General features: G+C 38.1%; 2 protein-coding genes across 5 annotated transcripts in view; both read right to left on the bottom strand.

Annotated features, from left to right (window-relative positions):
- Positions 1–43,803, bottom strand: part of parp8 (poly (ADP-ribose) polymerase family, member 8) — a 45,226-nt gene extending 1,423 nt beyond the window's left edge. The window contains exons 1-26 of one of the 3 annotated variants that reach the window (XM_084414989.1): positions 43,157–43,803; positions 42,570–42,624; positions 27,826–27,863; positions 24,016–24,105; positions 22,368–22,438; positions 22,190–22,258; positions 17,123–17,217; positions 15,076–15,136; positions 14,882–14,972; positions 12,631–12,697; positions 12,420–12,548; positions 10,685–11,273; positions 10,253–10,306; positions 9,456–9,551; positions 8,743–8,835; positions 8,530–8,655; positions 8,088–8,195; positions 7,435–7,502; positions 7,133–7,181; positions 6,695–6,807; positions 5,116–5,188; positions 1,543–1,612; positions 1,316–1,389; positions 1,104–1,173; positions 927–1,011; positions 1–700 (exon numbers count right to left, since the gene is read on the bottom strand). The exon at positions 1–700 is cut by the window's left edge and continues 1,423 nt beyond it. In XM_084414989.1, the coding sequence (XP_084271115.1) occupies positions 598–700; positions 927–1,011; positions 1,104–1,173; positions 1,316–1,389; positions 1,543–1,612; positions 5,116–5,188; positions 6,695–6,807; positions 7,133–7,181; positions 7,435–7,502; positions 8,088–8,195; positions 8,530–8,655; positions 8,743–8,835; positions 9,456–9,551; positions 10,253–10,306; positions 10,685–11,273; positions 12,420–12,548; positions 12,631–12,697; positions 14,882–14,972; positions 15,076–15,136; positions 17,123–17,217; positions 22,190–22,258; positions 22,368–22,438; positions 24,016–24,105; positions 27,826–27,863; positions 42,570–42,624; positions 43,157–43,247 (2,628 nt within the window). In that variant the 5' untranslated portion in view covers positions 43,248–43,803 and the 3' untranslated portion in view covers positions 1–597. The remainder of the gene's footprint in view (positions 701–926; positions 1,012–1,103; positions 1,174–1,315; positions 1,390–1,542; positions 1,613–5,115; positions 5,189–6,694; positions 6,808–7,132; positions 7,182–7,434; positions 7,503–8,087; positions 8,196–8,529; positions 8,656–8,742; positions 8,836–9,455; positions 9,552–10,252; positions 10,307–10,684; positions 11,274–12,419; positions 12,549–12,630; positions 12,698–14,881; positions 14,973–15,075; positions 15,137–17,122; positions 17,218–22,189; positions 22,259–22,367; positions 22,439–24,015; positions 24,106–27,825; positions 27,864–42,569; positions 42,625–43,156) is intronic. The other 2 variants (XM_084414990.1, XM_084414991.1) reach the window with 2 other exon arrangements.
- Positions 43,804–60,874: 17,071 nt separating this feature from the next.
- Positions 60,875–124,185, bottom strand: pdzd2 (PDZ domain containing 2). 2 transcript variants are annotated; one of them, XM_084414318.1, is made up of 24 exons: positions 123,633–124,185; positions 99,481–99,973; positions 93,653–93,798; positions 88,982–89,114; positions 88,498–88,668; positions 82,455–82,551; positions 81,085–81,233; positions 80,190–80,309; positions 79,813–79,927; positions 79,591–79,664; positions 79,187–79,403; positions 78,089–78,206; positions 76,457–76,589; positions 74,794–74,866; positions 74,086–74,189; positions 73,419–73,593; positions 72,461–73,323; positions 70,689–70,833; positions 65,779–68,563; positions 65,311–65,428; positions 64,889–64,990; positions 63,566–63,839; positions 63,279–63,413; positions 60,875–62,229 (listed from the first exon to the last, which is right to left on the bottom strand). In XM_084414318.1, the coding sequence occupies exons 1-24, from the start codon at positions 124,136–124,138 to the stop codon at positions 62,063–62,065; spliced, it is 7,413 nt and encodes a 2,470-aa protein (XP_084270444.1). In that variant the 5' UTR covers positions 124,139–124,185; the 3' UTR covers positions 60,875–62,062. The 2 variants fall into 2 exon arrangements, with proteins under 2 accessions (XP_084270444.1, XP_084270445.1); XM_084414319.1 differs by lacking the exon at positions 123,633–124,185 and adding an exon at positions 112,824–113,223.
- Positions 124,186–144,179: the final 19,994 nt, after the last annotated feature.

Below are 144,179 nucleotides of genomic sequence, written 5' to 3'. Positions count from 1 at the left end.
TTTACACTACATTTGTCAAAGCTCTCCGTCAGCTGTAAATGCAGTCGAAATCAGGAGTTGCTCGCTCGTGTTCAGCACTGTCAAACAATAAATACATCTGTCTTTGAAAGGCATTTAAGATTATATGGAAGTTTGAAACTATCATACATTAAGAAAAATAAAGTGCATATACAGTAGACACCTTTTGTATACACAAATTCTTAGTAAACAAGGTCAGATGGTGCATATTCACAGGAATATTGTATTTTCTCCAAGAAAGTCTCAAAATACTGTACTTCTTCAAAGTGCTTTCATTTTTTGTATCTTTACAAAAAATAAGTAGTCCATCAGTTGAACTGAGAGACATACCATGCTCTTTCAAAATGTACCTTGTATTTATAAACTTAGCAAAATGGTAATAGTTTGAATAGCCAGTGTAAATATGCATGTATCCCAGGGGAACAGTATAAATAGTGTATTTTGAAGACTGTGAATATCCTTTTTGTTGTATGTCTGTGTGTTCTGTGGTTACCAAAAAATACATGGTATTGGCCTCCTACGCTCAAATGTCCAGCTTTGGGAAAGAGGTCAAGGCAGCGGTATTGTGTTCAAAATCTTTCATCCGGTAGCCGTTTGATTGCCGATGACTCGCAGGATCTCCCTATGAATACCAGGGTCCTGTGTGTTTATACTTGTGTCACCTACCTGTCCGTCCTCATAACTAGTGGTTAAAAGTGGTTAAAAAAACAAAACAAAACAAAAAAACACAGAGAAAAAGGAGAGTTTCGGTTCAATTTCAGTTCAGTTCTTCTGCTAATAACAAACTCATCAGATGTGCTGCTTTCTATGTTCTGATTGTAAGTTTGGGAGATACAGACTCAACGTTTTTACAGATACACATTTAGCAACACAGATATATATGCTGAGATAGATTTAAATGTACTTACACAAAGAAAAAACGTGTGCAGACATGATCTGTATTTGGAACTACCCAGATGTCACCATGCTTGTGCAGGTCAGGAGATGTAATAGCTGTTATATAAAAGAGAGAATGTTACCTTCTTTTTTTTTTTTAAAGATTACAGATGAAGATGTAAATCTGATGTAATCTGTCAAACATGAACCTTCACATAAGGCTATGCATTTCAGGTTGCGGCTCTGCAGAAACTGGGGGTTCTGGCCTTTCTTCTGTGACTGAAAGCAAAAGAAATGTTGTGGACCAACAGGTTTCAGATACCAAGTATGTTTGATAAAGGCCTTGAAGAAGAAAGTCATTCAGCTTATGATTTTGTGTCAGGTGCTTAAAAAAAAAAAAAAAACGAAATACATTCAATACCTGCAAATTAATATTGGTCTTGTTGGCAGCAGTTTCATCTTTTGAAGCAACTTTCTGCTGTTTTTTATTCATCCCTATGTGGAAAAGCCACAGTATGAATAAAAACAGCATATTCACACGTAACAAGTTTTTAAAAATATATGTATAATACTTTTTTTGTTTTATTGTGCATATAGTCAAGTACAGGACACATCAGTATCAAACATCTTGGAAGAAGATTTTAAGACCTGAGTAGCCAAAGGATATGCTTGATAATGGACTGAGATAGATTCCACTCCCATAGATAGCGCCATGGAGCTGCAAATAAAACAATGATTATTATAATGCAAACAAAAGGTGAAGTATGTCTGCTTAACTAACCAGAAACTTCATACGGTTTCCATACACCACGCCACACACCGCTCTGCACATTTTGTATGTCTTTCTTAGTGTCTCAATCAGCTCCCTAAATTCAAAGGTCGTGACCAAGTATATCATGTACATGAATTCGGGCACTGATAAGGACAGTAAAGGACGCTGGCTCACTACACATTGGGACACCGATGATTCTATTTCCAGCGACATGACAATGTTTTCATTGAACAACAGCACAACTTTTTAATGTTATTTAAAGCCTGATTACATACTGTATATGTAAAACAAATAAATAAATGATAAATGTTAGCAAGATTATGTTATTTACCTGTCTAACGATGCATGTTTATGCAGACAAAAAATTTGTATTAAAAAAAAATATCTATTGCGTGTCATTGAGTTCCCTAGTGGAAGATAAATATACTAAAATGTATTTTAAATACATTTATTTTATGCTAAGTATATTACAGATACATTTACATATTTATGTACTTAATATAAATACCCTGCAATTGTACTGTTGGTATACTAAATTGATATACTTAAAGTCTGCTAAACTGGAACAACTAATTTTGTACATAATGCACTTTAGTTATCCAGAAATATTGCTGAGTTCCAACTAGATATACTTAAAGGTATAGCGGAGGATTTTCCCGAATTTTAGAAAAGAACCGCCCTCCACTTTTTGAAAAAATGCACATGCGCAACACTCTACCTGCTCCCGAGAGGGAACGCCTATTAAACGTGTGCACGAGAGAGCATGCACGAGCTAATCATAGCTTACATTAACTTTTACTAGCAGTGATTTTAAATGGATTTCTCCAAATAGCATGCCAAACTTTACCTGTCAAGTAGAAACTTCGCGACTGAGGCATCAGTGGGAAGCCCAACCTGTGTTTTGAGCGCACGCCATCGTGTGAATTGTGTGCACGAGCACGTACTACGGCCTTACGTAAACATATCACCAGAATGATTGACACTTAGGAGGACCAATAGTCTTGATGATCCACCCGGAAAAAGAAAATCCTCCGCTATACCTTTAAGTATATGTGATTGTGCTAAAATGGAACTATTGCAAATATACTTTCAGTACACTTTAAGGGCCCTATTTTAACAATCTAAGCGCATGGTCTAAAGTGCACGACGCAAGTCCGAATCCCCTTTTGCTATGGTTTAAAAGGGTTGTCCCTATTCTCTTAATGAGTAATGGGTGTGTTTTGGGCATAACGTGCAATAAACCAATCAGAGTCTCATCTCCCATTCCCTTTAAAAGTCAGTTGCGCTCGCGCCATGGTGGATTAGCTATTTACATGACGGAATTTGCAAGCGGAAAGACTGAACGCTTCTCCGAAGAGGAAATGGATCTGCTCGTGCACAAGGTTAAAGCGCGCAAGCCGACCATCTACGGGACAAGCCGGATTCCACCATATCTTTATGTACACTAATAATCTTTTACATTGTAATACATTTTAATATTTGGCATGTTTGTGTGCTGCTGCGCATCCCTGTGTGTGTGTAAAATAACTTACTTTACTTTATTGTTTATTTTTACAGGGACAATCCACAATTAAGAGTAATTGCACCCGAGTTAGCTAACAGCTAGTATATTGCGCCATTGACTTTAGACCAGGTTTCAGTTGGTCAATGGTACAGTCTATAACAGTTGCCATAAAATAGCAACGCGCCAACAATGCACCTGAACACACCTCGTTTTCAGATCAGCACGCCCATGAGTGAACAGATGGGCGCAAATGCATTTGCTATTTAAACAAAGTGGTGCAGGACGTGAAAACGATAACTGCGTCAGGCTGAAACTAGCAAAAAAAACACTTGCGTCGCGGCTGGCGCCGCATTGTGCCCTAATATCTTACATTTAAAGACGGAAATTCATACTGTCCTTACTAATACTGATATTAAACACCTTTTAGACTTGATATTAAGAAATGTGCATTGTGCAATAAAGAAGAACTCCAAATAAAGTTGAATCATAATATTTATATCAGTAAGTCTAAAATGATATGTTAATAAATATGTTAATTGGTTTGTAGTATAAGTCGTATGAAATAAATGTATTTTGGTATAGGTTTTTTTCACTAGGGTTGGCTTGTGATTTATGTTCTGTGCTTTAGAACTTCTGTTAAGGGAGTATAGTGAGCATCAATGCTCGCTGGTTTTTACAGTGCATTGCGGTACTTTTTAGGGAGCAGCGTTTCAGTGCACTGGAAGGATTTTGCGATAGAGAAATCTCTTAAAATGGCTGACACCCTGATCAGAACCCTGATTACTGAACTAGGGAGCTGACTGAGACATACCCTTGGTTCAGGTCATGGAACCCACACCTAGTGAGCTGATGATCTAAATCAGGTGTTCAATAGGGAAATGAAAATGAAATATGAAAATACATTTTCATACAAAATGTGCAGAGCAGTGGCTCCCCAGAACCAGTTTTGAAAAACATTGTCGTATACAACTGACATTGCAGATTGTTTTTTCTTCTTCTAATAAATAAACCTCTAACAGAGTGTTCAGAAAATGCACTATTAAATTATTAAACTACTAAAATTTCAACTATTAAAGGGATAGTTTTGTCATATTTACTCAATCTCAAGTTGTTCCAAACCTGTACGGGTTTCTTTCTTCTGTTTAACACAAAAAGAGATATTTTAAGGTAACCAGACAGTTTACGCTGGCCATGGAAATCCATAGTAGGAAAAAAATACTATGGAAGTCAATGGCTACCATCAACTGTATGGTTACCTTAAAATATCTCTTTTTGTGTTCAACAGAAGAAAGAAACCCGTACAGGTTTGGAACAGTTTAAGGGTAAGTGAGGGTAATTTTTGGGTGAACTATCCCTTTAAGTTCTTCCTTGCATATATTAAGAGATGTGGTGTAAAAAAAAAAAAAAGTCAGTGCACATCGGTCTGCTCAAATGTTTAAAGATGTTTACACCCAAAAATGAAAATTCTGTCATAATTTACTTTGTGTCGTTCCAAACCCGTAAGACTTCCGTTTCTCTTCGGAACACAAATGAAGATATTTTTAAAATCTGAGCCAGTTCTGTACTCTCCATTGACAGCTACACAACTACCACTTTGACTCAATTCATATGGCTTATTTGATCTCTTTATGAACGTTTTGAAGCGTCGAAGTGGTAGTTGCGCAGCTGTAAGAGGAGGGACAGAAATATCTCAGATTTCATTAAAAAGATCCTCATTTGTGTTCCGAAGATGAACGAAAGTCCTTGGAACAACATGAAGGTGAGTAATTAATGACAGAAGTTTTATTTTTGGGTGAACTATCCCTTTAAGATGTTTACATAATGCATTATGCATAAATATATTATCACATCATATTTCCACAATAAAACCACTGGCTTCATCCAAACTTCATCCCAGTTTTATTACATTAAAAACTGTATCTGTATCACAATTAGAAATGAGTACCTGAAGCCTTGTGTTTGATGCCACAACCAAACCATTCCTCAAAATGGAGTGCCAGTTTTCTATGTGTGATCCACTGAAAGTGATAGAAAGAGAGAGAGAGAGCCAGTCAGTTTGTCTTTTTTTAAACTGAAAAATTAACAACTACTGTTCTCAAGTCAGCAAGAAACTTCACACCTGTACAGTTGTGGTTTTAATTAAATTTGTGCAAAAGACAGATTTGAAACCTATTCTATGACTCAAAAAATCTATGGGGCTGTTATATGCTTGAATCTTATTGGTTGACGAACGTTCTAAGCCAGGTATGCAATCATTTTCAGGGAAATGCACGGCTGATGTATTTACATGTCCATATCACTTCGCCAAATAATTTCAGTTATTTCAAAGGTCCTTACAGCCTACAACAGCAAAAGAACCAAAACCCACAATGACACTGACCAAGCAAATAAACATAGTAAAAAAAGTATAAAAATGACACATTATTTCCATTGTTTTTTTGTCACAAAATTACGCTTTATTAAATACGAAAAGCACATACTCTTTTTCTCCCACTCTCTCTCCCACTCAAACTCACACACACAGTAAGTACGGACACACACTCGCACAGAAACGTGTTGTCAGCGCTGCTCTGACGATTTTATCAGTAAAATAGTTTAGCAACTTAAAAGCTACATGACATTTCTCACTAGCGAGGTAATAACGGCGCTGTTCTTGAAGCAGATAAACTTACAGTTTCGCTATTAGTAGAGACGCTGGTGCCGAACACTGTTGAGAGACGTACAGACTCAGGTAATTCACACACGCTTAATTCTCTCTCTGCTATCAATGGCTCAAGCCTCCATTACTAGCTCTAAAATTACGTTTTGGAATTAGCAACGGAGGCGTGGGATAAGATGAGTAAGAAATTAGTCCTACACACAAGAGCGTTTTAAGGATGAAAACCTGACAAATGTCTTGAAATACAACATCTGAACAATGTCTTGAGGTGTGGTAACCGCACTGTGGTAACGCCGAATAATTGACTCCGGTTCATTGAATTATTCGAAAATAAATAACGCATAACTCGTTTCTCGCCGTGGCTGCATTACCACCTCGGGTGTGCATTATTTTAGAATAATTCAATGTCCTGTCGTCAATTATTCCTTACATATAGTTTGCTGCACAGCTGAATCGCAACTGAACTAGTTACGACAGCTGGAACCGACTTCCTCTTATTGCGACAGTGAAATGCACTTCAGATTTAGTATATTTAATATTAGAGGACAATCACAAAGCCATGAAGAATATAAAGTGAGAAATTGTCTTTTCTGATACAGTAGGTCTTACAGTGCAAACCTGGCTTGTGGCTACAACATTTGTTCAGCACACCCACAGACCATTCAGACTGCCTGATTCACATTGCACACAAAACTGCCAAGAGCTCCAGCAAGAAGTATAATATACTTTGGGAACAGCTAAACACATTTTACTTATGCCCTGTTGTACCCCAATCATGAATTTATGAATTTGTAATGCTGTGGGGTCAAATTTGATTTAAGGATAAAAAAAGCTCAGTTTCTTAGGTGTTTAAAATGGAACTTACTGAAAAGCAAAGGTACTCCCAAAGAGGCCTTTGGCAGTTCTAAAGTTGGATTCTTTGGCTGGCGGACTGCTGAGCAGGAGGAACTGATGGGGTGTGTGCATGAACTTCAGTTGCTGTTGTGACAGAAACAAGATATAAGAGCATATACTTGAGACGCTAAGCCTAAATCATTTTCTCTGCTTAAAACTTTGAAAAGTTTCACAGTGCCTGTGAATTTAAAACTCTCTTCAAAAATACAGAAGAACTGAAAGATGGCTTCTAAAAGAGTCATGGTTCTCTCTTAGGGAGGTAATGCCAGCAATTCAATGAAAGATTAATCATTATGTGTCTAACCCAGATGATCTTAACCTAGAACAGAGACATTTTCACATTCTTGTGGCATTTGCAGAAACATTTATGGAAATCATAACAAATGCTTAAGATAGATACAAGACTTACTCTAGTAACAGGAAGCTTCACTATGTGTGATCTGTTACTGGATATCACCCTGTAAAAAAAAGGATTTATCAACCAGATACTCCATTAGGTTTGAAACCCTCCGCTGCAGGACATTTAAATACTGTATATGTGTGATTGTATGTCACATGATCATACTGACTGTCCAAGGTACAACAAAGATGGATGCACACACTCTCCATGACTATGTAATTAGAGCTGTTTTGAGAGCTGACTGTCACATTTACACATCATTAAAATGCAGGAGCGGAGTAGATAATGATTGAAGTGTCATTCAGTCATACCACTGCAGTAGTGGGTGAGCCAAAGGATCGTGCTTGTCCATTTGTCTCTTTATCTCCAGATATGGAGCCTGTGCAGAAAAAACAGCAACAATTAAAATGTCTAAATGCTCCTCCATTAGGAATCAAAGCACCGGCTGATTTCTCTGAAGACTTATGCTAATAAAAGATACAGGGATTGTGATTTAAACAACTAGGGCTGTCAATTCAATCTGTTAAATATAATATTTTGCAGAACATTTGTTTTTACTGTTGCCGTAAAAAGTATATAAATACTTTTATATACAGTATACATTTATAAAATGTTATAGTATATTAAGTTGTAAAAAAAAAAGGTTAGTGTAGTGTGGCTACACTTTATTTTAAGGTTTTGTAATTATACATTTAAATACTGAGTAATATTAATTAACTACATGTACAGTGATTACTCTAGGGTTAGGGTTTGGTTTGGTTTAGGGTTAGTTGCATGTAATAATCATGCATCATTTATAGTTATTGCTATAACTACATGTAATGTGAAACAAGGACACTGTAAAATAAAGATACATTCATTATTTATAACATAGCATACATAACATTCTATATATTATTTATTTTAATGTCATTAAAATAGTTTGATTTTAAATGATTGACAGACTTAAAAACAATGTAACAACCTTAGAACATACATTCTCCTGTTGTAAATTTCTGGGCGATACCTGGGTCATTTCTCTGATAGAGGTGATACTGTCGAGTGCTCTCATCACTCGGTCATAGTCCTTTTTCTGAAGAAGAACCCAAACACCTTTATGAGTAGCAGCATTACACAAAAAAGACGGGGTAAGGTAAAGCTAAACGCTCTAAGGCCTGGTTTCACAGACAGGGCTAATCTTAAACCAGGATTAGGCCTTCGTTCAATTAGGACATTTAAGTAGCTTTTATAAACGTGCCTTAGAAAAAAACATTAATGCTGTGCATCTTGAGACAAAACAATGGCACTGACATATTTTAAGATATGTCAGTGCAAGTTGCTTTTAGTTAAAACAGCTCAAACATGCATTTTAGTCTGAGACTAGCTTAAGCCTTGTTTGTGAAACCGGGCCTATGTGTTTTAAGTACCCTGGGGTTGAAGGCAAGTGCTTGTGAGTCATTGGGATCCACCACAGAGGGATATGGCTCAAAAATGACAACTTTTCTCGGAGACTCCAGTGCAGATCGGCACATGGAGACCAGTAGGTCTACAACCTGTTGCCACAAACAGAGATTGTTAAGCCATTTGATTAGAAGGTTCTGTACAGAATGACTGTATGAATTTTGTGTTTGATTGTTTACCTGAGCACCAGTGGCAATCTCATCAGCAGCCTCATTCATGACCCCTAGAGTTTGGAAGGCGAATACACACAACTCTCTCTCACACACTGTGGGCTGCAGGACACATATAAACAAGCTCATTAGAACAGTAAATTATAGTATTAATCCTGGATTAATATAATCACATGTAACATAAATTGGCTCACTTTTAGTTTGACAACTATCCGCAAAATAATATGGCACAAAAATATGGAAAAAAAAAGAAAAGAAAAACATCTTTGATTGTGACATGAAGGCATAATATGGTATGAGAATCATTTCTAAATCTTTTCAAGTTAAAATAATCTCTTTCTATTTTAAACATAAACAGAGGCTGTCTAATATGAAATATAGAAAAGAACACAGGCTGTGTTCAAGTTCAAGTTTGCTTTTTTTGAAAGAATTAAGACTTTAACTCTGCAAGGATGCATTAAATTGATCAAAAGTGACAGCGAAGACATTTATTATGTTACAAAAGATTTCCATTTCAAATGAAATATTATACTAAAACTGTTTTTAGCCTGTCTTGGAAAACTTTAGAAAACATTGGAAAATCTGACCAACCTCAAATTTCTGAAAGGTAGTGTATACTTTTAAATACTCAGGAGTAAATATAAGAGAAATCGCAAGTGCCTTAAATGATTCATTCACACCGTTAACAAATCCAAGATTGCTTGTAGAGCAAACAAACTTACTCTGAGCATTGGTCCATTTTGGAACACATGAGGTTCATCGCAGACCACACAGAACTCATTCAGTACAGGGATACGCTGTTCTGCATACTCCATAGTCTGCAATTATAAGTCAAGTAAACACATGTAGCAACCATTCAGTAACATTTGCCTCCTCTTTAACAGTATGACAGCATTAGTGGCTACCACAAGAGCTCTACCCAAACAAGCAGGACAGTTCATCCAAAATTAAAATATTTTCATCATGTTTGGAACATTTGATTCAGTCTTGTTCACAAGAATACTAATGACTAAAAAATGTCAACTACCTCAACCAACCACATGCCCTCAAGCTCAGGTTGCTTCAGAAAGAGGATGTTGCATATATTTGCAAGTAAAAGACTGTTAGACTGTAAAATACTGTTTGATTAAAGGTTGTATCAGCGATTTCAGGCATCTCTGTAGGCAGCCTAGGCTCTGAGATCTGCACACAAAAACAGTTGGTTTCACCACCACTCAAAACCAAAATAAAGTGTTCCAACCAATCACCGAAAGGGGTGGGTGTTGTGAGGTTTTCGCGTGCAGACGTCATAGGCTGCCGTGCACGAGCGCAAAACCTCACAACACCAACCCCTGTCGGTGATTGGTTGGAACACTATTTACAGAGACGCGTTTTTTTGACGGCATGCTTATGGGGCGGGTAGCTAGCGGATCGTTAGGAAAGATTAGATGAATGTGATCATTTATGTTTGGGCCTGAAATCGCTGATACAACCTTTCATGAAATAAGGCAAAGGGGAAAGTGAAGATATTTATTTTTACCTGAACAAGGAAGCCTCTGTCTCTGACTGGAATGGATTTGGCTCCGTTGTTTGGCTACTCGAGAAGACAGAAAAATAATTTGAAGTCTCTCTAAATTTTGTTAGCTAAACACACAAAGTCGTTTTCACTGTCTCAAGTCAAACATTCCATTGTGGGACAACATGTCTCAAATATTAAATGTATCTCTCTGCAAGATTTTTTTTTTTACAGATCTCTCTCTCCTTGGCCTGTTAAATTCACTCATCTCTGCCTGGTTGGAGCAATTCACTCTTATTTTTGCTGTATATATATTCTGTTAAATAATTCTTTCATATCCAAAACACTCTTGTATCTCTGACCAAAGCCGAACCAAACAGGCAATCAAATAGGCAAATCCTAAATATGTAACCTCAAGGAAGTATGTTCATAAGATGCAGTCCCAAGCATCATTACCTGAGGTGTGGAAGATAGTGATGGGGCCAGGATGCCGATTAGCCCTGAGGTAAGGGAGAGGCGTCTGCTCTCGGTGACAGGCTCTTTAAAGATGTCGCTTTTCTTGTCGCCCATCTTGGTGCTGCTGGAGTAGGACCTGCTGAGCAGACGGTGGTGGTGCTTCAGGCCGTCCAGCTCTTCAGTCCGCACACTGCCTGAGCAGGAGCGGCCCAGGAGCCGGTGAGGCTTTAAAGCACCGCCATCGCTACTGCCAGCAGCATGTTCGCAGCGAGGCTCGGCCACGCTCGACCGCGGCGACAGCTTATGAGGCCGCAGTGGCGGGCAGTCCTCTGGTTTCACAGCGGTCGAGCAGGGCCTTGGCAGCAGCCGGTGGGGCTGCTTGAGGGGCTGATGTTGCTCCATCCGCGGGTCACTGGAAAGGGAGTGACCCAAAAGCTTGTGCGACTTGCCGACACAGCCGTCCATTTCTGGCTTCACTGTGCTGGAGCATGTTCGCCGTAACAGACGGTGGGATTTTGACACGCCATCCTGCTCGGGTTTGAGCTTCTTTTTGCTCTTCACACAGCCAGGAGGAGGGTAGCTGGGGGATCTGAGTTTGCACAAGCACAGCACATTAATCACACTACAGGAATTATGGAACAAAAAAGATGTTGTGCAATTATGCTTGTGCAAATCCTGCACATTTCAGAATGCTTTATTGGCTGATTCACACCAATTTTATTTTTCATGTTGAGGTCTGCATAGTTCGCAAAGGGAATGCGCATTTCTTCCGCTAATGAACTATAGTAGGTCATGCCTCAGTTAATGAGATACAAAGAATTAGGCAATGCTGACAAACTGCTTTTCAGTTTTCTGCATCATCTTGATTTTCATTTTATTATTCATAAAAAATCCACAGGTAGTAAGGCATTCAGGTAAGATATCCTCTTTATGACAAGCAAAATTTGAGAATCCATTGCCACATTCTCAAAATCTATTTTCTCAACATTATAGTCCAGTTCAAAACTGCTTGCCACCTTGGAGTCTTTCCAGTTCAATGAAACATTTGTGAATTGTTCCTACAGTTTGATAACCATTCATTGACCATTATGTCTCAGACTCAAGCTGGTCTGATGAACTCAAAGACCATGAAGCTAACACACTTGCTGGCATAAAAGTAAATGCTGGTCCTGAATACATAAATGCAGCCTAAATATATGGCTAAATGTTTACCAAATTCACAACAGTGAATTGCTGATTGGCAAACAAATTTTCTCCAGTACAACAGAGGGCAAAAACATATTTCTCCATTGAGGCTTATTCAAAAAGAAGCCTTATATTCATATTACAATTACTTTTTGCAAGGCACATATTTTTCTAATATTTCATTATAGTAGAAGCATGCAGAACAGTACACAAATAAGTTTATGAGTAAGGTTAAAGCTGTCTAATGTTAGCAATAAAAATAATTCTAATTTGATTTTTGATTCAATATTTAAAAACTTTTCTGCGATGGCAAAGTAATGGCATGTACAAAGCAATAACATCAATCAACATCAGAAAAATTCTAGAGAGAGTTTTTGAGCTGTAAACATGTGCGCTTTACTGTGTGAGGTTAATTAAATATTGTTCACCAGAACCAACCAATTTTCTTGGTGAACAGGCCTTTAGTCCTGGGTTTAAAAGCGCTTCAAAGAGGGATAATAAACTCAGGATTGTCCAGTATCGGTATAGCTGAGTGACTTTTTTTTCTTACCTGCGTAGCGTTGAAAAAATGTGCAGGGGAGACTTCACCTTCTTCTCTGTTTGCTTTTTGCCATGTGGGTTGATGAGTTTATCTTTGCTCTGACACTTCCACTGCTGTGTGACAAAGGTTTGCATTATTCTGCCAAGAGAAAGCACACTCAAGTTAAACGGACCTAGAAAACCCGATATAACACTAAAAAGAAAATCTAGTATTTTCTTACTTTTTCAACTGATGTCCAAGTCCAAATCTGTCTTTTGAAGAAACTTGAAACACATCAACAGTGGGAACTGGAAAAGGGACATGAAATTCAAATCAAATGGTATTGCAAAACAAAGTACCACATAATGTAACCGTTTGCTACAGACGTTTGATTTAGCCATCAAAGCATTTGAGAGGTTTTTAAAAACACTGGAACAGAAGGTCACTCTGAAATGAGCCACTTATGATGAGTAATATCTTGGCAGGAGAACAAGAGCAGGCATTACAGCCATGTCCAAGTAACTTTTCTCTCTTTCTCTTGCAATCTGAACTGAAGTAGCCATGTTCTTGAGTCAAGCCATTTTAAACAACTCTACAATCAACAGAGACGTAAGGGCACACACTCTCATCAACAAGAACAATTCATAGTATTTATGCAAAAGAAACAACAAAAACCCAATCTAACAAGGTAAGTGTACCAAACAAGTCTGTGGTAACGGAATCTCATCTGATTGTATAGTCTTAAATTCAGGCTTACCACAGGGATGTGTATTATCACCTCTGCTTTTCTTTGTTTATATAAATGAACTTCAATGTAACAAGGATGATCTCACTTCAATCAAATAAGCTGATGACTTGGTTTTAATTTCTTGCCAAACGGACACGAATTCAACACGTGTTTAACTCATTTTGAGTATATTAAAAGTTTTTTACAATGGTTTGATCACAGTCATCTACAATTGAACATTGAGAAGACAAAGGAATTATGTTGTGGGAATCAAAATAGGACAGGTACGGCTAGCATTTTATATGAGCAAGTTATTATAAAAGGTGTAAAGGTAGAGCAAGTTTCAAATTCTTATTCCAGGAAAATGTGGACCATATTCATAAGAAAACAAGACAGCGTTTTAAGTCTACTCAGACATTTTAGTAACGATAGGAGGGTCCTAACCATTGTTTGGTTCAATGATCTAAAGTATTTTAACATATAACATTGTTACGTGATATGGCAATTTAGTAATGAGACAGAAAAATTAAGTAATACAAGTCATTTACAAAGCAAATAAGATCACTGGCCAGAAACAAAGTACATTGCAAGAGCTGTTTTCACACTTTATGGAAAAAAAGGCAAACCAAACCCATCCCCTCCACTCCTGTTTTGAGGCCCTCCCTTCAGGGTGCAGGCTGCGTATACCACTGGCTAAAAATAACATATATAAAAGATCATTTGTTCCATTGGCGATGACGGTTTTAAACCAAATTCTTAATTGAGGTACTATTTACTTTGATATATTTATATACTCATTTTATGCACGTTTTTAATGGGGACAAATGTGTGTTCCATGAGCTTTGTTATGTGGTATTTAAGTGGATGTACAGTATTGTCTGATAAGATGTTTTTTTTTTTTATGCAAGTGTCAAAGATTAATTTCTGTCCAGGAAATCTGAACAGACAATAAAGTCAAACAAACAAACTTGTCTAATGTTGTTAACAGCACAATGATTTGCATGATCTTCTTAAAGAGTTGTTAACTGCATTTATGGTTAGGGTAAATTCAATTAAGTGTTTCTCAACATTTCTTTACCCTCCCAGCCCCATCTGTAAGGCTCAAGTACCCCTTTATTTTCTTTATAGAATAAGGAATATCCGAATAGAAAAAAGTTTTGAAATGTCAAAGTCTAATCACTGTTGCCAAAAATCTACCTCTATTTGGTGTCTTTCTATATATATGTGCAAATATAATGCAATTCACGCAAATTGACAAAATCACAAACATTTTCTTCTTCTTTCTTCTATTAAGTACAGTAATTGAATGTGCTATCCTATTAATAACAACAACAACAAAAAAATTAAGATTAACTATTTTAACTTAACCTAATTCACATTTAATTTTTAACAGCATTTTTTTTTTTTATAAATCATGACTTCTGTTTTATAAGGTTAACTATGTTAAATCTAAATCTAAGTACCCCTGGTTGGGAATCAAAGCAGTAGATGTTTATAAGATACCTTTATAACAAAGTTTGGTTGCTATTTTGTGTATATGTGTGTGTGTGTGTGTGTGTGTGTGTGTTCCAGTATTTCCATACATTATCAAACTAAATTATGTTTTTGTTTTGTTTTTGGAAAGGGATAGGTTTAGGGGTAGGGTTAGGATTTGGGAATAGAATGTGAAGTTTGCACAATATAAAAAGCATTGAAGCGTCCGACTCTGCCCAACTCGGTGTGTGTGTGTGTGTGTGTGTGTGTGTGTGTGTGTGTGTGTTCTAACCTGGTCCATTCAGATATTGTGTGAGGGAGCAGTGAAGCCGCACAATAACAGGTTCACTCCGGATCACATCCCAGGCAAGTGCAATCTCCTCCTATGAACAAATGCTGCATTTCAGTTTCACATAGTATAACAGACACACACAAAATAAATAAAAACTATATGGTCATCGTCAGACACTGAACAATAACACTCACATCGAGGAAAGTGACATCAATGTGTAGGTCGATGTCCACATCATCAATTGCACCATATTCCCTATATTTTGAAGGGGAAAAAATATCATTCCTAATTTCATCTTGGACAAAATTATTTCTGATAGTGAGATTATAATCTTTGTTTACAGCAGCTTTTATAGTACATATTCATTAAGACTAGAAAATTACAAGAATTTACCACTCAGCCAAATATGTTGTTGACAAAGCTTTTAGGGATTTGAAGGGAATTCACAACAAATTTAGACATGATGAAGCAGTTCTCTTTGCTTATACAGACGGCTTACAAAACATTTTGCTGGAAAAATTGACACAAACTGTCATTTGCACACTATTTTAAATAGGTTGGGACAAAGAAAGACATGACTGTTTTTTTATCAAGGAGGTTGAATGCAAATTTTCTAACACAATTTCTAAGCAATTTGGCTACTGGTCATCATCCAATACCCTGTGACAAAGTGGAAAAAGGAAAGTCATCTCAGATGAAGAGCAAGTAATTACATTTTATTAAAAATAACTTTGTTTTCTTGGGAATAAAGCATGTTGTTATCGTTCATACATTTTTTATTTAATATTAGAAAAAGATCTCTTAAGAAAGATTGCAGAATAAAATATAAAACCAGATGAAATTATTTCTTAAATGAGTATGCAGGTACACTTGATGTTGAAGGGATGCAGCTTGATGCTCCAGCTCTGCTGCTCCACTTCTCTCAAAGCATTTATTTCTCATAAAAGCATTGTGATGAGTTTGTAGCGTTGCTCTGGGCTAACTGTTACCATGGTTACACCTCACTCCCAAATGCAGCCGCTGTGCCTCAAAAGCAAGAGGTTTGAGAAAAGAATAATCCTCTTTGATCTGTCTATGCAACAGCTTGCATACAGCATATAAACACACACTCATGTTCCGACACATGTAAACACACAAAATTACACATTTACTAAGGTAAAGAAATTCAGAGGAACATTAAGGAATCATTTAAGAAGTGTTTTACCCAACACGTTATACGATGACCATTAAAGCAGTTTTGCATTTTCAATTAATTCTACTTCAACGAATAGGCAAAATCATTTAGTGGGATGTGTCCTGGAATTATTAAAAGGGGCCTCACTGAACCCACTCAAAGAGACTGCGGCAAAAACGGCCCAGGTCATTTTTCAAGCAGAACACTGAATAAATACTCAAAATGGTTTTCTGTCCATGACTCAGGGCAAATGCATCCCAAGGATCACACACTAGACAGGATATAAAACGCGCACTTCTGCTGCTATGAATAGAGTCTTTTATGCTGTTCTTTCATTTGACGGTCTGCTGTTATCAAAAGCAGCTTGACAAGATAAACTTTCAAGGACGAAGCTTTTAATAGCTGTCGCTGCATGAAACACCATTCAGACTGGCAGATTTTGCGGGGTGAATCACGTTCGTGTTGACAATCTGTCATGAGTTCTTTTTTCATCCGAGTTATTAAGCACAAACACGAGCATGTACATGTTTTGCTGTTGTCCACAGCATTCTTAACAGCACCAGTTTCAAATGTGTTACATCTTGCTATAAATTTGCTGATTGCAGAGCAGATAAGGTAAAAGCAAGCCTCTACGTCAGGATAAACACCACAGCAATAATTACATCATTACAGCCCTGTAATCAAACAGAATCCACTCAGACTCTCACAGACCGTCCTTCAGTTGATCACAGAGCATTTCCCCAAATGACAGATTGGAGAAATGGCCACCTGAGGGTTATGGGACCTGGCTCAGGCAGAGGACGTCCTTGAGTGGGTTAACTGTGCCAGAAAACTAAAGAACGATTGCTCAAGGTGTTGTTTCCCATAAAACACTTCACTGGTGGTGGAGGAGAGTTCAGGAAGGAAGTCACAAATCCAATACTTTTTTCTGAGCTGATGACATGTTTGCACATTTACTGACATAATGCTACTTCACATTGATCTTTTTTTTTACCCCCAAGTTACTAATTTGCAAAAGTTTTAAGTTCTCACATCAACATCAAGAAAAAAAATGAATGGCCAGTTACCTGAGAGATACTGCATGATGGCCATATAAGTCCCTCACGGCTGCCAAATCAGCCTCCAGCTGGGGGTGTTTGTGAAGCTCTCCATCATAATTGACCTGCCCACATAAACACACAGGTCAAAGGGTGATACACAGAGCCCAGGGTTACAGACAGCAGCACCTGAGTATTTATTCAAAAATGTATAAACAGCACTTCTCCGCTCATGATTGTTTCTACCTTGAGGCGAGTGAGTTTTTAATCAGTATAAGATCCAGAACACTTCAAACAAGCTTCTAGACATCAATCACTGTTGATGACTGTGGCTCTGCACTCTCTTAACAATCAATACACATCATACACTTAGCTTACTCTATTATAAGATCAGTCTCTTTAGACTGTGTCCTAAATCAACTGTCTGGATTTCTTGTGAAAGAAAATGACTTTAGACTATTTGATTTTTATCTCTGATTAGTTTTATTTCCTTTTTCTAATGCATCACTGAACTGATTAAAAGACCCTGTTTCTCAAGAGATCCAAGGGTAATCATAATATTTATTCAAACCCAGTTGGTGGATATGCTGCACAAAGTTAACAGGATTAACAGGAATGTGATTCTGAACAGGCAATATATGAATGACAGGTTTAGAATAGCTGCCCTTAACTACTAAGTATCTTAAAAGTGGAATATTTTTTATGTTTTCTTTGAATATCTAAAAAGTATTGATCTGCATCGACTTGCCCATCACAGTAACACCAACTCAACCAATGGTGTGAGATTGGGGGCGGGACTATCTGTTTGTCCAACCAATGGAAGACAAATGTAAATTCTGTAGGAAAACCTGCCATTATTAAGCCTGAAACATCTTTACATAAGAGTCTTTTTAGATATTCTGCACAACAGAGATCAAGTAAATTCACCGGCTGTTCTGAAGTTCAGAGAGAATATGCCAGCATGTGGCATGGAAGAGTCTCCCGAAGGCTTTGAGATCATCAGAACAGCAAAGGACTGCAAAATTGCCACATTACAGTGAGCAAGAGCCAGCGAGAATTCACTGCCCGACACAGGCATTAGTGCATGAATCTTCATCACCTCCGGACTGGTCCTCACAGGGCACAAAGCTCACTCACTCACTGACTCCAGCTTTATGGATTTGCTCCAGTGGATGGTCATTGGTCACATGATTAATTTAAGCACAAGCTGTGTGTGCAAAGTAACATTCATTCTCATGATGGAAACATTCTCAGAAGAGTGAGGGACTAATCATTAACAGTTAAAGAGAGTCAAAAAGTTTTTTATATGAGCTGCAAACTACTTTAAGTAAATTTACCATGAAATGAAAAGTCTTAAGCCCCAGGTGCTGCAGGTTTGAAGCTCGTTTTAAAGCTGTAAGACCTTAGGAAGTTTAGTTGCAGTGACCACGTGAAGTTGAGGTTCACATGGGAAACAGGACCTTGTTTATCTGAAACTTACTCTGAAATTTTGCCTTTTGATGGTGTGGTAGATTTTTTCATGATAACATGATAACACTTTGAAACACAATGTACTAAAACTTTCTGTCCTGTGTTTTTGGATGTTGTATTTTTGCCATACCCCTTTGACTTTGGTTGCGTGAGTGTATAAATAACAAGTTTGGGAATTGAAACTAGACAGATGACTAAATTTTAAACTTGTGATTTACAATGAAGTAATCATTAAAACAAAGTTTGCTTTACCTGGTAACAGAAGGGTTTGTCTATGAAAACCAATCAAATTGTGGGGAAATTATGTAATGCAGTATGACATTTGTGCCATACCTCCTTATTCTATAAAAACTGTTGTATTCTTTTAGTTGGTGGGATACTCAATGGAATTTGGACAACTGCTCGAGAGATCCTCCGGCCGTGATTAAAGCATTTAAAGGACATTTGCTAAGGTCCGTTTGTCGATTATTCCTGCGCAGGAAGTAAGCTAGTTACGGGAACAGGTATTAGTACCCAGCCGACGTCGATGTGTAGACACGCTAGGGTATAGGATTAGACTCAGCCGCCGTCGATGTGTAGACGTGCTAGGGTATAGGGTTGTACTCAGCCGACGTCGATGTGTAGACGCGCTAGAGTATAGGGTTAGCACCCAGCCGACGTTGATGTGTAGACGCACTAGGGTATAGGATTAGACTCAGCCGCCGTCGATGTGTAGACGTGCTAGGGTATAGGGTTGTACTCAGCCGATGTCGATGTGTAGACGCGCTAGAGTATAGGGTTGTACTCAGCCGACGTCGATGTGTAGACGTGCTAGAGTATAGGGTTGTACTCAGCCGACGTCGATGTGTAGACGCGCTAGGGTATAGGATTAGACTCAGCCGCCGTCGATGTGTAGACGTGCTAGAGTATAGGGTTGTACTCAGCCGACGTCGATGTGTAGACGCGCTAGGGTATAGGATTAGCACCCAGCCGACGTCGATGTGTAGACGCACTAGGGTATAGGGTTGTACTCAGCCGACATCGATGTGTAGACGCGCTAGAGTATAGGATTAGCACCCAGCCGACGTCGATGTGTAGACGCGCTAGCTAGAGTATAGGATTAGCACCCAGCCGACGTCGATGTGTAGACGCGCTAGGGTATAGGGTTGTACTCAGCCGACGTCGATGTGTAGACGCGCTAGAGTATAGGATTAGCACCCAGCCGACGTCGATGTGTAGACGCGCTAGGCTAGGGTATAGGGTTGTACTCAGCCGACGTCGATGTGTAGACGTGCTAGGGTATAGGATTAGCACCCAGCCGACGTCGATGTGTAGACGTGCTAGGGTATAGGGTTGTACTCAGCCGACGTCGATGTGTAGACGTGCTAGGGTATAGGGTTGTACTCAGCCGACGTCGATGTGTAAACGCGCTAGAGTATAGGATTAGCACCCAGCCGACGTCGATGTGTAGACGCGCTAGGGTATAGGGTTGTACTCAGCCGACGTCGATGTGTAGACGCGCTAGAGTATAGGGTTGTACTCAGCCGACGTCGATGTGTAGACGTGCTAGGGTATAGGGTTGTACTCAGCCGACGTCGATGTGTAAACGCGCTAGAGTATAGGATTAGCACCCAGCCGACGTCGATGTGTAGACGCGCTAGGGTATAGGGTTGTACTCAGCCGACGTCGATGTGTAAACGCGCTAGAGTATAGGATTAGCACCCAGCCGACGTCGATGTGTAGACGCGCTAGGGTATAGGGTTGTACTCAGCCGACGTCGGTGTGTAGACGTGCTAGGGTATAGGGTTGTACTCAGCCGACGTCGATGTGTAGACGCGCTAGGGTATAGGGTTGTACTCAGCCGACGTCGGTGTGTAGACGCGCTAGAGTATAGGGTTGTACTCAGCCGACGTCGGTGTGTAGACGCGCTAGGGTATAGGGTTGTACTCAGCCGACGTCGGTGTGTAGACGTGCTAGGGTATAGGGTTGTACTCAGCCGACGTCGATGTGTAGACGCGCTAGAGTATAGGGTTGTACTCAGCCGACGTCGATGTGTAGACGCGCTAGGGTATAGGGTTGTACTCAGCCGACGTCGATGTGTAGACGCGCTAGAGTATAGGATTAGCACACAGCCGACGTCGATGTGTAGACGTGCTAGGGTATAGGGTTGTACTCAGCCGACGTCGATGTGTAGACGCGCTAGGGTATAGGGTTGTACTCAGCCGACGTTGATGTGAAGACGTGCTAGGGTATAGGGTTGTACTCAGCCAACGTCGGTGTGTAGACGTGCTAGGGTATAGGGTTGTACTCAGCCGACGTCGATGTGTAGACGCGCTAGAGTATAAATATTATAGGCCCAGGTAGGCTTAGGTCAGATGAGATAGGACTTAGTTAGGTTTATGGAAAAATCTATGACAATTGCAACAACATTTTTTTAATATTATTACAATTTTAAATAACTTTTCTATTTTAATATTTTATAAACATGTAACTGGCTCAGTTCCTTTATCTCAAGCAAGAGCAAACCAAGGCTGAAATTCTCTGCACTACAACTACCAGGGTCGATGGGAGGTCTGAATTTGCCTAATATTAAGCTATACCAATGGTCTGCACATCTAAGATATGTTTGTGAATGGGTTGCTCTTGATAACTCTTCTATGTGGTCAGATCTTGAACAATCATTTTCAAATATTTGGAAATATGCTAAATCTATTTCGGTATGTAATCGTGCCAAGGCTATACAGTTCAAAACTGTCCATAGGATGCATATTTTACCAAACCGTAGACATGCATTTAACAATACCCTTTCACCTCTATGCCTTAAGTGCAAAACACAAATTGGTACTCTCTCTCGCTGTCTTTGGTCATGCAGTCAGTATCAAATATATTGGACCAAGACAGTTTCTGAAATGAAACTGAAACTTAATTCAATATAATTAATAATTATATTGAATAATTCAATATCTTTGATAAGGAGTTGGTAATGGATCCTTTATTTTTGATCCTTGGTGAGTCTGATACAGCTTTGATTTTATCAAAAGAAAAAAACATTGTATAATCTTCTTACTTTTGCAGCTAGGAAAACCATATTACTGAGGTGGATAAGTGATAAGAAGTGATAAGACTCCGACTATATCGGGTTGGCACAAGATTTTGATTAAATTTTATTAACTTATCTAGTTAATGGTCAGTCAAACCAGTTTTATAGTGTGTGGAAGCCCTATATCAATAATCTAGGGACTGAATTGTCAACTATTCTGTGGAAGGGATTTTCCATTCATGTGCCTTAAGTGGTAATGGTTAACCATAATGGTTTTGGAATTGTAAAGTACTGCAGTTATAGATATCATGGTTTTATATCATTTTTACTTGATTACCTTATATTTACATTTATTTATTACCTTGATTACCTTTTTTACCCTTTAAGTGGCCTAGGATAAATGGCCCCATTCTGCTAAAGTTGGAAAATGTTCAATAAATATATTTGGAAAAAACAAAACAATAATAATAATAAAGTAATTTATTCTTTAAAGTAAAGTAATTCTGAGATGGCAAAGCTGAATTGTGGGTGGTTAGTGGATAAGACCACACATAATACACAGATAGAAATGTTATGTACATAAAATGTAGTGACTCAGCTGAACTTACCTGTCCAACATAGTAGAACTCCTCAGAATCATTGTCACCCTCTGAATCCTCCTCTATAGCATAATGGCACTGGAGAGATTTCAAATGCATAAGTCACAACACAAGCGATTCATTGTTGTTCCTGACATTTGAAATTAAAACATATTTTATAATATAGGGAAAAAAAATACAGTCTTACCGAGTTCTTTTCAGTTTGAAGTTTTGATTTAATAGACAGACAGCTGGTGCCATCATTATTTATGCGTATTTCTAAAGTAAATGCACAGATGTGTGAGTATGACATGATATTGTGAACTAAGAATGTCAGATGGAACAATAAACAATCTTCAGTGTTTATGAAAAAGACCATTAATGGCATAATTTCTGTGACAGGCCTGATCATGTCCAGAATATCCGACCAGCACACTCATCTAACTTCCTAACCTGTTTTGTGCAGATCATATGATGTGCATGGTGACAGCAAAACAATTGTTTCAACTAAATTACTGTAGATCTTACTACAAGGCTAGTTGTTTTTGTTAATTCCACTACAGTTCCAAACCACAAAAACCTACGATTTTAGAAGTATCACTGCTCAGAATCACAAATCTGCAAAAGCTGGGATAACATACTGCCTAAAATACTGTTAAGACAACCGTGAGGTCTTGACCACTGTAGTGGTACTTGAATTTCTTTATGACTCTGAGTAAAAATGTATTGTTTATGCAGTGGTCTGAGTCAGAAAACATTTTAAAACTGACAAAGTGTGCAGAGATCAGCAGAACGTACAGGCTCATTAGTTGTAATGTACTGTGTCAGAAGATGTCAAGACAAAGTTTTGGACTGGAAAAATATTAGGTGTGCAGGATAAGCTTCTATTAAGCATCTAACTAACTGCTGGAGGAAATCAGTGAAAATCGCTGCTGTTTTGCCACTTTGTTTTGGCACATGTCTTGGTCGGTCCTAAAAATAGGAGCAGAAGACATGCAGTACAACTCCAGGATAATTTATTTCCAGGATTACTGCCAGTGTAATCAAAGAGCTCTAAAAACAGAGAGGGACTAGCTAACACTATGTGAATACTGCAATAATAGGATGATTATCCTAACAGTTTAGAGTTAATATATATTTTTTATATAAATACTGTTAATAATTTATTCAGCAAGGAAGCATTCAATTATTAAAACTAGAAATATATTTTTAAAAATGGAGATTAAAACTGTTAAAAACAGCTATTTTAAATATGTAATATATTTCAAAATAGTACTGTTTTTACTATATTTCTTATCAAAATCAAATACATGCAGCATGAGCATCAGAAACTTCTTTCAAAAACATAAAATTATACAGACCCCACACTTTTGAACGGTAGTGTTAGTGTATACCATGGCTATTATCTGAGGTGGCTTTGAGTCCAATGTAAATGCCATATGGTGATCATTCAGTACCATATTATCAAAGTATCATAGTGCTACCATCTGACACCATCACTGTATACTGCCACAGTACTTTTTTTGTAATGATCGGTCTACTGACCCTCATTATTGGCAGACATAAAGGATCAAACTCTTAGCTAACTCCAAAAAAATCTGATCATGAAGTAGGTGGTGGAATCATGGCATGGGCACTAGTTCAGGGTTGGAGCAAAAATATTCAGCCAAAACGGCCTTGACCAAAGTTGAAAACCACTGAAATATTTCTGTGAAGTACACTCTGAATCTAGAAGGCTGCTGGTTTCCTTTCCCCTTAGGCGTGTCTTTAAAAATGTCTGTTCGGTCAACTTTTTCATTGGTTTTCAGTAGCTGCAGCTGTTTTATGATTCACTATTAGATGATAAGATATCTTACCTGTTGCAATTCTATTGAAAATTACTGGTATTGGATCCCTGGTGACTAACACTTCATCATCGTTTTCAGAGTTAGACACATATGTGTTATCTGAAATGACAAAAACAAACAGGTGGGTAAAACTTTACAATAAGGTTTCATTTGTTAACATTAGTTAATGTAATAACTAACATGAACTAACAATGAGCAATACATTTGTTACTGTATTTATTCATCTTTGTTAATGTTAGTTAATAAAAATCCAGCTGTTCATTGTTTGTTCATGATAATTCACAATGTTTCTAACTAATGTTAACAAATACAACATTTGATTTCCATAATATATTAGTAAATGTTTTAACATGTATTAACATTAACTAATATTAATAAATGCTGTAGAAGTACTGTTCATTTTTAGTTCATGTTAACTAAAGTAGTTAGTTAATTAATGTTAACTAACGAAACCTTACTGTAAAGTGTTACCAGCAGGTGCTATTGAAACACCAAGAATACTGAAGACCTGAAGAAGAACTAACAATGTAATCAACCTACCAATGAGTGGTAAAAAAAACACACTGCAGCTTATACATAATTAATAGAAAAGCTCCAAATGAGAGTGAATTGAGCTATGTGCTTATTCTACAGTTTCTGGACAATCCACTATTTTCAGGTTAACACTTCCCATGGCATTTTTTGGCAATGTTGCCTAAAATTGTGCCAAGCAAATTCCTCATTTTTATGCAAAGCTGACTCTCTGCCACTATGCTGTGAATCAGGCTAGACTAAGTCCTTCAAAAAGGGAGGTCTGCATCTTTTAGGTTTTAGATTTTGGGGACAACTCTTGTGTGTTGTATCAAAACATCAAATGTCAATCTTAGACTTAGAGCAATGCCACAGCTTCACAACAAAATGAAATTAGTAGGCTAAGTCAAACTGAATATAGATTGCACTAGGCAACTGCTCAAAACCAGCTACCTAAAAGTAAAAATCCATTGTAATCACTATACCCATATAACCCACTGTGCTTTAACATTGTGTTGTGTTATTACGGCTGATTAGCCTGGCAAGCCAGACCTACGTCAAGATGTTAGGTCTGGCAACTCACCATAGACACGGCTCAATCCGAGGGGCGGGATAAACGGCTGTCTTTCAAATTCACTCTGCACGCAATAGGACAGCGCTTCAACCAACCAGAGCGTTTTCCCAACAGCGGAGCTAACGTTAGTTGATAGATTCAACTTTTGAATCTGGCCGGCAAAACTACCAACACATCTTCCTTTTTTAAGAATGACTTAAGTGCCGTTCTTTGCTCTTTTCTCAAAGAAAAACTTAACTCCAAGTCCTCCAGAGTCGCGGCCAAAGATGATTCGAAAGACCGCTGTTCGCCAGCAGCAGCAGCCATTCTTTGTTTTCAAGTAGCAGGGAACCGTCGCAACTCTGTCATCATTATGTTAAGCCCGCCCCGCCTACTCTATACACGATGTGATTGGCCTGACCCAATTTAGGTTTTTATAGCTCCGAAAGTCAACGGAGAGTTGCTAGACTACCCTGGCTACAAAATAAATTTTGCTGCCGCTAGGGTGCGTCTAGATTTCTAGGCTAACGGCTGATAAGATAATGAAAACAAACAGTTGCTCACTTGAATGTACTGGGCCATTATAATTATGTGATGGAAAAGAGACAATGGGAAAAGTCTTAGGAGTATAAAGCAGCTGCGGTAGAGCACTTCATCACACTGAAGCTGAGAATGATGCAGTTCAGCTGGTTTATTTTTATCAGTGGAATCAGTTCCCAGTACAGAGTTGATCCAGTGTCATCTTTCCTATCAGACCAGTTATATACTGAGTATATGAAATTTGAACTAATTTTTTATATTTTAACAGAAAAGTGGACTGCCACAGTGTTGTGGGTGCTTGGCAGGGTGTTGTTATAATGTTCTATTAGGGTGTCCTGAATGGTTCCACACTGGTCCAAATAGAGTCCACCCACAAGTCTCTATTGTCCAGTTTACACATGGTATTAGATGCATTTTGGTTGATCGGATCACAAGTGGACGAAGCTAAATACACGGGGTCTAAAACATTTTGGGCTTATCCACTTTCGACCACTTCTAGAGGTAGTCGAAAACGAATTCGACAGGATTGCTTACGTAGTGTAGACGCTCAGACCGCCTGCTCTATGCCTACTGACCTAATGCATAAACATTATGTGAAACATGCAAGTCAGACGGGATTTAAACTTTGTCAAGTTTGGTTTGAAGATGAAAAATATACCAAGCACAATATTCTCGCACCATTCCTGATTCTAACGCACTCACCGCATTCGTCATGATCTTTTGTAGATCTCTGCTCTCTGTATGTTTTTCCGTCGTCTCCAGTCGATAGGGGTGGGAATCTCTAGGCACCTCACGATTCGATTCGATTACGATTCAGAGGGCTGCGATGCGATGATAAAGCGGATGCATCTTTTTTTCCTATACAGATTTTCTTTTTTCTCACTGTGTACTTGGTACTTTTAAAAGAAAGTATTTGTAATGATCCATAATGAATTTACTTCCAATATATTTTATTAATTAAACAAATGGAAGTGATTTGGCAATAAATGTAGCGATAGAGTTTGTAATTGGGTGAAAGCTTTTAAGGTTGTCCTGGTTTCCACGTCAGCGCTGTTTGATCTGACGTGTGGTTTATAACAGAATTCTGCGCTGAATTTGAACAGTTTCTCACTAGATCTCCCAGCGCTGTGTAATAACAGTGTCACGTGATTGAGATCGGCCCACAAGTACACCTGTTCTGAGCTTGCGTTGCGCTAAACGGTACACGCAGCGCAGCTCAAACGAATAGCGCAGTTTCGTTTCACTTTTGTTTAGTTTGCCGTTTGATGTTTCTCGTATGTAACAGAAGTTGCAGCTCTTATCAATTGGACAGCGTGGTGGTCACACCAGTGCAACCTCTTGTCGCCCATTTGGTCGCAGTCTGGAGCCCTACTTGCATAAAGTGTGGCTCTTATCCAGGTCCTTTTTCCCTTCAACTTCATAAAGCCAAAGTTACGCTAAATTTTAATGCAGAGGGTTCCGGTTGGATTTCTCGCTCAACCATCTTGCATCTCTGTAATGCGCACAGCTGCACGGCACAGAATGTCCAGGCGCCTTTTGTGTTCCATCAACATTACATTATCAATTAACATTTAGAAAATCGATTTTTGACATTTGTGATTTGATTCAGAATCGTCCACGTCCGCATCACGATGCATCTAAGAATCGATTTTTTCACCCACCCCTACCAGTCGCATTCATATATAAACTGCACAAGCTTATTTTGTCCATTAGGTCGAAAGATCTGAAAAAGCCCATACATTTACCCGCCCATAGAACCTTTCCTCGAGGAAATCAGGACAGAAGTGGTCGAAGCGTATGTGTCTGCCTCATCTACTTTTGATACGATCTAACAAAACGCATCTTAATACCAGGTGTAAACAGGGCCTATGATATTCTGGTCCCTAGATATGGCCTATGTCCATCCTTCATTAAAAGTCTATGGCATTTCTTGGAACAATCTGTCCAATTTGAAGAATCATTTGTCTAAAGCACTGATGTTCCAGCATGAGTTACAAGGCAAATTTGAATATCCCTAGGGTTAGGAATTTTTCAAAATCCCAAGCAAGCAGTAGTAATAGTGTTTATTATTGTGTTATGATGTTAGTGTTAGTAATAGGTCCTTATTGTAACAGATATAAAATCACTCTATCTCAATGGTATGGGATGACTGGTGAGAGTTTGGGGGTATCATTTATCCATTTATCAAATAATCCATTACTTTGTTTGTGCAATACCTGGATAATCATCAGAGACATGGACGGAGTAGGACACCCTGCAACAAAAAATAAAAACACAAATATTAACATTAGACAGGATATGTAACACTGTAGTTCATTATACTGGTTGTCTGACACATTCATGCACATACTGTATGGTAGCTGACACATCACACTGAATCAACATGCAGAAACAGTTTGAATATTAAGTTCACACATATTGTGAAACACCTACTGGAGCTACACTAGTATTCTTAAGTACACCGTTTCGATCTCAGAGTAATAAAGTCATCATTTCATTTATTTTACCTGACTCAGCAATACTCCCACAGACTCTGCAAATAACTGAAAAAGTCTGAACAAACACTTCTCATTTTTTATATACAGAGTCAAAAATTCATTGGAGACCACCAGCGGAAATGCTAATTCTGGGCACTTTCTATTTTGAAATTTATTTGATAAATTGTTTTGTTACAAATTTAATCAATTGTTTTGTTACAAATTATATCATTAGCATGTAAAATTAATATACATTTACCACACAATTTTAACAGGCAAAATCTACACGAACGGGAATTTCACGCCAAAAATATCCCCACACAGGTTTTGCAATGGGTCTAAGTTTGTCATGAGGATTTGCTGTGTTCTCTATGGAAGTAAAATAATGCCAAATGTTTTTGAAATAAAAAAGCCTGTTGAATTGCACTACTTGAAAAAAAATAGGCATTGCATTAACCATGCTTGCATTTTAATGCATTGTATTTTTATATTGGTTGAATATTTAAGCTGTGAATATTTCAATTAAAAACATTTCAAACACATTTTCATTATTAAAAATTCAATAATCCATATTCACCTTTCATATTTCACTTCCAAAATATTCAAACTCTTTAAAAATACAACCTATAATATTCAACAGGCAATTTTCGCTTCATTTTATTTCGCTTTGCAAATTTGCTTCCACAAATTCAGTGGTTCAAATTCGACAGTAAATTCAACATTGACATCAGGAACTGCAGGAAAAGCAGTAGATTGCCGAGCATACTCTCCATCTGCTGTTAGTCGATCTCACCAGCAGGGGGTGCAAAAGCGCGTGTTGTTGACGAAGACCAGCAACAGTTAGAACAAGTAATTCATTCATAAAATGAAAATGATTATCTGTGTCAGTATATATGCGGAAAAGATGATAAACACACAAAAGCTGTGTTTATGTTTCATTCAGTAACTTCATTGTTACTTTCCCTGTGTAGCCTACATGTTATCAGCTTTCTCTATGAACGGGATTATAATCGGTTTCCCTCAATACCTCATACTCAAGGATTCCCCTTCCGTTGGGACAAAACGCTTAACGTAGCTTAATGGACTAATAAAGTGATATAAAAGACCAAACTCGCACCTTATTGGGGATGTAGGCTGTAGGCTACTATATGGGCTACAGGCAAGCAGATGGACTCAGAATATGAACTTATTCAAAGTTTCATGCTGAGCGTTTCGTGATATACTGGCATAAAATCAACACTTGATCAATTAATACTAACACTTTCTCTTCTATTCTCTCTCTCTCTCTCTCTCTCTCTCTCTCTATATATATATATATACAGTATATATATAGTATGCCTACGTGTATTGCATTAGCTTAAACTGGGAAGAGTCATAGCACTTGCATATTGTTGTCCTCCTATTGTTAGTTTAACTGTAAATCGCTTTGGATAAAAGCGTCTGCTAAATGACTAAATGTAAAATTGGCTTGACATTGGACATTCACACATTTAGGGACCGTCTCTAAAGTTGCATAAAACATTGGCATACACGTTTCTAACTTCAATAGCAAACTTAAATTTATTTGAATAAATATCAAAAATCCAAAGGGTGCGCAGTATGCCTGACACTACATGAACACTTTACAGTTGGTTTAATGACTGTAAGTCGTTCTATTCAAATGCTATCGAAGTTAGAAACGTGTATACCAAAGTTACACTCTAAATGTGCGAATGTCCAACGTCAAGCCAACTTTATGCCAGTCTATCACTGGGAAACACTCAGCATTAAGCTTTGCGCGTTATTCTGAGTCCATCTGCTTGCCTGCGAGTTTGGTCTTTTATATCACTGTAATTAGTCCATTAAGCTACGTTAAGCGTTTTACATGCCCAGCAGGGGAATCCTTAAAGTGTAAGTTGCAGGTTAACCACCACAGCCAATAAATGTGTAAATTAAAGTGCTCTATATGTATATATTTAATTATTTCGGTCTTAAAATGCGTTAAAATAACATTTTTTGGGGTTTCTTCAAAGGTAGCGTGTTTTTTCAGTTACTGGGTGATGACGTCATAAGAGGAACTCGCAACCCATACTCTGCTAGATTCTTACTATATTATGGCTATTTGGAGAACGACTGAGGATGTGGGAAACCATCAAATTCTTTATGGACCACAGCCATACAATTTTTAACCGGTCAGGCGTGAGAGAGGGGAGCCATGGCACTCAAAGAGTTATTAATGCTTGGTGTGAGGAGAATTAATTAGTGGGTTGGCTTGGTGTCCAGGTGAGTAACGTTAGCTACGTTAGAGCTATCTACTTTTCAAAATATTGCCGTCATGTAGAATAGCAAGGAGGGACAACGACTGAAGACATTATTTACTTACAGTACATGGTGTCAGTCAAAATCAGAGCTGTAGAGATGCACACACTGCACAGGCATCAATCGCGAGTCTCATCGACGCCTCAAATGTCATGTAAGTTAACTTTATTAATACCCTTCCTCAATCCACGCGTTATCAATTTCTCACGATTTAATTAGCGATGTTTATTGTCAGAAAAGAAAAAGAGAGATCGATGTCCCCATCATTGTGTTTGTGTGGGCGAATCAGCAGTGGAGAGTATGTGCTGCCGTGAGGTGAACGCGAACAGCTTGACCTGCGACCGGCTGATCTGACGTGCTTGAACCCGTTTGTTTTGCGATTAGCTTACTCTCATTTCAGGCTGGATCACGTTCCCCTTTAAGTCAGCACACACGAGCATGTTTACAATGGAGTTATTTTATTCATAATTTTTTTTATCAAATAAAACATACAACCAACTTTTCTGAAGTTATGTAAGGCGAATATAGCTGCTAGCGTACGGTAACTCTACTAGTGAGTTCCTCTTATGACGTCATGCCCCATCTAGTGGAAGGGAGCGGGAGCGGTTAAAACCACTGTTAAAAGTGCCAACTTTTCATATTATATCAGCATTTTGGTATAAAAAACAATGGTGGGCTGTTCTTATCTTTATGTTTAATAAACACATTGCATTACTTCGTGAAAAATTTTACCTGCAACTTACACTTTAAGTATTGAGGGAGACCCTAATAGCCTGCATGCAGCACATCACCACAATATAAAGTTAAGGCAACTAAACAACCAAGAGAAATATATGTCAGCCTCAAAAATGTAACATTGGATCTGTACATCCGCATCGGGGAATAACATTAATCTCGTTCACGGTAGAGAAAGATGCATGTAGGCTACACAGGAAAAGTAACCGTGAAGACACTGAATGAAACATAAAACAGCCGTCATAATAATCACAAATACACTTACATTGCTGTAAATGAGTTTTATGAATGAATGGCTTGTTCTAACTGTTGCTGGTCTTCGTCAACAACACGCGCTTTTGCACCCCCTGCTGGTGAGGTCGACTAACAGCAGATGGAGAGTATGCTCTGCAATCTACTGCTTTTCCTGCAGTTCCTGATGTCAATGTTGAATTTACTGTCGAATTTGAACCACTGAATTTGTGGAAGCGAATTTGCAAAGCGAAATAAAATGGAGCGAAAATTGCCTGTTGAATATTATAGGTTGTATTTTTAAAGAGTTTGAATATTTTGGAAGTGAAATATGAAAGGTGAATATGGATTATTGAATTTTTAATAATGAAAATGTGTTTGAAATGTTTTTAATTGAAATATTCACAGCTTAAATATTCAACCATGTTGAATTTCAGCCCATAAAAATGCAAGCCCTAAAAATACAATGCATTAAAATGCAAGCATGGTTAATGCAATGCCTATTTTTTTCAAGTGGTTCAATTCAACAGGCTTTTTTATTTCAAAAACATTTGACATTATTTTACTTCCATAGTTCTCCAATAGAATGCTGCTTGGTATGAAAGTGACTTCTGTATTGAGCAGTGTTTTATACGTACATGACTACACTGTTGACAAATAGACAATAGACTGTAATTTCATCCCTCTTTTGCTTTAAAGGGTTAGTTCACCCAAAAAGGAGAATTCTCACCCTCATGTTGTTCCAACCCCGTAAGACTTTCGTTCATCTTCAGAACACAAATTAAGATATTTTTGATGAAATCTGAGAGCTGGTTCACTCCTTCATAGGCTGCTAGGTAATTGATATATGCCATCCCAGAAAAGTTAGTAAAGACATTGTTAAAATAGTCAAAGTGACTACAGTGGCTCAACCTTAAAGGGGTCATATAATGGTACATGCACTTTTACAAGTTGATTGCACTGAAATGTCTGTTGGCAGTGCCTGTACACAACCATCCTATCATGATAAAAATCCATCCAGTGGTTTTGTTTTAATCTCCTTATATGTTTGACCATCTCTGAAATCAAGCCGTTCGATATTGTGACGTCATAAGATCGTACGCCCCTCCCGCTATTGTGATTGACAGCCGTGTTTCAACACAAGACCCGCCCTGAGCAAGCTGTGACAGCCGTCGTCATAGTAGTCCGCCATTGTTGATATGCTGGAGTAGAATGGCGTCTAAGCGATTGTGGTGTTCTGTTCTTAGATGTAATAAGGAACTCAGCAGTCATTTGGATGTTCCTAAATCCGAGCCGTTGAAGAAGCAGTGGCTGAGTTTTGTTTTTGAAGCGATATGCCCAAAGGATTGACGCGGGGATTCCCTCACGGTTTGCGCGAATAATTTCACACCAGACAGCTTCACAAACGAGAAAAAACGGATCGGTACCAACGTGTTCCTGCTGAACCTCCAGAAGATGTGAGTGTAATGTTTTATTAACCTTTATATTAGTATTTATATTAATCTTTGCGAAATTTGCAAACCTTGCTGCAGGCTTCACGATGAATGCGTCTAAGGTTTACACTCAGGGTACATTACGGCATGTTTTCTATGTACGACGTTCTCAATATAATTCATAATCCCACGTTTATAACGAATAACACGTGGTTATTGTGTTAGATACGGTCAGAGAATGTCTAATACGGTGTACCCACAGAACAGAGGGGCGGGGTGAGCAAAGCTCATTATCATTTAAAGACACATGCACTGAAACGGCGTGCTGAAAACAGAGCTGTTTTTGACCAGGTAAAATTAGTGTTTTCTTACAATACTAATGAGAATTTTTAATTAAAGTATATTACAAACTTTTAATTTAGACCCTAAAGAATCATATTAGCTTGTACAAAAATATACAATTATATGACCCCTTTAAGTTTATCAAGTGACGAGAATATTTTTTGTGCGCAAAAACAAAACAAAAATAACAACTTTATTCAAACTATTAATTTTCTTCTGTGTGGGCCTCTGAGTGAATTCATGTAGTGTAACAGCGCAGCGCTTCTGGGTTGTACGTCAGAACGTAAGCTCACTATTGGCCAGCATCACACACATTACCAGCGTCGGCCAATAGCGAGCCTACGTTTTGATGGACAACCCAGAAGCGCTGCGCTGTTACACTATGTTATTTTTATTTTATTTTATTGTCTATGAAGGAGTGAGACAGCTCTTAGATTTCATCAGAAATATCTTAAATTGTGTTCCGAAGATGAACGAAAGTCTTACGGGGTTGGAACAACATGAGGGTGACTAATTACTGATAGAATTTAAATTTTTGGGTGAACAAACCCTTTAAAGGGACTATGTGTAGCTTTTTAGGTATTTTATTATCTAAAATCAATATTTTTATTAATAAATATGCCCTCAATGGTGTAGAAATACCTATGCCAATGATCAGACTAATCCTCGTAAACGAAGAATTTATTATCTTTATATACATGGGACGGGTAGGTCCACGGAGGCTTCCATGTAGTTCCGCCATCTTGAAAAACTATAATAGCAGAGAGGCAGCGCCGCCGCTCCCACCACGCGCATCACGCGCTGTGCGTAGGGCACCAAGTGCTGAGGGGGCACCAAAAATAGCCAAATGAAAAAAAAAATGTATAATGCCGATATTATTTCATTAGCCTATAGAAATATTATTAGGCACATTTTAGCCATGTATATGTAACAAAAAAGGGGGAACAAGATCATTTAATTGCTCTAGTCTAGAAAGTACCGCCCCCCGCGTTGGATGGTCCGTGCCGGTTGTTCGCGCGGGCGCCTTTGCGAAGTTTGACAGACAGACAGTATAGGCAACTTTTTTGGAAATGGCCCCTAAAAGACAGCAGGAGTTAGGATCTGAGAAAAGAAAGAAGAAGAAACTGCGAGATGATGCCCGTGCATCACTTGCAGGTAAGTCCATGTTTAATCATTCTTATAAGGGAAATATGCTGCATGTGCTGCTGCTAATCGTAACGCGCCTCGAACTTGCTGACGTTAATGTTAGCAAACTATGTTATTTTAAATAACTTCGGTGCAAGCTAAATTGAGATTTTACTGTTAAACATTACCTACTTTACAAATAACTGACGCCAGCTAGCTGTTACTTTCTTTACTATCTTTCTTTAGATATTGAGCAGTAGTTTATGGTTTATTTTGACGTGACGGTGGTTAATACTTTCTCAGTAACAGTTAACGTTAGCAGTCAGTGCAGTGCACATGGTAGGCAAACAATTCCTGTTAAATATATAAAAAATATAAAATGTCATTATGAATGATATAAAGCAAACAATACTGTTTAATTGTGTGCATTATTGCACCTCATTCTATTATGCTTTTATATTATATTAGATTTATCAAATAGTTGATAGATAAGGAATAAAGGGGGAGAACTCCTTGGCTGCCATGCTTTCAGTTTTAAATGTTTATAATTTTTTCCGGTATGAGATTCTTTGTTTGAATATTTTGTCTAATAAATGTAATTTATTCAAAGTGACATTGAATTTGGGAAAAACATGTCTGGATTATTTTGATAATTTTTTTATTTTTCTATTCTGTTTACTGAAGAAAAGTTTGCACTTTCAAATGTGTAGTGTGTGTTGGCTATTCTACATATGTTTACAAAGTCAGCAAAGCTGTGAAGATTTTACTTTCTCTTTTTAGTGTTCTTAAGTTTTATAGTGTGATGCTGCTGTGTTATTGGTATTGAGTTATATGTTTGGTAATAAAAAGTTAAACTGGCAAAAACAAACGTTTTTTTTTTCTCGGGGTCGGGGTGGGGGGCATCATAAAGGAATTATGCTTAGGGCACCAAAATGGCTAGCAGCGGCACTGCAGAGAGGGACAAAAAGTACGAGGCCAACGCGTTTCCACAACGCGTTTTCGTTCAGAACCAGCGTGACTGAAGCCAGCAGAAGCGGAGGAGCAGAGCAGTGAGAGGCGCTTGTCACTGCCGCGGCAAGTTTAAAAGGATGCACTGCACGGTTATTTATACACCGTTCATTCATACATATGCTGAGTCACAGGATGAGTCCTCGTCGTCGAAAAAGTCCAAAATAGGCCGTAAAAGGAAACGTGACCGGAGATTACAAAAACAAGGGTTAATGTCGGGATAGCTAATGCAGGAGAAAGCTTTCAAAAGAGACCCTGAAGTTGCCTGCTTTCTTCTCCACAGGTAAGTCAATGTTACGGTCTTAATTACAAGCTTTTTTTTCATTGCTTGGTTGTGTACTTTATTATATAGACAGAGAACATTTATAGTTAAAAGTTAAACAGGCTCTTTGATGAATAGCAGAGCAAGTAACGTTAGAGAAGGCGCTGATGATGATGATATGCACGTACTTCAAAAAATATAACGAGTAAAGAAGGCATTACTACTAATTACCATAGTTAATGTTTTTCACAGTCAGTAATTCATACTGTAACATTCTTTTATTCGTTGTTTCAAGTTTCAGTTTGTTTTAAATAACAAACCTGTTCACCCGAAGAAAAACTGGAAGTGCTATTGTAAGACATCCTGTCATAGCTTTTTAGTACATAAGGGCTACCGTAGATGCAACGCGCATTTGAAAAAGTGAGGCGCTGGAGAGCATTATTCGTTTGAATGCAAAATACAGTTTCACCACTAGATGGGAGAAATTCCTACACACAGTCCCTTTAATGACAGCAGCACTCAACCTGAATGAACTCCACAAGCTTTAAAATTTTACGAAATGTTGGGATCCAACTGCACCTGTCCATCACTCACAGAAACCCAAATCGAATACCCCCCGTCTACTTGATAGCTCACAATCTAAACTGTTCACATAAAGGCTTATGAAAATATTTAAATAAATGGTCAGCTACAAAAAAAAAATATATATATATATATATATATATATATATTTTATGTTTGGTGCAGTGCAGAAATGTAATGCTGTGAAGACAGAAAACCCATCTAGTGTTGACACCGGAAACTTTAAATAGAAGCAAAACTGCAATTTAAAAAAAGGCTCAAAAAATCCTCTCACAGTTACACAAAGGTGCCTGACAGAAATGAGCAGATGGAATATATAAATTCCAAGTGACAAAAGAGATTTTGCAAATGAAGAGACTATCACTTCCCAGAAGGGTGCTGCCCACGTGTCTTGAATACAGCTAATCTAAACACTTAAGTAAGAGGTAATTAAGGATAGTGTAGTCTCCATTTCATGCAATCAAGTAAATAAGGTTGCAAAGAACAGTGTTGACAACAGGACACTCTCTACTGTGAAGTACCTTGAAATAATGTGAAGATAAAGTGGATTGCTAAAAAGCCTTATAGTGATCAGGCTGAAACTACCAAAATCATATTAAACTACTTAGATATAGGCTGATCTGGCAACTGTGAAAATATAATATGCAGGTGACCTTTATGTGCTCCATTGCACAATGTGAGAAAATATATTACGGAATTAATTGAGTCAATGACCTTATACCATTAAAAACCATGGTAAATAACTTAATAAATAAAAACACACACAACCATACTGTGTGTAGATTCTGACTACTACTGGCACAGAAAGCGGTACTAGCCCATAAGGAATTATGTGATGGCAACACAGAGAAGAGAGATTGATTCAGAGGAAGTGAAACCCCTCCTGAGGTCTCACACAGGATGGTGCCACTCACAGAAAACATTATTCACAATGACACCTGGTATTGTTTAAAAAATGACTTGGATTGTGTTACGCATGATGCATTTATTTTCTTTGGTCACATGAACATATTTTTCTCAAGCAGAAACCAACCATCTGCAAAATGCCAATGACTATGCAAAAAAAATGCATTAGTTCAATTTGGGTACATGAGGTTCATGCTTATGCTCCATCACACAAAGCCTTCTTAATATTCATAGGCCTTTTACACAGGATATTGCATTTACGTAAAAGAATATTACATTTACTGTCCAGTGAATTGCGCTAAAGGAGTGTTCAGTTTTATCCGAAAAACAGATGAACATGAATCTGGCAAAGTCTTAAGTTCATTGTTGTATGCATCGCGGCAGTTCGGAACTTATTTTTTTTTCCATACATATGGAGCAAACATCTTTTTTTTTTTGCACTATGGTAAAAACATAGTATTGTGCCAGTAACCATGCAAAAATAAGTCTTTATGAATCGATAATTTTCCCCGGTTATCATAATTATTTGAAAAGTGACAAAAGTTGTTGGTGTTTTATTTGCCACTGGTGTTTATTTCAGCCAGAAACTGCAGTGAATTGTTTGTAATAGATAGGTATGTTTTTGGAGTTCTGCAAACATGTACTGTAGGTAGAGGCACGTTTTTCCAATGAGCCTAGGTAGGAAACAACCTAAGTACTTTGGGTTACACCAATGAAAGTAATTTTTAAGGGTCCAAATAGTGCTTTAAGGTAGTAAGTGTCCATTTCTAATGTTTAATGTACAGATTTTCAGGGAACAGACCACCAATTATCTAAATCCAAAATGACAAGGTAATTAGGCTACATCTGGTATCTCCTGTCCTGGTTGGCATGATTCCGGGGTAAAGAAAGATGAAAGAACAGCGTTATAAATCAAATGGGGTCACATGCCAAGACAGAAGCTTCTACACCTGAAACTTGTTCTCCAAGAGAGAAACAAAGCATTACTGTGTATATGAATTGCATTGAATTCAGTGAAAGCAAACAACCTTTACATGTGGATGGCCCAACATAGGAGAGCAAAACCCAATGGGCAGGTCTCAGCAGTGCATCTATAATAATTTTTCAACTGCCTGTCAAACTGAGAGAATCTTTCCCTTGTGGTTTGCATAGAGCTCATATGCAGGTAGTACTGCCACAAGATAATAACTGCAACTAGACATATGTGTAATGATATCAGGGTTCATGATGCTATGATTGTCCTGTTGACATACAGTTCAAAGGTGTCACCAGTAGCCTACCAGCACACATCTACAGAAAAGAAAGCCAAAAGTTTGGCAGCTAATGGTAGAGAGCAGCATGTAAGCATCAGTTGCATACAATTTAATGAAACTATTTAGTACTACTATACCCACATTAGCACCTACCTCTTATGCATTATATATGGTTGACCTAATATACATAAACACCCACACAGACATTTTTTAAGCAAATATTAACGTATCTGGCTTAGTTTGTAACTGTGAAGTGAAGTCTGCACTTAGACAGATGCTGTGGTTTATATAACCTTAAACTGACAATAAAAACCGTTACAAAAACTCAACGTAGTGTGAGCATGGCAAACTATTTCTGCTTTTGATGCTTTCACTTTCTGCAATACAGAACACCATGCTAGTCAGATTAATGAACTTCCTCATCTATTCCCTGAATTAATGGTTTACATCTTTTTGATGTAGTATACCAAATCACTCAAAGTTTATTTCCAGTGGTCAGCCTGTATCCGCATCTAATGCAACAACATTTGTTTGAATTAGAGCTTGTCACAATTTAGCCCTCATGGTAATTATGCAAATTCAGTTATACCAAGATGATGAAATTCAAACATAATTTGTGTTGATCTCGGCTATGATGGATTATTCATGAGAAACTACTGCATCTCAGGGATTATGGGCTTGTCTGTTCTTTTCACTGTGTGAAATATCTTATACCTATTTAGTAGTTTGGTAACATCAAACAAAAGTGATCGGCGTGCAAATATCCTTCTTTGAATAGTTTGTTGTATCACATATCGGGGTTATCTGGCATATCAGATATTAGAGCTACCTTGTTTTCTGTGAAGAAAATACAAAAAAGGTGCAAAATATGAGGCAATATGAGGTCTACATTACAAGGAAACGTGGATCCATCAGTGAAAGATGTTGAGCGCAGGTTGCAGCTCTACAAACAGGAAATGCTACTTCCTCTATAAGGCAATGTGCAATGATTTTTCATAGACAGCCTGTTAGCTCATTTCCTGCTTGTAATACAAAGCACCTCCTCTAAGAACAAGAGTGACATTTGCAAACAAGTTCAAACATAAAAATGACAAGGAACTCCCTGTTTTAAGTTCAGGACACCTAAATGGATTACAGTGAGCAGTGTTACAAATTTACTGCATGTGCACAAATAAATAAATATAGGTGAACGTATGTGATAAAATAATATTTTGAATAATTGACAAATACATGTAGCCTACATTAAACGTTTGCATTTGGTGTTGTAAAACACATGAAAAAATAACAAATCAGTAATAACTATAATACAACCAACCACTTTCAACCAACAGTTATTGAAACTTAAAGACTTTATTTAAAGGCAACTATTGAGAAGACGAGATCCATTCGGCTTTCATAAATCTTTCGAGGACCTTCTTATCGGTACTGGTAATGCTTCAGTGAGCCAAAAGTGCTTTCCTGGACAACTCATTTTTTAATTAGCATATTTATCATAACATTTAGAGATGCACCGATTACAATTTTCTGGGCCGATTCCGATGTCCGATTTTTCATTAAGTTTGACCTGCCGATACCGATTTTAGCCGATTCCGATTTCATTTTTTCTAACCACTTTACAGCACACACAGATATTTATTTTATATCTTTTCTGTAATAGAACATTTTTCATAGTACATATTTTTTTTTAACAGATAAACGCTATAAAATAGAACTATATAAATTACTCCAGGTGTGGGTAATTCACACACATCTAAAGTGCAGTGTTATGGAAGAACCATTTCCTTTTCACATATGTATTTAGCAAACTAAACGTCTGTATGAAAACAGGGAATGGCAATAAAATAATATATAAATAAAAAATAAAATAAATATAGCCTTGCAGTATAAAGATATTTCTCAAAGCACACACACACACACACACAGGCCTAGGCCTATTGCAATCACTTGTACAAACTGAATATTAAAACAAGTTTAAATGGGTACATTTTCTATAAATATTAGTCTTCGTTTTCTTTTCTGACACAGCCTACTCCAGTTCTTGTTAAAACACGCAAATTCTGTGCATTTTGGGCACTTTTTTGTGAAACCCTATTTAGGCTATTTTGTCCATCAAAAGTGTGCTTTCCCTTTAATTGAGCGTGAGCAGTGCAGCAAATAGACTCGGCGCCGAAACACGCGCTTCACTGCTCGCGACGCTCCTGCTCCCGTTGTGAATGCACTCATTGATTAACATGCACGGCGAAAAAAAATACGGCTTGCGGTCTGAACGGACGTAATTCACGAGGTTTCCTACATGTGTGTTCCGTGTGCACGTGTGATGCTGATGTTGCGCGATGTTAATCATGCGGCGCCCGAGTGCATTTGACCGGCATAAAATCGGCATTTGTCAGACTGACCGGCCGGTCGCCGATCACGTGAAAATCGGCCAATTCCGGTCACCAGCCGATCAATCGGTGCATAACATTTGCATGACTATAGGGAGGGAAGCACTATACCAGTGCTCGTTTCTACCAAGGTCTGGTAGCTTTGGAGATATTGCTCATCAAATGGCCTCAAGCTAAAATTTCAGCCTGGTATCTCATCTGACTTCATTGTTAAATGAGGCTGCAACTCAAGCCTCATTTTGCCAAAGAAAAACTGCTGTCCCTCTCTCATTTCAATCTGGTGGAAAAGTCTAAATAATATGTTGGTATAGTTGAGGGTTTGTAGCAAACAGGTCAATAGTTTGGAAAGACTGCCCTTTCAAGAACTAGAACAATGGTGTTCTTCTCATGTTTGTGCATTGTGCATTAGACACTAGAATGGGTAATACGAAACGTACCCACTTGACGTCAAACTTTCACAGACATACCAAAAACCACCCCTAACTGAAAGTATCATGAACTTCCGCAAACTGATTCTTAACTACAAGAAAGTAAAAGAGATCATCTTTTGTTCTGTTCGTCAATAATCAGCTCTATATAGTTGTCCAAACAAGACAGCAAGCTACATATTAAATATCTCCATATTTAAACTTGACATCAAAGACCATTTACCAAATCTTCACAGCTTTCAGCTAAATCATTACACAAAAAAAACGTGTGAGCCCTGGAGAGTGACATGTAAATATAAACCAACCACACTTGAACACACTGGCATTTGTGATCAATGGAGCGATGAGAATATGGTATATTCAGATTCTTAGTGTTTTCCTTTTAAAGGGCATTGTGAACAAAAAAAGAACGTTTCTTTGTGCTCCAGGTTGATTTCTAGCATAAAATAGTGAGTTTATTATTTTTATATGAGGAATAGCAGCTAAAAATAGCTGCCTATTCATCACTGTAAAAGTGATTCGTCAATGTCTAATATGTCAATGACAGAGTACAGGGTAATTAATTATATGTAAATACAATCTATTGTTAATCACAGTGCAGCTAAGAGACTGCATGCTTCTAAAGGTGGTACATATTTATCAATGCACAGGATTTCACAAGCACTGCTGACAACTATAAAAGTGAGCAGAGACCATGGAAATTAGGTTATTGTCCTTATTGACGGGGTATAAGGTGAAAAGAGAACGTATATCGTATACATGAACCTCAACTGAACTGACTACAACATGCTCAGTCCAGTTTAGACCTAAAAATTCAGATTCTGTCATCATTTACTGACCCTCAAGTTGTTCCAAACCTGTATGAGTTTCTTTCTTCTGTTGAACACAAAAAATATATATTTTGAAGAATGTTAGTAACCAGACAGCTGTCGGTAGCCATTGACTGAAAAAATACTATGGAAGTCAATGGTTACCGTCAACTGTCTGGCTGAACCAACATTCTTCAAAATATATTTGTTTGTGTTCAACAGAAGAAAGAAACTCATACAGGTTTGGAACATTTTGAGTAAATGATGACAGAATTTTCATTTTTGGGTGAACTATCCCTTTAAAGGCTTATTTCAATCCCCCCCAAAAATGAAAGTTGTCATCGTTTTCTCACCCTCATGTTGTTCTAAACCTGTACAACTTTCTTCAGTAAAGCACAGATGTTAGGCAGGATGACAGCTTCACTCTCCTTTCACTTTCATAGCATTTTTTTAGCTTTATTTTTCAAAAAAATTAAAGTGAATGGATATTGAGTTATTTCACCTAACAGCTTCTTTTGTTTTCCACAGAAACAACAAAGTCAGGATCTGGACAACACAAGGGTGATAAAATGAGTACTGACAAAAAATATACTCACAATAAACAAACAACTAAAAACATAAACCCAGCAGGTGTGTGAGTGTACAGCAGTTGTTTACATTGATAGTAGCTGCCAGTGTTATATTTACCTTTTATGTCCTTTTATGTAGGTGAACGTGAAGGTGGAGTCGGAGAATCTAAAGTCTGAAACAAAGAGACAATTAAAATGACACAAACTTGGGGTTTGTGAACAATAAAACACACTGGACCACAAAAAAAGTCCCTTTCAACAAGTGTAACGTTAGTCTCCATAGCAACATCGACGGGGAATGTCCACTGACAATGAATATACCAGAATCAAATTGATACCTAATAAATGTGAGATGGTCTACAATATTAACGCGTGGGCTAATTGAAAAATCATTCACATCACAAAGCAACACCTGACAGGCATGTTAATGCTTTTATTATGATGATGATAAAAGCAGAATAGCTCACGTTTTTGCTAGGCCCTCGGTTGCAGTTGATTATTGCATAATTTATAACGTCCAGGAAAGATTAAATTGCGGACGCTGGAGCACATTAGCCACATACGTGTTTTTGAACATATCGGGCTTTTGTGTGAAGGGGGATATAAAGCCATCAGCGGCGAGGCTGGCAGCTTGTCAATTGTGGAGAGCAAATCTATAGCAATTGTTTAAGACGGCACTCTTAATAAGAGACAATGGAAACTCACCAGAAAACAGGCAGTCTTTCTCTGCCTTACACCTTTGAATTACGATGTCGACGTCTTTTTGAATCCTCTCTTGCCTTGAACACATCCCCATGAAATAACATACACTAGAATGGCTTCTCTAACTAATGTTCGGCGAAACAAACGAATCCTTTCCGCTTGCAGACACGATGGATGTGGGGTAGAAATACGTGCTTGGAGGTCTGCTGTAACAATCCCAGGTGTGTCACGCCAACCGACACCGTTTCATCTCGTCTAACAATAGCCTCGATCGCATGAGCACAGCGGACAGCCCTTCCTCGCGACAGCTTTCATAAAGATATCACTTTTACACCGGAAGCATCTCTCAGCCGTCCTTCTCATAACTCTGCTGAACCCAACAATGGCGATGTCGAAAGCCAAGCCGAGGAGCGCAAAAAGATATAGCAAGTCTTAAAGTAAAACCAACGCGGGCGCGAGCAGCATCAGACCGTTACCGAAGAGCTGAAGTTGCACACGGGGGAAATCAGTGTGGGAATCCTGTGACTGCATCCACGAGATGAACCCGGTGGGATATTGGGAATCACAACAAGGCGGATGATGTCATGGACGTGTTTTTCTCCCCACGCGCCCACTCTGCTAGCCTACTGTCCTGCACTCTGGATCTGCTCAGCAGCATTACAGGCTTCAGATTGAGAAGAAACGCGGAATAAAAAGGCGTTATTTAAGAATAAGCAATTAATAAGGATAGGCTACTGATTTCTGAGCAATAGCAACACTGTTGTAGCAACACCGTTCTGATTCAAAATATGGTAACAGGTCAATAAACATTACTAAAAATCAAGTAGGCTAACTTATGCATCAGACTTTGTATGTCACCACAAATATAGTGTTGCACACAATCTGATAGGTAGCCCATTATTTGGCAGAACATCAGACTTGAATATCCTGAGAACCAGAAAAAAAGTTTTGTAAAAAAATTTTTAGTAGGCTATTATCCTCTGTAGGCTAGTGGACACCAGTGGCTAATCAGTTGTTTAAAAATAAATGGAAAAAAAGACATGAAATTACATGTATAGGCAAAACCAATGGGATTTTTAATCAAATTTTTTAGGTGTCAGGATTTTTTTTAACCAAACTTTGTATAAAGAGGATTCTCAACTGTTATGAAAGATATAATGGAATTAATTGATATACCATTTTACTTTATTCAATATGTAATTGTATTTTTACAGTATGCCGAAAGCTACAAGAGTTGGAACTAAGCTGGCCTCCAGGCAGCGAAAGATTGATTCATTTTGTGTCAATGTGCTGAATTTAGGGTTTAAATCATACCCTATATTGCTATATATTGTATTGACAACTCATCAATTAAATATTTACCATCATAATTTTGCATAAGTGGATGTTTTTAAATAAACACTGACAAAAAACAAGCTTTAGGGCTGGACAATATGATATATATATAACATTGACATAAGTGATATCGGATTTATACCTACCTATATTGTACTGTTCTCAGTTGCCTCTTCATTTTAAGAATGTTTTATAAATACGGCCCCATGATAAAACACTATAGGTTAGGGTCCAATACTCATTATTAACTAACTATTAACTACGATTTTTGCCTCAAACTCCTAATTACTGCTTATTAATAGTAAGTAAGGCAGTTGTTAAGTTTAGGTATTGGTAGGATTAAGGGAGAATATGGTCATGCAGAATAAGGCATTAATATGTGCTTTATAAGTACTAATAAACAGCCAATATCCTAGTAATATGCAGTACACAAAAAAGTGTACTCTCCAGCCAAGGCAGCCAATCACCACTTTAGTTTAAGGTCCAATTCTCACAATTAACTAGTCTGCAACTAGTTAATTGTGAGAATTGGACCCTAAACTAAAGTGGTGATTGGCTGCCGTGGCTGGAGAGTACACTTTTTTGTTATTGCTTTTTGAAGCAGGAGTGATTCCCAAAGCGGCAAATATTCTGCTGAATGATTAAGTCCTGAAGACAAACTTGAGTTTCAACATACATATCCATCCATGATCCATCCCAAAACCTTTGATTACATCCAGCCTCTTAAACACACTATATCTATAGCATGCAGACCTCCTAATAAAGAGCATCAGAGTGCATACAGTATGTACTCTCACAGTTATCAACTGTTTGACTCACTGTGAAATTAGGATTAATGAACTGATCATGAGTTCAGTAAGGAGTCAACTCAAGTGATGTGGGTCTCCCCACAGAAACAGGAAATACTACTCTCGTCTCTATCCGCCTGCTTCATTCGTCCATTTTTTCAAATTCTCCCCTTATCTTCAGTCAGCTGGCAGTAAACACACATACACTTATCTCATATATGCAGTATGTTTATTTTAACACAGTGCTTCCTGAACCTCGATTCCTCTCCAAAATATGTTGCATTGAAATTCACCAGGGCTCTTTTAGCACCCACATAATGGTGAAATCATCGAGGAGCACTGAATGATGTGTTGATGACGGTGCAGAGAGAATCATTTGAAGAGAGAAACATCAGCAGCGTTGATTCCATCAACATTGCATTGAGATGAGGTGCCATTTAGGTGAAAGAGAAAATGATGAGTGTGTTTGTGTTTGTATTCATCAGAACACGCACTAAATCCTCAATCACACAGTGTATGTAGAAGGGGGAAATACATTTGAGGCTCAATGCAGGAAGATGTATTTTCCTGCCACTGCAGTCATCAGGCGAGGCCTTGCCTGCTTCAGCACAGCTGGGCTAGTGGGGTCTCCTTGGAGCAGCTCCAGACTGGTGAGCCACCAGCCAAAGTCCGGATGGAGCTGTTAATCAAAGTGCCGCTAACACAGCCATCCATCTTCTGGCTGGACGGGCTACACTGTGGCCTAAACAGTGCCCCTCAGCTTTTCCTCTCTGGTGTGAACAGAATCTCAGTTTCACAAATGCATATGCTTGATGCTAATAAAAAATAAATAAAATTATTATTATTGTTCATAATTGAAGATGGTTGTTTGTTACAATTTCAATCAGCTGTGATCAATGATCAATAAAAACGATAGTGTTGCTGTAAATCAATGTAAATCTGCAGTTTCCCTTACAAAAAAATGGTAACTTTATTTTAATGGTCCCTTTTTGAACATTCTGTTGACTATAAGTAACTTTGCAACTACATGTCAACTAACTCTCATTAGAGTATTAGTAGACTGTCTGCTTAATATCTGCTAACTCTTTATTGTGATGCTCCTCCAACAGACACTCTACTGACTGTGACTTTGCAACTACATGTCAACTTATTCAAACCCTACCAGTCTACTAATACTCTAATAACACTCGAATGAGCGTTAGTAGACACGTAGGTGCAACATTATTTATAGTCAACAGAATGTGTTAAAGGGACCATCAAAATAAAGTGCAACCCCAAAAAGTACTGTGGCACTACCATGGTACAGTAATGGCATCAGACTATTATACTATCATATTCACGTAACATGTTATTTCTACTTCAGTTTACATGTACTTAAGTAACATGCTATTACCGCAACACCATGTTCAAAAAAAATTTTTTTAGTGATGCATTTTTCTGCATGAGAGAAAGAAACGTACATGCAGTCTGGAATGAAACAGTTCAGTGGTTCATAATGTCAAGTGAGAAGAATGATTGGAGTAAGCACAGCGAGAGAAGGGTGATGAAGTGTGTTGTGATCTGTTCATATTGATTGCATGACCCATTCCACATAGTGTGTAAGAGCTTTGTTGTTCTATAGAAACAATGCAATGTTTAAACAATGTGTTTGAGGTGATAGTGTATGTCAGATTGATTGTGGACAATGTGGAAACAGCTCGTCACATAATAAACTGATGGCTTGTTTGTTAATATTCAACATGACTTTTAGATTTATTTTAGTTATCTGCTAAATAAAGATGTTCAGTTGATGTTCAGAAGTATGTGGGTCTCCCCCCCAAAATATGATCTGCTATCAAATAAAGCTGTTTTATACATCATGCTGTAAAATCACAGCAGGACTATTACAATCAATAAGGTGAAATCTATAACAACTTCACCTTCGTAATCAGCGGATCAGGCCACTAGATGTTGATAAGGCCAACATCAATACACAACTATCAACACCTGGTCATATCTTTCCTTGGCTTTTATTGCCATAACAAATTTGTTTTAGTAAGACATGGTTATAGCAGCTAGAGAAAAACTAATGTTAAATACATTAAGAGTCAAGAGCCCACCTAAAGTACACACTGATCACGATCACGGTAACTTCAAATGAAATATTTTTAATAAATCATCAACATCTAAACCTCTGTTACTTCTCAATAAGTTTGATTATGACAGAAAAGTTGTAATACCAGTAATGCTGTTTGTGGATTGTTTAATCCTCTGCTGACTGTTTACAGTAAGATCTCGCAGTAAAATTCTGTGAATTACTTTATGTGATTTTGCACATAATGATCTGGAGATCTGTTGTGTTTAATGTTCTGTTGGGATTTAAAGCGTTTTTCTGTTGAGTTTTGTGGGTCACCATTGTGCTGAAGAGTAGAGCCTGTGCTTCAGTCCAGGATGAGCATAGAAACACTGATGTTATGCTGCATGTTGCTTTATTTAAAGGCAGTGACTGTGTAGTTGCTGATGCACTGATGATCTTTTTGTTAAGTTCTTCGTCTCATGCATGTGTGCTGTTGTTAACTAGTAGGATTTAGTTAAATTGATGTTAGTCTTTTTCTTAGTGGACTCAAATGAAATAAGCTCACAGTAGAAGTATTTAATGGCAAATGACAAATCAATTTCCTCAAATGAAATGAGTTATCTCAGGTTTTAATTCAGTGCATTATTAATAACAGTGGCATACTGTAAAGATTACGTTAAAGAACTGTAAATTCACAGCTGCTCTTGTTTTGCTGCTTTTACATGTGTGCTGTATCATTTTAATTGTAGTTTATGATTTACAGTACTCTTGTAAATTTACAGGCTTACTGACTTACTTGTTACAGTAGGATTCACTTAAGAAACAGCACATTCAGTTCTATAGAATCTGCAAATGAGACTGTTAAAAGCCTTGAAAGCGTTTGATATAATCAAAGCCATTATATTATTGTTTTAAGAAGCACATGTGATTTAAGTTGACAAGTTGGCTTTCTCCAATGATACAAATATGCTAAGGTTGCCATTTCTCAAGTTTGTCTTCAGGACTTAATCATTCAGCAGACTTTGGGAGTCACTCCTGCTTAAAAAAAAACTGCTTGCCTAATACATTTATATTTGACACATATTTATGTATTCGCCCTTATCAACAGCACCCAGGAAATTGGCTTTTTGAAATACTGTCATCTTTTCCTTTAATAACCGTTTTGTTTTGTGTGTGTGTGTGTGTGTGTGTGCTTGCATATATGGTTTATGAGGACACAAATCTGTATAATGACATGGGTAATGTATATGGTTTACAAATAATGTTTTATTAACAATGGTCGGGAGGTGTACATTTAGAAAATTAACCTAAATAAAATGGGAGGAGAACATTCAGTTAATCAACTCAATTAGCTAGATAAGAGGTATATATACAGCAGACTTGCCTCTGTTCCATGACAGTTTTTGCAGCATCCCTTCACCACCCCATCTCCTCACTTCTAACTACTCCTATCCCAAGGGGGGAGGGGGAGGGGGGTACTCTGGGTTCAGGCGAAATTCCGAACTCGGAGCCCTCCCCTCGGACAGCACGCCAAATATGCATAACCTTTACTCTATTTGATTATAGGTTAGCATGAATTGGCTTAAAAACATACTAAACAGTTTTTTTTTTTTTTAAAGCACATTAGCAATTTGGGATTTGATGTCTTGATCGGTGCAAAATTGCCACCCTTTATCCAAAACCAATATGTTGAAAGAGCGTTTAGATCCCCAGATGTGCAATGATGTCATGTCACAGTTAGGTGGGCAAAGAGCCACTCCTTACCCAGTGGGTATGTGTGTGTATAATGTGAAAGAGATTCATTTATTTGCTCGAGATGGTCTCATTTCCCTTCCCTCCCTCCCTGCAGAGTGACTCTGGAATGAGACCAGCATTCCAAATATCCATGACTGCAAGTGACATAATCGATTAGCTTAGCTTGCAGGAACCACCAATCTGTGACACACAGTGAGGAGACAGAGACATTGATCATCTGGACGATTCCTGATGGAGCTTTTGATACAATGCAAGCTGTAAATGACTCCTAAATGACTCATCTCATTATTTTGACTTTCCTGCTACTTTCCCTGCATGTCAACCTCAAGAAGTCTTGATTCACATTTAAAGTTCATGATCATCTATAAATCAGCTTGATCTTTTAGGAGGAGTCTTCATTGTTTTGTTTTAGCGAAAGGTATATTGATATTTCTGTTCATTTCCAAGTTCAAATAACAACAATCAGACAGCTTTGGACAGTCCATGCTATTTTGTACAAATGCATCTGTCTCTTGGTAATATGGCAAATACTAATAGTGTGTGGTCAATTGGCTGTTTTAGGCAAGTAAATCATCCTTTATGCTTTTACAAAATTGTCCATTTTCCTATTTAACCTATGACGTTAATAATTTTGCACATTGTTGGGCCTATGCATTTCAAGGTAATAGTTAAATTCCAGTGTTTGCTTTTTTGTTCATATTTTGTATGCTAAACAATTTTACTATTACTATTTTGGGTCACCACTGTCAATTGGCCGTGAAAACCAGTTGAAAACCACTGCCCTAGAAACCTTCTTTTATAGTGTTACTGAAATAACAATCAACATTCACACAACGTATTTGAGTGACATGGCCTACATATCAAAACACCTTAAAAGTCCACAATTCAATTTTGCTACACTAAAGTTAAAGCGAATGAATTACAGAAATGTAAAAAATAAAAAATTAAATAGATGTTAGCATAGCATTGTATTTTGACTAAAAAAACCTTCCTTCACTTGCACCTTGTAACTAGGTTAAAATCTGAATATAAAAACTGGCTCCATTTGAGGTTCTGAGGACCAAAGAGGGCACACATCAAGGAAGAGCAAGAGATTTTAGGGAAAGGTAATTTGCTGAATGACAGAAAAGTCTTCCTTTGAAAAAGGAACAAAGGAGATTGAGTAGGGGCACAGGACTCCCAAGGGGGAGGCATGAAGTCAACTTCACATGCTAGATTACTTAAAAGCGTGAGACAGCAAAATGAAAAATTTCAAGGGCTGTTTCCCTCTGGACTATTTTGTGCTTAGCAGAGAAACATGTTGGTAATACAGGTAATACTGTGCATAAGCAATACTTCTTTCGATTGTTTCTGCTTCTTCTTCGCCTGAAAAAGAACCCGAGATTCTGTTCTCTTTCAGAAGATGTGTCATAGCCATAAACCTTCTGTATAACAGTCAAAACATGGATTGCCAGAAATTTCATGAATAGAGTGGTGCAGGTATCACTTTGAAGGCCAAAAGGCGGAAGCGAGTTTTTTGCACTTGCAGTTCCATCATCCCGAGGTTTTTTGAATGAGGTTTTGGTTAAATGCATGGCTGAAATAAGGTCTGTGGTGAACACAAGCTCAAGACACTTTCACGTTTTATTCTACGACATAAAATAGATCAGTATTACCCCACTCATGATTTTTTGAAGCAGTTATGTGTCTTGAAAAAGGTGGTAGCTAACAAGTGGCTAAATGGGCACTACAGAGGCTGTCAAGGAGATTAAACGCCATCATGCCGAACAGATAAGCTCAGTCCGCTTTTACAGCCTCATTATGCTTATAAGTGTGCTCTTATAAACTATTCTAACATTCTGGGAAAATGTTTTTAGATAAAAACTGAAAGAGTTGTCAGAAGCTTAGTGGTAGTGACATTGAATTTGTGGGGCCGTGGTGTAGACAGTCAGACACAGCGACCCCATTGGATTCAACGGAGAAAAGTGAAGTCAATTAGAAGCACTCACTTCCTGATGGCTGAGCGTACTGCGCAGACTCAAACTGAGCTTGATGACGTAGATGTGACGTGAGCAACCCGTCTGTCTTCTAGTAGCTTTGCCAAGAGAAATCTGAATCATTCTCTTCCGAAACTTGCAGAGACGGAGAGTGTGAGTAGGAGGTGTCCATGAGCTAGGAGCAGGAGAAACTTTTGCTAAGTATTCTGATTCATTATTTTGTCATTTTGCCTCCACGTCCCCCCGATTGCCCGCGAGCTTCTCCTCCTGTCCATACGGTAATTTCTCTACTGTGCGACAGAGAGTCGCGTGGTTATGTCGCAATCGTTAGCCTATTTTTACAAAAACTGCTTCTACGGGGCCATAACGTAAGATACAAGGTAATGGAGCCTTTTATACATTTTCGTGTTTCTTTAGAAATAAATAATGGACAAATGGAGTCTTTAAACGCCTCAGATGTAAAGTTATTCGCTGTCAAAGTGACGCCAAAATGAATGGGAGTCAATGGAATGCTAACAGCAGGTGATGGTCTGCTAATCATTGGCGGCGCCCGGGGAAGCTTCAATGTTTTCTGAAACATCGGCCCCCTGGGAAGCATTGCGCCATAAAAGATGGAAAATTCTGTCAATGGTGAGGAAAAAGTTAAGTAGATTCAAAATATTATAAGAAAAAGAAAATTAAAGTAAATTCCTATGTACACTACCAGTGGACTAGCCTACACAAAAAATAATTATCTGTTTTCTTTAGAAATCAATATTTAAATTTCAAACAATGTATAAGACAGTATGTAAAACTAAAAGTATTTTAGTTTTATATATTTTATGTGAAAAAAAGTATTTAATTGCACTCAAAAGAGTAAACACACCTACAAGCCAAGCATACTTAGAATACTTTAAGTAGGCCTATATCTCTATCAAAAGATTGAGAACATGTAGACTTACAGGCCAAATATAATTTTCTGTCAGTATAAGTCAAGTATACTTAAGTGTAATTTTAATACATACAAAGTAGACTGAAAGTATACTTTCGTATTTTCTAGTAGTTTAAAATAATTATACTAATAGCACAGATACTGAATAGACGTCTTTTTTTTGTAAGTGTTGGAGTGCTAAAATCAATTCAACCAAAAAAACACACAAAAAAAAACATACAAGCAACAGGCTTCTTTCTTTCTTTCTTTCTTTCTTTCTTTCTTTCTTTCTTTCTTTCTTTCTTTCTTTCTTTCTTTCTTTCTTTCTTTCTTTCTTTCTTTCTTTCTTTCTTTCTTTCTTTCTTTCTTTCTTTCTTATTTGTGGTACATTGATAACATTCATTGTTCAAACACTGTGATTATGTGGAAAAATTGTGTACATTAGGAGGACAGTTTTTAGAAACCAATATATAAACAATTTACAGTTTTTCTCGATTGCTTAAACACTATAACCAGGCTTTTGAACTAAAATTTCAAAACCATAATGCCATTTATCAAAAAGCACACCCATTTCACTAAACTATAAACACTATTCCCTGTTTTGACACATGAGTCAAATTTGTTGAACTGTCACTGCAAAACTCTACACACAAATCCCTTCATTTCTCATTGCCTACACCATGTTGTCATGTATAAAGCACTAGCACTCAATATTGTTCACTCAAGTCAGCACAGCTTCAGCTCAGTTAGCACACAATTACCCAGGTGGAAACACTAAGAGTCAAAATTTAACACACATCAATCAGATCCTTCAATAGATAGATAAAGGGGCCCAAATCAGTTTATTGAGTTTTGGAACAATGGATCCAGAAAGACATGAAGGAAGAGATCGAGGAGGGATAAGGAGGAGGAGGACGACGACGAAGGACAAGAAGACAAGCAGTCTCAGATGAAATTCAAGCCACTCTAGTTGCCCATGTCTTTGTCAATGGTATGACTATGAGGGAGGCTGGGCTACGAGTAAGGCCAAATTTGAGTCGCTTTACTGTCGCCTCGAGAGCCTTCAGGGAGGTGTGGTGGCAAACAAAATTCTATCACTGAATAAAAGACAAACATTTCCAATAGTCTTTGATGAGGTTTATTTTCTTGCAAGAAAAGGCCAGCAGTCGTACAGTCACACAGAGTGGCTGCAGAGTGTAACAGTGAAGGGAGGGCATCCTTTCTCCTTTATAGTCTTGACTCCCAGAATTTTATCTTTCTAGGCAAATGATGGTATTTCAACCATACGTGGAACATTCTTAGACGTGTTCATCATATTGTCTCCTTGAGTGGATCGAGGCCCTCCTGTCACCTACTAACACTCTTTACCATTCCAATACAATTCCACATAGAATAAGGTTTTGTGTGTGCTCTTTTACTGTCATATGATGGTCACACACATCTTACTGTAAGTAACGTAAGTAAATACTGTAAAAAAAAATTAGAGGAGAGAGAAAAAAAAAAAAACAATTTTTTTGTGTGTGTGTGTGTGTGTTGTACTGTGTAGTACACGAATGAATAAAAATGTGCCAATGTATCCATTGGTTGTGTCTTTGGTGTTCATCATGTGAAAAGGTTTGTGAGGGGGGGAACCACAAGTAACATAACTTACCAGTTTTGGAAATGTTGTTTTGAATTTATTGCACCAGTGTGTTAGACTATGTTGAAGTGTGTGTGATTTTGAGGGCTTGTGTGTCCAGTGTGAGGGCAAAGTTTGGTTTTTCAGCAAGAGTGAATGGTTTTGAGTGTAGAGCTTCATTTTGACCTGAAAATAGGATGTTTGGGGAATTGGGTGAGACGTTATGGATTTGTGTTTACTGTTTTGAGAATATGAGGCATAGTTTCAAGAAATGTGTTTAAGCAATCGAGAAAAACTGTAATATCTAAATCTACTTTGGTGTCAAAAAGTCTAAGACTGCATTTAAAATCTGGGATTTACAGTTTTTCTCGATTGTTTACACACATTTTCTGGTACTTGAGACAAAATGACCACAACATGTAACTCATTCACCAACCCCCTGAGCCAATTCTGCTGAACTACAAGCACAATTCCTGCTTTACACTCAAATTGCAGTTCTAAAACACACTTTTTTCAAAACACTACACACAATTCTCTGCTTTTGGCACAATTTTCATGCAGAGAATCTCTTGTTTTCACAAGGAACACACTGCCATTCAAATATGCACACTGACTCATCACATGGGCAAACACCTGTCACACAGTTTTACAATTAGCAATCAGAGCTTTAGCATAAAAGAGCAACAGGTGAGCTCTTCTGTGGAGCAATGGATGCCAACATTGGATTTTTTTTATTACTGTAACTGTATACAGTAAATTCTTCTGTTGTTTTGTATGTAGACCACTGTATGTACAACTTTGTGTTGGTTGGGATGTACACTGTGTACATTGTTTTTGTGGGAAAAATAAAATATATTCGTTACCGTGTATTTGTGTGTTCTGAGTATACAAACAATATTCTCAGATATTTTACAACACACTTATGTATGTACTGTCTGTAGTAAGTGTAACACTGAACAAAAAAAGGCCTAAGTCATTATGATGAATGGAAAAGAAGTGTTTTACATTCATCATAGTGTTTTACATTGAGCACATCAGTGTTCAACTGGTTCTTATAAATGTCTATTCATATGATGGTTTGTGTGTGTCATTTGAAAACAAAATACCATTTTGAGAAGAAATAACATTGTTTTGAATGTAAAGTTTCATTTTGCAGGAGAATTGAGGGGTTTTGCCCATTGTGTGTGTGTTTTTGGATTTGTGTGTAGAGTTCTGAGAATATGAGGCATGCTTTCAGAAAATGTGTGTAAACAATCGAGAAAAACTGTAAAATCTAATTCAGACATAGATATAAACAGAAAGCTTTAGGATTAAAGATTTAAAGATTACTATCCTCATAAACACCAATACAATCAAATATTGTATTAAAAATAGCATTTTGTCTGGTGGTCTTTTGGACCCCAATCAACGTTTATAAGCCTACTCACTTTTTCCATTCTAGGGGTCCTGTCAAAGAGTTTGTACCCTCCCACACAGCTGCCATTACATTTGTTTTGTCTGATGCGTGTAAACGTCACATCCAAAAGTTATTTATCTGAGGTTTCACCGCAGTCTTGTCAAAAATGCAAACATTTTAAGTTGTGCACAAACAAAATATTGTATATATTTTTATAGGATTTTGTTGCCTAGGCATGATGCGTCACACTTTCTTCTGCTGACTGGCATTTCACAATGGTTTTGTGGCTTTTGATCATATGATTGTTAAATGGAGAACAGGAAATGGGTGAGAACTGAAACTTGTGACATTTCAACAAGTGTCAGCTCATTTGTAATTGACAGTTGAACCCATGTAGCCTTAGCCTATGCAAATCATCCAACAGTTTTTCCACCACACTCTTAAATTGTCCCAAATAAAAAAAAAGAACATATTGGCTATTACTTCTTTTTCTCTCAGATGACTGTAGTGTCTTTGACAAAGTTTGAAGAAAATGTGTAGCCATATATAGGCTAGGTAACTAGCTATTGTTGCTATAAATGTAAACCTCTCCTATCAGACTGCTGACACCTGGCAGGATAGAGGATAAATATTTGCAATATTCATGTGTTTTGTGTTTACAGACAATTTTTTCAATAGTTACATCAGCCTATGTATTGTGATAGCCAGCATATTCTGTCTGCTGGCAAACCGGCTACAACTCAAGATGGTCACAACAGCTATGTTCAGATCATTTTGCAATAGCTGAATCCTAGAAAGACACTTACAGAACAGAGGTGTTTTGTGAGGAGATTGATGCCTGCCAGCGATTACTGAACTCTTGGCAGGTAGACTGAGGTGGCAGCAGTTCCCAGGAGACTGTGGGCACCATCTGGACTGGAAAGAGATGCAAACAATCCCCCCTTCACAGAGTCCCTGTGCGCTGCTGTGCTGGTCTTGCATTAAGAAGTAGAAGTTAAGTGGAACTGAAAAATGATAAACGTGGCAAACGTTCCAATTAGGCTTTCTCAGGCTGATGAAAATAATGTTGAGTACTATCCTCCACCAAGATGGCATCTCGTCATTACGTTCTCTTTTTTTCTCAAAATCAAAAACATCTTAACAGCCCCCAAACTTTTAAACTGTAATGTAAATTGTATAATTGTGTAATGGTGAAATATCTGTGGAAATATTGTATGGAATCTATGGCTCAAATGCCATGATCAGCAACCAATAACAACACAGTTACCAAATTATCTGCATAGAACAAATAGAAACAAAGATGAAAAAACTGCTAGTTCACCCCAAATAGGTTGATTAACCCTTTCATGCATGAATTATCAGTCAGGATTTTTTTCCTATGGGGTTTTATTGCTCTAAGGGCATGAAAAACTAGATTTTAAATGTTTTTGTTTTGTTGTTTTTTTAACACATTTTTCAGATGTGCACTTGAGTGGATAGCATGCATTTATGGTTTAAACTGAAGAGATACTGTATTAAACATAATACAGTAATAACACAGCAATATTGTGTGCATTTACAGTTTTTTTCAATTGCTTACACACTAAAATTAGAACTTTCCCACAATTAGCAAAACTTTACACTCAAGGAGCAAAACACCGGCCTAGATTTGCACAACTGTAAGCACATTGTCAACTTCACACTTTTTGCAAAACATTACACACAGTGATTTGCAAAACACTAAACACACTTGTATGCATTTGACACAGAAATTTATCATGATGTCATTTCCTTGCAATTTCAAAGCAAAGGCTTTCAAATGAGCACACCCATGAACCAATTGGTTAAACACAGGCACCAGGTGTGCACACACACTGGTGCTTAATTGTAGACACACCAATCAGGTTAAAGCACTATAAAAAGGCAACAGGTAAGTTCACCTGTCTTCAACAAAAATGGATGGTGTCAGAGGAAGAGGGAGAGTGCGGATGAGAGGGGGAATCCAGAGAGTACCAGGTGGAGGAAGAGGCCAAGGAAGAGGAAGAGGAAGAGGGAGAGGGAGAGGGAGAGGGAGAGGGAGAGGAAGAGGAAGAGGGAGAGGAAGACCTGGAGGAGGGGTAGGACATGCACAAAGAAGAAGACAACCAAATCTGTGTAATGAAATTCGTGCTACAATTGTGGACCATGTAATAAACCACGGACTAACACTGAGGGAGGCTGGATTGAGAGTACAGCCTAACCTAAGCAGGTACACAGTGGCATCAATAGTTCGGACATTTCGTCAAGAGCACAGGTGAGAAACTTCTCTTCAGTCAACAGAAAATCCATTGCTTACTGCATGTACTATATCAACAGTACTGTATATGTACTCTATATTTTGGTACTGTATATATTCCTGTGTATCATTTTACAGTAAGCTGTGTATTTTGTTTGGCCAACATAGGATTGAACGTCGTGAACACCAAGGAGGAAGGGGCCCCATATTCACACAGGAGCAAGAGAGAGAGATCATAAACCTCGTTTTGGCCAATAATGCAATCAGACTTCGAGAAATTCAAGCCCATATTGTCAATGATCACCTAATTTTCAATAATGTCCAACAGGTCTCTCTGTCAACAATAGCCCGTATCCTTAAAAAACACCAAGTTGTGATGAAACAACTGTATAAAGTGCCATTTGAAAGAAATTCAGACAGGGTGAAAGTCCTGCGGCGTGAATATGTGGTGGTACGTTTTGTTCACTGACTGTAGTATTGTGTACTGCACACATAACCTTTTTACTGTACATGTAATTTTACTGTATAGCAGACCTACAGTATACTGATCTACACAATGTGATCTTTTGCTGTATTTCAGAGAGTTTTGCAAATGGATGCGGAGGAAGTCCCACATGAGTTTATTTACATTGATGAGGCTGGATTTAACCTGACAACAGTACGAAGAAGGGGAAGAAACATCATCGGCCACAGGGCTATTGTCAATGTACCAGGGCAACGTGGGGGTAACATTACCCTTTGTGCTGCCATTACACAGAATGGGGTCCTCCACCGCCATGCCAACTTGGGTCCTTACAACACTGAACTCATTCTTACATTTTTAGACAGATTACACAATATCATCACAGCAGCAAACCAAAGGGACCAGATGCAATACATTGTCATCTGGGACAATGTAGCTTTCCATCGTTCTGCTCTGGTCCAAAACTGGTTTCAACAACACCCACAATTCACAGTTCAATACCTACCACCATACTCCCCCTTCCTGAACCCCATCGAGGAGTTCTTCTCAACATGGCGGTGGAAGGTTTATGATCTCCGGCCCTATGTCCAGATGCCCCTCATTCAAGCTATGGAGGAAGCATGTGATCAAATTGAACCAGCATCCATACAAGGGTGGATTCGTCACTCAAAAAGATTCTTCCCACGTTGCCTTGCAAATGAAAATATAGCCTGTGATGTTGACGAAGCCCTGTGGCCAGATCCAGCTAGGCGGAGAGATGTTTAGTTTTTTTTTTTTTTTTTTTTTTTTCGGTACTGAACTGGATATGTAATTTGTTACAGTATTACTGTAAGCTTAGAGTACAATGGTATGTTCAGTAATAATATATGAAAACTGGAAAATGTTTTATGAATATTTGTTCAGTATTGACTGACTTGAGTACATGAAAATAAATTATTTTCATCAGTCTGCACAATTGGTGTCATGTGGTGTTGGTGAATTTATTTTTACACTTTCTGTGTAAATGCTAAAAGTGTTTTAGGTTGAGCACAGGAGTGTTAAACTGATTCAAACAGAGTCAGACCATATGATGGTTGTGTTTATGTTATGACAACAAAATAAGGTTTTTATAAGACATTGTATAGTTTTGACAAAAGTGTTTCATTTTGCAAATGATCTGAGGTGTTGTGCTACTTTGGTGTAGTGTTGTGCTAATTGTGTGAAGGGTTTTGAAAAACCGGGCCCTGTTTTCAAAATTGTGCTTAAGCAATTGAAAAAAACTGTAACAAACCAATCAATAAAATGATATAAAATCATGTGAAAACTAAAATATATAGAAAACATAGAAATGCGAAATATTGCAAAGGTAATTGAACTCCATACAAGTTGAACTTCGCGAATCTTTGATATCAGAACATGAGGATGTGATTTCATCAGAAATCTCTACAGCCTGTCAAGATACAACTGTGGAAACCCAACTCAGATGCTCCCTCCAGTGTACCAGCGTATGTCAATTTACCCTTATTAGCTGATAATTCTGATTATGTTCAAGATGGATACATTTCTACCATAGATGTCCTCTGAGAAAACCTAGCGATCAGGTGTTTTCAATCTCATTTGAAATGAGTAGTGTTGAGGGTAAGTTAACGCATTACAAGTAACACAATCGGATTTCTTTTTTGATGTTACGAGTAAAGTAATGCTTTACAAGTAACGTGCATCAAGTAATCCGATTTTTTTAATGTTACGAGTAATGTATTACAAGTAACATGCATTAGGTAATCAGATTACTTTTTGATCGAACAAGTAATTCATTACAAGTAATGTGCTATATGTAATCAGATTACTTTTTGATGTTACGAGTAAAGTAACGCATTACAAGTAATGTGCATTAGATAATCAGATTACTTTTTGATCTAACGTGTTATGCATTACAAGCAACATGCATTACGTAAACAGATTACTTTTTGATCTAACAAGTAATGCATTACAAGTAACATGCATTACGTAATCAGATTACTTTTTGATGTTCCGAGTAAATTAATGCTTTAAAAGTAATGTGCATTACGTAATCAGATTACTTTTTTTGATGTAATGAGTAAAGTAATGCATTACAAGTCACATACATTATGTAATCACAACAAAAAAGTTACTGCAGATTAAGTATTTTCAAAAACATCAGTCACAGTAATAGCATGAATTGTATCTGAAATGATGCATGATGTCCGCTATAGTGGAAAGATGATTAATCAGAAATTTCTCAATCTAAAATCAATACTTGGAAAATTTAACTGTGATAAGACTCATTAGATATTGGTTGATGCTACATTTAATTTTTTTATTTTGTTTATCAGCAAGAGTCTCCTAGGATAGAAGGAATGGGTGGATATTTCGGAGCAACTTGGCATTTCTGACTGGCCATTGGCCATCTTCATCTTCATTGGCAGAGGTGTCAAGTAACGAAGTACAAATACTTCGTTACCTTACTTAAGTAGAAATTTGGGGTATCTATACTTTACTGGAGTAATTATTTTTCAGACGACTTTTTACTTCTACTCCTTATGTTTTCACGCAATTATCTGTACTTTCTACTCCTTACATTTTAAAAATAGCCTCGTTACTCCTATTTAATTTCGGCTTGTTTTCATTTCGGCTTGTCGTCGTTAAAAAAAAAGAGAGAGAGAGAGAGAGAGAGAGAGAGAGAGATGAAAAAATTGCATTGTTTTCCTTACATTACTTTTACTTTTATACTTTAAGTAGTTTTGAAACAAGTACTTTTATACTTTTACTTGAGTAAAAAGCTTGAATTGATACTTCAACTTCTACAGAAGTCTTTTTAAACCCTAGTATCTATACTTCTACCTGAGTAATGAATGTGAATACTTTTGACACCTCTGTTCATTGGCCATCTTCGTCCATCTTAGCCTCTTCGAGAGAGAAAAAAAAAACAAACAAAAAAAAACAACCACACACAACGGCTTGCCATTTGGTGGCAATGAATAGGATGATGCACCAGAGTTCAATGTAGAGGTTGACGTGCACCTATGCCATCAAAACTCATGCAATTGCAAGAAAATGCTTTTTTAATAGTTGTCCACTGTAGTGACCACTATGCATGAAAGGGATCATATAAAATAATATCAGTAGCCCTGACAGGCAATTTATGGTGCATGAGTAAAATGAATATCATATTTACAAAATATCTGATGTCTTTATTCACAAGGGCAGAAAGTCTGACAACAGAAAAATTCATGATTGCTTTTTTCATATACACTTTAGTTAATACACTTGTGCTTAATTCTCAGTGAAATTAAATTATAATAATATCAGTGGGAACCTCAATATTTACACAGACAATTCAAGTAAAATATAATAACAGCACTAATACATGTTATCAAAGAGGCAACTTTTTTGAAATTCTCAGATGTGAGTTAACATGAAAATATTCACAGCTGAAAGAATATGATTAAACATAACCAAAAGACCTGAAATGTCATGATGTTAACAATCTGTATTTCAGTCAAATTAAAGTGTGCTAATGTGGTGTTGTTTTTCCATTATACGATTGTATTCTGAATGAACAGATTTGTGAATTAGTAATTCAAGTATTTATTGTGAAGTCTCTGTCAAAACAGCTGCTTTTGCCACGTCAACTTGTGCTTTAACCAATGGCGTTTTGGGAGGAGGGACTTCCTGTTTTTCTGTACAATGGCCTGGCAGATGGGGGTGATAGGAGTTTTTGTGAAACCTGTTTGGATTTTTTGCAAATCTATTTCCTAGTAGCACTCAAATTACACCCTTTACATTCACCTATATAAATTAATAAATCAGTAATTGATTTAGAGAAACAAAAGGGGGGAAAAAAAACAATTCCACAAATACCTTTTTAGTCATAAACCAATTCAAACAAAAGCTCACTTTATGATTCACACAGAGTGTGATATACATGTTGACTTATTCCATCAGATTAGGCAGAGTGAACAAACTCTTTAGTGGTTTGCATTATCACCATATAATCATAGCTGTAAGTATAAAACTATTTTCGCAATATTGGAATCAAAATATATTATATAAGGGATGCAGTTATTAACATAATTCATAATTCTTACAATTAAATGTCTTTAAAAAGTCATAAGCACAAAGTTTGTGAGATAAAAAGTTCAAAGACATACTAAAAATACCTTAAGCCCACACAAGTCCACTGCAAATCTGCAGAAGCCTTGGTTTGTATAAAAATCAATGTACAACAAATTCTTCATCATAGAGATCCTGTATCAAACACATATAAAAGCAATGCAAAGTCTATGTACAATTAGAGTCCGCCACAGTTTGGCATCTCACAAATGTGCAACACGTGCAGACTGCAGACAGATCAAACGTCATACTGAAGTCCGCGGTTTTCTGATGACTAACTGAACAGGACCCTCAGAGACCGTTTTAATGATGTTCCAGGCATCATAGTGCATAAGGCCTTGCAAAGACCTGCCGTTGATGGCTAAAAGTTCATCTCCGACATCAATGACCCGGGACTGCTCAGCAGCTCCTCCTGTGTGGTGACAGAGAACACACAATCTGAACTTTCCACTTTTCATTTATTGTGCTCGGTGATGGGCTAAGTCAGGGGTTCACAAACTTTTCCATGACAAGGCCCCCCAAATACCACTAGGTTCTGGCCAAGGCCCCCTTTTGCAGGATGTGTTATTTGAACCCATTGACAATACTACGGCAATTGTAGAAATAAATAAATAAAACATCTAGGTGAACATCAGATTATGTGATGCCACATGTTTGATACCAGCCAATCAGAAAGATTACAGAGATGCACCGATTAAAATTTTCTAGGCTGATTCCGATTTGTCATTGAGTTTGACCTGCAGATACAGATTTTAGCCGATTCCGATTTCATTTTTTCTCACCACTTTACAGCACACACAAATATTTATTTATATATATATATATATATATATATATATAGCCTATATATTTTTTTTTTATAAAACACCACTTTTACCCAAACTGATTAATAAAAACAAGTTTAAATGGGTACATTTTCTATAATTATTTTTGAGTCTTCATTTTCTTTTCTGACATAGCCTACTTCAGTTCTTGTTAAAACACACTATACATGCAAATTATGTGCATTTTAGGTACTTTTTGTGTGAAGTCATATTTATTTTGTCCATCAAAAGTGTGCTTTCACTTTAATTAAGCGTGAGCAGCGCAGCAAAAATAGACTCGGCGCCGAAACTCTCAGCTTCACACAAAGCTTCACTTGAAAATCGGCCAATTCCGGTCACCAGCCGATTAATCAGTTCATCTCTAAAAGATTAGCATTAAAAGTATAATGTTCAGATAGGCTATGCAATAAATTATGATCATGCTATTTCATAACAATACTCATATTAACAAATATTTGTAAGTTTTTTTAATAAAAAAAAAAAAAAAAAAAAAAAATATATATTTTTTTTTTTCCCCAACTTGCTGCGGCCCCCCTGGCGGCCCCCACTTTGAAAACCCTGGGGCTAAGTGATGCACAGATTACACCTTCTGTCTCCCCCTGGTGGACATCTTTAAATGTTTGAGTAGAGCACTCACCACAAAAAATGCGTTTTATGTAGAGAGGTCGATCTCCATGGGCAGATGCTTTGCCTCCATCTAGACTGAACCCTAGACCAGCTGTGGTCTTCTGTAACTCCACACTCAAAGCCCCGTCTGGCCCCACTTCCACACCTACAACACACCAAGCAGCCAATTAGGAACAGAAAAGGTTATTTTTCTGGAGATTGTTGAATTATATAATTCACAAAACCACAGCCAACAAGTTAGTGATTGACAACGAGTTCATCTTTGCCATGAGAGTGATAATGACTCCAGACACTCACTTGTTTTATGTTCCCTGATGCTGACTCTGTGGCCAGGAGAAGGACAGACGACAGTCTGAAGAGGAAGTTCTTGTCTAGTTGATGTTGGCTCAGTGTTCTTGTCTTTCTGGATGATCACTAATGCTTGTCTCGGCAGTCTGGTCTGATGAAGGCAGGACAGCGCCTCTCCGTGTGTGATCCCACTTAAGCTGGTCCCGTTTATTGACAAAACCCTATCTCCTCTGTGAATGGTACCTTCCACACCTGCCACCCCTCGAGTGAACACCCGATGGACCTGTGAAAAAAATAAAAATAAAATAAAATAAATAAATTTAATAAATAAAAATAAAATTATATATATATATATATATATATATATATATATATATATATATATATATATATATATTAGTCTAACTTAGTTTAGACGGTGAATTAGTTTAATAATCTTAGTTGATTCTATACAATACTACTGGTTCATTTAAATACCACAAGGGGGTGACAATAGCCGCTTTCCGACCGGAGGAACCTTTTCACAGTTCCTAGAACTATTGGCTAAAGTACCCGGATGTCGGCGTGTTCGCACCGCAGGAACTAGGAACGATTTTAGTTCTAGGAACTCCATTTGTAGGAACTAATTTAGGTCCTACTTCAGAGTAGGGTCTAAACCAGCACTATAGGAACTATCCGTGACGTTAGTGTACGCTGATTGACCGAACGCACGCGGAACACCAGCACCCGCCATTTTTAAAACAGCTAGAATGTAAACACACAGATTATAGCCTATATATTTACTCCATAAACTAACTATACAAACATGGAAAACAGTGATAGATGGGTCTCTAAACCTTAAATGCTGAAGAGGAAATCCAACGCAACTTTGAGGGGACCAAGCCAAACATGATTATGTAGGCTAATAACCTTTTTTCATATACTGTCTACTTTCTATAACAGTTCTATCTAATGAGATATTAAACAGTACTGTTAGACAGATCGCTAACTAATAAACACAGAGAATGCGAGCATTGTTTGCTCTGGCGTTCTCAGCGCCGCCAAAATAAAGGTCCATCGCGCCGTCAAAATAAAAGTCACCGTGCTTGCGTCACTCCCTTACCCCTCCTACCAGTTCCTATGGCCGCTTGGCCAGTGCGAACGCAAACAGCAAAACCGAGTTTGGGGGAGAGTAGTTCTTAGAACTGTTTAGAAGTGGACAGTTCCTAGAACTAAGTTCCTAGAACTACTTGGTCGGAAAGCGGCTAATATGTAATTAAAAATGCTACTGAAAATGGCTACTGAATTTTCCATTTATTTATTATTTTTAAACAAATAAAAGGTTTTACTTACAGTAATAGATTTCTGCTCGAGATCTACTCCTCCAGCGATGCTGAAACCCAGTCCAGATCCCTGCTCTTTGGTTAAGATCACAAAGTAAATGTCATCTTTAACCTAGATAAAAAGATCAATGAAAGACTGGTTAACCTTTTTGAAATTAAAAGAAATATATGAAGCTATGAATAGGGCCCATAAAAATAATGACTAAAAATACACTGACAAAATAAAGTAAAATAAGAGAAAAAAGTGACAGTTAAGTAACAATTGTGAGCTTTATAAATATGAATATGCCAAAACAAAAGCATTTCTGTAATTGCTTGAGCTACACCTGAAGGCAAAATCTTCCTCGTGCCTAAAAAAGAAACTTTTAAAGAAACCTTCAAATATTATATTATTTTTAAACTGAAATGAAGCCTCAAGACCTGATAAATTACCTCTGAAAGAGTTTTTGTTTCCTGTATGAGACTGGTCACATTCACTTTGGTTGTGAGGGAACACAGAAGATCTTGCACTTTATTTTGGTCCAAAAGAGAAGATTCAAGGTCTTTCAAACTGTCACAGGAGACAAACCGATATCAGCTGTAAATGTCCTAGCCAGGAATGTATCTAAACGTTATCCACTAATGGTTGTTAAAAATATTGATTGTGGTTTTTATGAGGAACATTTATGCAGAAATCAATGACGGTGTCATACAACACAACACTGAAATAATTACTATGATATGTGCTGAAATGCATAACCACGACACTAAAAATATAAAAACAAAATAAGAAAAATAAATAATACAAAACTAGACAACATCTATTTGTTTGTTGAGGACACGTAAAACATTGTAATCCATCTATCAACTTTACACATATTATTTTCATTGCACATTATAATTGCACAGGTCTTTACTCACCTTATAGACCAACATGATAACCCTGTGACCTGGCCTTCATGTTGCTCTCCATTACTGGTTGAACCAAGAGCCCCAGTGTCAACACTGCTCACCCTGGTCATCAATGAGCACTGCAGGCTGTGTGGTGCTGTGTCTATGGATCTGCAAGGGTGGATTTCCAGCTCCGTCTTAAAGATCACATTTCCAGGGTCACTGGTCAAATCCTCAGAACACAACTTGTCCAGTTCAGGCATGCTCAGTGCCCTTATCTCTCTCAATTTGGAGCGTGACAGGCCTCCATGGGCACGGGCATTGCGGGAGCGCAGTACTGGTGGCGTGTTTACGGTGGCCTGGTTCTGAGAGGACTTATTTCTTACCTTCTCTTTTATAACAGCTTCTGTGGTTTGGTTCAAAGGAGTGGATTCAGAGTTGGTGGAACTAGAAGACAAATTCTGTGGATATGGTAGAGAAGGAGTTGAGCTCAAACTGTCTACACATGAGCTGAAACTCCTCCTCAAAGAATGACTGTCACTGGATTGATTGCTAACAGATCCAGCATACCCAGAAAACCTCCGGTTTAGAGGTGACTTGGAATTAATAGCATAAAACGGAATGTCTATACACCTTACGACAGATCGATCAAAGCTGGCCAGATTCTCAAAGGACTGGATTCTTTGACGAACTGAGAAGGGGTTTGGGTCAAGAGACCCACTGGTGTCTGTAGAGCAGCTCCTGCGTTCTAGTCCCCTTAGGTACAGTTTGGATTTGTTTGACTTGAGACTAGAAGCAGCATCTTTATTATTTGAGCTCCTAAAGAGACTTTCTTCCTGGCCATTGCAATGCATTTTCTCAGCAGTTTCATTTGCCTTATTAGCACCACTATGCTGTGGACAACTAGATGAAGTATTGGTTGATTCTAATGGGATTGTGTGACTTCCAAGAGAGGAGTCAGAATTTGATGCCTCCCAGTCGATTTGATCAACTGGTACTGAGGCCAAGCTTAAATGACTTGCATTCACGACTTCCTTGCGCATGAGCACAGGTGTAGACGATGAAGAGGATGAAAGTCGTACCTCAATGAACGTTCTTTGAGTGCTGACAACAGTGATCTCCGATTTCAAGACTTGCTCCTTTAGATCCAAGACTTGTTCCTTCTTGGAAGGCTTGAGTTCTTCTTTGGTTGTGTTGATGGGATTTGCCTTCAAGATACTGGACACAGTTGGCTGACTTTTGTCAGTTTTACAAGAAGAAACCCTGATCTTCTCAGAAGGTCTTGTTAATTTAGGGCTACCAGTTGGTGTGGTTCTTTTGGCGTGGAGTTTAGGAGACTGACTTGGGGAGCTGAGAGCTTTTTTCTGTACTGGACTTTCGGCCCTGGGCGATCTAGTGACAGCCTGTTCTTGGTCTTTGGATTTACTTTTAATACTTAGACCCTTGAGTTTAGAAGAGGTGTTTGACTTTTTATCATCAACTTTGAGTCTACTTCTCAGCAGGGGCGAGACAGGAGTGTCACTTGGGGTTTTTGTTCCTAAAGATCTGACACAACACGTGGTGGATTTACTCTGGTTCTGGGAGAGGGATGATTTCAAGTCAAGTATGGGAGGAACTGTCTCTCTCTCCTTGTCTTTTGGAGCAAGCGCAGAGGAGACCTGCTCACTAGTTTTGCCAGTGGTATAATTTGATGCCTTGGGCTCCGACAGAGTCGACCTCAGTGGCACTTGTTCAGTGTTAAGTTTCTCTGAGAATCGGGATGCATCTGAGAGCAACTTAGCAGTCCTCTCTTGACTTTTCGGGGTGACGTGGCAGTTGCGTTGAGTAACAGGGGAACAAGTGACACCTGGTGTCTGGCAGATTTGAACAGGCTTTAAAATGGTTTCACATTTTTCATCAGTGTTGCAGTTTGATAGTATTCTCTGAGATGCACACATTGCCTCCTGTTGTGTGGGAGCGTGTCCACTATCCCCATTTAAAACAACATCATCTAAAACTTGAGGGCAAAGCGTGTCAGGTAACTTAAGGAGTGAATGATTGTTCTCTTGTGAATCCTTGTCTTGCACTGAGGGTGATGGAGAATTGTGGCAATCCATACTAGCAAATGTCTTGTCAACAGTATGGCTACTGTCAATGCTATTTCTTTCTTGCAGAGTACTGCCCTCTGATTGGCTGAATGCAGGCTGACTGACAGTGCTGATACAGAGCTCAACCTCCTCTTCATCCGAGTCAGTGTCCTGAGGACCCTCACAGTGACCTTGAGACATCTCTATTTTGACAGCACTGCCTGCAGAGTCGCTCTCAGAGTCACTATCCTCCACCAGACTGTACATACTTGGTTTCTCTCCATGGTCTTTCTCTAGAGGGACAACATCCTCTCCCAAATTACTAAAGTTTCTTGAGTAACTATTTAAAAATGTCTTTCCTACAGGAAAATGGCAAGCGTTGTTCCCCACATCTAGTGCAGAGAAATCCAGAAGGTTTGGTTGTGATGACGCTGCAGTCTCTCTGTCATCTACTTTACTGCACTCTTCTGTTGCAATTGTGTCTGTATAACCCACTACATTTTGGTCTTTTTCTTGGCTTTCTGATGAGTTCAGTTCAGCTATTACATCATCAATATTAGTGACAGGCATGCTGTTGTTGTGGATTGCTAATGCCGGTTTTGCATTTGTTTCTGATGATGGATTTTCTTGAGCCACAACTGAAGTTTTGTCCATATGATTCCTTTCCTCTGGAGGAGGTCTAGGTGCCTCCAATTTTGATGAGCCCTCGCAGCCAGAGGACATAATCAAGCTAGAAAGTCGATCTACAGCTGCAAATGTGGACAAAAATACAACATGGTTAGACATTACAATATTATATATTCAATTACTACAAATGTACAGGTCAGTTAATCAACACTGGTCATCACATATGACAATTCCAACTTCAAATCAATAATACGCGGTTAAAAACCTTGGCATAACAGTAAAAGAGAATAACTGGATATGACTCTACATCAAGATAAGTCCTACCATATAAGTGCACCACAGAGGTCTGAAAGACAAGCTACAAATTGCCTGTTTTATAAATCAACATTCCACTGGAAAATATTCATACTAACCCTTTTCCAGTCTCCTTAAAATATGCGTGCATAATTACATTAAAAGAAAAGCATAGCAATTTCCTTGCAATTCATTCCATAGTCTGATATTTCACAGATTCAAAACTTGTTCTGATTCTATTGTTCATTAGTACTGTTCAGCAAACCCTGTGGAAAACTTTGGACTACTATGAAATAATTTCTCTGAGAAAAAAGGTGAGTCTCACTCTGAACATACCCAGGGATTGATGGGATACAAAGACAATCTGCAGAGAATTTTTTAAAAATGTTTCCAATGATGTAACACTGGCATCCTGGAGGCACATTTCCTAAGACTTTATTAAGTTTTACCTGAAGCAGACACCTCTGAATATTCCATTCACAATTTCCTGAAATATTTCATGCATTCAAAAGGTATTTCACTGGACATACCTGAAAAACATAGACCTTATAGTGCACTCAACATGTGTATGTTATTCTAAATATAACACACACAACTGATAAATGCTCATGCTTACATAAATGTATATGAGCATATGCTGTATATGATGAACATGATCAATCATATATAAACATGAGATGACGGCAGGTTTAGACAGACAATGACAGACGCATGACATTAATTTACTATATTTCACTTGTTCCTTGAGGCTATTGCTCTGCATAATGAGATTCAAAAGTAGTAAGAGTAGGAAATATTTTGACCAAAATTAAATGTGAATAAAATTTCAATGTGTCAGTCAGAGCAATAACACCAAATCTAGATACTAATTGACTAACAGCCTCTAGAAAGCATTAGCGCTGTTACTCTACACATCTACAGTGGCTACGGTAGTAAAGTAATCAATAGTCACCATTGACAAATAGCCAGCAGCCTGCAGTTCCCTTTGAGCTGGAGAAGGGTACTGCCAGAAAGGGGAGGACTGTAGCACTCCTATCTCTTTAAAGCAGCATGGGAAAAGACAGACTGATCTCTTTATGGCAGAGGCAAATCTACCTGTCCTAATGGTCTTTTGTGAAGGATATACAAGACCTGTTTATCCAGCTAAATTGAGATATATTGTTTAGGAATCAGCTTTGATTCTGCTATAGCACCATAGTCTGCAGCAAGGGAGGAGGGGATATGGACAATATTTTAACAAGCCATCTAGAGCTTTATGACACTATAACACATAACTGACTACTATTCTTGATGATAGCAAAATCATATGTTGATTTTTAGATTGGTTATGTAAATTGGGACCTGTGTGAGTATATTTTGCCAATGTAGTGTACAGAAGATGTTTGATCAGATTAGGGAAAATAGCTCGTGAGTACATAAAAGTTATGTTTTAAGGAGATGTTTATTAAAAAATGAAATTCCTCGTGCTGATTCAAACCCCTTATGACTTTCTTTTTTTCCACAGAACAAAAAAAGAAGAATTTTTGAAGACTAATTTATATTCAATTACAAAGAACAGAGTCAACAAGGATGCAAAAGCACCATAAAAGCAGTCCATACAACCTGTGCACTATTATTTGTGAGAGTAATCATATTGGACCAGTTTTATGGTGCTGTTATGGTTAATTTGTGTTCTTTTTAAGATTTAAACGTCAGTCGCCATTCATTGTAACTGCATGGAAAAATTTCTCCTTGTGTGTTCCACTAAAAAAAGAAAATCATGTGGGTTTGGGACAACATAAGGGTGAGTGAATGATGAGAGTTTTCATTTTGGGGTAAACTATCCATTTGAAGGGATCACCCTTCTTTTGGAAAATTTAAATGAGCAGACATACATTTAAAAAAAATCACCAAAGCTATAATCGACTTATCATCAGTTGACTTCAAGAAGCAATAGATACGCTGGCAACTCACCTGAGACTGGCTTCTTAATCTCTAAGTTCAATGTGATTGGCAGGTTGTGCATGAGGTCACAGATCTCCTGATAGGTGGATGTACACACAGGGGTGTCACCAATTGTTACAATCTCATCACCAACACTCATCTTCCCTGAGGCTTCCTGAAGGAATAGATAGGAAAGAAATGGGTGAAATACATTCATCAGATTTAAGCTTCAAGCACAAACAGCTGTGTGCATTTGGACACCTGCCTGGCACCAAGTATCATGTAAACAGTAGGTATGGGAGTTGTAAAGCATTTAAAGGGCCCTATTATGCTATTTTAAAGTTTCCTAATGTTGTTGTGGAGTCTCCTACAACATGTTTACATGCATCAAAGGTAAAAAATTAAAAAAACTGTTTAATTTCCTCATAATATACATTTGCACATAATCACATTTTCAATGATTCTCAAATGACTTGTGAGATGAATCAATCTCTCTAAATCCCTCCTTTCCGCGAGCTACTCTGCTCTGATTGGCCAGACAGCTCAGTCTGTTGTGATTGGCCTACCGTGTACAGGTAATAGTGGTCCACAACTGATTAGCAGAAGTATTTCAGTAAGACAGTGATAACGTGAGCTAGCCAGTTAACGTCACAACGAAACGGCTTATGACTCGTTTGAAAAACTCAAGAGTCGACTCTTACTTTTGAAAGACAATGGCCCTATTTTAACGATCTGAAACGCAAGTGGCAAAGCGCAAGTAACTTTGTGGGCGGGTCTTGGCGCTGTTGCTATTTTCCCGGCGGGATAAATGACTCTTGTGCCTGGCGCAAATCTAAAATGGGTTGGTCTGAAGTAGCTTCATTATTCATAGGTGTGGTTTGGGCGTAACGTGAAATAAACCAATCAGAGCGACATCTCACATTCCCTTTAAGAGCAGGCGCGCTTGTTCAAAGCGGATTCCTATTATAACGGCGGATTTGCCAGGCGCACGACAGGACCGGTTCAAGGCCGAGGAGACCGACGTTCTCGTCAGGGACGTTGGGGATGGAGAAACACACCCAAATTAACTTCGGTTAAACAGGCGTATGATAATTTGGGTAAATGTGTAAGCTAGATGTATGCTTTTATAATAAAATGTCTATCTATCTATCTATCTATCTATCTATCTATCTATCGTAATAATGTATGATTTGCAAAAATAACTGCTGCGTCTGTGTGTAGATGAGAGAATCAAAGTGTATGCGTGTTGTGCACACGCTACATTGATTATGGCCAAGCATGCGCCCTTAAAATAGCATATGAATAACATGCGCAACGCGCCACTGACTTTAAACTGTTTTTTTTTCGGTCAGTGGCGCAATTGCTGAACCGCCCCGGGGAGCGCAAGTGTATTTCTTAGTTAACCGACGTGAATCTGTGGAGGGAAAAGTCCGCTTTGCGCGGGTGCAAAATAGGAATGATACATGCGTCGTGTACAAAGTCAATTGCGCTGGGTGCAAGATAGGGCCCAATAAGTTTATATACGGTGCACTTTCAGATTTGAAACTTTGCAGGATGTTTTCATTCACTTAGAGCTATGTTACACACTACATGAAAGGCCATTTTCAAAAATCAACCTTTACTGGTTATATTGAATAATAAACTATTAAAAACAAATGAATGCTATTTACTTTCCAAAATGATGTGATCATTTCAATGGTAAATTGGCATTTTTCTTTTAAAAAGTGTCTTTCTTGGATGCAGCATCTGTTGAATGTTAAAAAGCATCACAATCAATCAAAACATCACAATTTCCAACCTACCCTTTCCGCAACACCTCCCGGTCTCAGCCCTGTGATCAGCACCTTGAGTGGAGTGGACTTAATCTCCAGATCCAGACCAAAAGACTCGGTCTCACCACGCTGGAGCACTATTGTCTCAATGGTGCAGACCCCTGCTAGCTCGCTGGATTCACCCTTCTTGCAGTGCAGCATCCTGCATGGCGGCCGTGTGCTATTCTGTGTAACCTGGACAGGGGTTGCTGGGAGTAAAGGTGGTTCTTCACCCTTGGCCTTTTGTGGAGGGCTGGGGCACTCAATGCTCATCATGCTCTTGACACGAGTCACGGCTTTGTGCTCCAGCTTGGGTGAGCGTTTAACCTCCAGCCCTTCTCGATGGGGCTCTTTCTTGATGCCCAGGTTTGTTCCTCCGGCTGCCTCCACACAGCGAATGGGCATGAAGGGAGATTCGGCACCAGGAGGGCCGCTAGGTCCTTCTTCAGATTCAAGCGAGCTGCCGTAGATCGGAGTGGCTGGCTCGCTGCCGATCTGTCTGTGGCTCTCGCTGCTATCCTGGCTTTCATCATCGACTTCAAGAGATGATGTGGCTATGACAATACCAGAGTCGTCCTCCTGGTGGTGATGGTGGCCGGCCTCTGAGACCCCACGGAGACGGCGACGGAAGGGGCCACTGTCGTCTTCAAGGCCGGTCTCGTCGTCACTGGGATCATCCTCATAGCAGATGACCCGGCGCTGACGGAGAAGTGGGCTACGTACAGAACTCGGGCTGCTTCCCACGCTGGCCTGTTGGGCCGTGTCTACGGTGCGACCAGCCCTGCCAGAAGCTTTACAACATTCTGGGGTAGTGGGACTACTATCTGAACCTCTAGTGGAACCATCCCGAAAGACTGTTATGATAAGAGGACAGAAAAACACACTGTTTTAGTGACAAACTGTGACTGATCTTTTTATCAGCATGACACTTTAGATTCAGTGGCGTTACCATTCGACTGAGGTGCTGCTGATTCCTCCATGGACGTAATACAGCTCCTGCTGCAGTGCAGCATGTCGTCATCACTGGATCCCATCGCCATGGTCTCAGAGAGGGAAGATTGGCTGGGTACATCCTGAACTGAGAAATACTGAGAGAGCTCTGCCTCTGAACTCAATGAGCCTTGCTGTCGGGGTCAGATGAAGTCATAAAATCAAATCTTTCTGAAGATCAACAACATTTAGAAGTGTGCAATCAATGGCCCCAAAAAAGTATTCGGACGCTTAAATCAAACTTAAAAATGTCTGAATGCCACTGCATTAGATATAAAATGCTTTTCTCAGAAGTAACTTCTGAGCCATTTTTAATTATCAACACAAGGTGATTTTTAGGTGGATGTAAAAAGAAGCATCTCAGTGGTCTTAATTTTGAACGCATCTTGCTTTGTCATTTGAAATCTAGCAAGAAATGTGTTTTTGTGGAATGTTTTACTTGAAGAGTATTTTTGTCATATTTCTTTAAAATAAATGCCATGTGGTTTGGTATTTTGTTATATAACACAAAACACATTTTCATCAAATTTCAAGTAAATAAAGAAAAGTTTTATGGATTTGGATAAACTCCAAGTCTATTATCTCTGACAAGTTAGGTCCTCTGTAGACTAAAGCTTCTAGTTTACCCTGCTGGCTGGCTCTAGGAATCTCTTCATGGTCCAGCTGAGAGCAGGATTACCCTCTCCCTGCTTGACTTTAACCGTGGGAGATGGACTCTTGGACGGCAGACCTGCCAAAGAGAGCACAAAGAAAAATGTATTGTACTTCTTCAACTTGGAAACTTGCTGTGGTACAAATCACTGTTTTCCAGTTACTAATCAGAGACTACAACTTAATCAGAATTTCAAAACAAATATTTGGAAACTTAATATGAAGTACAGAATTTCATAAATCAAAGCCAAAACCGAGCTTTTCAGAATTTGACTAGTTATTTTTTAACTAAAAATCAAGTCAAGTCACCTTAATTTATATAGCGTTATTTACAATACAGATTGTTTCAAAGCAGCTTAACAGTTATAATAGAAAATAAATGCAACAAAGATTGTTTTGGCTGTACAGCAGCTCTAGAAGAAAGTCAATGTTTAGCTAAAAATCATTAGTTATTAACTTAGGGGCCATTTACACGACACCGTTTTCCACTGAAAACAAAAGAGTTTTAATGCGTTCTGGACGTTTATTTACACGACAGTGGCGTTTTGGTGGCCTAAGAACGCAAACTTTGAAGTAGGTTTCAAAGTGCAAGTTTAAGCTATAAACTAAAGCATGTGGCTTTTAAAGCCCTGAGAAGCACAATCAAAAGTGGCTGCAGTCAGACCAGGACAAAGGCACTTTACCAAGTGTGTGGGAAGAATGACTATCTCGGTGCGTGGAGCGAGTGATCACTTCATCCATCTCCTGTTCAGACACCTGAGGGTGAGAGATGAGAGCCATTGAATCTCATGGACCATGCAAAAACATTGCTATATCCTGATCTTAAGTCTTGATTAAATATAAAATATAATGTCTTGATCTGATATTTACCTTAAAATGAGGCAAATGACAAAATACAATTTCTGACCACCAGGCGGCACTGTGATTTAAGCAATACAAACTGCCTAAATCTGCTTCATAATTCTGCTTTATTAAACTAAATTTATTAATTGTAACCATACTTTGTAAGGTAATGTTGGCATGGACATGACTATCAATGTAGACTCTTAAAAAAATAATAGAAAAACAAATTATTATAAATTCAGACATAAAAAAAAAAAAACACACATCGAGAAATTTATGATACCGTTTCTGGCATTTCACATTAAAGAATATGGATTACAGTTAAATAATGTAAACCATTTAGCCTAGATGTTTTGATACTACACTTTTAAGCACTCTGCTTAAAGAAGATCCCTATTTGCCTATATACAACTCTGCTAGAAAAGGCCTAACTGACTCGAGATGAGATCAGGTTTTGCCAGATCTATTTCAGTTGACTTTTATTGTTGACTTCAATACAAGTCTTTCTCAATTCAACAAAACCGCTAAAATGTAACATAGTAAAAAGAAACGCATCACATCTTGAGTGCAAAAAAACAGACACTTCACGCCACTGTATTGCAAAAACAGGCTTAAAAACCTGGTTGTATTTGACAACAAATCAACCCAAGGAGCACTTTTACAGCTCATCTGGATCAGTCATGGGCCTCTACATTTTACAGGAAGATATATATATATATATATATATATATATATATATATATATATAAACTGCAATCATAAAACCCATCTGTACATACAGGTTACATGCAGACAGATACTTAAAAGATGTATAAAACATGTCAGAGGTAAGTAATTAATGACCTTTGTGAGAAAGGCTTCTAACCTCGTGTAACACACAATATGTGTTAAGCTAGTCCTAACACTGCTCCGCTCACACTGACTCTCATTTATCAGGTCGAGTGAACAGTCAGCATATTCTAACCACCAAAATCTCCCGCTGTACTCCACCCCCGAGCACTTTTCTCAACATCTTGATTCATTAGGTGGATGAAAACCAAGTCGCACTAGCAGAAGGGGGAGAGGAATGTTGTTTACTTTTTGTCGGGCTTCAATGATTCATACTAGGAGCATATTACAGCTTAACAGGTGTATGGTGCTTTTGATTTCCACTTGCAGCAGTCTGGCAGAGGAAGAGGCCCTTGTGACTGAAGGTATGTGACCACATCGCCAAACTGATGTTTGAGGTGTATTTATTCATAAATTAAACCAGGTTCTGAAAACCTCTGTTTTTTTTTCTTTATTAATATTTCTATGGATATAAGATATTTATTTAAATGTTGTTTTTCATTGAGCATTGATCCTAATGAAGTTGCACCCTCTGAACTAAACTATTAACTACAGTGGTTTTGCAATCTCAGTTGTTAATGAGATGATGGTTTATAAATACAGCAATTTCTATATTGATGCTTAATAAGATACCATTGGTGGGGCTCCACATATGTGTCTGTGTTTGTTTCTTACTTTGGGGTTTGGATGTCGGCTGATGATGAGGCTGACCGGGCCGGGTCCACATTCACTCAGGATAGCATAGGCTTCACTCAACGCAGCGTGTCTCAGGCTCACAGAATCCACCTCCAGAAGCTGGTCTCCTCGACTGATACACAAATACACAAATTAGCCATTATAATCAAGGATTGGATAAAAAAAAAAAAAAACAGTATTCCCCAAAACAGTATTTTCCATAGGGAAAAGGATTTCCACTAAAATATTAAGCAGCACAACTGTTTTCAACATTGATAATAATAAGAAATGTTTCTTAAGCACCAAATCATCAAATTAGAATGATTTCTGAAGGATCATGTGACACTGAAGACTGGGATAATGAGGCTTAAAACTCAGGAATAAATTATATTTTAAAATAGATTAAAATAGAAAGCGGTTGGTTTAAATTGTAATAATATTTCACAATATTACTGTTTTTACTGTATTTTTGATCAAATAAATGCAGCCTTGGTGAGCATAAAATACTTCTTTTAAAAACATTAATGAACTCTTACCAACCTAAATTGGCTAATTTAACATCAGTCTGGATTGAAAACACCGCAGGGGAACATCTGATATTTTCTGAAAGCTGATTCCAGCTGTGGGTGGCATAATAACTTAACGCTGTCTCACCATGTTTGGAGTGAACCCTAGGTATTTTTAGCCATCTCAATCCATATGATTTAAGAGATTTATTAGGTTTATATTCAATAATCACATCCAAAACATATTTAGTTCCTAGACCATTGAGTGAGAGAGTATAATATACACCATATGATAACAGAGATTACTGTTGATGTATGCAGTCAAAAGGTATTTTAAGTGTCAACCCAATTGCATTTGTTGTAAAAATAGACATGTCTGAAAGTGTATTACAGCCTTATCTTTCCCTTCAGACAGCTGCAACCACTTTCACAACTAGATCCAACATTCAAGACCACAATCTCTTGCCATAAAGACCCCCATTCATGGGTTTCTGGCTCTCATTGCACATTCTTTTTCAGTCTGTGAGGTGTTTCATCTAAACAGGAGTGAGCGCACACACACACACACACAAACTCTAGCGAATCACAAACAAACATGCAGACAACAAAAGTCCAAATGAGGATTATTGGATGTTTTACACATTAGAAAAAAGAATCTGCTGCAAACACGTGTACAGGCACATCGTGGGCTCTGTAGGGAAAATGAAGATCTGTGCGATTGTTTTCCCTAGTGGGGTCTCATTCCTGCCGCTCCCTTCCTTAATTAACTGTAAGTTAAGAATTTAAGATGATTGCTCAAAGGGGTCCAGTGTCTGCTAACTCAGACAAACCAGCACCAATCACTCTTTTAACTACATGGAAAGTTTAGGACATGTCACTGCATTAGCCATGGAGGAGTCTTTTTATAATTTTTTCTTAGAAATGTATTATTTTTTTCTTAGAAAAGTACCTGAACTAAAAAGGCACATTTTCTTTCCGAGCCAATTTTTCCACTGATTAACCACAGTTAAACATTGACAAACTGAGACTTTAATACGATATTATGTATTTTAATTTGACCACTGAGCACATGTACATGAGACTTGGATTTGGGTGGGAACTGAACGATATATAACCAAAAGACTACCTGAGTCTGCTATCCATTTTGGCAACAGAACCTGGCGCCAAGCTGTGGATGTAGATCCCAGGAGCACTGTTTTCCAGTGTTAGACAGCAGGCACCGATACCCAGCCCCACACCTGGCTCTAAAACACACAAAACAACATGGCTAAATTCTTTAGTTCACTTCATGCAGGATTTCTGAGTCTTATTTCTATCGTTTATCCTAGTTAAAAATTATTATAGACATTTTGACATAACAGGTGGGAAAGTGTTAATGGTTTCTAAGATAGATCCAAAAACTGCTGATGTAAAGTTACCCACTGAACCTAAAGGAAATCAAGCCCAGTGTCTTTAATTTAAAAGACTTATATTTGCCTACAAACTGCAAATATAATTCATGTCAGAGAAATATGTGGTGTCCCTGAACTGAATAAGTTAACAGAACTAAAATAATGAGAAAGACGCTTGGAGGGTCTATTTATTAGCATGATGATCCAAGAATAAGAGTTTTTTGGCAGGACGGTTTATTTGGACACATTATGAGCCCTTGACTTATACACGCATTCATACTGATGCACAGGTGCGTGTCTGTTCTAATAAAAATAATTTAAAAATAATTCCATTTTCTTGGAATAAAAAAAGTGTCAATTTCAAAAGGCAAGGAGTATTGCAAGACCTTTTTCCTATCAGCTTCAATGTTTTCTTCTCAAGATAAATAAAATGTAAAAATACAAAATTTACAAAAATGTTATACACACTACCAGTCTAGAGTCTGGGGTCAGTAAGATTTTTTTATGTTTTTGAAAAGGAGGCTGCATTTAAGAAAATTGGCAATAACTGTTTTCTATTTTCATTTCATTCATATTTCAATAAAATTTCATTTAATGTCATTTAATTTCATACATGTTTTAATTCAAATCTGAATTTTCAGCATCATTACTTCAGTCTTCAGTGTCACATGATCCTTCAGAAATAATTCTAATATGATAATTTGGTGCTCAAGAAACATTTATCATCAGTGTTGAAAATAGTTTGTTGAAAAAAAGTATTATATTCTTTCCAGAAAAAACTTTTGAAACTGCAACTCACTGCATTTGTTTTTATCAAAAAGACATGATTGTACCTTTGTTTAATGTAACCTCCATGATAATGCGATCCTTGGGACCAGGACCCCTACGAGAGTCCCCCTCTTCAAAGCTAGTAGGGACTGGAGTCCCACCACTGGCATTTGAGTTTGGAGAGCTGGATCTGCTGAGCAGGGTTGGCGTGGGACAGGGTGTAAGACTGGGGCTTCTCAGACGGGTCCTCACCGTCAGGGTAACTACCCCCTTCTTCAGTTGCTGAAAAGGAGGAAAAAGCCATCCATTAATGCTGGATGGGAAATCCAGAAATCCTAGGAATTTCCTTTTTCCAATGACGGTAAAACGATTCAAAGAAATGGGCCTGAGATTAACAGTCTGGAGATAATTCTTCTCTGAGGATTCATGCACTGCTACAGGTGTTTCTGAGGATGACTGAGCAGTTTACCTTGAAAGTCTGAATGGCCTGCTGGTGCGTGAGGCCTTGGAGAGACTCTCCATTGACCTCCAATATCTCATCACCTGAAAAGTGGAGAAAGAAATGTCACCAGCAAAAAAACGAAAAACGAAAATCCTCATGCCATAACCACATGGCACCTGAGTTCCACCTGCTTTGATGACAATCAAGTGCCTTAGAGCTACTGTTTCATGATCAGGAGTGTCCGTCTACCTTCTTTCAGCCTCCCGTCTGCTGCAGCTGCTCCATTGGGGAAAATGGTCTTGACGAATATACCCATCCTCCCCCGGGCTGAATCCTGCCCACCGACAATACTGAAGCCGAGACCCTAGACACATTCAAAGACACATCTCGATGAGTCTGGATTTACAATAGTACAGGTGGTGACGTATCTGGTAAATGAAATGGTCCTTGCACAGAGGTTTCATTGTCCACCTCAATATCCCGTTCATTACAATTCAAATCACAGAGTGAATCACCCCTAAATAAATAAAGACCAACAGGATCAAAGCAGTTTATATGTAAAATGCTACATATGTGAACCCTCATGGTGACTGCATGTGTTGTCCTGGGTGCAGGGCCTCCCTCACCTTGCCCTGTCCTTTCATCAGGACAATGTTGGAGATTATGGATGGCTGTGCCAGTCGCCATGGAGACTCCACTTGAACAGTGCTCAGGGAACGGGCCGATTTCTTCACGATTTGATATTCCTGAAGAGGATGATAAAAGAGGTTATGAATAAACAATGAGATGATAAAATAAGCTTTATTTTTATTGTGTTTAACTGTGAGAAAATAAGCAGCTACCGCCATTAATCCGTACCTATGAAATGCTTTGTTAAGGTTCTTCCTCATTTGTAAGTCACTTTGGATAAAAGCAACAGCTAAGAGAATGTAAATGTAAATGCTATTGTGCTAATGTTATTGTAAAGAAAAACAAACAAACTGAGACTATTATATTAGATAAACTATACTATATTTAGGTTTATTACAGGGCTCTATGGAATACTTTATTCTGATTGGTCAAGAGAGGCATTCTGTGAATTATTATACACACACACACACACACACTTTTCAATAATAACGCTAAATTGTATATTTGACTGTTGTCCCTTGGTTCCCCCCTTGAAAAATGAAAAATAAAAATGTACATTGTCCCTTCACTTGTGTAAAGGACGAGACTACATAGTTCCAATATAACAAAACATTAAGCTCTGACGTAAGGTTTAAACTATTCACACATCTTTCAATTTACTTTTGACAAGCATTGTAATTAGCACAGCTAAGGGAAACCTTCCACCCACATGTAAAGACTGGATGAGCTGTATTTGAAGTGGCCATGCAACATAATCATTTTAGTTTTGGGGCATCACAGAACATGGAACTGGAACCATGTACCGTAGACTGTGAGGCATTCCAAGATTCCAAGAATAACGGTTTGAATAAGGCAATAAATCAAAAAGAACCAGCTGAATGCTTCAGCTACCTGTCGGATTCCAACTGTATCCAGCTGCTGTGGGAGGGAATGTTTGCGTCCTCCTCGCGCTGGCTTTTCTGCCACGTCACTTCCTGTATCACCATTTTCCACGATAAGCTCATCATCTTCGCCGACAGACTCCAGGCGGCTCCCTCCACCTAAACATAACGACATCAAGACATTAACTTGAAATGTAAACACTTAATTCAGTCATTTATATTCACAGTGGGAGAAACTGATTTCTCCATGTCTGAATGTCTCTGCTGATTAACAAGCATAATTTAAAAAAATCTATGTGAACAATTTCTGTAAAACCTGATCTGGTCCCAGAATCTATCTATCATAGTGGTGGGCGATTTGACGATTTTATATCGTGATCGATTTTAAAGATGTCCACAAACTACTTTTCAAGCGAATCATAGAGATTGTGACCTTTTATGTCCTCGTAATAATGTTAAACTGCAGCTATGATCTGCGTACTAGATGTCTGTGCTGACTAGCCAAATTATATCATGTGTCTTTCAACATGTCAACAGCTGTAGGGCTGTGCCGTGAATTTCGGCTTCCAACGATTATTAAAGCTTGATAATTAAGATAAAATGATCATTGTGCCACATGCTCTTCCTTTCCTTTAAAATGGTGTGCTTTCGCCCCTCCTTAAACTTAACTTACAAACCAGTCAAATTATGTAACGGGACTGTTGTAAGATGCAGTCTACTGCGGGACATGCTTTATTTTAAAAAGAGTTATTAAAAGCGCATTAAACTGCGATTTCTGTGTGACGGAGCGGAACGTGGATGAGCAAAGCATACCTGGGGTTTTAGACGCGCACCTAAACTGTCAAATAAAAACAAAAATGTGCCAAAATGTCTGTCTTGGTGAGTATTTATATAAAGACAGCCAGTTGTGTCTTAAGTGAATAAACAGTTGGGAAAGAAATCAGATGGGTGTCATTACATTAGATCCATGCATTCGGTCTTAAAGCCTAATGCAAATACCTGCTGCTGTGTCATTAATGTTATAACTGACTGAATAACTTTAGCAGTTTTAATAAGAATCAATGTATATTTAATTCATAGGGTGAAGACTATGCAGTGTTTTAAAGGGAAGTGTTTAATGACTATTTTGACAACTGACTGTTTAAGGCAATACTGTGTTTTAAATTGTGCAAATAGATAAATCCATAGGCTTATTCCAGTCTGGATATTCTCGATAGTACATCTCAAAATTGGGAAGATCGCCCACCCCTAATCTATCATAAAGAAATTAGAATTGGTGGATCCACCCTTGGCCATAATCCAATACAGTTTAATCTCATTACAAAGTTTTCATGCTCAGCACAACAGTGTTGAGACTTGATTCAACTGGACATGTTCGACCTTGGGATCTGCTACGGAACTTCATCGGTGTGGGGCTTCGGCATCCTTTGGTACCCTCAATCCTGCCATGTTCCTCCAGTCTGTCAAGATCTGTAAACTTAAAGACAGGAGGCAGAGAGAATTAGGGAACATGCCTTGAACAGAGAGAGAGACAGAAGATATTAGACTGCCTCTAAATGAGAAACAGTGGAGAAAGCAAATGGAGTAAAAATTCCAGTTTCATGTGACATTTCCTCTTTAAATGGTAAGCCATAAACTTTTGATTGTCCTTCACTGTGCAGGACTGTAGGGAATGTTGCACACTCAAGCTGGTGAACACTCTCTTATTTTCACAGAGGGAGATCAAATCTCATGTGTACATGAAAACCAATGTATTCATGGAGACTTATTGGAGGTGTGGAATGGAAATGTGCCTTTGCTCAAGTGATCCACTATAAACCAAGTAATGGGTTTACCCTAAACAGTACAGATTTGCCAAACTAATTTCAATACATATTAAATTATATTAATTTACCATCTATTGCTTTTGATTTCTGCTTGTAGTTTCTGCTAAGTTTAATAATAATAAAAAAGTTTCCCTACACTCCCATTCAAAAGTTTGGGGTCATTAAAGGGATAGTTCGCCCAAAAATGATATTTAACCCATGATTTACTCACCCTCAAGCCGTTCGAGATGCATATGTCAATCTTTTTTCAGACGAACACATTTTCAGTTATTTTAGCGTAGGAAGCGTCGTGACGTAGAACGAACGTGACAGCGCAGCCAGAGAGCAGAGCAAAACAAAACTCTACGTTCGTTCTACGTCACGACGCTTCCTATGCTACGTCCTACGTCATACACCAGCATCCATCTCCGTGAACGCGCGTCCGACCGCTACCGGAAGCCAGTTATTTTCGTTTATAAAGTTTTAAATATGTATATTTTTACGACAAAACCGCACGGATTACCCTCAGAAGGCCTTCGTTTATCCCCCTGGAGCCGGATGGATTACTTTTGTGAAGGATGAATGCACATTTTGGGACTTGAACGATGTGGACCCCATAGCTTCACATTATAACCACTGAAAGATCTAAGACATTTTCTAAAATAACTGAAAATGTGTTCGTCTGAAAAAAGATTGATATATGCATCTTGAACGGCTTGAGGGTGAGTAAATCATGGGTTAAATATCATTTTTGGGTGAACTATCCCTTTAAAGCTACGTCTACATTAATCCGGAAAGATTTGAAAAACGGAGATTTTGTTTCAAAACGCTCTCCGTCCACACTAGTTTTTTCAAAGCGTTTTCCAAAAGTTTCTCATCCACACTTGAACGTCGGAAAAAACTAAACTCACCATTCATTCATTGCGCATGTGTAAACCCTCATAGAAGCTCATAAATGCTGTCATCTTTGAAGGACTGTGATATGAAGAGTGTGCAAAGTGACATATTTTAGCAACAATGTGAAAGTGAACAGCACAAAACGGGCACAATACCGGTATAAACATGAATATCTGTGGGTTCAATACGCGTCACATTACTAAACTTACATCATCGTTTTTAAATACCTCCGTTTGCACAGTCCACTACAACGTGAAAACAGCATTTTCAAATGTATCCACTTTGGAGAGTGTTTTCAAAAAGCTTAGTGTGGACAAGGCCTAAGACTTTTACTAAACATTTTAATTTATCACATAAAAACACTTATAATATTACAAACGATTACCATTTCATGTAAATGCCGTTTAGATTAAACTTTCTATTCAAAGAATCCTGATGATAAATGTATGATAATACATCCTGATGATAATAATAAATGTTTCTTGAGCAGCAAATCATCATATTAGATTGATTTCTGAAGGATCATGTGACACTAAAGACTAGAGTAAAAATACTGAAAATTCAGCTTTGCCATCACACCAATAAATGACATTTTTAAATATATGAAAATAGAAAACGGTTATTTAAAATTATAATAATATTTCACAATATTACTGTTTTTACAGTACAGCCTTAATGAGTCAAATATTTTTATTTGACCAACCCCAAACTTTTGAACGGTAGTGCACATTGATGTTTTTGGCTGCCCAACATGTGCAAATTTAATAATAATTGATGCTATTTTTTTTAATTAGCGTGGGACTATTATGTCTATCTCTGGTTTTATATTGTAACCACTAAATATGCAAAGCGCTTTGCAGTAGAAAATTCTGGGTCAAATTCAAAAGGTTCTGCATGCTTAAATGATCACTAATAACTATAAACATAAAATGCAATTAAGTCATTGTGTTAATTAACAGCAATTATATAGTTAACATTACGTTCAGAAGTCTTTGTTAGCTACGACTGCAGATATTTAGCCCAGGAAAAATTCTGCATAATATAAGGTTGATTATATTATAGAAAAACTAAACTAAAGTGTTTTCCAACCCTTCCAAACATCTTAGCTTGAAGAATGAGTTTCGGTTTATCACACAGCTCCTGTGTCCTGAAACAAGTTTGAACAGCAACATATAGGGGAAGATTCACTGCTCTCTTTTCAGGCATACAGACAGGAAGCCCTTCCCCCCGTTGTCAGAAATGAGATCTGTCTCCTGCATGAACAAGCTAGACTGCGCTGTTGCAGGTGAGCCTGTGGGCTTCCTCAAACCCCACACCTCCGTGCCTCACAGGACTCAACGTGACAGTCACAGCTGCGTTCTTCTTCCAGATCCTTCCCTTTCCTATTTTGATGAAAATGTTTTTCCCTCCCTCCCTTTGTCTCATCAAAACCACAGAGCCTGAGACTTCAGAACAGATCTGGAGACACACCTAATACTGTCAGCACTGGACGCCCACATAATAGCAACCGCTCATCGCCCTCTTCTGCTATGGCAGCTTGCTGAAAGGAGTGTGAGAACAGTTTGGACAGGTGTTTGGATTCGGAAAGGAAAACTGAAAGGGGAAAGCAAACATATGGCAAACTGAAAAATTGATTGGCCTAATTACACTCCCCGTTTTATTTTCTGCCTTATAACTTAATGATAGGGCTCTCACACTTTTAGACCAATGAATTTCCATTGCTTTGCCTTTTCCAGGCATACATTATTATTGAATAAGGATTTCTAAAAACCCATTTATCAAGATCACACTCACAAAAAAGCCATTTCTGGATGGTGAATTATTTGAAAGCAGGCCATACTGAGGGGGAAATAATTTGCTGATCACTGATGCATAGTTGTTTTTGCATAATGCAACCAACAGCTATGAGTGAAAGCCGTACACGTGTGAATGCTGCTGAGCTCTAGCACAATCCTTCAAAAGATGAGCAGTGTATTCAATTTATGGATATTCTATTTGATCTGTCAGCGTGTTACTGAATGCAAAAGATGCACTTTGTTATTAAAATAAGCTAAAAAAAAAAAGAGTGTCATTTACTTCCCGAAAAAGCAACACGCAGTCACTACAATAACAAAAACAACAAAAGTTTGTTTTAGTGCGGATGTTGTACTGTAGTTGCTGTAATTTTCACAATCAGAATTTCCCATGACTTTTCCAGGTTTGGAAATGATAATCACAATTTTTGTGATAACTAAATAGAAAGCCACAATGTAGCACTTCAAAATCATAGGACCTATGAAAAATAACATCTGCAAAGTTATAATAAAAACAAACTTAGCACATGACAGGAAGTCCTTCTGACAAGTACCAGGTCAATAAATCATGGGAAACTATACTGTTTATACCTCCTTCAGTCCCAATCACTCTTTAAGAGCTCCCACTTGGTCATTCATTAGAGACTAAAGCCTGGAGGGAGAGAACAGCTCACTGGAGACTAGAGAACACAGGATGAGAGGAAACTACAGGCTCCTTAAACCTCATCATCATGTCCCATAAGCCTTTATTTACAAGTATTCATCTTTTCGGTGGCGAAGGGAATCCTATTGATGTTTAACTAGGCTAAGATGGTCTTTGTCTAGCGACACAAAGATTCTCAGTAGGGCTGGGCGATGTAAAAAAAAAAAAAAATCCTGCAAAATGTTGAAGGCGATGAAAACAAATATAGTGAATGTAACCATGTAGGCTATGTTATATATTATGTGCAATAAAAGAAGTTAAAACTGCATTACATTCTAACGTTGCAACAACATTACAATCTACAAACAAAAACAATGATTTTTAAAGTAGAAGTTAAATTCACAAAACTGAAAATGAAAATAAAAAAGAGGAACACACATTCCCTCATCTGAGCTTATTAATTATATTAGCCTACATTTGATTACCCCATTACAACGGTTGCTTTACAGTTACTGCTATGCTATCATAAAAATACACTTTGTAGGTTTAAAATTCAACTTATGGCACATTTAATCTCCAACAACAAATATTTTAGCGAAATGTATATTTTAGTCAGAATTATTCCACTCCGTCTGTTTGGCGTGTATGTGCACAGCGGCGCTCGTTCACTAAAGTCTGAAGTTTTGCGTAGACTCACTTGTATAAGGCTCATCCACTCCTGACAACAAAATGGAAATATTTGCATGACTTTCTAACATTTACAAATGGAGATTATACCTGTGAAATGTAAGTTATGCACTTAGGAAAGCACTACCTCTCAAACGCATTGAACAGTACAAGTATCTGTCAGAGGATCTGACAGATCAAGCCGCTTTAATCTACACGCATTAACTATATCTATCTACCTGCCCATCTACAAATCCATCTACCTATCGATCCACCTACCTATCTAACCATCAAGTCATGTACATTTAGTGCTATAAATGGAACTATATACGAAGAGTTCAGATGCAAAAGCCTCTAAGTGCCATCTGAAATCTTCTGCTAGAATGATCATTTTTATCAAGCTTGTATATTTAAAGTTCAGTAATTTCACTTAAATGGCAATGAAAATGACCTATTAATTGTCATTTAAGTGAAATTACTGAACTTAAATATACGAGCTTGATAAAAATGACCATTCTAGCAGAAGATTTCAGATGGCACTTGGAGGCTTTTGCATCTGAACTCTTCATACAGTATCTGTTACTGTGTTGTTTACTATTTTTAAGCTACAAGTAAATTACTAATAGGCACTAGAACATAAAAAAATAAAATAAAAGTTATTCTACAGTTTTTTGTTCTACAGTAAAACAAATCCAAGCTTTAATGCCCCAGATTCACGGCTATGTTCAGCAGGAGCCGTGGAATGCTAATGCAATTAGACAGCAGGCGGGACGCTTGCTCTTTTTCATTTTTTGATTCCGAAAGCAAGATATGCAGTATAGACGCAGTGGGGGGCGGTGGTGAATGACCCACTTTACTCTGCACCGCAAAACATCTCAACCAGAGCACCATGGCCGCTGCTCTACAAAACAGCCGCTCAACAGTTTAACCCTAATACGTTGAGTTGTGTGGTCCTGTCAGTGTGCCACTGAAACGGTTAATGGCCGGCATTAGCCTTGTTGTCATCACTGATCACCAAACCAGCGCAACGTCTCATTTTGTATTGATTAAACATTAACGCTGTGTGGCATTAGTGATTTGATGCACGCCTGTTTGCGCAGAACAAATGAATAATTTGTTATCTGTGACGAAACAAACAAATGCTGATCCAATGGCTGCTTGGGTAAGCAGTGGCACTAATATTTTTCTGGCAAAACAACAGATAAAACCTCAAGAACATAAAATGGGGCCCTGGCACACAGATCAAAAGAAGCAAACAGATAAAGCAACTGTGCTATCTTTAAAGCTGTATTTTAAAATCACAATGTGCTGCGGGTATTTCGATTTTCCTAAAAAATATATGGAAAAGCTTGTTCTTCTCAGACAAAACATGGAAGTGCATTCGCTTTTTATCAAACACCTCAACAAGGCGGCAGTGACAGTTTAACGGAGAACGACTACACATACTCACACTAACAAACAGATTATTATAAAGCACTGAACATTTATCCACAAAGCAAACTTTTAATCATAAACACTCTTCTACCAAAAACAGAAAACAGTCTGTTCTAGCTTGTTCTCAGGGCAGCACCAGATGAAAGTGGCAGATAATCAGGCTGATAGGCGGCAAGCATACGTACCGAGTCCTGGGTGGGCAGTGAAAGACTGCTGGCCCTCACGTCCTCCATGTCCGGCTCCATATTCTCCTTCTCCTCCCCGGGGGAGGGAGAGGCGTCCGGACCAGAGCACGTGCTCACTAGGTCGGGCAAGCTGGTGGAAGGATACTTGTGGAAGTCCACTTCGGATTCATCCTGGGAAAGGAAGGAAGAGCAGCTGAAGAGAAGAGAAATGTTGTGTGCCGTTGAGCAGCCTGTGAGTATTTTTAACTTTATCTCAGAAAGCCGAGCGGCAAGCCCATCAGCGCTTCACTCTTCAATTTTTTAGCTGCTACAAGCATCTGCCTGTGACATCTTTATGTGCTTGAACGGCTGACACACTTTATACGAAGAACACATGAAGAACAGCTCATGATTTGTGTGTGAAGACACTTCCCCCGTGCAGTGACACTTCCCCCGTGCAGTGACACACACTTATTGATATACTGTAGTATAAGGCCAAACTCACCCTGCTGGCCACCACCAGCTGCACGAGTCCAGCAGTGGAGCGCAGGATGGCTACAGCCTCCTGGTGTGAGAGTCCAACAAGGGAGTGACCGTTTATCATAAGTAACTCATCGCCTGCCTTCAGACGGCCATCTCTGAAATAAAAAAAAGCAGCAGAAGCAGAGAAACATGACCAGGACATTCCCTTATGTAAAAAAAGAACAAGCAGCATACACTCCTCATGTCATGTCAACTATTTAAGTGAAATGTTAATTGGATGTTAATCAGGAATTGACTGGATTATATATACTATAAGCGGTTTCTATATGACAGGTAGCTTGATGACAACCAGAGAAAATGACAACCTGTCATTATTCCTGATGAAAGGCAGGGGTTTTCAAACTGGAGTCTGTTGTTATTGTTGACTAAAACAATCAAATAAAAGAACACTGAAATAAAGCTGAAAAATATATATAAATATTAAATGAAAAGCAAGCAAAAAATAACTGAAAGTTTAAGCACTAAATTGACTAAAACTGAAGTGAAAATAAATTAGAGCTAAATATAATATAAGAAAAAAATAAAAATAAACTAAATATTAAAACCAGATATAAGTAGTTGTTTGAAATGTTTGGGGAAAAAAAACACTTCTCTAATGAATCAATCACAACAAGTCCAGGAATGTGTATTAAGAAAGTAAATACCTAAATGTATTTGAACCAAGAGAATACAGAACATAATTCAAACTAATTTTAAACTGAACATCCTTGAAGCCTATTTGTCATGGGAAGAGAGCAGGAATTATCTACTCTTGGAGCTTCAAAACTTTCTAAAATAATTTCTGGATCATCCACGTGCAATTTAACTATTTATTTGTCTACAAGGTGCAAAGCTACAGCTATTGTGTTCAGGGTGAAATGAAACCAGTTTCATCATGCTTTATCAAGAAAAAGCACAAAGCAGTATTCATTTCGTTGATGAATAATTTGTTTTTGTCAACAACATTTTGAAAAAGATATGATATGATAACTAATAAAAAACTGTTTTTGATGACAAAAACTATAATGGCAATCTATTGACCTTCTCAACGAATCAGAACAAGATGAAAATGTTAGGGAGGGACAATCTGCGAAGAGACTCTTTAGATTAGATGCGCACATGCGGTGGGTTAATAGGATACAATTGCTGCATGACTTATAAAATGTTTAAAAATGTCAACATCTGTGAAAAAGAGAAAAACAGACATGCGGATAAATTTTCCATTTGATGTCAGGAAAACAAGACCATTTGTAAACCATATGGAGTAACGTAACAATCTCTGGGAAAACACAAAGAAATTTACAATACAATACAATAATAAGGACTGAACGATGGCCCAGGACAATTGAAGGAATCATTTGACAAAACTTTTATCATGCATTTGCATGTGATTTGCCAATTTAAATATTAAAGCAATTTTAAACTATTCAAGTGAAAGAAGACGCGAAAGAGAACTAGAAATGGAGCCTCTCTGACAGCATAAAAGTGCTGAATTGAGTTTCCTTTCGCTTCTTATTGCGCTTAAAAGGACATATACCCACAACAACTATTTCTAACTGCCTGTTTTGGTGAGTATTCATTTAAACAGAGTTGGTTATATCTTAAGTGAAAGTAAACAGTTGGGAGAAAATCGGATGTGTATCAGTGGAGCTGTGCATTAGTTCTTAAAGTGACAGTACAGTTTCCTTATAAACCTGCTGTCGTCCCTAATGTCAATTCAAACGACAAAACACAAAGAGAAAATCACTCACTGCTCTTGACTGAGTAACTTTAGTAGCTTAAATAAGGATTTATACAAGGAAGAATATGCACTATTTTACATTTGATTACTTTATTCAATTTCTGTAATATTTCTTACCTGAATACTACTGTTAGACCTACTTGACAAACTTAAAGCACAATTTATTTCTTTTATATCTTCGTTCAAATGTATTTATTTGTCTCTTATCTAATGTAGATATGATATCTTATGATATTTAGTCGACTAAAACTAGACTAACAATTCAGATTACTAAAATATGACAAAAACTAAATGGCATTTTAGTCAAAAGACTATGGCTAAAACTAAATCACAAAATGATCTGTCAAAATTAAGTGCCATAAAGACAGCTCTGTCTCTGCTACATTCTTCCATTTCCAAATGTCTTCAGACAGTTTCGATTCTTCCAGCCTGACCACTCAACTGAGGCTTATTACGATGAACAGTGTGCAGTGAAGAGAGAAAGATTCAAAATCTGAAAGCCTCTCACTGGTCAAAATCCTCAGGGCTTCAGTCACAGATGAAGGAATCTGAGGTTATCTCAGAGTTAGTTGTTATATAAGAGCAGGAAACTTCATAACAACCCACATCATGCTGCACTGATGGCCCTGAATCTGACCACCTCTTGTGCCACACTAAAAAGAAAGATTTGGAAAGCAGCCAGTTTGACCAATATGCATGATTCATGTCTATAGGTTTCTCAGAAATGGCCCCCATTAAAACTATGTGGGAGGAAATGTAGAACTGTTAAATTATAACAATAAACTCTAGTGCTGGTCATACCAAAAATAGCCTGCTCTGACTGTAGGCACTGTGGGGGAGCTGCGTATGTATTTTCCAACAGATCTGCAACAACTCATGAATTTGTATATCCTGTAATCAATTAATTTTTTCGGGTCCCAAGGCAAAGCCACAGGGGCTCATTTTCCCTAAACACATTTATTTAATTTAGCACATCATCTAGGGGGAGTAATTCAAATTTTTTTTTAGACAGCAAGGGTTTATTTTAGCTTTTGGCTCATTACCATCAGGTTGTTGTGTTTCCCTTTAAACTTCGCCAAAGTGTGCATTAATGAATCACAAAGGGAAGCAAGTCAGCAAATTCTCCAACATGTTACAGCTTAAAACACAGTTTAAGGGCCAATTCACATGAAGACGGAGAGGGAAATATTTCTGCAGTATTAAAAAAAGACCTCACAATTGTTATTGTGTGTTTGTATAAATTGAAGGGATATACAGTATCATGTTAGAATCCTATGCTGGCTCTGTCTAGCTTTGCTAAATGACAGCTATTTGCTTACATACCCCGGTACTGCAAAGCACTATAGGTGGAAATCTCAGCGATATTTCACCGATACCTGGGTCATGATATGATATCCTAAATTTAGTTTAGTTTAGATTTATTCTAAATTCTAAATTTCCCTCTCAAAATATAATAAAATAAAAATCTAAACCACAGATTTGCCAATATTGTTAAAATATCATTATTACTGATGTGATACCAATATGATTTTTTGTTTAACAGTGTCTGTAAATATTGAATATTTTATTGTGCATGCTCATTTCACTTGCTTTTAGATTACCTATGTCATCATCTAACCCTTATAACATTAATCATTAAAACACCAATAATTTAATAACACCGTTAAAAATTGATATCAGCAAATGATCCATTATCGGCCATAACATGAAAATAATTATCATCTTATTGTATTGGCCAGAATTTTAATATTGCCACATCCCTAATTATATAACATTATATTTTAATTTATTCTGTATTTTGGATTAGGGTAGGTTGGGACTTTGCTTGAGTAAAACAAGTGTACATTGACTTAATACATTGTAAATTTACTTACAGTAGCTGTGTTTCCATCCAAAGTTGATCTTATGTGCAAAACTGGAATATCGCATAAAACATTTGCGAATAAAGCAAATGTTTCCATCGAGTGAGCTGAAGAGCTGAATTCGTCACTTCCTAATAGACTGGCACTTAATATCACTTAGTAGAAGAAACCAATGTATATAATAATTTTGTATAATAAATTGATAAAACTTGCGTCTCAGAGCGCGCAGACGAAACGCAATAAAGTTATCTTGCTTTCGGAGGCAGACGCTGCTGTTTGGGAATGCAGTCATGTAAGACAGTTCTGTCAGGTAATTATACCAAACCACTTTGATGACAGTCTTTTGTTCAGGCGTTTCAGAACAACCAAAACAGCATTTCAGATGCTGTGCAACGAGATCGGTCCGCTGGTTAGTCCAGTTATGTCGTTCCATCGCAAAGTCACAAGGCTTTTTTTTATGAGCATCGAGGAATTTATTTGATAAATGTGTTTTCATCACAGTTTATGTCTGTTTTCTTATCGTATAAAAAGTTTTTTAGAATTTATGCACATTTTATTGTTTCCATCCAGAGTTTTTTTAATGAAATATCCAAAAATGTGCATAAAAATAGGTGGGTGTAAACAGAGCTATTGACTCATTATTTCCCAAAACATTCATGTAAATAATATTACTAAAAGTGACGATTCTTTGGCATGTGAATATCACAGTATCGTGATGTAAAAATTATCACTATCCCTACACATTGGACAGTAGACAATGTCAACAGGACAGCAAACGCTAGCAGTACAGAGCATTATGACTACAGCTACTGAAGCTTCTGATACCTTGTGAACTGGTCATTATCCTACATATGGCAGCGTGACTGGATATTTTCTGTGCATCCATATAAGGGTGTCACAATGCCTTTGAAGATGAATGAATATCGCAGAGGGCACTCAAGACTTTCTGACGCTTGCATATGTATGAGATGCTGATTGAGAAGTATCACCACGGCACCTACTCTGTTGCCAAGGCAGCAGCTGAAAACCTTTGCTAATGAAAGCCGTTTACCTCTGTGCAGCTCCTCCCTCCTCCACGTGGGCCACGATGATCCCGTGAGGAGAGCGTTTGGACCCTCGCCCGCCCGTGATCTGGATTCCCAGTCCGTCTTGACCCTTCACCATGTGCATCTTCCAGATCTGGCTGCCCTCACAGGGCTGTAGATGAGAAGAGGGGAACAATCAGGAGTGTGCTTTTTTAAATAACACTAGATATACCAAAACTCCTGTAGCAGCTGTTTTGTGGCTTTAACTTCGATTACAGTTCTCAAACGGTTTCCCATTTTAAACTGCATTTCATGCAAAGCAAACAACAACAACTAATAATCTTTGAACAGATCATTCAGCAAATTAAGCCACATTATTGTTTATATAATTCCAGTAAATGTACAGCCTATTTCCCTAAGATGAGAAAAAAAGGCTTTGTAAAGTTAAGCGTAAGAACTTTTTCCATGATTTACTTTTTCTTTTTTAAGCCAGGCTTACTTCTTCCTTTGGAAAGGCCATTTATCAGAAGAAGGGAAACTTGAAGGGCACGTTTCTGACAGTTTCAAGAGCCATTTCTCTCACTGTCTGAGCTGCACTTCATCACTCACTATTACTGTTCATTAATGATGAATTCAAAAATGAATTCAGGTTCATTAAATAACAGAACCGAATTTTAAGTGACAATGTTTTGGATTAGGTGGGTTAAAGCGAACATACATTTATAATAGATTATGCACTTTGTTCTCACATCCTGTCTCTTCTTGCATTCATTTTTTGTGATTTTTGCCTATTATGATGGCTAAACAACTAAAAAAACAGGTTATTATTCTCTGCTTTTGAATGAAAATCAAAATAAGTGACAGTTTTATTATGAGGTTAAATGGACCTGATCCTGTTTCTCAACTCCAGTTGTAGAAAAAACAGACTTCTTCCTAACTGTACTTCATATGTACAATATGGTTTAAAAGTCCATTACATACTCTGAATGTCATGACATTATTGTGTTTTTTCCCCAGTCAGGCTTCAAATGCATGAATTAATTTCAGCCACTGAGCCATTTATATCTATTGTGCCTGACATCAAAGCTTTTCTAACACTAACACTAAGACAAAAGCCCATAAATGTTCAAACACCATTTTAAAGACGGGTCATGAAATCAGCCTAAAATATATATATTTTTTAAATATTCAGAAATAAAGTATTACCTTTAGCATACTAATTAGCATACTAATTTGATCTTACATAACCTTTCATATTGTTAATTCTCAGTCAAAAAAGATGGAGTGTGTAGCTTTTCATTTCTTAAACAACCATGTTGGAACTTGGAAGACACATCATGGCCATATACCAGATGACAACGACAAAATTCATCAGGCTCAAATTGTGAAAGAATGGTTGGGAGGGAGCATGGTAATCATTTTCACACATGAATTAGCACCTTTGAGTTCAGACCTTAAATTCATTGAAAGTCTTTGGGATGTGCTGGAGTTGACTTTATAGAGGACTTGACTCTTGCATTGTCAATATGAGATCTTGACCAAAAATGTATGCACCTCTTGATGGAAATAACGTCAAAACATTTATTTCCATAAATTTTTGGTCAATATCTTGTATCCTACATGTTGTTGTTTTTTAAGAAATGAAAAGCTACACACTCCATCAATTAGGGTTAGAAGAACTGTTGCCAAACATATTACATACTAGAAACATAACAATTCCAGCAATAATTATCTAATCATAGACATATGCATTTGCCTATTTAAATGTTTTTAATCCGGGCAGTGTATATTAAAATAGAAAACAGTTGTTTTAGTTGTGTTAAATAATATTTCACAATATTACTGTTTTACTGTATTTTTGATCAAATAAATGCAGCCTTGCTGAGCATAAGAGACTTCTTTTAAGAACATAAAAAGTACTGACCCAAATCTTTTGAACAGTAGTGCATGTCTGGTTATATAGCCTAGATGGAGGGTGCTGGAGGTTGAGTAACCTGCTTGGAAAAACTCAATATTTTTGCAATTCCGCTTGGTGCCTCTTGTGGCGCAGATGCACACTTCACCTTTAACACTTCTTCCCAAAATGACAGTTGGGTTAGCACACACCTCTGGACTACAAACATGCTTGTACATGCAAGTACAACTTGTTCACATTTCCTTTGAAATCTGTCTAGGAGAGGGGCATGTTCTCAAGGAAAGCCTGTCGGCGGGGTGAATCACCGACGCGGGATATCTCACGGAGATGGTCTGCTGCCTCTCTTCTCACGTTCTCACGCTTTTCCTGTTCACTGTCAAAATAAGCTTACACATCCTCCCTCTGACATGTTCACAACACGCTTGCACAGACACATTAATGCTACTAATTACTCGCATGGTAATCTCACTGTATGTCTAGGAAACTTATTTTATCACAATTTGGAAAAGTGTATTTGAGAGGGAACATGCCTACAAACTGTAATTAATGTTACACGTAGATTATGTTTCCTGTCAACTGGGCTGTGAAGTCAGTCATAACCGATTAGTCATCAGTGTGTACACATCTACAAAGATTCTTCAGATAAAAACACTATGACTTGTTCTTTGATATTGTGGTTGGTGAGCTGCAACACAACGGTGACATACACATTCTGGATGAGATTGCATTGTTCCAAGATAATATGACTAATTTCAGTGGCTCGAGGAGATAGTCGTCAACTTTAAAATGATTTTTGATTTGCTTGTAAAACTGCCATTATGTAACATGATTTTAACTATTTAGATAATCCATTGAAAATGGTAAAAATGAGCAGATTTTCTATAAAAAAAAACTATTTCTACCTAAATTAACCTTGAAAAGTAACTTTCGTTTATGTAACCTAATGAAGTCTGGTTGATTTAGTCATATTAAATGAAATGTTTTACTTTGATAGTAAGGATGCACCGGTATTCTGGCAAATACCGATAAATGGCCACTAATAACGTTCTTGTACCATTTTGTCAAAATAAAAAAAATAAAACACTAAGATCTAAAATTTGCCATACATTTAGTCCTTATAACATAATAAAGTATGTAAAAAAAAAGTAAAGTAAAAAACAGATATTCATTTTGAGATTACATTGTTATTTTTTTTAGATTTAGAAAGGTACAGGCTAAACATAAAAATAGCAGAAGTTAGTATGTACAAATATCCAATAACCAATACCAATAAAAAAAAAAAAAAAAAAAAAAATTCAACACTATAATATTCGGCCAAAACCAATATGGCACCAATATATTTAATACATCCCTATTAAAAATATAACCCGCCTCACAGGTTACATTATACGAAAGCTAAACTTGACCCTTCAGTTTCCACATTATGCGATAGATGCAAGAGCTCAGATGGGACACATGCTCATACGTTTTGGTTTTGCCCTGAGATTTCTGAGTTTTGGAAGAACTTATCCAGGTGGTACTCAAATGTTTTTGGAGAAGATATCAGTCCAGATGTTGAATTAGCTCTGTTTGGATGTTCTGACCCTACATTAGCGTTGACGCATTCTCAACAATTGTCTCTTATGTTTATGGGGATTGCTAAAAGGGTGATCTTGACGTATTGGAAGTTCACTTCACCACCCAGTTTTCGTAAATGGCTGGCTGAAATAGTTGCTTCCCTGAAGCTTGAAAGGATTCGGTTTTCCAAGATTGATGCTTCTGTAAGCTCGCACTCGATCGGCCCAAAGCCAGCATCCGACCAGCGTGGAAGGTCTCTACGTGTTACTGTCTTTCCTCGAGGCAAAGTATTTTTTGATTAAATGCAATACATTTGAATATATATTTTCTCGTTATTTCATCTGACTCCATAAATGAAAAGGTTTTAATGATATCTGTGCATCATTAAATGTGAGCGAATGTTTGACTATTCTTTTTAACTCTTTAATGAAAATAATGTCCAAGTCAGTTAGAATAATCAAATGTAACAATTTATCATGTCAGGTAATGTATCATGCCAATTTCATAATCAATTCAAAGATAATCGATACAAAACATCAAATGCTCTGGAATAAAGAGAAGAGATGCGAACCCAACATTATACATGAAGCTGAGAGTCTTACTCTCAGCCTCACGGGCTAATCTGAAATACAGAAAGGCCCCGATCTTCTCGTTGCATTTCCTTATATAGACAGACACTTCTTTCACATGGAAACATCTGCTAACAATGGGAATTTACATTCAGAGTTGACACCTTTTGGGGGTGGGAGACCATTTGTCTAGAGACCACTTTCCTTTGTGTGCCAGCTATCTCTAAACTCCTAAAAACCTTATTACCTTTTGTTTTACCTATTTGGAAATGAGACCTTTGTACCAGTCGCACTGAGACATTTCAAATGACACCAAACATTTATAAAACTGGATGATAATTGTTAACATTTAAACCATATAGATTGTGTGTAAATCTCAGGTGATTTTAGCATAAGAGAGAGAGGGTGAGGGAAGAGGGAAAGAGGGAAAGAGATGTATTCTGAGGTGAGACTTTTGTCTCAAATGGTGAGTTAAAAATGGTTATTTCCAGCAAGGTCCTGTCTTCAACCAGACTGTCCGGCATTTTCTTACACTTCTAAAAACATTTTTTTATAATATCTGGGGCCCCTTTCTTAGGTATCTTTTTAAGAGTTGTAAATTGGATTGAGCACTTATGTAATATGGATAACTTTATTCTTTTATACGTTCACTCCGTTTTCAATGTTTTACTGAAGTTGCCCAGGATTAAGTATGGTTTTTGTTTAATTCTTTATTGTATTTTGTATATGGCTTGTATAAGCCATTGTATATGGCTTTGTTTAACGTGTATATATATTTTATCTGGTGCGTGTTCGGGGAGGTGGGGGGTGTTTGAGGTGTTCTTTTTGTGTATGTTTATGTATACTATACTTTTTGTATAAATGATACTTTAATTTGATCTGTTTTGTGTATGTAACTTTATAAATTGTGTATATATATATATATATATAAACCCACCTCTAGCCCTTCAAAGAGCGTGTATTTGCTAAATCTCAATGGGAAAACTTTTTTTAAAATATAATTTTAAATGGAAGTTAAGGACACAGTTATACAATTAAGCATATTGATTCATGTGGCTTTCCGAAAATGGCTTGTTACAGAATCCCATGGAAACCGCACCTTGTCGGCCTTTGAAATCCTGTGTGATTGTTCAAAATCAGATGCATACAGCTTTTTTGGGATGATCCCTCCAAGCAGTTCTTTCAACCACTGGCACATGGATACATCTAGAAGAACCCTTATGGTTATTTTGAGTGAGCCACTCAGTTTATGGTCACAAGACTTACTAGACTTGCTCCAAGTAACACTAGCGGTCCCAATGGAGAATCAAATCGGAAACATATGCAGTTAGCCGCACTGTGGGGTCCAAACTTCTAATTACATGATGAGCATCAACCAACCACTCTTTCATCCTCAAAGCAAAGTCAATGGCAAATGTTTGAATCTGTGGACTTCAAGGGCGCTTCCAAAGATTTTAAAGTGTCCTCTTTTCTGTTTGTTTGCTTGTTTATTTAGCACATTTTTTGCACCATATTCTGTGTAACTTTCCTTCAGACAGCTTGACTTTATAATATAGAATGTATTATAATACGTACAATTTTATAACAGAGACAATTTTGTGATATATAATATGGCTTTATAATATCAAAAATATATTTATGTATTTTAATCTAATATTTTTATATACATTTATAAATTGTAATATTTTTCATATTTCATAATATATACATTTTTTTAAAGCCTTAATGGATTCATGCATTCATTCAATTCAGAATTTAATGTTATTTGAATATCCAATTCTAACAACAGTTTGCTTGCGGTTATATTTCTTACCTGACTGGAAGGTTCACTGCTTATTGACTCAGTTTTGTATCTTTCAGACAGGCGTGAGTGGGATCGGCTGGGTAGGGTGGCCGTGCTCCCCACCTTCAAGCGATTGGAAATCACCTCTGAGGAGCCAATGACTGGACAGTCATCGGTCGGTGTGTCCTGAGGGCTGCTGCTCTCTGGGGATGTGACCTCTGCCTCCATGGAGCTGTAGCCATTCTCATGCTCAAAGTCCCGGCTATCTTTACTGTCTTTGCTGTCGCGAGTGAACGAGGAGCGGGAAATAACGCCAAATTTGCGGGTTCGTTTTCCGTTTTGCCCATTCTGTGTGGGGCTTCCAACAGGCTCGTCGGAGACATTGCGCCGGTGCTCTTTAGAGACGTCCACGCAGTTGCCCCCATTGTTGCCATTGCATGGAGGGAGAGGAGCTTTGCGTTTGATTCTTCGCAACATGATCAGGTAGATGCAGCCTCCATTCCAGCACTGGTCCGCTAAGTAACTGTGGGAAAAAAAAGAAAACAGACTGCTAAAACACATGATCACAATGTAAATTAACCCGTTTGGTAACAAAATAAACACATTTTCTCACATTATTAGGGATTACTGAGCTGTCCATCAAATCAAGCATTTACACATTAAATACACTCTAGTCAAATACGTGTATGAGTTTACAGATCACACCCAAATGACCCATTTTCTTTTGTGGAACACCAAAGGGGAATTTCTTTTTTATATTTGTCCACTCTTTTACATGTAATGAAAGCAAATGAAGACTGGGACTGCAAAGCTAAAATAATAATATTAATAATAATAATTAAAAAGTTGTCAAAACAACTTTGCACTTTATTCCAAATCTTCAGAAGCCTTTATTTAGAAATGTTGACATCCACTGTAGCTCTTCTTGGTGCACTGCCTGGTGCAAGACAATAGTAATGGCTGCTGAACATTCAGCTTTTTTCCAGCACGGGAATACATTACATTTTCCAATATATTCAGATAGAAAACGGTTCTTTTAAAATTTTTGTTCAAATTCTTTCAAAAACATAAAAATCTTACCAACCCGAACATTTTGAACGATAGGGTATTTCGCCTTTTGTGTTTTAGAAAAGGTCATATAACAAAATCATGTGAGTTTAGAACAACATGAGGAAGAGTAAATGAATGTTATTTTTGTGTGTGTGTGAACTATGCCTTTAAACTGCATAATTCAGAGAGCAAACAAAGGAGCTTCTAAATGTCATAATTAATGGTTATGGATTATCTGGGAATTTTTTAAATAAGGAAGGGCACTGATACAAAAAATAAATGCAGAGCATATTTTACACCATGTCTAGACAAGTCCAAAGACAGATATATGACAGAAGAAACTGATATTTGGCACCTCAGGGACATGAGATCACTCCGCATTAGCTGATGCAAATTAGAAGTTTAGCCTAACTGCTAGCTGCAGAAAACACTTTCACAGTTTTATCATATATGACCTACATTTTAGCTCTTCTCTCACATGATTCTCATACAGAGTGCTTGGATTGACATATTTAGCTGTATACTGAACATTTTTGACAATCTCAGCTGGTTGTGACCTGAAATGTCATTATTCATTAACAAGTTGAAATGATCATAGTTAATCATTTCTGCTTCTTGGTTTGCAAAGTTTGGTTTTAATGATGTCATATAAAAGGTGACCTCAAAGCACAAAGGATCTTGATTTTGGCTTTTTTCAATCGATTGATCTCATCCTGATATCCTTAAAGGGAAAATTCTCGCAAAAAAAGAAAATTCTGACATCATTTACTCACCCTCATGTTGTTCCAAGCCTGTGTGACTTTCGATCTTTTGTGAAGAACAAAAGAAGACATTTTAAGAAATGTCCATAAAATGGAAATCTTCTTTTGTGTTCCATAGAAGAAAGTGATACAGATTTGGAATGACATGGTGGTGAATAAATGACAGAATTACATTTTTGGGTGAACTATCCCGTTAATGCATTAAAACAGGCCAAATAAAGATGTAGCCAAACTTCAGAACAACCATCTACTCATAAGAAATGTAATATTAGGTCAAAAGAGCACACACACCTTGAGTGTAACTGACTTCAGGGTCCCAGGGTCAAATAAATGAACAATGTCCTTCAATATTAGGGAAACACTACATCCAGTGGCGCTCACAGGTCTAATTAACTGTGACTGAGTGATATGTTTCCCCAGTTTTCCTTGCTTCCAGCTGTACAAAAGCATGGGGGAGTGGACTAGCCATACTGACAGTGCTGATGTAACACTCCAACAAAGCATTTGCTTACATCCCCTAAACAGCAAGCCAGACAATGGAGGATATACTAATGAAAGAAACGAAAGAGAGAGGTGTTTTAGAGAGAAAGAGAGTGATTAAATGTGTCATGAATGGAATATCATAAATATATGCTAGTTTTTTTTTTATTTTACCAACTGTCATCAACAGCAGTAGGCCTATATTCAGTCTCAACACCCTTACAAGTTATAGAGAATATCACAAAAATTAGTCTAATGACAGTCTTTATTCACGTGTGGTTGTTTGATGGTTGGCATCTTTATCCAGTGCCATGCCATCAGTAAAATACCATGCTACAGTATATGCTACAGTTAATCACCCCGTTAAAGAATGTATGTTTCATGACATACCTCACTTAAAGTGGTAGTCATGTATATGACAACGTCTGAGTTTCAGCTCAAATCATCTGTCAAAATGATGCATTCTGCACTCTGGCCAGCTGCTAATGACAGAGCGAGGTCAACAGAGTCTGTTGTTTAGATGATTACAGAGCCTGCATGTGCAGGCATACCATATAAATTCACCATCAAGATTAGCAAGAGCTGTTTTCAAATAAACAAAATGCATGAAAGCTTTAGCTCTGATCCTCTCTGGAGATCAGGATCAATGAGGTATGCAAATTCACTCACGTTAGATCTCCTGGAACGAAAACATGCTGAAAGTACAGAAAGGACTGAAAACTGGCAAGTTAAAAATACAACAAAGTGAGGAATGTTCAGGAAATGGCAAGTCGATGAAGATAAATTCCCCAAAGAAGATCGAGGCAGTATCTGACAGCGTGCTTGCTTGTAAGATTCAGACGTATTTAGGTAAGAAAGCATATCTGTGGAATTTGTTGGTTGACAGCAGCTGTGGTCTCGTTTTTGATCAATGGGAGAGAATGGACTTTCGGCCTCTAGTGTTCCTTTTTTGTGGCGTTTCTTTCCCTCAGCCATCTAGCTGATAATGAAAAGTGTCTGACCTATTTCTGTCATGATCCACTTTCCTTGAGCTTTCCTTTTCGATAAGAACAAAGTTTGCAATGGTGTGGAACTCGAGACAAAAATCGTCCCACATGAAAATCAACGGAAAAAAGGAGAAAATATTTCGACATTACTCAACTGAATCTATCTTGGCACAAATCTGCCACATGTAAAATCCAAATCTGCTTTCCTAGATTCTGGTGATAGTCCCAATCTCAATGGCAGACTGGAAAAGTTACACTGCATTCCAAATGATGCAGACAGATGACACTTCGTCTGGCTCGGGTGCGTAAAAAACCTATTGTGTGCTGCAACGCCATTATCTTAGCCCATAAAACCTTTAAAATACTTCTGATGATTTCTTTCCAGATAACATTTGGACAACTGCCGTGCATGTCCCAACAATTACATTTTGCCAACAGAGGGGAAAAAGATGACCATATTTGAGGATATTTTGTTTGTCTTTAGAATATTTAAAGTCATGATAAAAATGGGAGTAGTGACACTAACATTAACAAAAGTTAACAATGAGATCAATAACATCCATTTAGAAAATTAATAGACAGGGTGAATTTTCATTTAATGCAGACTTACAATTCACCTAAAAATTAAAATCCCATCATCATTTAGTCACCCTCATGTCATTCCAAAGGACCAGACTGAAAAATAGGTGTGAAGAAAATAAACCTGATATGTCATATTTGATATGCGAGCTACAGCTGAGACATTTTCAGTAAATAACAACCTAAATTTAGTCTTTATTGTATGGCTTCAGAAGACATACAGACCATGTTTATAAATCTCTAATGGTACTATTTTCATAATTTCTGAACTTGACTTTCATTAGATAGAAAAACAACCAAGATATTATTCAAAATGTCACACTTAGTGTTTCACGGAAGAATGTGAAAGGGGTTTGGAGCAACATGAGGGTAAATGATGACACAATTTTCATTTTTGGGTGAACTTCCCCTATAATGAAAGGGAAAATGAGTGTCTTAAGTCTGCAGTGAGTGAGTCTGAACCTACATCATGACATCACATACATAAATCACGTTTTAGAACCACAGTCCATGTCATTACTTAATCTTGCTAGACTGTTCAACTCATGCTTTGCCAACCCACACATGCGGGATCATGAGCAGAGGGCAACATAAACATTACATTACCACACAATAAAGTGATATAACAAGACACTGTAATGACGCTCATCAACCTCATATCAATCAAAAGCCATAAACTCCTTTCATTCAGGCCACTGATCAAACATTTAGCCAACTACCATCTGCATCTCTGAGCCAGAGTGATGGATGTAAACCACAGAGCAAACTGCAGGGAACGAAAAAGTTATCAGTGGAGGTAACGAAGGATAGAAGGAACATGGAGATGCAGATGAATGGTTGAAAAAAACTTGTTCAGCTCTGTAGCCGTGGTTTGCTATCTCAGCAGGTGTGTGCCATGCACTAATGGAACGCTGTCAGACGATCGCCCACATCAGTGTCCCACCGACGCAGACACGTTCATCATTACACCCGAGAGAAACAACTTAAGTGATAAATGAGATAAAAACCTGCCATTCTAATGACCTGTCATGCTAATAATGACCTTTTTTTTTTCAAATCAGCATTTGATAAAAGACCAAATAAGAAGGAAAAAAAAAGCCATGATCTCAGCTCTGGCACAACAACACGGAATTTAAGCTGCTGTAAAAGCTAATGGGTCTCAGAGAAACCCAGCAACAGGCCTCCATTGCCTCTTTCAGACTAAACCACAGCTGCAGTAGGGAAATCCATCTATTCCAGCCAAACACAATTTAAGCAGAATGGTGACCAACACGGATTGGCTGAAACGGTCTCGAAACGGTGTTCTCTAAACAATGTGGAGTGATTTGTTGTCGTGGAGTGGAGGACGCCCAAGACCTTTCCCATACAGTGCTGGCTAAATAATTCAGAACAATGTCTCCCTCCAAAGCACTACATTTGCTTTTCTGCAATCTTGGATTTAGCAGACTCCTCAAAGTGGCGCGTATGCGCAGACGTCAGGTTTGGTAGATGCTCATTTATATGCACTGCGGAAACCTCCAGAAAAGTCTTTTCCCATGGCTGTGAGCCAAGCGACTACAGATGTGAATAAAAGTTTGCACCTGGATAGCATATGTTGCAACGGATCCTGCATACTCACAAGAATAAACTGATACTGTGACAGGCCAAGTAAGGAAATCCCATTTCTTGGGTTGGATTTAGATACTTTTCCACCTTATTTGACCATAACCATAATGACAGAAATACCATTGAGAATTTGACTAGACTTAGGATAGTTTGTCACATTATGCCATTGGATTACAGGGGGACAAGAGGAATGCAAAGAACCCTAATCAGATTCAGAAGCACAAAGAACTGTATTGCCAGGTGTGCTTGCACAAAGGAACTTTTTTTGGTAATGAAGCTTTCAGTGCACACATATTAACAAATAAATAACAACAACAACAACAACAAGACACAGGATAATACAATTTTGAATAAATTATAGCTGCAAGCAGCGATGACAGGCCCAAGCCATGGCACCTACCACCACCCCGGTGGCTTTATGGCAACTGTGCTTGGTGGGCAATATGCATTAAAAGCTTTTAAATGTAAAAGGACTATTGTGCAGACTATTGTACTACTGTGCAGGCACAGTAAACTGATAAGGATAAAGATAAGGCCAAAGAGCTTTCTTATCCTGTAATGCAGACAAAAGCACAGAGCAATGAATGAGTTAAACCATAAACCATCAAGTCTGTTAAATAGACTCACTCACTCACACACACACACACACACACACACACGTCTGGTTCGCTATCTTTGTGGGAACTCTTCATAGACGTAATGATTTTTATACTGTAAAACTGTATATTTTCTCCCCTTACACTAACCCTACCCCTAAAAAAAAAACGCATGGCGGTAATTGAGAATGAATGGGGATTGATGAGAATGAATTGCGCTATATGATTGGATGTGATTGGTTATGATCAGATATGATTGGTTTGTGCAATAAATCCTGCTTCTTCGTGAGTAAGTCTGAAAATTATGGAAATAATGGGAAGTCACATTAAAAAGTAAGTAAACAACTCACCCACTTATCACTGCTTTGTCACATCAAAATCAAACTTGTAATGGCCTCAAAAAAGAAGATGGAGAAAAGGAGTTTTCCCACAGCGTGTGCAACGCAGTACTCGTTCCCTTATCTCTAAGGGAACCGAGGTTACGCAAGTAACCAAGTACGTTCCCTTACGAGAACGTTCTCTCGTACTGCGTTGCAAACGCTGTGGGAACCCATTTTAAAACGCTGTGCTATTCGCCGGTGACTACTCTGAAGGTGTCCGGGGAGCCCCAGAGTAGTCTGAATATCACAGACCAGAATGTCAGGCCTAGAATGATATACACTGCACACAGTGAAGCACAAGGGCCACTAAGTCATACATAGGCCTGGGTCGACAGAGCCAGGGACCTAGAATATCATACACACAGATAGTGCAAAGCCACTGCAGGATGTGTCTGAGTCATACACGGGCATGGGTCCGAAGAGCCAGGACCTCAGATAGAGAGAACTCGTGCCTGCAGAGCAGGAACCTCTAGGTTTTAAAATCTTGCAAATGTGGACGGAGCGGACCAGCCGGCCGCCGCACAAATGTCTTCAATGGGAACTCCACTGGACCATGCCATGCCTCTTGTGGAGTGAGCTCTTACACCTATGGGGCATGGGAGGCCCAGGGAGGTGTAGGCCAGAGAGATAGTATCTACTATCCATCTTGATAGTGTGAGTTTCGTGACCGGCAGCCCTTTGGTGCGGCCCCCGAAACAGACAAAGAGCTGTTCAGACTGTCTGAAAGAGGCAGAACGCTCCAGATATATTCTCAGGGCTCTGACGGGGCAGAGCGTGAGGGCATCACTATCTTCTCCCGATACCGGAAGAACTGATAGAGAAATAACCTGGGCTCTGAACGGAGTTGAGAGCACCTTCGGTACATATCCATGTCTTGGTTTAAGGACGACTTTGGAGTCATTAGGCCCGAACTCAAGACAGGAAGCGCTCGTGGAGAGTGCTTGTAAGTCCCCAACTCTTTTAACTGACGCCAGTGCTAACAGCAGAGCGGTTTTAAGAGAGAGGGATCTTAGATCAGCCAACTGAAGTGGCTCGAAGGGAGGTCCCTTAAGCGCTCGTACAACCAGGGAAAGGTCCCAGGCCGGCACTGAAGGTGGCCGAGGCGGGTTAAGTCTCCTGGCTCTTTTAAGGAAGCGAACGATGAGGTCGTTTTTACCCAACGAAGAGCCAGCCATCGGTACGTGAAAAGCTGCAATAGCTGCCACATACACTTTGAGCGTGGAGGGGGAACTTCCCGCGTCCAACAGCTCTTGGAGAAATGTGAGTACCATTGGTACTTCGCAGATATATTGGTCGAGGTTTCAAGCTAGACACCAGCTGGAGAACACTGACCATTTGAGGTGGTAGAGGCGCCTAGTGGACGGAGCTCTAGTCTCCATAATGGTATTCAGGACACCTTCTGGGAGGTCCTGGGGTACCCGTTGAGGGGCCCACAAGTCGGGACGGGGGTGCCAGATTGTCCTGTTTGCCTGCGTGAGGAGGTCGCTCCTCAGCGGAATAGGCCACGGAGCTGTCGTAGACAGCTACATCAGCTCTGGGAACCAAATCTGGATTCGCCAGAGGGGGGCTACAAGAAAGACTGCACATTTGGTGTTCCTGATCAGTTCAATGGCCTGGGGGAGCATCGAGACCGGAGGGAACGCATAAAGGGGAAGGCTGGGCCACTCATGGGCCAGCGCATCCCTGCTCTTTGAAAAGAAGATTGGGCAATGACAGTTGTCTTCTGAGGCGAAGAGGTCTACCTCTGCCTTGCCGAAGACTTTCCACAACAAGTGAACCGTCCGGGGTTGGAGCGACCATTCCTCTGGGGGAACATTGCCCTGAGATAGCATGTCTGCTTCTATGTTCATCGTGCCCGGCACGTGAGCTGCCCTGAGTGAGCGCAGGTTGGCGTGAGCCCATAACAGTAGCTGTGTGGCTATGGCGAACAGGTTGCGAGACCTGAGGCCACCCTGGCAATTATGTAGGACACCACAGCCATGTTGTCTGTACTGACCAAGACGTGGTGTCCCGCCAGATATGGGAGGAGGGTTTTTAGGGCTAGAAAAACTGCTCTCATCTCGAGGCAGTTGATGTGTAGGCGTTTCTCCGAGCTCGACCAGAGGCTGGAGGCAGGCCTGCCCTCGCACAGGGCTCCCCAACTGGAGTTGGAAGCGTTTGTTGAGATAACCCTCCTCTCTGAAACCAGACCCGTGCTCACACCCTGCTGGTACCAGCTGGTGTCTTTCCAGGGGTCCAGGGCTCTGATACAGCGCTGGTCCACCCTGATGTTTACGAGGCCCGAGCGCCACGCATGGGCTGGAACTTGAGGCATCAGCCACAGCTGAAGAGGTCGCATACACAGTAGGCCTAGTTGGACTACTGAAGATGCCGAAGCCATAAGGCCTAAGACCCTCTGAAACGTTCGGAAGGGCACACTGGAGCCCTCCTTGAACAACGCGGTGAGCCGCTGAATTGATAGAGCTCGGTCCGGTGTGGGCCATGCTCTCATATGTGCGAAGTCGAGAACTGTTCCCAGGAACGTGATTCGTTGTCTGGGGGACAGCATACTCTTGTAAAAGTTTACCCTGAGCCCAAGGCGGTCTAGATGGCCGAGGAGCCAGGCTTTGTGAGTATGGGACTCCGCCTCCAACTGAGTCAGTATGAGCCAGTTGTCGAGGTAGTTCAGAATGCGCATTCCCAGAGAAAAACTGACAAACATCCGTTTCTGTCTCAGCTGTTCACACATGACATAAACGAGAGAATACTTGTCGAGACGGTCATTTAGACAATTTTATGTTTATGTGTCCATTCAAGGGCAAGGAAACGCAAAAGAGGAATCAATTCTGCATTTGAGTGCTATCTGACACACGTCTCTCTCTCTCTCTCTCTCTCTCTCTCTCTCGTGTGTGGCTGTGCGCACAGATAACGCGCGAGTCCCGGTTTTCGGCTCTCCTTCTGCGGTGTAAATTGGCAAGACAAAACACGTCCAAATTATAAACTTTCACTCTATGATGGTTAAATTTAGCAGTTAATCCACGAATCACATGCGTGCCAAACCGAATCCAAACCGAACCCTTGCGCGTTATCTTGTTGAATATTATTGGCAGAATCGTAGAAATGCAGCATTAAGATCGCGTGGGGGGTTGAATTCGAGATCTTTTAACGATTAATCGTGCAGCTCTAATTAGGTGGCCTCATAAAAAGTGAAGAATAATGTAGGAATAAATGTCAATCAATGATTATTATGCAATGTATTATTATTATTATATAAGCGCTTCTATCCAGATGATGAAATAAGGTTCAACACTCTGTTTCAGATTATTTTTATGTATTTGTAGGGTCTGATAAAAGGGTCCAGACAAAACTTTGATTTATGTATCTGAAATCTATATTTAATCCTAAAAACTTTTCAAGTAGGCCTAAACACATAGAAACAATCTATGATCAGAAAGGTCGGATTCAGCACATACTCAAGAACAAAACACTGACATTTCTCCAAATACTATTTTAAAAATATCTGGCCAACCGCATCAGTGGCTCTTGACAGGTTTTGCTTCAGGACCCAGATTTTACACTTGAGTCTGGATGTAAAAAACAGAAACTGTCATAGCATCACATGATTAACTTGAAGAGAACAACATGTGAATGAACAGTCACATTAATAACAAGCACTAGAAAAGTAGGATTAAGATTAGGCTCATGCCCTGCATTTGCTGCAAGAAAAAAACAGATGCCACAAAAAGTATAAAAACTAAATAATATAAAAAAAATATTAGATTAGCAAACAACAAATCTTATTCTTCTACAAGCGTAGATGTGTGTAAAGACTCAAGGAAGACGTTTATGCAGTATCACTCGATTCATGCAGTCACATTAGGTCATTTAGTGGCCATAGAATTATTTGGACACTCAAATCAAAATCAAAAAATTATGCTAGAGAACTAACTTTTATGAGACTGGTCTAATAGAGATTTTTTTGTGGATTTATGAACTTCTCAAGTTCACACACGACACACAGGTGTCCTAGCAGACGTATTGTTTTAAAAAGAAAACCTGCACAGACATTTAAGTGGTTTAAGAGTCCAAATACTTAGTGATTACTGTATAAAAAGTTAAAGCCTAAATGCAACTTCAAATTGTTTATTTGAAGAGCATGACCCCAAAGTTTGACGCATCCACAATAATCTTTTAAATACTGTGTGAAATTTCTTGCCTCATCCGGGTTACTGAAAAAAAGGTCTGGCCAGGAAATGAGGAAAATCTCTCACTAGGCTGATTAACTAATGATTTGGAAGAATCAAAAAGAGCTCACAATGAGGCCAACTTGTGAGGAAAGACCAAGGGAATAGAAACATTTGTGAGTCTAAACGGACTGAAGGGTTAAGACACACAAATGTTATCAAATTCTTTACAATATTCACCATACACTCTGTTAATAAGCCAAAGGGCTACTGAGATGACCTAAGCAAGGGTGAGGATATGCCATAGCTTTTAACAAGAGCATCAAATGGGAGTGAAACCATGGACATTTACACTTCCATTTCCTAATGCATTTGAAACAGTTATGCGTTCTGTAATATGAAGAAGAGAGGCTACTGAGCATATATTCCCAAGGAATTCTGATTTGAGCATGCACCTGTTGATGTCATATTTTATGTTTCCACATTAAAAGTAATACAATTCGTGATTCAATTTAAAACTAGGGCTAACTCATTTCCCAGGTTACAACTGGAGGCAATACATCAGAACTTCGCAGATACTGTAAAGACATTCCACAATGCGGTGGAGAGCTAAAGTTATAACCTCAGTCAGCAATCTCCCCATGAACAAGCCTACAGAGGGGAAACAGAGCCCACCACAAGCGGCTCTGCATTTGAACACTCTCAGATGGAGAGACAGATGTCAGGACAACACAGAGCTTCTCATTTCTTCTGTGTGCAGTGTTGCATTTTTGGGAGTGTGTGTGTTTTAGTTTGTGGGTAGACCGGTTTACAAAATAGTTTATACTGGTAGTTCTGAAATATATACGGTTTCTGTTCAATGACCGAAACAGACATTTAAGTAGCGTTTCTCAGATGGTTCAGCGTCTATTTCGTACACACAACGTGGATAAGCTTCAACGGTTAAAAATGTCAGCTGTGTGGACATTTAACGTTAACGTCTCATCCATAATCTCATCAGTTAGCTAGAAAAAAGAAAGAAAGAAAAAAACTCTAGAGAAGAGCATTTTGCTAAATATAAGCACTATATTACATATTAGTCTCCATTATTTATGTATAAATAAATCTGTCATGAAAACAAGTCATTACAGTTAATTGTCGTTTAAATGTTTATTTCACCAACAAACTGGAGTAGTAACAATAATATAAAAAAGTTGATATAAAAACTGCTTTATGTGGAATTTAAATGTACAACTTGAGTGTTTGTTGATTATTAAATACGTTTGAAAAATGTACTGATTATTTATTTATAATTTATTTTTGGTTTCAGCCCAGAATTTTCATTTCGGTGCATCCCTATTTTTTTCTCAGTAATCCTTAATGAACAGAAAACAGATTTTTTTAAATATAAATATTTTAAATATATTTAATGTCACTTTTGGTCAATTGAATGTATCGATGGTGAATAAAATAATATTAATAATATTCATTTCTTTTTTTTAAATTGTACTGAGTGACCCCAAACCTTTAAACGGTAGTTATTACCAGACGCTGAAACAGGGAACCGTATCCCCTCACTAAGATTAGAGAGAAAGATGGCCATCCACCTCTAAATCAGTTAGCATTGTGTAAGCCACAACAAAATTGTTTGTTTGGGACAGAGACAGCAGTCAAACAACCCAAACATGACCCGTTGCTTTAAATAGAGCTTAGTTACCAAAGAAAAACTGTTCCAATTGGCTGCTCAAATCTATTACTCCCTTTGGGGGCTCAAAAGAATTTGGGAATACACTCATCTCCAAATCCTGACAATGCTCTCTGAAAACATTGGAATTCCGCTTTTCAATGCAGTGCGAAAATAACTCATAAAAAATGTCAAAAGAGAATAAAAGCATTATTATTCCACAGAATATGGCATGTACAACCCCATTCCATTCTGTAAATAATACGAGGATGCATTCTCAGGATGCAGAATTGCAGTAATACATTTTATGGAGGGAATATTCAGTGCAAAAAGTTGACCAAAGCACTTTTTGTTCATTCATAAATTCGAGTCTGTGTCAAGCCAGTTTCAGATAGCAATTTAAGCCATGTGAGGACATAGAGTATGCCTCTTTATGCAGTGCTGGAGGGGAGCTTATGTGACTCAGAGATAAGTAGATTTATAGTCCCTATTTACCCAGCGCTTCCTCAGAAATAGAACACTTCCATTCACAGAGCAGCACTTGCAGTAGCTGAAGCTCTCCCTTTGGTTTCATCTACTATGAGTTCAGACAAGACCAACAGGCTACATGAAGACAATCACAGTGAAACAAATATAATGGCAAACAAATAACAACTGGGATTAGGAGACATATTAACACACAGCTTTAACGGTGTCATTAAGTGCCATTTAAACCAAAGTCAAATCTTATTCATTATTAAGAAATATTTATTGTTACTTTCTGCCAGTAATGAGATGTTGGCATGTTTAACCTGCATGTCCATTTCTGCAACAAACATGGGAGGACATGGTGTCATACCAGGGAATCCCAGATATTTGTCAAAACAAAAAGCATGAAAAGCTGTTAAATGTTGTTGAGAACTGATATTCACCCCTTAAATATCATTACAGTAGCAATAATTATGATACCTGTCAGCTTATGCAACAAAAAGTGAACTAATATGACAAGATCATCTGTAAGATTTAATATATTATGCTACTTATTCCTCCAAGAAGCTGTAAATATCATGTCTCACGTCACTAACAGCAAGCACAATACAGTCATGCCTATGAAAATGCGTATAACGTTACCTGAAACGTTCACTTCCACCCCATCATCATCGTTTTTGCGGCGAGGTCAGTTCCTGACAGCTGGCACGCGCTGTTTGGGCTCCTGTGAGTTCAATAATCATAGCAATCATCCGTATAAACTCCCTGAGCGACTTCGCTGTATGTTCATGGAAATGTTTCTAACAGCTCGAGCGACTCGCCCCTTTCATGTGATCTACTCAGAGCATGATTAAAGTCCATGGCTGCTTTTTTTCCCACAGGACAGCCTGTCGATACGGACAGTATCCGTGCCTCTGAGATTGTCAAATGAAAATACAGCTCGGTTCGGCGCTCGCAAACTTTACACGAGCGTCAGCAGGGATCCATTATCCAGCGCGTTGCATCTCAGCGGGTGTGAGATTGTTTGGATCGTCCCTCCCCTTCTTCAAACTCCCAACCGAAGACGCTCACGGTGAATCCCTGATACTGACACCAGAAGGAATAGCCTTCTACAGTGGCGGTGTTTTAAATCCTAGTGAACTGCCTTCTTCCTAACTGTACTTCTTCTCATTGGGATGTGATTACGGTTCCGATTCCATTCACTTTATTTTATTAGAACATTAATAGGCCGATTCATTCATTCATTTTTATAAATGATCACTGACTACAACAAAACTCATTAACATCCTCGTGTCGGAGACGGTTCGTAACCGCTTCGAATGATTCAGAAGTGTTTGTCATTCACTAAAAAGAACCGGTTTATAATAAGCAGGCTCGGCTCCAGCTTTGAGATGCAAGGTGGGCCAAATGATATTCCCGGTGGGCCAGGGGTGTTCCTCTATGCATTTTTCAACATGAATATCAATAATATATATTTGTATATATCGAATTGAACATCGCACCAATTTTGTGATTGGTTGTTATTTGATGTGGGGCACCCTGATGAGCCAGGTGGGCCGGTGAGGGGCCAGGGTGGGCCAAGCTCCTGATTAGGTGGAGCCAGGCCTGTTATAACAGTCTTTCATTATGAAATCGGAGTGGTCCCACTGTAGATTCAGTAACAGTGATTACAGCAGTAGTTTAGTACAACAGTATGGTGATGCATTACTAGATGCGAGAACCAAGTCACCATAAAAACAAAACTGACCATTCGTTTTGTGGAATATTACAGTATTTATTATAAATGATTTATCCATGAATATGCCTTCGTAATCTTTAATCAAAATAACGTCCCCTGCCTCTCGCAACAGCATCTCTTCTCTTAAGATGGCATTTTTTCTTGTTCGAGAAGCCGTTTCACTCAGATATAAATCACAACAGAAAAATGAAACTTCCGCTTCATGCTGACTTTAAAGGAACCTAATGTAATAAAAATCATTCAGTTCTGAATGAGAACCTCTTCATGGTTCTGAAACAAATAAATGTTGCACGCGATTATGATGACCATATTCAGTCAAACTGGGACATAGCATGCGTCCGAGAGAGCTCAACGCACTGCAACTGAAGAAAGCACATGCAAATTGAAAAAACACCAACAAATTAAGAAAACATATTCATCAGTTTGACAACACATGTGCTGCAAATACTCACAACGCAACCAAATACAGAAATGCTCTGCAAATAGCACAGACCGCAAAGGAAATGTTTCAAGGGGACGCCAACAAGTGATGAACCTGGCTGGGACAAGCTTATTGTTCAGTGTCTACTCGTCAGTGGTGTTGTCGATGACCTGAAAGCTGAGTTTTTTGTTTATTTTAACATCCTGATCATATGAGTTGTGAGTATTTACAGCGCGTTTCTGTATTTGGTTGCGTTGTGAGTATTTGCAGCACATGTGTTGTCAAACTGATTAAGATATTTTCTTAATTGGCTGGTGTTTTTTTCTATTTGCATGTATTTCCTTCAGTTGCAGCGCGTGGAGCTTTCCATACCTATCTATATCCTAGCCTATCTGTCGTACCTATGGAGATAGGTCAGCTAGGCCCTGACATGCAATGCCCTTTGGGTTGCTGGTCACTTAAAACATGATTGCAAAGTCGAAATTCTCTGATCATGTTAAAAAGGATAAATGAATGAGATTACAGTTGCATTGTACTTTTATTTTGGAGTGTCATTTGGAAATAACGTAGTGCAGTAGACAGTTCCTTTCACTTGGCCTGTGCAGTGCTGTATAGTTTACTGATACGGAAAGTATTTAACAAAGGATTTGGGTTTTGTGTAGTTGTAATATCATAGCTCATAAGGGAAAAACTTTTTCTGGTTTGTTTGACTGATGTGACCTTGCGCAGTGTCAGTCATGCTGGAAGTGAGCATTTATCTTGAAGCTACTTCATGATTAAGTCACCACTTTTATGTTTTAATCATCCATTCAGACAGATTTCAGACAGAAAAGCACACAGCCTCACTGTGCTGTCCGCCCTCCTGGCAGGATTATAATATTCCAACAAAACAGATCAAAAATACGCTTGATCACTGCATCATTTACTGCTGAAGGGAAAGGGTGTCTCCACTAGGTTATGAATAAATAAAACAAACAAATAAATACCGTAAATCGTAACAGACTGCACCTGAGTCTGCACTGCCTGTGCGTCTCCTTCTAAAGCCTGTTTTCATTATGAAAGACATCCGGCGGCAGGCAGCAGTCTGGCACACATTCTTTACATAACTCTGAGGGGTTTGTGGGGAACTGTCCCAAAGACAGTAGCATCATTCACTGCACCCTAGCCTTCCACAATATTCACAGACTTGAAATGGACACGTCGTATCTTCTGCTGTTGCTGTTCTGACCCTAGTAAATTAGGTATATGATACACAAAAAGTAAAATTAAGAAAAATGTGACCTTTTTTTAATCTCTCACAATCATATTCATACAAATGTCAAATATCTGGATGCTGCCTGGTGCTCAATTTTACTTAAAATAGTAACATTTCGTGGTGTTTATTTCAATAGTGCAAGTAAAAGGATTTTTGTATGGAATAACTAGAAAGTTGTTTGCTACTGCCCTCTAGTGGACAAAGCCACAACTGTACAGTCCTAACTGTACAGCCTTTTTTGTCTCCACATCTAAATGTCTCACAGATATCACTGCATGTCTCCTGAGAAATCATACCTTGACTCAGTAAACAGCAATAAAAGAAGTCTACCCTAATAAGCCAATCTGAAAACTAACCAATCGGAAACAATCCAGAAATCAGTGCTAAAATTAATATTGAAAAGGGTTTCATATAAAATTAAAACATGAAAGAGTTTGAAGAACAGAAACCCTGTGTTTTGCCTTAAAATGGATATGTGTGACTTTTCTAATATATTCACTTACTTACAATTCAATTTTGTAATTCCACAGACAGAGCTAGGATCTTAAAATTGTAAAGAGGCACTGTCATGTGCGAGCACATGGCCTAGATCAACCTTACTAAAAAAACCACCACTTTCCACAAAACAACCACAATGGGCATGGTTGAAAATCACAGAGCCAGACATGGTGGAATGTAATTTGTGGGGCTTTAAAATGGTTGGTTCCACAAACCAGACAGTATTACCTGAATATCCGGATTGAACAGAGCTAATCCTCCACCCCATCTGTGACCAGAGAAATGGGGGTTCTATGAGACTTCGTCTTATTCTCATGGCACAGGTTTTATGCACAGTAGATGAATGATTTGATTTTGAACCCATGTCATAAAAGCATTTTTCCAATGAAGCAAGTGCAATTGGGAATTTGAGACTGATAAAATTCTTAATTACATATGCTGAAGTTATAACTATATTCTGTCCATAACATTAGGCTGACTTACTCGAAAAATTATGATTTCTGAGCAGTATTATCTTTCATCTCAAGATTGAACAATTTTACACTGTAAAAATGTTGGTAATGTTAACAGAAAAAAATACTGTAAAAATGCAGCAGTTAAAACCTGATAATTTTATTTTACCTTGCATTATACAGTGGAAATCGTAAATGGTTTAACATCACATTATTTATGGGGGTTTTATGGTTATAGTTATATATGTATGGTTTCTGAAAGCAAAACTATGAATTACCATGTCAATTAAAGGGGAAAGGACATTTCCAGAAACTCCTACATCTCATAAGATCATATTTTACTTAAACAGAGTTAAACAGAGCTTCTTATTTTTGTTATCGGTAATGTTTTTTGTATTATGTTTACTGCATTATTTTAGTGTTGCATGTTACTCTGATGGTGTTTTGTCTTTGTTTGACCCTGTGCACGTCAATATACAACTATTGGTCATGTTTTCTGATTCATCATGTGGCTTTCTATTGTGACACACAGTCACTATTAAGACCTAGTCTGGCCAACCAGCATTTTGTCAAGGGGTTATTATCAGTCTTACTTTTCATATTCAAATGAGACCAATCTACTTTTTTTATGTAACTGACATAAAAAAAATAATAAAAAAAAGGTTATGACCAGTGTTAAAGCAAAGAAAATGACATGACTGACTAGTCCAAGCAGTTTATGCAGCCGGCCACAGTATTAATATGGTGGTTATCAGCACATTTTAAGGTAAGAAGCAGGTCTTGGTAATTCAAGTAGACTGGTATATTTGCATTATGTAACTTAATGAAATATACCGTTGAGGCCTTCCGTAATAACGCAAACATTGTCTTTTTTTTTTGTTCGGCAACAACAGATATTAATCTAAAATATTAATATATTTAATATTTTACATTTTAACATAATGAATGGCCATTTGATTCATCCAAACGTCTGACCAAATTCCTGTCCTTGGCATTTTAAACCATACCAATGCATATTTTATTTACACCCTCGCAATCTTGGAAGTCCTACTGTTATAATTAAGAAAATTAATTAAAACAAATCATTTAATCTAATGATTACAAGCTATTTTCAATCAAGGAATATTCTTGTACTGTTTTAACTAGACCACAGTGCCTGATTTGAGGTTCTCATATCCATTTCAGTGGGAAAATGGCACCAATCTCTTCACTAAAGACGAAAGAGTCAAAGCTTTCTTTTGCTTAAGAGAAAAGTGCAAACTCAGACATAGTTAATGCCAGGGAAAAGATGGCAGTCTTTCTCTCATTCATCCAAGCAGCAAGTTAACAACCACAAAGAGCTGGCGTGCCAATTCAGGACTCTGAGAATCAATTTAAAGCAAACAGACTAAAAGGCTTTGATCTTTATACTGACAGGAACTAGGCAGACTTACAAGCTGAAATGTGTAATGTTTCATCGTGGTTTTGATAGGACATATGGAGATTCTAATACAGTTAATCACTTTGTAAAAACAGTTGTGCAGGGAAAATGTACGGGTCATAATTCACTCTGTGCGGTCCTTTATTTCTTCACACCTCTGTTTTAGACTCCTAAATACTTGTGGCTTCTGGATCCCAAAATCTTAGGAAAAATCCTTTCAATTAATTTTAGATTAAAATGGAAGTGCCAATCAGCTATTCTAGCTTTCTAGGCAAACAGGTATTTTCTTTGTTGCAGTAAATCTAAGTAAAGTGTATCGTTCTTAACCTTGTTTTCTCCAATACTCTCTCATTGAGCACGCGGAGAACACTTTGCATGGGCCGGTTGGAGCAGTGCCACTGATCTATTTTCCAAGCTCCCCACAGACAGATGCTGGTCCAGGCTGTTAAAGGAGGGGGAAGGAAAAGAGCGGGACCAAAATTACAAGAAGACACATTAAACCAACAAGGCTTTTTGTGGTGAGCTGCATTCAGGCCCAGAAATTTTGCATTGAAATCATTAACATGAAAAGCACTTGATGAAAAATAAAGTTTCCATCATGTGTCTCTTTTTGTGTGTGTGTGTTTGAAGGCTTTGGTCCATGGCTTTTTGAACCGTGTCCAACCCTCATCTCTCCACTCACACCAGACCTTCTACTCCAACAGTTCTCAGTGTTTGCATCCTTACAGATTCAAGCCTTACCTGAGAGAGGAAATAAGGGTAATGCAGTAATGAGCAAACATAACCCTGAGGCAGACTCATAAAACTCACTTGAACTGAAATGTAATCAAAGGTTTGTGTGAGTAAAGGAAGGAAACAGCTAATGGATGGCTTGACCTCTAAAAAAATAGTCTGCGGTGTCTTCAGTAAAGATTGGATAGCAGACTTGACTAGCATGAATTTTCAAATTGGTTAATGCAAGATTGTGCTGGTCAAGTTAGTTTAGAAGCCTAGTGGGAACACAAGCAAAGGAATCAACATGCACCGCCATTCAAAAGTTTGTGGTCAGCACTTTCTTTTGTTTAAAGAAATTAATACTTTTATTTAGCAAGGATGGAATAAATTGATTAAAAGAGACAAATACCTTTATAATGTGACAAAAGATTTCTATTTCAAATAAATGCTGTTCTTTCTATTTTTTGTTACTTACTATCATCAAAGAATCCTAAGTTTTTTTATCATGGTGTGGCAAGCAGGGCGGGGCCGAGAGCTGTGGGAACGGAGCGAGGCCGGTAACTTGAGTGCTAATGACCTGCACGCCACACCAGTCTCGAGTCCCACGGAGGAGCTCCGGTAGGATAAAAGGAGGACTCACGATAGTGATGGATGAGAGAGAACCAGGCCTGGACTATTTTGTAGTTTTTTTATTTTTATATACATTTTTATGTTGAATGTTCACCGGTGTCCACCTTCTTCTTCCCTGAACTTTGAACATTGCCACTCATGGTTTTCACAAGAATATTCAGCAGCATAACTGTTTTCAACACTAACATTAATAATAATGAATGTTTCTTGAGCATCAAATCAGATCATATTATAATGATTTCTAAAGGATTATGTGAAGGACACTGAAGACTGGAGTAATGGATAGTGAAAATTCAGCTTTGCTATCACAGGGATAAATTACATTTTCAAAATATATTAAAATAGAACTTAGAATAGAATTTCACAATATTATTGGTTTTACTTTATTTTTGATCAAATAAATGCAGCCTTGGCATAAGAGACAAGAAATGGGGGGGGGGGGGGGGGATCAAAAAAATCGAAGAAAATAAAATTGTACCGACCCCCAACTTTTGAACAGTATATGCATGTTGATTACTAGCTATGCTAATTTCACATATTAGATATACAGTAGTCAACATTTGAAGTGGATCAAAACCTTTCATCAAAGTTAAACATGAATTGTGAACAATGCCCGTTCTTGTCTTAGGACAACTTTGATGAACTTTTTTGATCCACTTTAAATGTTGACTACTGTATTATAAAATAACTGCTTCCGCTCTTGTAGAGGTGCAATTTAGAATTTAGACATCTCTATTGCCATCTAGTTGAAACATACGATTTTAATTTCTTTGTTTTTAACTCAGTTGTGCTTGCTATGAAGCATATACTGTACATTTGAAAAACTTCATCCCAACTATCACCATACATGACATAAGCATGCAAGCACAAGTGACGTAAATCAAAAATGTCCTGCTAAATCCACAGATTTCTTGGTATAAGAAGCTTATACCAACAGGAAGCTTACACCAACAGGAAACAGACCGTATCAGAATAACAAGAAGAAATACAGCCGTTGTTTCTCTTCCAGAGACGTCTTGACATGAACAGCTTTTCTTTAGCTTGAGAAAATAATACGTCTGTTCTTGGTCAAAACCACGTGCCACTCCCAGGAACCTCCTCCCTTTCTGTATCCTGCTATCCATCCGTACAGGAATCAGTTTTCCCAAACCAGATTCTGTGTGAACACTGCAAAACTTCCTATCATTTATCAGTCACACAATACAACCCCTAATTATAGAGCTTAAGTTACAGGGATTGAGTCAACCCTGACAGACCACAACATTCACATGACATTCAAAGGAAGTAGTCTTCAACTTGGGTATATATAGGACTGTATAGGATATGAGACAGTGATATAAACACTCTAGAAATAAAAAGACTATGCTAATGCATTTTTTGTTTTTTGGACGTAGCCAATTGGGCAAATTTATGCATGCACTATTTTAGTTTCCAGTTAAACCAGTTAAAATCTTTATGCCAGTTCTTTTGGTCTCATTTTTTCCCCAAATTTTTCCCCACCCTGAAGCCATCCTAGGTGCATATGACACTCTTCTTTCAGACGAATACAATCAGAGTTATATTAAAAAATGTCCTGGCTCTTCCAAGCTTTATAATGGGAGTCAATGGGTATATTTTTTTGGAAGTCCATCAAAGCGCATCCATCCATGATAAAAGTGCTCCACACGGCTCTGGCGGGTTAATAAAGGTCTTCTGAAGTGAAGCGATGCGTTCGTGTAAGAAAAACAGTATGTCATACATCGTCAAGTGTTACTCTTTTGGCGTTGACTTGCACACGGCCATCTGCCGGAAGCTAGTTTTCTTACACGAACGCATCGCTTCACTTCAGAAGACCTTTATTAACCCCCCAGAGCGGTTTCGAGCACTTTTATCATGGATGGATGCGCTTGATGGACTTGATGAACCAAAAAAATATACCCATTGACTCCCAATATAAAGCTTGGAAAAGTCAGGACATTTTTTAATATAACTCCGATTGTATTCGTCTGAAAGAAGAATGTCATATACACATAGGATGGCTTCAGGGTGAGTAAATCATGGGCTAATTTTCATTTTTGGGTGAACTATCCCTTTAAGCTTTAAAGGGATAGTTCAAGCAAAAATGAAAATTCTGTCATGTTTACTCACCCATAGCTCCAAACCTGTATGACTGTCTTTAGCCTCTGCAGAACACACACACACAAATATATATTTTTAGAAACTATCTTAGTTCTATTTTTATTTTTTGTCCATACAATGGAAATCAGTGGTCACCAAACATGGTAGCCAACATTCTAATTTCTAAATATCTTCTTTTATGTTCCACAGAAGAAAGTCATACAGGTTTGGAGCGACAATAAAATTGCACTGTATGGTCATTTAGAAGTCTTTTGCATGTGCATTTACTTCTGCCTGATAAAAATCAAAAAGATTTTATCATGGTTGGACAGAAAAAAATATTTTGCTGTAATGTTACTATTGTAATGGGTGGCTGTATGTATAAATCACAACGATGGAGATTACCAAAGAAAAAGCTTGGATTTCAATTAAACTAGGAAAACACTGGAGATCGCAAAGAAACAAAACAAAAAATCAAAAGAGTCCATAATTGTGACGATTATATTCTCATTCTGAACAAAAAGGTTTGCAAACTGAATTACAAATCTGGAAATAACAACATTAGCAGTTAAAATAGCTCTTTTTAGAAAATCATAGCGCTTTTGAAAATGAAGAAAAATGGTGCAAAACATTCCAACATGATTTTTTAAAGTCATTGGCGACCTGGGGCACACAAGTACTGGTAATGTGACACATTTTCCAAGGTTCTGTTTGCCAAGAAAGGAAAAGGCAAAAAAAAAAGAAAAAAAAAAAGCATGGCACTGCAACATGGTTAACTTCACAGTGCAGGTCCATCCTTTGTTTTAGTTAGACACAGACATTTGGCGGTCTAAGTGAAAGCTGAGCGTGTCAGCCGGTCCAGATGGAGGCCAAACAAGGACAGACACGAGACTGTCCACACCACTGACACATGCAGCCGTCTGTCAGAGCTGTCAACATGAGGAAACAAATAAGGAAAAGACCCACTGGCCCTGATCCAAGTACCATGCTCTGGGGCAAAACTAGTCAACCCCGGGACATGCTGACACGATGTATATAGACACATGAACACTAACAGGAGGCCCGGTTCTCTCTGACCAGCTGTGAATCACCCTGATACCTAAATAAGAAGCTGCCACCCAGTCAGATGAGTAGCTATTCAGAAAATGGTGTGATATACTATACTATCACTAATGTGAAATCCCACTCACTGAACTTGTAGAATGTAGATATATTTTCAAAAATTTCTATCCATTTTAACTCCCTGCGACCTTTCTTGGCTGTTTGTACTTTATGTTTGAATAAATGGACGGCTGCCTTTTCTTTCTCTATTTGCAGACCAGTGACATCAGTGCCAAATGGGATTCCCAAACTTTTTTTGTGAGCTTTAGGTCTCCTTTTACCTAGAATATTTTATTATTATTTAAAAAAAATACCATTCTCAAAAAACTTTTTTTTTTTTAACAGTTCTCTGATGTTGGTTAATATTCACATGACATGCAGTTTTATTTAAAAAAATAATAATTTTACAGTTCAATTTTACATTATCCCTGCATTTAAATCACGAACCGTAGTATGGCAAACCCTGATTTAAACTGAGATAACTTTTTTTTGTTTGCTAAGCCCTATTCGGACGGTATTAGTTTAACATGGAGAGGTGGGGTAATGTAATTATTACCAGAGCTTCTCAGTGATTTAGTCCATCTTAGACATTAACAACTTGATGTCAACTCTTCAGCAAAAAACTTCATGACATTCCTCACAGATTTAAATTTGGCAATGTATGATGAAGTCACCAAGATTTGGCAATGTTGGTGACTGTCACCAAGTCTTTCACACAAGTTCAGTACCAAACAAGCAATGTTATCTGAGGTTCGTTTTAGTTCAATACTTTTGACTTTTTAGCACGATTACAATGGAATTATAGCAGGCCCATTTCCCATTGGTTTTTACATATTGGGGGGAAATCTTAAATAATGAGGGTACTCCACATACTGTCAATGGATTCCAGCACACTCAAATGACTTTACATGATGACAAGACGAAATAGGAATGCTTTCAGTGCACACCTTTTCCCAATTAATGAAATACAGATTCAAAGCTAAGACAAACTCATTAAATCAACAGCATGGGCTTGAATATCTGAGAAATTCAGCTCTATGCTAACTTATTTTGTTAACCAAACTAATTAACGAAATAAAGCACCACATATTATATGCTGATTGTAAACAAATTCAGACATCTTACCTGGCTCCAGTGACGTCGACCCCAACCATCAGCTGTCCATTTAGTGACAGCAGCTCATCTCGCAGCTTAATATCTCCACAGTGGGCTGCTGGACTGTTCTTTTTCACTTCAGTCACCCAAATACACCCGACATCCAACACAGGGCCTTTATCGCCCTTCCTGCGCCTCCTCCTGACCCCTTTCTTCTTCCCCTCGGGGTCTCCAAAAATGGGAATATTTCCAAAGCTGAGCCCGAACTCCGGGCCATCTTCCTCAGACTTGTTCAGGTAGACCGCCTTCACTTCAGCATCAGTTTCCTCTCTAAATGGGCTACTACTGTACAAAGGACTCTCAACTTCAGCAAAGTTTAGCTGGATGTATTCCACAAGCTTGCAGATGGCAGCCTGGCAAACACCACCTGCGCTCATCCGAGACTCATCGCCCTCGTCTCGGTCCTTTTCTCGAGCCCTGAGCCAGTTCTCCAGGAGGGGGAGATGGTTCAGGGCATTTTCTTGGGTGATAGGCATCCTAGCTGCTGCTGCTGGGCCTGCCTGGGCCGCCCCTGCATGTTGAGTCAAGGCTCTTCAGTGGTGGCTGTAACCAGACGCATTAAAATGGCTTCAAATTCCTCTCAAAATGACACACTGACCTCACAGACTTCAGATCTAGAACGCTGGCGTCCACTTGTGATACTCTTAGACCACAGAGGTCCATGATGTCATCCGCAGAAACAAAAGGAAAGCACGGAGACTGAGGAAGAAGGGCACGTTTATTCTTCGAGGGGTAACAAGAGAACGTGTGCCATTAGCTGGTCGTCTTGGTGCGTGCCAAATCTGATTTCCAATACCATTAAAGTGGAAAATAGCAGATCGTTGGGAGTCGAGATCTATCCTGACTCACAGGCGCCACAGACATCCACCTAATCAGAAAGAAAATAAATAGAATTGCCATTACAAAGAAAGTCAGCAGGCATGAACTCATGTTAAAGCGCTGCAGTCATGGCTCATTTGCTGCTCAACCTCAGTACGCACAAGAACAGAAATTGGCGTAAGTATGACAACAAAGAAAGCTTCCTATATACCAGCCGTTTCATTTGACTGACAGAATTCATGAACTGGAAAAGGTTCCAATAATAGTCTTATGGGCTTTTTTACAGATGTGTCATTTGGCTGTTTACACAGACATTCAGTAGGGGTAGAATCAATGTGGTTGACATTATTCAATGCACAGTGAGCAGACAGAAAGGAAAAGCAAACTTCCTTTCAGTTCTTATTCACCTTAACCTCGTGGAATGTAACCTGACAATAAATGTTGAAACTGCCAGCCAGATGTTGTGATCGTGTAGCTCGAACTCTTGGACTGGCAGACCACATTTCTGGCATTTTTAAGTATATGCTGTAGACAAAGACCACAATCAAATTGCTACTCTGGGGTTTTGCTCAAAATAACACGGCTTTGGCCTCAGTGAGCATCACACAAACTACTAGAGCTCTCTTATGAGAGCAAAATCCTTCTGTGATAAAAGATAATGGAGCATTTATGTGTAACAACATATCAACTTTGCATTAATGTCCATTACTAGGGAAAAAAAACACAGATTAAACTGTGAGAAGATTACTTAGCACAGCTATATAAACAAGAGGGGGATGTATATCCAACTGTCAGCTGAAGTCTTATAGAGCAGACCAGAAAAGTAAAGTGACAGCTAATACCAGAGGACAAAACCCCTTTCAAGAGTTTAACCTCAATAAGTCATATGCAGTTTATAAATGGCCATTCTAAAACATTTCTATCAACAACTAGGCATGCAATATGCAATCATGTCATTGATAATATGAGAAATGAAAGAAACTGTATTGCATATGAAAACCTGCTTACAGTGAAGCTTTGTCTTTCCACAAGATGTGACATACTTGTCTGTTAAGAGATTATTATACACACAACAGTTCCCCATAATTTACATTTCATTACATTAAAAAGAAACCCAAAAAGTTATAGCCCCTTAAAACACATTTATCACCATCTTCCTCCTACCTTTTTTAATTTTTGAGATTTTGTTCTTTACTCCATTCAAGCACATATTGGCACTAGACCTCTCACCGCGTAGCGCTGTCACAGGGACACAGAAGGTCTGCAGACCCCAGACTCACCCTCCGAAAAGACCCACATGCAATAGGATTAGTCTCACCCCTCCCCTGTGCCACTTACACACACAATGACCTCCCATTTTCTCTTTGGTTGAGTTGCTGAATGGCCAGTTCAAGTGTTTATATTTCTGTCATCATGTCATTCATGATTATTGATGTTTTAGTTCCTCAAATAAGAGCGACTCATTTAACAAAGCAAATGCAGATTAGGAGAAAAAACACTGGCACACATTAAATGAGATTTTAGCAGGGAAAAGCTTTAAGGATTAGTTTACCAAACATGAAAATGCTATCATTATATTCTGTAAAAACTATTTTAAATAAATATTTTCTATTTTAATATAGGCTACTTTAAAATATAATTTATCCCAGTGATAAAGGTTAGGGTATATAATATACAGTTTGTACAGTATAAAAATTATATAAGTATAAAAAAAAACTTTGAAAAGAATGGTAATCATCAGGAGCTACTTCCTCTGGTCCAGCGACATAAAGTGTCTGTAAACATTCTTAAGCCAGTGACACTGAGAAGAGCTTCTGCCAGCGACAACATCCCCATGATCAAGAAAGCTGTTGTTTCCCATTGAACTGACCCATATTGAAAGCCCAAGAAAGGGGATTAAAGCTAAAGAGGACACTTTTTTGATATTCATTATATGGACATTATGCACTCTGCTTTATCCACTGCAGAAACACAATAGTAAATGCACTGCATTTGATAGTGTGACTAGGAAATCATATGTCACTAGTAAAAACCAAAACAAGACGCGATCAATGCTGGCTGTAAAACCATGAACTCCACATGGTTGGAATAAATAAGCCTTTCATACTAAAACAAACAAGACTTAGTATTATGAAAATCTGTCAAGCATTGCTTTTAAAAAGAACAATGAAAAAGGATTAATGGTCATTATTAGCCATATAGGACATATTTAATGTCTGTGCTTTGGTCTTTCAGATTAATTAAAAAGTTACGTTTTTTGTTTCGATTATACTAGAACAATACACTTCTCCAGCTTAGCCAAACAATGACATAATGGAAGCTGAACCGCCTGAGCTCAGAGCTCTGTAAATACATTTAAAAGAAAAAGAAAAAAATGAGAGAATATTTCAAAGAGAAATACCAATCCAGCACTGAACTCTGGAGTCCAACAGCATTTGTCACTCTGTTAGGGTGGTCTTTCAACTCCTCTTTGTTTTATTCATTAGGATCACATTACAGAGCTCTCTCGTCATTTAATAGAACCGTTTATCATGGACGTGGATGTTTTCATCCTTCACTTCGCATGCACACGCTTGACATACAAATCAAGCAAGCTCACGCTGTGAAGTGATTCCTGAAAAAAGAGGAATATTTCGAAAAATGAACGCTGTGGTCGGAGAACACTGACTGACAAATAATAAAGTTGGATGCCAACTGTGGAAACATGAATTAAGTTGAGTTTTCCAAAGAAGGGCCGTACTGCCACTAATCACAGAGGTCTTGCTGAGAGCAACCGTAAACGGGTTCTGCCCTCAGGCCCACGTCAGTGCTTTATGATCTATAGCCATCGATTATGGGGTGGACTTCATCTCTTCTTTGATCTGACAAATGTGATTCTTTACGACTTAAGTGATGGGTTTCATTATTGACCAAAAACATTTTTTTAGTTGCCAAAATAAATAGATTTTGCTCAACAACATGAATCTATTCATGGGATTGAGCTATTTGTAATGTTAAATAGTATTTTTAATAGTTAATGAGGCACTAGAAGTACAGGATACAGTGTAGTTGTGTGATTGTACCCTAGTTCACACACGCCACTGTCAGATTGCCAACAAAGACTGGTTAATAGAGCAACAAATCGCAGCTTCAAAGTGGCTACAAGAAACTGGGTCAGCAACCAGCGGCATCAGACCATATTTAAACCACTCATATTAATAGTCCTTATCTGAGAAGACGTACACTGACTGAGAACCATGTTGAGTCCAGAGGAACACTTTTCTAATCAGTTATGTACATTAGGATTGTATGTTACATTTAATGTTGTTAATGTTTATTTCATTTTTAAAATTGCATGTGTTACCATGATGGTGTTTAGAGTTTGTGTGAATGACACTGTGCAGCTTCTATATTATTAATATTAGCTTTCTCAGTGAAGACTAAAATTTGTATCTAATATTGTTTTTAGTATTATTCTTACTTTTTATTAATATTCATAATCAGTAGTATTATTAATCAGTAGTATTATGTATCTGTGTTATAATTTTTATATACATTTATAATCATTTGTAATCAATTGTATTTTGTGAATCATGGAGGAGAGACTTTGAGTGTGTTGGAGTTAGACTGAAATGTATGTGCAGTGTTTTCACCGGGCATAGCATAAGGAGATACATTGTTAATGGGAACCACATGTTTCTCTGTTGATGTACTGTTTTAGTTACATTATAATCATGTGTTTCATATCATGTGTTTTCCTGATAATGCAGTTTTCTGGTCAACATATACAATAACTGATAGTCTTTGTCTATGGCAGAGAGGTGACGAGATGTTGACTAATGGTATAAAAACCAAGCCCTTTTGTCCAAAAATCAGGAAGAGATGGAAAGGCTGCTGAACCAAGACCTTCGTTTTATCCATTGTCTCTTCTTCCTATGTCTCATATAAAATAAATAAGAGATCTCTTGGCAAAATCACTGGTGTCTGTTTCCATGAAATCAAACAACAGGGGAAAGCAAGATTGTCACTGTGATTGGTTGTCAGTGTATTAAACAGATATTAGTATTTCAATAATTCAGTAAATTAACATTATATCAGATAATGAAATACAGTTTTATACTCTAAATTTCTGGCAACCACAGCTGCCAGTTTTTTACCATAGATTTTGAAATTTTGTGTATATATGAGATATAAAAAGGCACAGTTGCCTTTGGCTTGCTCAGTTGGGGATATTTAATTTGATTTTATCAATCAATACATTCCACTAGAAACAAACCTTGTTGTATTATTTTAATTTAATACTGTGAAGCTGCTTTGATACAATCTGTATTGTGAAAAGCGCTATACAAATATAGTTGATTCTTGATCCTGATCAAGGTTTGTTGACTGCATTAGAGTTGCAGATCACTTTCCATTGTTCTTATAGACACTTTTGACCATAAAGACAATAGAATAGCTGAATGCAGCTTTAATGGCTTCATGCAACTCAACCACAATGTCACACACACAAGGTAACAGACAGATGGTAAGGGGAAATGTTTTATTCAAGTAAAAGCAGAGTGATGGGACAACAGCGGGAACCAGACGATGGTGAAAGTATGGTGACTTGATAGGTGATGAAGACTTAGCTGGTGATGACTGAAGTGGAAACTTTGTGCAGGTGAAGGATGAACACGATGACTGGAGATCGGGATGACGGGGACTTGCCAAGACGATCTCAGGTGAGTGTTCAGGTAAGGAGTCAGACACTGATGTGAGGGTGATGCAGGTTGATATAGGCTGTGTTGATGAGGGAGTGCAGGTGCAGGGAAATTCCTCCAGCAATACAATGTACAGTTACAAAGAGAGCCATAAAAAGTTACAGAGAAAGAGAAAGACCAGTTTACAATACAAATAGACTTTCAGTCTGTTCTATTACATTTTTCAAACTGAATGTGGTAGTTGCAGGAAATATCATCTGATTTATTTATTCTCATTGAATCAGTAATGGAAACCATTTGTGGTACTCCATAGGTGGGCGATATGGCAAAAATATCACATCACAATTTTTTTCAGGAAAATCACGATTCACAATTTTATCACGATTCTCTTTCATGTTGGTTTTACTATTTTGCAAGTGACTGAGCATTACAGCCAAAATAATTTCCCTATTTTAAAAACAAAGCTTTACAATGTAAAAAAATATGAAATAAAAAAAGAATGGCTGACAATTAGGCCAAAGTGGCGCAAATAAAAATAGGCTACACAACATAATATACAAATGAAATAAACAGTGCTTTATTTTTTCAGCTACAGTAGGTGTATTTAACAGTAGCATTTTAGAAAGAAATGAAATGAACAAATATAAAAATAAAACAATACATAGACATCACTGTATAAATTATACATTGATTCTTATTAAAGCTGCTTTTAAAGTTCTTAGTCAAGAGCAGTGAGTGATTTTCTCTTTGTTTTTTGTTGTTTTATTAACATTAAAGGATTAGTTCCCCCCAAAATTAAAAATGTCACAATTTACTCTCTCAAGTTGTTTTAAACCTGAATAAGTTTCTTTCTTCTGTTGAAAATAAAAGTTATTTTGAAGAATATGGTAACCAAACAGTTGCTTTTTTTGTGTTCAGCACAAGAAAGAAATGAATACAGGTTTGGAACAACATTGAGCAAATAATGACAATTAAAAATTTTTGGGTAAACCATCCCTTTAAAGGAGAACTTGGTAACTTTTTTAACTTAATAAAACTGTCTAGAAATCATTTGGATGGTTAAACAACCTGTTCTAGTGATATTGGTGACTTTCCCCGCTCCCCCCAGCGTTCCCAGGCGGAAAACCAACCTTGCAACTTTGGGACTACCGTCCCGGCAAGATAGAAATTGGAAGTCTCGTGAGAAGCGAGAACAAGAACGAGAACGAGCGCGAAACACGAATTGCTTTACGGCAATTCAACATAAACACACGCACATGTATAATGATTACCCACCTCGGTAGACATAGCTCCACACGATACAGTTGGCTTGCTCCGATCAAAACAAACGCACATGAGCAGCGGTAGAGAGGGGGAGGAGGCCGCCGCAAGTGAGTTTCTTACGACAGTGTTGTTATATATAAGCACCCCCACAGCTATAGGGGGAGCTCGTGGGGAAAACATGCGACAACAAAAGGGAAAATCAGCGAAGAAGTGACTAGAGTTCGCTAGAGTTGCCGAGTTCAGCTTTAAGGACAAGCGGCAGCAGGTTTTCCATTGGGCTACTGTCACTTTAAGATCGGAGCATCTAATGGACACACATATGACACTTTCTATTTTCTCTCAAAAGTGTGCTTTTACTTTAGAAATAACCAACTGTGTTTATGTTAACCTTGTGTGTATTTGACAGTATTAGCGCAATAAGTAATCAGTCAGTGTTTGACGTTTTAGTGTGTGTGCTTCGGGTGTACGCTTTAGTTCACTTTAAAAAAAAAAATGTTGTTGATAATTTACTCACCCTGATGTCATCCAAGATATCCATCCATGTCTTTCTTTCTTCAGTCAAAAAGAAATTAAGGTTTTTGAGGAAAACATTCCAGGGTTTTTCTACACAGAATGGACTTCAATTTCAACCAACTATACCAATGTTCAAAGAAGGTTCAAATGTCCGTCTAAATGCAGCTTCAAAGTCACTACACGATCCCAGTCGAGAAATAGGGGGCTTATCTCGTGAAACGATTGGTCATTTTCTAAAAAAAATATACAAAAATTAAAATAATAATAAATAAGTATAAATATATATATACTTTTTAACCACAAATGCTCGTCGTGTACCATCTCTGAGATGTGCCACACATTGCGTCATCACGTTGGAAAGTTGTGAAAACACAAACGTATTATGATTATAGAGCATTTAATAAACACCATACACCATCTAACAAAATAGTAAGAATGGAGCCCTGGAATTGTAAAAATGAACACAAAACACACATGAGTTATTCAGATCAGGATGATTTTACCAAGCTGACAACAGTATGACACTCCATAGCAACAACAGATAAAAGGAGATTAAAGTCCGTCTGTTTACGGAAACAAAATGTGTTCTATTTGTCTTTTTAAATTAGTTACAGTAGCTCATTAAAATGCTGCACTTGGGTTCTGCATACGTCGTCACACTGCAAACTCTTATCAGTAAACAAGCCACACTTCTGTGACCTCCCTCTAAGCTCTTTAAAGTCAGCCTTGTCTTCTGTAGTGCATTTTATTAGTATTTAGCAAAAACAAAAAATCCAAAACAATGACTTAATACAGCGACAACCTTATTTATTTTAATACCCTGTATTTGGACCTAGGACCTATAGGTCACAAGGTCAGTTTTTTAACTGCTACACTTTCACCATCCCAACTGATGTTATTTAAATGACAACAGGGCAAACATAATATATGAACAGGACGGATATCATTGTCTGATGAGTGTTGGTGTATGCGTTTATCAACCTTTATTTCCCTTTCCCTACTAGTCAACACATCCCTCCTTCATCCTGGAGGCCATGTGGCTACAGATTATTGAACTAACTCATCCTATAAGCCTCATGGCTACAATTACATGTATGTTATTCTTAATTTCACATACAGTTCTACTGTTTAAAGGTTTGGGGTCAATAACATTCATGTGTGTTGAAGAAATGAATAGGCCTACATTTATTCAGCAAGGATTCATGAAATTGATTATAAGTTATAGTAAAAACATTTATAATCTTATGAAAGATTATAGGGGACAATACTAGACAAAGTAACATGGCAAACATGAGGGCTATAAAAACACATGGGCTGAATCAGAAAGCGCCCCCTAAACCCTCATTGACTATTCCCTACGTTAGTCCACTAGTACTGTTCACTTGAAGGAGTGAATGAAAACAAGTGAGCGAATTCGGACAGCCGTTGAGCGTACAGCAATTGTACACTCGTTATTGCAGTGCAATGTAGGATTGAATAAGTGCACTCAATAATGTCAGACACTTTCTGCTTCCCGTAGTGACCACTCACGTGGTGTTTGCATAGTTTACCACAGCTGAAGTGAAATAAATTATACGTTTCCATTTAATACTTTATGTACAGCTTAATACAGCGTCTGTTTGAACAAGATTAAAGTTAAGCCTATACTATTTAAATATCAATGTAGTGGGGTCTACGTTTGAAAAAAATCTGTTTTATTTTGATAAACATGACACAATATAACATCGCGGCTACATGAAAAGAGCTTTTACTGTTATTAACAGATTTGTGAACATTGGTGGAACTGAAGGTGTTCGAATAACCATGAAACACACGTGATGGTTGTCATGCGGTGGATTTGGCCAATCATGGAACAGTTGTGTCGTCATCAGAGCTCGTGCAGCCACTCAGGAGAAGCTGCGCCGAATGAATCAGCCGGCTGCTCTCGAATCGCTCTTGCGGTACTTATATGCCATACGTCAGTCAACTTCATACAGCATTGGGAAAAAAACATTAAGACATTTCCCAGAAAAAAAGTTAGTGTTAAGCAGAATGTAATGTTTTTAATATCAAGAATACCTTTCCTTAATGAAACTAAATGAATTTCCCTTTTGTTTTCCTGAGAAGAAAGTCATACAGGTTTTTAGGGCTGCGCGATTAATCGCAATAAAACCGCACGCGATTTGGCAAAGACCGCGATTATTTTATGCGCAGCTTGTCAGTGCAGCACGGCTGATCGGTAGTAAATGCTGCTCCATCTGAACTCCAGAGGGCGCTCTCATGCAGACACAGCAAATAAGCCCCGCTCCATCAATTAAAACAATATGGAGTTCTAAGTACTAACTGTTGTTATTTGCCACTTCAATGACCACTGTAAAAAAAAAAAATGCTGTTGCACCTGAATAAAGTTATGCATGAGGAATGTCAGAGATAATGCTGCTCATTGGTTATACTTATTGGTTTAACATGAGGCAGCAGCCTCTGCAGCCGTGCAGTCTGGAAACTTCCACACACCTGCCAGCTTATTCAGTCCTGTCAGCGGACACATGGAGAAAGCCTGCTACAAAATAAGGCATGTTCTTCACATCTCACCAGTCAACAAGCACTTTGTGGTTTATATCCCAAAACGGCCCTTCAACCTCACTAACACAAACATCTTTGGATTTTTCCAGAAAGACTATTACAGGTGTTTTCAAAACGAGTCTTTGGCAGTCGTTTAGAAGGGTACGATTACAGTAACTTACAGAAAATCTGAGCTGTTCAAGGAAAGAGTTTGACTTTGAGAAGTTCGTAATATTCTATTGCAATGCTTCAGTAACTGGAACTGCTTGCCAAAATAAAATTTTTAGTTGCTACAAAAAAAGCAAAAACTGTATTGCACCCGAACAGTTCAATATTATACTGAAAATTGTGGCATCCCTAGTTCCCACGGCTCTCGGCCCCGCCCTAACTGCCACAACAACCATATGGTCAGATAGACTACAAATATGCCTCTATGGTTTATATGTGGTTATAAATTGCATTTTTTTTTTTTTTTTTTTGGTTTTGCAATGTTTTACACGTGTTGCCTACTCAAATGAAAACACTTCCAACATGACTGCACATTTGCGCCGCCATCACCCAGCAATATCACTGTCTGAAAGCTGGATAGCAGAGCAGGTAATACAGTCACATCCAAAAAGCAACAGTCCCTGGCTGATTCCTTCCAGCACCAGAATACTCAACTGGTTCTGAGAGACACACAAATAACAAAGGCAGTGGGGATGTTCATTGCCAAAGATTTGCAGCCGTTTTCTGTGATTGGAGGTGAATGAAAGCGCTAAACCGAAAGCGCTTGATCCGCATTACAGACTACCGTCTCGCACTTTTTTCAGCGCCGAGGTAATTCCCGACCTCTATGACAAGACACGCAACAGTGTTGTAATTTTTATATATATGTATTTAATATTATACAATACACTAGGAATGTGTACAAATGGATTTAAAAAAAGAGTACTTTTTCTTATTGTTCCTGTTGCCTAAGCATATAGGATAACAAAAAAAACTGATGTGCCAAGCCATCAGAACTGAACCGAAAACTGTGGTTAAAAAACAGAGGCATTTATTAAACCGTGGGCTAACTGTATTGTTGTATCCCTAATTGGAACATAGCGAGGCAGGTGGCGTGATTGCTAATAAATTATGAGCGTCACCTGCACGCCACGCCGAGTCCCACGGAGGAGCTCCGGAAGGATAAAAGGAGGAGTGAGTGACAACAGTGCAAGATGAGAGAGGACCAGGCCTAGGACATTTATGTTGTGTTTTATGTTTATGCAGCAGTTATCCGTTAGTTAGGGGCTGCCACTTTACTCTCGTTTTGTTGTTTGTTTCACCTCCTTCTTCCCTTATTAACAAACCTTCGTTACAGTGGTGCCAAAACAAGGGAGGAAGGAGGATCGCGATGTCAAAGAGCACTCGTCACTGTGGGAAATCCAAGGTGCCATTGAGCATCCATGGTGGCAGACTCTGCTCACCACCGCTTGCCACAGTTGTCAAGGTTTAGTGTCACCTCTGGGGAATGATTCTCTAAGCGAAATTCAAACAAAGTTAAACAGTTTTTTAGCATTCAAAGACTTAAAGCAATAGCACAATCAAACCTGCCAATTCAAATGTTGTGAAACACTTACAGTGCAAAAGAAGTGAAAGAATTGAAACCCGAGGGGGACATTTTCCAGCTGAATGTGTGAGAAGGCCGTGGGGGCTGGGAAGAGTGTCAGTGTAATATACGCAGATGTCAGAGGTGACACACTGTAGGAGTGAGACCCCCTCATTCAGATTCATTCATGCACTCTCCGTTCTCATTGAGGACAATGAATTGCACTTACAGGGGGCTCTCATATGTAAATGAAACCCTACACAGGGTACAATTCTTCAAGTACCCATACTTGCCATAAAGACCAATATAGTGATGGCCATCCACAAATGAATGGTTGTTTTCAACATGATTTATAATGATGCCAATACGGACTGAAATAGGGCAGTAATGAATGGAAGGATTTTCAATGGAAGCTTTAAATCTGATTATTTTTGGCGCCTTCACTGGTAATACATCTGGTTTTACGGGGGGGGGGGGGGGGGGGGGGGGGGGGGTTATTTTTTTTAAGTGAGTTAGTTTAATATTGTTTCTTAGGCTTCAGTTTTTATTTTCAAATACTTATATATAATCGACTCATGTATAATGAGTTAAACACAGCATACACAGCATTTGAAAGCTATAAGCTGTGTTTCTCCCAAGTGAGCTCTGTTGTAAATGTATTTTCACAAGTCAAGGGCTGAATGAAGTCTAGACAAGACAAAGTAAGGGTCATCACCATGCTTTCCAGAGAGGTTAGGGAAGCCCTAGAGTAAAGTAGAGTCAAGTAAAGTACCTTGGAAAAGTAGCCTATTAGTGGGTGCACTTACTCAAGATGTGACATAATAATGATGCAAAACTCTTCTGATGTCAGCAGAAGTCAACAGGATAAACCCTTTAGATTTGTGTACACAAACATGAGCATGTACAGTAGTATGCTATATTATTAAATCAAAAATGTTTTGCCATTTTTCCTGGTTATTAAAATGTTAATCCTGATATTAAATTTTGAACAATGGTCCGTGAACTAAAACAAAAGTGACTACACTGTAAAACATATTTTTTAGAAGTTGTGAATAAAATAAGATTATTTTAGTATGTTATTATAATAATTTCTTTATGCCTTAAAATACTTGAATGTAGGGAAGCTTGTTTCCACCATGGAATACAAAATAAAAAAGGTAATTGTGACTTTTTATTAGGGCTGAACGATTAATCACACTTTCCATGTAATCGCACTTAAATCGAGATGCCTTATCGCGATTTTAAAATCGCAAAGGCTGCGATTATTTTTTATGCGCAGTTTGTCATTGATGTACGGCTCTGTAAACGCTGCTCCATCTGAAAGCACTGTGAGTTTGAGTCACTTATAACGTGCATTTGAAAAAACAACACGCGTCAAACATCTTTCCAAAACATGAGAAGCATTTGTGAACCTCGTCCAACAACAGACAACATTTAATAACATGCATTTACTCCAAACTCACTTCATACGACAGCTGAGCTCCTCCTTCTGTGAGATGATGTGCCTTCTTACACAGAATAAGGCAGTCGTGTATTTATAAGTCATGTTTAATCAAAGCGTTTCAATCTTCTGTTTATTCAGCTACAGCGATAGGGATTTCCTGGAATGATGCGCATTATTGTACTTCTGTGGCGGGGCATATTTATCGTGTTTGCATTAGAGCGCCCTCTGGCGTTCAAATGGGGCAGTATTTACTACCAATCAGACGCACTCCACTGACAAGCTGCGCATAAAATAATCGCTTGCGGTTTTGTTGCGATTAATCGTTCAGCCCTACTTTTTATCTCAAAATTCTGACTTTTATTCTCGGAATTGTGTGATATAGTGGCAATTGCGTGTTATAAAGTCAGAATTGTCAGTTATAAAGTCAGAATTGAGAAATATAAACGCGCAGTTCAGAATTTTTTTCAGATTTGTGTGATAGTCGCAATTGCGAGTTATAAAATCAGAATTGCGAGATGTAAACTCACAAGTGTGAGAAAAAAAAAGTCTGAATTGTTTGAACTCTTGCTTCATTTAGTATACGCGGAACCATGAATATGCAAATTATTCCCCACCGCCACTCAATCACACCAGCTCAGAATACCCGATCCACTCGTTCAACTGTATTAAACACTGCACAACGGCAAGTGGAAATATTTATTTAATTCAGCCATATATGTTTAAACCAGAAGAAGAAGAAGAGGAAGAGCGAATAGGGTCGTCTACAAATTGATGTATCAAAATGGTAATGCATTTTATGTATCGCTCTCTAAAATTTCGGACACATAACGGTAATTATTTGATTAGCCTTTGGCTTGACTATGTTATCAAACAGCTAATAATGTGTTACTAATGTTACATAATGTAACCATGTTCCCGTTCGCCATCTCAGAGTCAGACTACAGCATCCAGCATCCTTAGAAACGCTTTGAACAGGGATTGGTTACGTTTGTGACAGTAGAAAACGAGCGGTTTCAAACCACGTTTATGAGACTGTTAGTTGCACTGCATTTTTAAGAAGAAAATACTCAGCAATGGTGTTGACTAATGAATTTGCACTTGGTCTTAAAGCATATTAAAACACCTCGAATAGACAAATAAACAACATCTAGGTCTTTAAAATATATTCTGATTAATACATGCATAAGATAGGCGTTTTATTAGATTCTTGAAACCAAATTTTGATTTAATCTGGATATGGTAATCAGATTAATGCGTTTACATGATTAACATAATTGGGAAATACCCAATAATAACAGAATGTTACTGTGCTTATAAACAGTCAATTATCTCAAATGGTGAATAGGCTACTTCTGTTTACCAAATGCAAGGAAAAACTTGTGAAAGTTTAGTAGATGTTCAAATTCCAGTTAGAAATAACAAGAAATTCATAAACATGCTGAAAGAAAAAAGATGTTAGCAATGCCAGTACTGCTGTAATTGTTCAACTTTGTGCAAAACACATCCCTGGAAACGTTAATGGTCCACTGTATTTTCATATACACATATCTGACATTTTTTGGTCAGTTTATTGCACCCAATCACCCAGATCCATGCACCACAAGAGAGAGATAAATATTTAAATTTCAAACCAGCAAGGATCCATTCAAATGTGACTCCACTCATCTCTGAACTTCGACCATCCTTAACAACTCGTTAGCTTCATTAAACAGATAACCACTCTAGCAAAATATATGTAAAGCACCTAATATCTACCATACAAAACCCAATTTTTTTCTATGAAACTGGCCATCCTTCCTTACTCTTTGCCTAACGGTGCAGCATGAGATGTAGAGATGTAATCCCCCAGATGAGAATTTGATCTAGAGGGGGTGGGTTGGTTCAGTCCTGTGGTCTCCCCTCTGGATGAGCCATGCTTTGCTGTCGGGCGGGGTGCCAGATACTGTCCAGCTTAACCCAAAAACAACAACTGTACCACAACCCACTGACACTCCCCTGCTCTAAGTCTCACCATTCTCTCTAGATGCACCATTACGGTCTCTTATTTTAGACTACACACTGCTGTTCATTTTTTCCAGGACACACTCTCCACTTCAGTGCTGTAACACTAAAGGTTGTTGCTGGTGGGTTCATGCAAGAGAAGCATTAAGACCTGGTATTTTATTTTTATGTTCTGTATAGCTATCATGAAGCGATCAAATGGAGAAACCAAGCAGGAGTGCATTTCACAAAAGCATGCTGGAACTTGCGACCATAGTTGGCTTTGGGAAACGAAACCCAGGTCAACAGAATTCTGATTCAGTGTGAAATATATATAGTGTATTTAGTGTATATACACAACTATATTTAGTGTGTACACAGTGCACAAAATAATTACTGTCATATGAATTTAAAACTATACAAATAAAAAAGGATCACATGTCAGTGAAATATGATCGATAACCTTTAAGATGGATGATGAATAAATGGTTTCAAATGTCATGTTGCAGATTGGTAATGTTGAGACTTTTGGCTTGGAATTGTATCGCTTTCCATATGACTCGTACAATGGATCAGAACATGACTGGGAATTTGGGAATATGACATGAAAATATGAACATGTGTTGACAATCAGCTAACAAGTTACAGCAAAGTAATCAATCTGGCCAATGAGTGCAATGGTTCAATCTGGTTCAGAAGATTAGTCATCATAATCAGCTTACTTCTTGTTTCTTACCTTATATGGTACTTCTGAAAGTGCATATTGCATCTAATATATACACAATGAGTATATACGGTCATTGTGTACATTAGATCATTGGATATTTATTCTTTTCGGGATAGGAACAATGGTGCAATGGTAATGGGAGGTCTAAATGCTGACTGCCATTACTGAAAACAAACAGTGTGTAATTCTCCCACCAAAGCAGAAACAGACACAAAGAAAAGGAGACTAAAGGCCCATTCACACCAAGAACGATAACTATAATGATAAATATATTAACATCCATACCAATACACATTATTGTTCTGTTTATTGTAAGCACATGCTGTAGTTATGCCGTCTGCCACTTTAAATGCTCATGCTCTCTAAAGCAGAATGGATTCAGACTGGCTGTCAACTAAGCTTGACGTTAAAGGGTTAGTTCACCCAAAAATGAAAAATTAATTCCTAACCCTCATGTTGTTCCAAACCTGTAAGGCTTTCGTTCATCTTCAGAAAACAAATTAAGATCATTTTGATGAAATCTGAGAGCTTTCTGTCCCTCCACTGACAGCTATGTAACTCCCATTTTGATGCTTCAAAAAGTTCATAAAGAGATCTAAAATTAGTAAAACTAATCCATATTAATTGAGCGGTTTAGTCCAAATTTTCTGAAGAGACTCGATCGATTTATATGATGAAACGATTTACTTTAGTTTTTTATTCAACATTGATCAGCGAACATATACAGAAGCTCAACCGAACCTGCTTGACGCTCAAGAACAAACCTCTTGAAAAGCTTCGTAACACAAGAATGAACCTCATTGATTCTTGCACATCGAGCGAATATGCTTGAGCTTCCGTTTACCACAACTGATGTGTGAGTTGATGAAAGTTTATATGTGAATAAAAGCCTAAATTCAATCTGCTCATCAGCGATCATGTCTCTTCAGAACATTTGGACTAAACCAGTCAATTCATATGGATTAGTTTTACGATCTCTTTATGAACTTTTTGAAGAGTCAAAGTGGTAGTTGCATTGGACAGTGGCGGTTCGTGGGTTTTAAAATGGAGGCACACTAAAGGCCAATTTATACTTCTGCGTCGAGTGTACGCCGTAGTGTACGTCGTAGGGTACGCACGTAGGCGACGCCGTCGTGAGCATTTATACTTCTGCGAATGTCTGTGTTGCTCTGCAGTTACACCGCCGAAACGCTAGTTGGCGCGGGTGGGTTTTAATGTTCCAGTTCCACTGTGTTTACATTCCTCGCGGCTGTTTTGAGTTTAGGTTTCTACGAGCAATGGCGACTGAAGGAGTCATACAGATGGCTGTATTTCCGCACTTCTTCAAGCAATCTCTCGGTCACTTGGTCTGTTTCCATGGCTCTTCACTGATCTTCGGAATTTAAAAATGGCGGGCGGGCGGTGCAGAGTGCAGAAGATCATTCCGGAAATGCGTAGGAGGAAACGCGATGCTATCCAGCCGACCAATCACAGATCTTGCGGTCCGCGTCGCCGCGACGCGTAGTTACATTTTTGAAGAGGTGCGCGTCAGGGTACGGCGAAGGGTACGACGTATGGTACACGTCAATGCGTATGCTACGCCGTACCTTCTACGCGAACCCGACGCAGAAGTATAAATTGGCCTTAAAGTGTAATGTCTGGGGATCCCCTGCCGAGGATGATGATGATGACGATGATGATTATTATTATTTGCCTGACTGCTTTAAATGGCTTTTTGATCACTTTTAGACAGAAAATTAGACTTATACAGCAATATATAATACAAATATAATTTCACTCACCTAGCCTATTGAAGCAAACATTCATCCCTTCTTAAATGTCTTGTGTTAAAAGAGCGTGTTGGGCCGTTTACTGAAGCTGACTGCTGTAGCCTATATATCCAGCTTAGGCATGGAGTCTTTCTTCATTTTTAATTTGTAGATGGTCTACTGTTAATTTAAAATTTGTTGGCAATCAAATATTCAATATCGCTACTCTCCATAATTAAAGGGTTAGTTCACCCAAAAATGAAAATTCTGTCAGTAATTACTCACCCTCATGTTGTTCCAACCATGTAAGTCTTTCGTTCATCTTCGGAACACAAATTAAGATATTTTTGATGAAATCTGACAGCTGTCTCACTCCTCCATAGGCTTTCAGAGGGACCGAAACTCACCGGCCCAGAATAGTTATTAAAAACATCGTTAAAATAGTCCAAGTGACTACAGTTCGAGAGTTCACGGGAGCGCCAGGACGCATGCGCGAGAACTGAGATTACGGCGTTCTTCTTCTACTACTAACTTACTTGTTACTGGCTGCTCACTCCTTGGGAGTATTACCGCCATCTACTGTACAAGATGACGTCCCGACATCATCGAGACCTAAATCACAATAAGTGTCGAATTCAATAGCTTACATACAGCGCGCGTCTTCCTCTGCTTATAAACAGACCGTTTTGCGCTTCCGGCAATGTCGGGACGTCATCTTGTACAGTAGATGGCGGTAATACTCCCAAGGAGTGAGCAGCCAGTAACAAGTAGTAGTAGTAGAAGAAGAACGCCGTAATCTCAGTTCTCGCGCATGCGTCCTGGGGCTCCCGTGAACTCTCGTCAGAGGCCCACATTGAAGAACACTAATAGTTGGATAAAGTCATTATTTTTGTTGTTTTTCCGCACAAAAAGTATTGTCGTCGCATGATAAACTTAATGTATAGCCACTGTAGTCACTTGGACTATTTTAACGATGTTTTTAATAACTATTCTGGGCCGGCGAGTTTCGGTCCCTCTGAAAGCCTATGGAGGAGTGAGACAGCTGTCAGATTTCATCAAAAATATCTTAATTTGTGTTCCGAAGATGAACGAAAGACTTACATGGTTGGAACAACATGAGGGTGAGTAATTACTGACAGAATTTCCATTTTTGGGTGAACTAACCCTTTAATGTACTTGTTGGTATATTATTTATCAGCGCAGCAGTTCAAACTAATATCACGTAATTTCTCGTCTCTTCGATGATTAGTTTAAATACTAAGGGAGGATAGCCTCCCCTGCTGTGTAATTTTCCTCAACACTCCTGCGCTGAAAGTGAAACACTTGATGGTGATTGGCTATTTTTTTACCAACTGAAGCCCAAGAGCCTAGCTATGGATTTGCCTCCCCCTCCCCTTCTCTATCCCTTAGCATTTGTAATTACATCAGCAGATTTGACACGTACGTCGTGAAAGAAAAGCGGTACTTTCGATTTCATTCGATTGGTGTTACAGAGGGGAAATTACAAAGAAACTTCTCCCATTTTCACCTCAAAATCTTGGGTAGGCTATGCCTCCCTTGCCTCCCCTGATGAGCCGCCACTGGCGTTGGAGTCTATGTGGGGTCAGAAAGCTCTCAGATTTAATCAAAAAGATCTTCATTTGTGTTCCAAAGATGAGCGCAAGTCATGAGGGTAAGTAATTAATGACAGAACTTTCATTTTTGGGTGAACTATGCATTTAACACCCGCGGGTGGAATTCAGCAGTTGCATGTATCACAGTTATTCCCACTAGCTACTTTGGCGGGTTGAATTTTATATTCACTTAAATAAATATATGCACAGCAGGTTTCAGAGTGAAGCACGACACTTTAATAATTGACATCAAGTGTTGTGCTGTTATCATTTAAATGCGTGGAGTATGTCTCCAGTTAACAAACTCCATCTCTGCATGTGCTGAGTTTGGGTTGCATATAATGTTAATCTGGGAATGCAACGTGCGGCATTTCACCAGATTTGTATCGTAAATCATTTATAAACTAACACCAACACAGGAGAATACATCAATGTTTCTAAATTATGTGAATTGTTGTTCATCACGATTTCAAAATAAGTTTTGAATGTCCACATATTCTTGTTAAAGAAATTACAGTGGCTGTGGCATTTCTATTATAAAGAAGTGGCCAAGCATTAAAGATTAAGTTAACATCTGAATTAAATGTTGTTTGCCCAATATTAAACAAGGATTTGGTCATGCTGCAACAACAACAGGTCGTTGGCACCCTCTGCAGGCATTTGTTATAATACGTAATGTACATAAGTTGATTATGTTTATTATGTATTGCATTATTTATTTTAACAGTGTTATTCAAAGCCAAATGATTACTTGCTGTACTTTCATCGTTGTGAAAGTGATTCCAACAATATTGTTTCTCTGTGCTATTATCATTATAGTTGTGGTGTGGACTTTTTTTTTGTTTGTTTAATCACAGAATAATTAAACAATTCGTATCACTGAGTTCAACTGCATGATGAAAATTACTGGTCATGTGATGTCAACATGGTGGCACACATGGGGGCGACCCACGCAGAATAAAACCTTTCTTTCCTAAAAGACATACTGATATGTCATTTCATGTAATTATAAATAATTTTAACATTATTTATCAAGCGCAAAACTTTTTATTTAGCTAAAATAAATAAATAAAACTACAGAGTGCACAAATTAGCTAAGTGCTCTAGACTAACTATTCCAGTGCTGCAAACTAACTGTTAAATGGCTCTTTTTAAAAGTTGGCATATTCACAAATGTAAATTAGCTACTTGGTTGAGGCTAAAAAAAAAAAGGTGATTCTTTCATCATAATAATAGATACAGTCATTTGCTCTTATTTGGTAATAATAACCCAGTGTGAATAAATCAGGATGGATAGATAACCGTTAGTCAACATTTTTTCTCCATTGATGTCTTAGCACAACCAGCCACAAGACAAAAATTCGACAGAAGTTCAGTGAAGGGAGACTCCGGGAGTTCAGAGAAGCGTATAAACTATATAAAATAAAACTTACCATCCGTGAAACTGCATTAAAAAGTGTTAGCAAACTGTATTTCCGTGACCAGAGGGAATGTTAATCCAAATCAATGAAATAAGCTGCATTCACAAGTCGAGTCCTCATGAAACGCCTATAGTGATCTGAGAAAAGTACATTTTACAGCCGACCTGTTTTCGTCTGTGTGTTATTGTAAAAAAAC

This window comes from Rutilus rutilus (assembly GCF_951802725.1).
Source record: "Rutilus rutilus genome assembly, chromosome: 7".
NCBI lineage: Eukaryota > Metazoa > Chordata > Actinopteri > Cypriniformes > Leuciscidae > Rutilus > Rutilus rutilus.
This window is presented reverse-complemented; position numbering and strand designations above follow the sequence as displayed.

Excerpts from the sequence above, each read along its gene's own strand:
- pdzd2 (XM_084414318.1), bottom strand. The coding sequence starts at position 124,138 with ATGCCTATCACCCAAGAAAATGCCCTGAACCATCTCCCCCTCCTGGAG. Across the intron at positions 79,404-79,590 it reads AGGCCATTCAGACTTTCAAG|CAACTGAAGAAGGGGGTAGT; the intron begins GTAAACTGCTCA and ends CCTCCTTTTCAG. Across the intron at positions 70,834-72,460 it reads CGGGAGGTGTTGCGGAAAGG|GAAGCCTCAGGGAAGATGAG; the intron begins GTAGGTTGGAAA and ends CTATTCCTTCAG.